At 34.2% G+C, this 138,983-nt stretch overlaps 17 protein-coding genes and 1 long non-coding RNA gene across 28 annotated transcripts; 4 read left to right on the forward strand and 14 right to left on the reverse strand.

Annotated features, from left to right (window-relative positions):
- Positions 1–1,935: 1,935 nt before the first annotated feature.
- On the reverse strand, positions 1,936–5,025 carry LOC133669454 (uncharacterized protein At1g24485-like). Its single transcript, XM_062089597.1, has 9 exons — positions 4,865–5,025; positions 4,238–4,754; positions 3,685–4,160; positions 3,453–3,588; positions 3,261–3,329; positions 3,097–3,168; positions 2,818–2,889; positions 2,475–2,698; positions 1,936–2,356 (listed from the first exon to the last, which is right to left on the reverse strand). The coding sequence occupies exons 1-9, from the start codon at positions 4,923–4,925 to the stop codon at positions 2,223–2,225; spliced, it is 1,761 nt and encodes a 586-aa protein (XP_061945581.1). The 5' UTR covers positions 4,926–5,025; the 3' UTR covers positions 1,936–2,222.
- A 12,670-nt stretch (positions 5,026–17,695) lies between these two features.
- Positions 17,696–20,380, forward strand: LOC133669371 (cationic amino acid transporter 1-like). Its single transcript, XM_062089472.1, has 2 exons — positions 17,696–18,381; positions 18,838–20,380. The coding sequence occupies exons 1-2, from the start codon at positions 17,967–17,969 to the stop codon at positions 20,235–20,237; spliced, it is 1,815 nt and encodes a 604-aa protein (XP_061945456.1). The 5' UTR covers positions 17,696–17,966; the 3' UTR covers positions 20,238–20,380.
- Positions 20,381–21,698: 1,318 nt separating this feature from the next.
- LOC133669069 (uncharacterized) lies at positions 21,699–24,826 on the reverse strand. Its single transcript, XM_062089080.1, has 4 exons — positions 24,606–24,826; positions 24,397–24,514; positions 24,086–24,296; positions 21,699–22,000 (listed from the first exon to the last, which is right to left on the reverse strand). The coding sequence occupies exons 1-4, from the start codon at positions 24,755–24,757 to the stop codon at positions 21,972–21,974; spliced, it is 510 nt and encodes a 169-aa protein (XP_061945064.1). The 5' UTR covers positions 24,758–24,826; the 3' UTR covers positions 21,699–21,971.
- A 2,118-nt stretch (positions 24,827–26,944) lies between these two features.
- Positions 26,945–30,107, reverse strand: LOC133669160 (superoxide dismutase [Cu-Zn]). Of its 2 annotated transcripts, none has more exons than XM_062089200.1 (7): positions 29,959–30,107; positions 29,006–29,085; positions 28,816–28,917; positions 28,593–28,688; positions 28,238–28,345; positions 27,483–27,536; positions 26,945–27,152 (listed from the first exon to the last, which is right to left on the reverse strand). In XM_062089200.1, the coding sequence occupies exons 2-7, from the start codon at positions 29,079–29,081 to the stop codon at positions 27,130–27,132; spliced, it is 459 nt and encodes a 152-aa protein (XP_061945184.1). In that variant the 5' UTR covers positions 29,082–29,085; positions 29,959–30,107; the 3' UTR covers positions 26,945–27,129. The 2 variants fall into 2 exon arrangements, with proteins under 2 accessions (XP_061945184.1, XP_061945183.1); XM_062089199.1 differs by having other exon boundaries at positions 29,006–29,094.
- Positions 30,108–37,009: 6,902 nt separating this feature from the next.
- Positions 37,010–40,664, forward strand: LOC133670264 (protein CANDIDATE G-PROTEIN COUPLED RECEPTOR 2-like). The gene is made up of 6 exons (XM_062090791.1): positions 37,010–37,487; positions 39,065–39,256; positions 39,610–39,772; positions 39,867–39,969; positions 40,082–40,163; positions 40,299–40,664. Exons 1-6 carry the CDS (start codon positions 37,188–37,190, stop codon positions 40,374–40,376), a joined length of 918 nt encoding a protein of 305 aa, XP_061946775.1. The 5' UTR covers positions 37,010–37,187; the 3' UTR covers positions 40,377–40,664.
- A 497-nt stretch (positions 40,665–41,161) lies between these two features.
- On the reverse strand, positions 41,162–43,428 carry LOC133669313 (acyl carrier protein 1, chloroplastic-like). Of its 2 annotated transcripts, none has more exons than XM_062089406.1 (4): positions 43,275–43,428; positions 42,615–42,728; positions 41,857–41,979; positions 41,162–41,486 (listed from the first exon to the last, which is right to left on the reverse strand). In XM_062089406.1, the coding sequence occupies exons 1-4, from the start codon at positions 43,323–43,325 to the stop codon at positions 41,361–41,363; spliced, it is 414 nt and encodes a 137-aa protein (XP_061945390.1). In that variant the 5' UTR covers positions 43,326–43,428; the 3' UTR covers positions 41,162–41,360. The 2 variants fall into 2 exon arrangements, with proteins under 2 accessions (XP_061945390.1, XP_061945389.1); XM_062089405.1 differs by having other exon boundaries at positions 41,857–41,982.
- Positions 43,429–47,726: 4,298 nt separating this feature from the next.
- LOC133669583 (cytochrome P450 93B2-like) lies at positions 47,727–49,809 on the reverse strand. Its single transcript, XM_062089781.1, has 2 exons — positions 48,871–49,809; positions 47,727–48,750 (listed from the first exon to the last, which is right to left on the reverse strand). The coding sequence occupies exons 1-2, from the start codon at positions 49,747–49,749 to the stop codon at positions 48,082–48,084; spliced, it is 1,548 nt and encodes a 515-aa protein (XP_061945765.1). The 5' UTR covers positions 49,750–49,809; the 3' UTR covers positions 47,727–48,081.
- Positions 49,810–54,773: 4,964 nt separating this feature from the next.
- On the forward strand, positions 54,774–59,734 carry LOC133670051 (vesicle-associated protein 1-2). Of its 4 annotated transcripts, none has more exons than XM_062090467.1 (9): positions 54,774–55,270; positions 56,226–56,359; positions 56,855–56,925; positions 57,024–57,105; positions 57,740–57,855; positions 57,933–58,115; positions 58,270–58,710; positions 59,120–59,197; positions 59,309–59,734. In XM_062090467.1, exons 2-9 carry the CDS (start codon positions 56,314–56,316, stop codon positions 59,420–59,422), a joined length of 1,131 nt encoding a protein of 376 aa, XP_061946451.1. In that variant the 5' UTR covers positions 54,774–55,270; positions 56,226–56,313; the 3' UTR covers positions 59,423–59,734. The 4 variants fall into 4 exon arrangements, with proteins under 4 accessions (XP_061946451.1, XP_061946454.1, XP_061946453.1 ...); XM_062090470.1 differs by having other exon boundaries at positions 58,276–58,710; XM_062090469.1 differs by lacking the exon at positions 54,774–55,270 and adding an exon at positions 55,293–55,738.
- A 1,041-nt stretch (positions 59,735–60,775) lies between these two features.
- LOC133669870 (putative wall-associated receptor kinase-like 16) lies at positions 60,776–61,738 on the forward strand. The gene is made up of 2 exons (XM_062090196.1): positions 60,776–60,969; positions 61,054–61,738. Exons 1-2 carry the CDS (start codon positions 60,776–60,778, stop codon positions 61,736–61,738), a joined length of 879 nt encoding a protein of 292 aa, XP_061946180.1.
- An 8,867-nt stretch (positions 61,739–70,605) lies between these two features.
- On the reverse strand, positions 70,606–76,596 carry LOC133669993 (sodium/hydrogen exchanger 1-like). Of its 2 annotated transcripts, none has more exons than XM_062090370.1 (15): positions 76,297–76,596; positions 75,492–75,831; positions 75,088–75,206; positions 74,675–74,772; positions 74,061–74,120; positions 73,924–73,970; positions 73,636–73,830; positions 73,483–73,529; positions 72,699–72,765; positions 72,490–72,590; positions 72,297–72,398; positions 71,989–72,127; positions 71,823–71,885; positions 71,645–71,728; positions 70,606–71,196 (listed from the first exon to the last, which is right to left on the reverse strand). In XM_062090370.1, exons 2-15 carry the CDS (start codon positions 75,663–75,665, stop codon positions 70,855–70,857), a joined length of 1,638 nt encoding a protein of 545 aa, XP_061946354.1. In that variant the 5' UTR covers positions 75,666–75,831; positions 76,297–76,596; the 3' UTR covers positions 70,606–70,854. The 2 variants fall into 2 exon arrangements, with proteins under 2 accessions (XP_061946354.1, XP_061946355.1); XM_062090371.1 differs by having other exon boundaries at positions 76,293–76,596.
- Positions 76,597–90,466: 13,870 nt separating this feature from the next.
- LOC133669279 (uncharacterized) lies at positions 90,467–91,642 on the reverse strand. Of its 2 annotated transcripts, XR_009833863.1 has the most exons (3): positions 91,369–91,642; positions 91,182–91,314; positions 90,467–90,792 (listed from the first exon to the last, which is right to left on the reverse strand). It is a non-coding gene; the product is annotated as an uncharacterized LOC133669279 (long non-coding RNA). The 2 variants fall into 2 exon arrangements; XR_009833864.1 differs by lacking the exon at positions 91,369–91,642 and having other exon boundaries at positions 91,182–91,362.
- Positions 91,643–93,244: 1,602 nt separating this feature from the next.
- Positions 93,245–103,706, reverse strand: LOC133669720 (protein HASTY 1). 2 transcript variants are annotated; one of them, XM_062089954.1, is made up of 23 exons: positions 103,373–103,704; positions 102,728–102,829; positions 101,739–101,882; positions 101,586–101,666; positions 101,415–101,484; positions 101,088–101,158; positions 100,842–101,005; positions 100,691–100,762; positions 100,352–100,589; positions 100,186–100,248; positions 99,805–100,092; positions 99,449–99,562; positions 99,047–99,343; positions 98,765–98,866; positions 98,222–98,325; positions 97,836–98,124; positions 97,484–97,728; positions 96,290–96,793; positions 95,881–96,175; positions 95,591–95,774; positions 94,098–95,336; positions 93,944–94,025; positions 93,245–93,541 (listed from the first exon to the last, which is right to left on the reverse strand). In XM_062089954.1, the coding sequence occupies exons 1-21, from the start codon at positions 103,490–103,492 to the stop codon at positions 95,257–95,259; spliced, it is 3,627 nt and encodes a 1,208-aa protein (XP_061945938.1). In that variant the 5' UTR covers positions 103,493–103,704; the 3' UTR covers positions 93,245–93,541; positions 93,944–94,025; positions 94,098–95,256. The 2 variants fall into 2 exon arrangements, with proteins under 2 accessions (XP_061945938.1, XP_061945940.1); XM_062089956.1 differs by lacking the exons at positions 93,245–93,541; positions 93,944–94,025; positions 94,098–95,336; positions 95,591–95,774 and having other exon boundaries at positions 96,086–96,211; positions 103,373–103,706.
- A 4,365-nt stretch (positions 103,707–108,071) lies between these two features.
- Positions 108,072–114,226, reverse strand: LOC133670107 (probable serine/threonine-protein kinase At1g54610). Of its 2 annotated transcripts, none has more exons than XM_062090569.1 (8): positions 113,739–114,226; positions 113,054–113,469; positions 112,443–112,727; positions 112,020–112,337; positions 111,314–111,541; positions 110,086–110,186; positions 109,295–109,412; positions 108,072–108,751 (listed from the first exon to the last, which is right to left on the reverse strand). In XM_062090569.1, exons 2-8 carry the CDS (start codon positions 113,414–113,416, stop codon positions 108,419–108,421), a joined length of 1,746 nt encoding a protein of 581 aa, XP_061946553.1. In that variant the 5' UTR covers positions 113,417–113,469; positions 113,739–114,226; the 3' UTR covers positions 108,072–108,418. The 2 variants fall into 2 exon arrangements, with proteins under 2 accessions (XP_061946553.1, XP_061946552.1); XM_062090568.1 differs by having other exon boundaries at positions 113,054–113,483.
- Positions 114,227–115,890: 1,664 nt separating this feature from the next.
- LOC133670108 (probable nucleolar protein 5-2) lies at positions 115,891–119,892 on the reverse strand. 2 transcript variants are annotated; one of them, XM_062090570.1, is made up of 9 exons: positions 119,806–119,892; positions 119,260–119,359; positions 119,059–119,100; positions 118,505–118,684; positions 118,249–118,413; positions 117,601–117,801; positions 116,778–117,275; positions 116,545–116,679; positions 115,891–116,464 (listed from the first exon to the last, which is right to left on the reverse strand). In XM_062090570.1, exons 2-9 carry the CDS (start codon positions 119,335–119,337, stop codon positions 116,078–116,080), a joined length of 1,686 nt encoding a protein of 561 aa, XP_061946554.1. In that variant the 5' UTR covers positions 119,338–119,359; positions 119,806–119,892; the 3' UTR covers positions 115,891–116,077. The 2 variants fall into 2 exon arrangements, with proteins under 2 accessions (XP_061946554.1, XP_061946555.1); XM_062090571.1 differs by having other exon boundaries at positions 119,783–119,892.
- Positions 119,893–121,415: 1,523 nt separating this feature from the next.
- On the reverse strand, positions 121,416–126,307 carry LOC133670208 (double-stranded RNA-binding protein 2-like). The gene is made up of 4 exons (XM_062090719.1): positions 126,114–126,307; positions 124,666–124,915; positions 123,504–123,723; positions 121,416–122,915 (listed from the first exon to the last, which is right to left on the reverse strand). The coding sequence occupies exons 2-4, from the start codon at positions 124,909–124,911 to the stop codon at positions 121,648–121,650; spliced, it is 1,734 nt and encodes a 577-aa protein (XP_061946703.1). The 5' UTR covers positions 124,912–124,915; positions 126,114–126,307; the 3' UTR covers positions 121,416–121,647.
- Positions 126,308–130,317: 4,010 nt separating this feature from the next.
- On the reverse strand, positions 130,318–132,121 carry LOC133669953 (uncharacterized). The gene is made up of 2 exons (XM_062090290.1): positions 131,949–132,121; positions 130,318–131,728 (listed from the first exon to the last, which is right to left on the reverse strand). The coding sequence occupies exon 2, from the start codon at positions 131,553–131,555 to the stop codon at positions 130,728–130,730; it is 828 nt and encodes a 275-aa protein (XP_061946274.1). The 5' UTR covers positions 131,556–131,728; positions 131,949–132,121; the 3' UTR covers positions 130,318–130,727.
- Positions 132,122–133,692: 1,571 nt separating this feature from the next.
- LOC133669952 (putative pentatricopeptide repeat-containing protein At1g12700, mitochondrial) lies at positions 133,693–135,856 on the reverse strand. The gene has a single exon (XM_062090289.1). It carries the CDS (start codon positions 135,705–135,707, stop codon positions 133,878–133,880), a length of 1,830 nt encoding a protein of 609 aa, XP_061946273.1. The 5' UTR covers positions 135,708–135,856; the 3' UTR covers positions 133,693–133,877.
- Positions 135,857–138,001: 2,145 nt separating this feature from the next.
- LOC133669954 (putative defensin-like protein 184) lies at positions 138,002–138,910 on the reverse strand. Its single transcript, XM_062090291.1, has 2 exons — positions 138,717–138,910; positions 138,002–138,371 (listed from the first exon to the last, which is right to left on the reverse strand). The coding sequence occupies exons 1-2, from the start codon at positions 138,823–138,825 to the stop codon at positions 138,199–138,201; spliced, it is 282 nt and encodes a 93-aa protein (XP_061946275.1). The 5' UTR covers positions 138,826–138,910; the 3' UTR covers positions 138,002–138,198.
- Between the last annotated feature and the right edge of the window lie 73 nt (positions 138,911–138,983).

Genomic DNA, 138,983 nt, shown 5'->3' on the forward strand with positions numbered 1-138,983 from the left:
CTAAGCAGTGTCCTTCAAGTGATGAAGAAAGAGATGAAATGGAAAAGGTTCCTTATGCATCCGCAGTTGGTAGCTTGATGTATGCCATGGTTTGCACAAGGCCGGATATAGCTCATGCAGTTGGTGTGGTTAGTCGGTTCCTCTCCAATCCTGGTAAAGAACACTGGTCAGCAGTGAAATGGATACTCAGGTATCTCAAAGGTACTTCTAGTTTCAGCTTATGTTTTGGTAATGATAAACCTGTGTTGGATGGATACACAGATGCAGATATGGCTGGTGATGTTGATTCTAGAAAGTCCACATCAGGATACTTGATGAAGTTTGCAGGGGGAGCAGTCTCATGGCAATCAAGGTTGCAAAAATGTGTGGCATTATCCACTACAGAGGCTGAATATATTGCTCTTACTGAAGGGGGCAAAGAGTTGTTATGGATGAAGAAGTTCTTACATGAACTTGGCCTAGTTCAAGAGAACTTTGTGTTGCACTGTGATAGTCAAAGTGCAATCCATCTCAGTAAGCATCCTACTTTTCACTCTCGGTCAAAGCACATTGAAGTTAGATATCAATGGATTCGAGATGCTATGGAGATGAAGTCATTTGTTGTTGAGAAGATCCATACTGATGACAACGTGTCAGATATGATGACCAAACCTCTACCGAGAGAGAAGTTTGAGTTTTGTAGAAGGGAAGCAGGCTTATCAGAGCCTCCTAAATTGAAGCTTACATGTTGATCGCCAATATGGCGAATTCCTCACATGGTGCGTGAGGGGGAGATTTGTTGTGTGGTCCCGCACCATGTGATGGGGGGACCACCACATTAATTAAGGAGGCAGCTGGCTGCCTCCTTGGTTTTAAATTAAATGAAACGGTTACTGTAGAGCAGCAGAAAAATTTAACAAGAAAGGAGAAGAAAACCGAGAGAAAAATAGAAGAAGAGGCAGCAGAGCAGCCTGCGTTCTTTCTTTGATTTCCAGTTCGTTCACCGTTGGATCGGGCTGAGATTTTGACAGCAGCTTCTAGACACATTCCTCTTCATTCTGGACGGTTGGATCGAAGATTGGTGGTGTGGAAGCTGGCCGTTTTGACAGAAAACGGGGCTGTCAGTTTTGTGAGTTTTTCTCAAATAATTCTCCTTTAATCTTGTTGCAATCCGAGAATAAGTAGTTCTTGATGATATATATGTTGTATCCCTTAGTTAAATCTGAGGAAGAACAGTTGTGAACCCATTATTTGTGATAGTGGAAGTTTTTAGGTGGACTCCGGTCCCGTGGTTTTTCCCGCATCGGGTTTTCCACGTAAAAATCTTGGTGTTAATTTGTGTGATTATTTGCATTATATTTGATCATTGTTTGAATCTGTTTTTTACTGCACAAAGAGGGAAAAAGGATTGGGACTTGTGAATTGTGAATGTATTCCGCTTAATTGATCCGGTTAGTTGTCCCGAGTTTTCCCAACATTTTGAATGCACGCAATAATTTGATTTTTAATAAGATAGAAATCAACTAAATGATATGTATTACTTCTAAGGATTGGATTTTAGAATCTGATTCATACCAACACAATTACTTGGATGAGAGAAAGTAGTGTCGTGATGATTACATGGTGATTACATTGACATCCTTATGCTTTCTCCTATGAATTTTACACATATTCATAAGAAAAATTAACTATGTAATGGATGATTTGGCAAGGCAGTTTATTAAGAATCTGACTTGGTCGCATGATTACAGTTCTCTTTCATGATTTTATATTTTGTTTGTTTTGTCTGCTACACTGACTTAACAAAATTAAGAATTTAGTTTAGTTTGTTTTGTTCTTGTTTAGTTCGTAAATTTTCTGGGACATTTGTTACTTTTGTTTTTCTATTTAGCCATGCTATTGTTGGCTAAATCAGTTGATTAATAAAGTTCTATCTTGCATAAAAAAACAAACATGTTTATTTTCTAATCATACATTATAAATGCGAAATTATTGTTCCAAAACATGATAAATGTTTATGGGGACACTCGTTAGCATTATCCCACATATAATACCACTAGGTTCCAAACATATGATCTTTGACTCTGGGAAGCTTACACACAATATCGTTGTAAATTAATATGGTCACAGATTTGAGGAGGGTTGACTCTGGGAAGCTTACACACAATATCGTTGTAAATTAATATGGTCAAAGATTTGAGGAGGGTAAGTTAATTGTTTTTCTCAGCCCCCAGGTTGCATTTTCATTGCTGTGGATCGGATTGATTGTCATTCTCTGTCGTTGTTTGGTCTTGGATGTTAACATTGATCTCATTAATCACCGCTTCAAATCTCGTGTTGTTGGCACCACTACGCCTTTTGGCACCGCCAGTTTGTCCTTATCGACCCAAAAGAAGAAGAAGAAACCAGTGTTAAACAATCTGGTATACACCAACAGTTAAATTCAAACACTGTTCAAGTTATATCATATTATGAATTGTATTCTGCTTGCTAACCTGTGGTGATTGCGATTATGGCTGCTGTTTTTCTCTTGTGGTGCACAATAAATCCCACAATAGCCCAGAAAATTACGAAGATTGGAATTGTGGTTCCAAGTATCACTGGAAGCTTGTTACTCTTTTTTCTGCGACCTGAAGGAATTGATGAACTGGTAGTGCCATCAGTACTAGTTGGCTGACAGGACTTGCCGGAGACACACAAGTATGGATTGCCTGATACCCTGTAATATTTTTCCACCAGATTATATGATTTAATCATCAAAGTAGAAACTATTTCTTAAAAATTGACGAGACATCAGAGATTTCAATAAAACTAAACTGTATTTTCATAGGCGCTTACACTAATTTCAGCTTCTTATTCGTTGATATTGATGGAGGAATTGTTCCACTGAAGTAATTATCTGCCAAGTTCCTAGATTGAAGAAACAGGAAAGGAAAAATGTTGTGATATTTTGTCGAAAATGTAAATCCTGTTTCAAATTTGCTTGAAGGGGGCACGCTGAATCCCGGGACAGAGTATTCTTTTTGCATCCCAATACCAGTCTTTAGGAAAGCATGCCAGAATCCTTACAAGAGCATTTTGTAACAATCAACAAGAGATTATTTGGGAGAATCTTACAGTTCTTTGAGGTTAGGTAAGGAGCCAAGGAAATCTGGAATAAGTCCGTTTATGCTGCTATTCTGCAAATTGCTGGGTTGAATAGGAAACAAAAATGCTAGCAATGTGTTAGAACAATTAAGAAAATATCTGAAATTGGTTCAACTCATTTACAGTTTACTTACATTGTCACAAGGGCATCCATGGAGCTAAAATCCGGAAGTTCCCCTGAAAGATCAAAGTTGCTAAGGTCCCTGAAAACCCCAAAAACATTATGAACACAAATAAATTATTAAACCAGCAAGTAAAATTATACTCCTAAATAAATAAGAAGAAATTGAGCATTTTCCTGATGAGAGTAGGGAAAGATGATTTACAATGCCGTTATGCGAGGTATGGTATCATTGCTACAACTAATCCATTCCCATGTGTATGGAGAAGGAAGACATGGATCACCAGACCATTCTTGTAATGCATCACTGAATACTTTTTGGAGTTCACTTAAGCCTTCCACTGACAAATTTAACATGAAAGTTATCTGTAAGTATATATATGCAGAAATTCCAATATCAATTTTATGCTAATTAACAAATCAGCTATAATGCATACCATCTTTGCTATTGGTTCCATCTGTTAGGTGGTCGCTAATATAAAAGACTTCCATGGCATTGACAAGTGGAGGAAGTGTAGAATCAGGGTTGGCAGCCAACGAAAACGAGGTGTTTGAAGAAGCTGTGAAGTTAATAAACGTTTCTGTCACTTCTCCATAAGGTGGGATAATGGGATCTGATACGGGCTTTTTATCGATGTAAGCCTTAAAGGACCTGTTTTGGGTGGTATCGAGCTGGGTCACTTCAGAGAAATACAAGTTCATGTATATTGAAACTTCTTGATCTGGAAAACCAGGATTTATACTGATAGAATCTGACGTGCTTGAGATTGTAATAGCATTCTGCAAGACTGCTTGTGGAGGATTATCCGGTGCATTAACAACATCAATGGTTATTGCATCGCTTGCGACCGAAGTTATCCCGCTATCAACTGTTGCTGGAACCCAAATGCGATCATAAGCATCATCCGGGAGCCTGAAAATCATCTAAAAATTGTAAGAAGAAAAAAACAATGAAAATAATAACAAGGATCGCCAGTGTATGATCACTACCTTACTGTTTCCTTAGCACCATAAGCAACCCTTGACCTTAAAAACAGTGCATAGTTCGGATCAAGATAGTTATACATTTTTGAATCCAAGTTCCTAACCTCAAGTGCTGATATAAATGGAAACTGGTTAGGCTGTGTTTGGGCAAGACAGATGCTGGTTGTATCGCCTTTGGAAACATAGACTACTTCATAATATACAAGCTGATCAAGTGAGGTCTTGACCGTGGCCCAGTCGTTTCCATCAATATGCATATCGAAAGATGGAGGAGATGATTTTTTGTCATAGTTTCCATAGAAGAAGCTGGCACGAACAAGAAGTGGATTGCCCTTGTTCTCAGAGAAAGAGTAACAATTCTTTTTCCGAGTTGTGAACACCGTAAGAGTGCTCATTACAGGTGACATTGTCTTGCTAGACTGCACCACTTCAGCCTGGCTGTCCTGGAACATGTCGCTATCTCCCATCCATACTATCGAATTTCCGTCCGTGTAAACATCAGATGCTCCACAATCAATGAAAACTGGAAAAACATACAGATTAAAATGGTTAGATTTTTTATTTCTGGAGGATTAGAATGAAGTGGGTTTATATTGAAATATATATATAGAAAGAAAGAAAATAAAATCCAACCATCTGCATTTGCTGAAAAAGCAAAGAAGGCTAAGAGGAGGAACACAAGGCAGCTAGCCATGATCAACACTGAGAGAGATAGGACACAAGGAATGAATTGTTACTCTATCATGGATACTATATATATTGTTTTGTTCTTGAATAAACCCGTCTAGTTGGTCCAGTCTTTATCCCGTACGTGTCGGTTTTTTATGGCTTCCTCCACAATTTATGGCAGAGAAGACGTAATTAATAGAGCCATTGTACAGGATAAATATTTTATAATATTGTTGATGAGGGTGTTTGCAAAAATTAGGTGCTAGTATTGCTTACTATAATTAATGTCTTCTAGGATGTAATGCATAGTTGTGGTATTCCAATTTTTATTTTCCTTTTTTAATTAATGCTTTTATAAGAGTTGGTATGCTAGTATGATCGGAAATTATTTTATGATGCTAAAGTAGATACTTACGGTGTATAAAAAAGATAAACATGAAGAAATTTTTATTGTATTTTCTTTAAATTCAATGATTAAATGCATGTACTTACCTGAAATTAAGACAGGAGAGGCAATAAGTTTATAGTATAGTTTGAAGTTAAGGATGTCCTGTGAATTTATCTTAAAGCCTAGACATTGACTTTGAATGTGAAAGAGTAGTCGTTCTTCTTTTGATTATTGGGCTTGATGGTCGCCATTGACTTCACTGCTTACATTCAAAATTCCTCGGAATCTTACAGCGAACGGGGGGGGATTTGCTGGCCATGTGCTCTGAGAGGATGTCAATGAACTGTGATCAATATATTCTGGGGGAGACGAAGCTCTTCATTATTGATTTCCTTGTATCTTAATTTTTTATGTTAGTTTTTCCAGGGTAATTAAATTGTTTTTTTAAATATCTTTTACTTCTATTTAAATTCTCCAATCTCGAAAACATATTTAAGAGGATAATGTAGAGATTCCAAGAGAATTTCATAAGGTACTAGCTTATGATTTTCAAAACTAAAAGATTAATTATTAAATTATTAAAAAAATATAATGAATAAATTATAATTTATGGAAAAGGACAGCATGGAATGGCTGTTTTCTTTGTATGCCAAGGTGTGGGAAAACCGTGTATGGTATATAGACATGGACAAAGGCCTGATCTGGCCAAGGATCATAGTCACCGGTTGTCCCCAAATTAATGGGTCGACCCATTAGTTGGTGGGTCACCTCATGAATTGTGTTATTTTGGTTTAGATATATATTGTGTGTGTGGTTATATATTACATGGAGTCCGCATCAAATTGGTTGTTGGGTTCAAAACCCTAGCGCTAAGGAACCTCGAGTGAGAGAGTCACGTAAACTTAGGTATGGGTATGAGTATAGGGGTCTGTAAACTTAGGTATGGGTATGAGTATAGGGGTCTGTTTGGCTGTGCATTTCAACCTGCGTTTCGCCAAATTTTGAATTTTTATTTTTTGCTAAAATTAAGTACGGTTTGTATTTTTTGAATCGTTTTGATGTGCTGATGTTAAAAATAATTTTTAAAAAATAAAAAAACATCATTGGCATGTATTTCGGCACGAAAAGCTATTTGAAAAGTAACCGCTACCACACTACCAAACACACTCTAGATTTAACGGTTGTTCAAACCCAATATTTTTGGAGTTGGCTGAGCACCAAGCTCGATTTCAGATGGATTTAGTGACCCTCTCAACCTATTGATCTTAAGTTTAGTTGTGTGTCAAGCATTAAAGGCTAAAGGTCTGAAAATTATTATAAAGCCCATGTTGGATTATAAGATTTAGCTTATTTATTTTTATAACTTTTAATATAAAATATTAATGAGATAAAAATATGGTAGGCTCTTGAAAGATTTTTTATATACTTGAAGGTATAGTAAAATGAATATCTCTATTGTGTAAGGGATATATGTTCCTCATTAATGTTTTGTAAAAGATATTTATTCTTCATTAATGTTATCAAAAAAAGATGATTCTCCGATTCCTTTACTCCAGCAAAACTACAAGGTTTAGATGCTATTAATATCTCATAAATCACTTAGATAAATAGTCATTTTTTATTCTCTTGACCCTATTACTATTAGATAAATAGTTACTTTTTTTATTCTCATAACCCTATTACTTTCGAATCTCAAAGCACTTGTTAAACCAAAATAAAAACCGACACTCTTGTTATTGAAATTTAATATTTATTCTCTCATTTGTTTCCATTTATTTCTTAAAAATTACTGATTTTATCATCTGAGTATCTCTAAACCTCATCATAATTAATTGTTTTGTAGGTGTTAAGTCTTTCACTATCAATCATTCATTTATGAAATTCTAGAGAATGGATTATTCACATGAATATATGATTATTCATTATCAAGACACTTAAAAATCTTATTCTCAGGTATATTAAATTTTGAAACATTATCATATAGTTATCAAGTTTTGAAGATATATGGTTAGGGTTTTGTAGAGATTTAAGAGAAAAATATTAGAAAAAGTGAATGCAGGAAGCGGTTTTGTTTTTTCCACTTGATTTGATAGACTAGATAACTGAATTTCTTTACGTTTATTTACTTTAAACTTACGCCCACGCACATATTTGAAGGGAGATTTATGAGAGAGTCTCGTCCCACAATTATTAAATTTGGCATGACACTTGATTGGATTAAAAAAAAAAAATCTGAAATTGATTTAGTTTGAACTCATTAACCTAATAGGTTAATTCACAATCTGATAGAATAAGTTAAAACCTAATTTTATTTATAAAAAAAATCTTTAAAACTCCATTGCTTTAACTTTTAAAAAACTTAAAATAAATTAACTAAAATCAATTCAAATTAACTTACTCAACCTATAAATATAACCTTGAGTCAGGTTATAGACTAAATTAAATTTAACAACTTTGCTCATGATTCCCACATTATGTTTTTTTCCACCTTGACAAGCTTTAATGAAACAAATGGATATATGTTAATAATGGAAAGAAAAATATAAGATTGGATCCATAAAATTATTTATATAAAATTCCATTTACGGATGTGATAACAAGATGTCTTAAAAAGGGTTTTTATTATTATTATTATTAAGATCCTAAAAGAGATTATTATTTTTTTGAAAAAAAAATGCATCGTGGTTTTTATTTTTATTCTATGCGGATCCCCACTCTAAATCAAAAGAAAAACATCAATTCATATGCAATTGGGATGAAGTTATTGGATTTGATTGAATCAAGTTGAAAAGAATAGTCTTAATTTGACCAAAGCATTCTTTATAAGGACTGAATCAAAGAATTCGCACATGCAGACATGAAAACAGGGGTCTTGCCCATCAAATCTCTGTTCTTGGACGATCTAAATGTTCCTAGAATGAAGATAAAACAGTCTTGTAATGGGCTACTTCTTTGCTGTACAACATTCTTGGTAAACCCAAAACATTGAAAGCATGCTGTTAGGGCTCTAGGCGCGGGGACGCGCCAACGAAGGCACACTGCCTAGAATTCGGCAGCGATGGACAACGGCAGCCTTGCATAGGCAGAAATGAATTCGGCAAGCAGCGTGCAATGATCTATGCGAGTCTTTGAGCTACGACTTGGCATGGATGTGGGGGGCTTAGATACTGGACCTTCTAAGTCAGCAGCTGACGCAGCAGAACAGGCAGTTGGGACTGCCAAGTAGACAGCCAGGAAATGGGGGAAGTGGCAGCTTCATGGGAGGCAAAACGTGGGAGCATAACTGGGGTGTTCTCCATGCCACTAAGTCCTGGAAACATGGGATCATGGGTAAGAGGTAGTGCTCCACTATGTCCTGAAAACATGGGATCATGGGATGGAGGAAGTGCTCCACTAGGTCCCGAAAATGGGGGATAATGGGGGGGAGCCTGCAGCTCATGTATGTCTATAAATAGGCTTGCCAAGCCTCTATTGTGGTAGCATGCGATTTTGTGCATAGCACACACACTCTTTTGTGTATTCCTTTGTTGATGAGATAAATAAAGGTTGAGAGGGATTCTTGTAATCTTGTTGTGCTTGCTTGTGTTGGTTTCCTTGTTTGCGACGAAGCTATTGTGAGAACCTCTTTGGGTGAGCGAAACACATAGTCGTAGGGAAACACGAGCGAAAAGAGTGAGGCAAGGCTGAGTCTAGTCGGGACTAGACTGCCGCATTGGGTTGAATTTCGTTGCGAAAAATTTAACCCCGTGACAATTGGTATCAGAGCACGGTTGATTCTAACAACGTGCAACAGAAGTCATGGAAGCTATTCGGGAACGGTTGACGCGTCTTGAGACTTTGATAGGGTTGGATGAAGAAGACGAAGAACGTTCTATTATGGATCGCTTGAAGGAAGCTATGGAAAGTGCTGAAAGGGCTGAGAGCCTGTATATATCTCTTGCGGCAGAATCAAGTGAAAGATTGGCTGCTGCCGAAGAGACGATTGCCATTCTAAAGAGGGCAGTGACAAACGCTCCTATTGGGGTAAGTAATTCGAAACCTAAAGTGCCTGAACCAAAGTGTTTTGGTGGAGCAAGAAGTTCCAAAGAGCTGGAGAATTTCTTGTGGGATATGGAACAATACTTTAATGTTGCGAAGATTGGCGCGGCTGAACAAGTGGATCTTACCGTGATGTATCTCACGGGTGATGCGAAGCTTTGGTGGCGAACGAGAACCAAAGAGGACTTAAGTGCTGGACGTCCAAAGATTGAGACGTGGGATTGTCTCAAGCAAGAGCTGAAAGAGCAGTTCCTTCCGAACAACACGTCGTGGATTGCGCGGGAGGAACTTAAAAGACTCAAACATGACAGGTCAGTTCGTGATTATGTTAAGTCTTTCAGTTCTTTGATTCTCGACATCGAGAATATGTCCGAGAAGGACAGGCTATTCAACTTCATGTCCGGATTGCAAACTTGGGCGCAAGCGGAACTAAGGCGACAGAATGTAAAGGATCTGTCCTCCGCTATTGCTGCTGCGGACAGTTTGATTGATTTTAAATCAACTACTAAAGAGGGCTATACATCAACCTCCTTCAAGTCTAAGGGAAGAAACAAGGAGGAAAGAACGAGGAAGAAGTTCGGTGGGGGTGCATCGAGGGCTACTGCCGCGGAGAAGGGCAAGGCCAAGTTTATGGGTGCACAAGGTAAGAGTACTAAACCGAACTTTACTTGCTTCATTTGTGATGGTCCTCACTTTGCGAGGGAATGTCCAAAGAGGGAGAAGTTGAATGCTATTCGGGCTGGGGATAGCGATGAGGGGGAAGGGGTAGTTACGCACGTCAATCCTATGCGTGTGATAAACTGCCTGGTAGCTAAATCAGGGGATGGGGCTGCCGAAACCCGCCCTGTCGATAAAGACTTGGCGAGAATTGATGCACTGCGAAAAGGGAAGTCAGGGGCTACGGACAATCTAATGTATGTGAAGATTGTGATAAATGGCAAAGACGTGAATGCTATGCTGGATTCAGGCGCAACCCACACGTTTGTGGCAGATCGGCTGGTGAAAGAACTTGGCCTGCGGCTGAGTGACAGCCACACATCCATGAAGGCAGTAAACTCGAAGGCACAGAGGATTGCTGGGATGTCTTACGATGTGCCGATAATGCTGGATCAGTGGAGAGGTAAGCATGATGTGCTGGTCGTAAATCTTGATGATTACGATATTATTCTTGGCCTTGATTTCTTACGAAAAGCCAAGGTTGTCTTGATGCCTTATCTCAATGGAATGATGATTGCAAGTGAGGGATGCCCATGTTTCGTCCCATGTTGTAACGTCGCAGCTGCGAATGTGGTGAAAAAGGGGAAGAGCTTGGTCTCGGCAATTGCTATTGATAAAGCATTGCGGAAAGGAGGGGAAGTGTTTCTGGCAACAATAGTTGACGAGAAGGCAGACCATTGTGGTGAGGTGCCGAAAGAAATTGCTAGCGTGCTGCAGCAATTCGAAGATGTGATGCCGCCTCAGCTACCCAAGAAACTCCCGCCTAGGAGGGCCATTGACCATCGAATTGAGCTGGTGCCAGGGGCGAAGCCACCTTCTCAAGCCCCTTATCGAATGTCGCCAAGGGAATTGGCAGAATTGAGGAAACAATTGGAAGAGCTGATTGACTCAGGGTTTGTCCGGCCTTCCAAGGCTCCGTATGGTGCTCCGGTTTTGTTTCAAAAGAAGGCGGATGGAAGCCTTCGCATGTGTGTGGACTACCGAGCACTTAACAAGGTAACAATCAAAAACAAATATCATGTTCCTTTAATTCAGGATTTGATGGACAGATTGTGTGGAGCCTCAATCTTTACGAAATTGGACTTGCGATCGGGGTATTGGCAAGTGCGGGTTGCTGATGGTGATGAGCATAAAACTACTTGTGTGACAAGGTATGGCTCCTATGAGTTTCTAGTTATGCCATTTGGCCTAACAAATGCTCCAGCAACATTTTGTAATCTAATGAATGACGTGTTATATGATTTCTTAGACAATTTTGTTGTAGTCTACTTAGATGACATTGTAATCTATAGTAGAGGCATTGAAGATCATGTAACTCATCTCTCTAAAGTCCTAAGTAGGTTGAGAGAATATGAATTGTATGTAAAGAGAGAAAAGTGTGAGTTTGCAAAAGCTGAAATTATGTTCCTAGGCCACTTGATTGGGGAAGGACAAGTGAAGATGGATCCAAGGAAGATTCAAGCCATTGTTGAATGGACAGCACCAAAATCTGTCCCGGAATTGAGATCATTTTTGGGGCTTGCAAACTACTACAGACGATTCATTGAGGGTTATAGCAAGAAGACAACTCCTCTCTTGGATCTTCTCAAGAAGAGTCGGAGATGGGAATGGACGGTTGACTGCCAGCAAGCTTTTGAGAAGCTGAAGACAGCGGTAGCGTCAGCTCCAGTCTTGGGGCTGCCTGATTTTGAGAAGCCATTTGAAGTGCATACGGATGCTTCGGATAGGGCTATTGGTGGAGTGCTGGTGCAAGATGGACATCCGGTTGCTTTCGAGAGTCGGAAGCTAAATGACGCGGAACAGAATTACTCAACGCATGAGAAAGAAATGACGGCAGTAGTGCACTGCCTTGGCATATGGAGAGTATATCTGTTGGGGCCGAAATTTGTTGTCAAGACTGACAATGTTGCCAACACATTCTTCTGGACGCAGAAGAAATTGTCGCAGCGACAAGCTCGGTGGCAGGAATTCTTGGCCGAATATGATTTTGTATGGAAACACAAACCAGGAAACCACAATCAGGTTGCGGATGCACTTAGCAGACGCGAAGTAATCGCTACTGTTCTTGCTATTGTTCAGGTGGAGTCGGACATGCTGTGCCGACTTCGTCAAGCTGCGGGGGAGGATGCAGCGTACAAGAAATTGGTTGAGCTTGTACAAGAAGGGACAATACGAAGGTATTGGTTGGAACAAGACTTACTCTATGCAAAGGGGGGTCGAATCTTCGTGCCAAAGGGAGAGCTGCGGAAACACTTATTGATGGAGACTCATGATCCGCAGTGGGCTGGACATCCAGGTAGAGAAAGGATGGTTGCTCTCCTGTCGCAGACTTATTATTGGCCGAAGATGGAGGAAGATGTAGAACTTTATGTCAGGACTTGTCTAGTGTGCCAACAAGACAAGACGTTACGGCAGCGTGAGGCAGGCTTGTTACAGCCGCTGCCAATTCCAGAAAGGCCTTGGGTATCGGTCTCAATGGATTTCGTTGTTGGTTTTCCAAAGGTGGATGGCATGAACACAATCATGGTTGTTGTGGACAGATTCACTAAGTATGCGGTGTTTGTCGCTGCCCCGACGGTGTGTACAGCCGAAGTGGCCGCGGAATTATTCTACCGCAACGTGGTGAAATACTTTGGAGTACCTTCAGACATTGTAAGTGATCGTGATGTGAGATTCACAGGCAGATTCTGGACAGCTTTGTTCAACATGATGGGAACAAGGCTGAAGTTTTCGACTGCCAATCACCCGCAAACTGATGGACAAACGGAAAGGATAAATGCTTTGCTGGAGGAATATTTGAGACACTACGTGACAGCGACGCAGCGAAACTGGCTGGAGTTGCTGGATAGTGCGCAGTTTTGCTATAATCTTCAAAAATCCTTGGCAACGGAAGCAAGTCCGTTTGAGCTAGTTTTGGGAGCCCAACCCCAAACTCCTGCGGAGATTGCAGTGCAGATATCGGGTGGGAAGAGTCCAGCAGCGTACAGGTTTGCGATGGAACGGCAGGAACTATTTGAGCAAGCCCAAGATAGCTTGCGTAAGGCAAGGAAAAGGATGCTCAAATATGCCAATCAAAAGCGAAGATTGCTGGAATTCAGTATGGGTGACAAGGTGTTACTCAAGTTAACTCCGCAAATTTGGAAGAAAATTATGGGGACGACGAAGCACCGAGGGTTGATGCCAAGGTATGACGGGCCTTTTGAGGTCATTGAAAAGGTAGGGGCTGTGGCATACAGATTGGAGCTGCCCGAACGGCTGAAGCTTCATCCTACTTTTCACGTAAGTTACTTGCGGCCTTTTTATGAAGATCATGAGGATCCGAAAAGAAGTAAGTCGCAACGAGCTCCTCCTACGATTCATAAACAATTTGACGATGGTATTGTCAAGATTATGGATCATCGTAGACTCGGCCAACATCGAAAGAATCGGCGGACAGAATTCTTGATAAAATGGAAGAAAAATGAGGAGGTTTCGTGGGAAAAGGACACTGATTTATGGCAATTTGAGGACCAAATACAAGACTACCTCACATCTATTCCGACGAGGGCGTCGGACTCTTCTAGTGGGGGTGGTTTGTTAGGGCTCTAGGCGCGGGGACGCGCCAACGAAGGCACACTGCCTAGAATTCGGCAGCGATGGACAGCGGCAGCCTTGCATAGGCAGAAATGAATTCGGCAAGCAGCGTGCAATGATCTATGCGAGTCTTTGAGCTACGACTTGGCATGGATGTGGGGGGCTTAGATACTGGACCTTCTAAGTCAGCAGCTGACGCAGCAGAACAGGCAGTTGGGACTGCCAAGTAGACAGCCAGGAAATGGGGGAAGTGGCAGCTTCATGGGAGGCAAAACGTGGGAGCATAACTGGGGTGTTCTCCATGCCACTAAGTCCTGGAAACATGGGATCATGGGTAAGAGGTAGTGCTCCACTATGTCCTGAAAACATGGGATCATGGGATGGAGGAAGTGCTCCACTAGGTCCCGAAAATGGGGGATAATGGGGGGGAGCCTGCAGCTCATGTATGTCTATAAATAGGCTTGCCAAGCCTCTGTTGTGGTAGCATGCGATTTTGTGCATAGCACACACACTCTTTTGTGTATTCCTTTGTTGATGAGATAAATAAAGGTTGAGAGGGATTCTTGTAATCTTGTTGTGCTTGCTTGTGTTGGTTTCCTTGTTTGCGACGAAGCTATTGTGAGAACCTCTTTGGGTGAGCGAAACACATAGTCGTAGGGAAACACGAGCGAAAAGAGTGAGGCAAGGCTGAGTCTAGTCGGGACTAGACTGCCGCATTGGGTTGAATTTCGTTGCGAAAAATTTAACCCCGTGACACATGTCATTGTGAGGATTACTTCTTTGAGCACTTCATGGATTATTGTAGCTCTGATACAGGCTATATATATTTTATTTGTAATCCGACGACAAGGCAGTTCAAGAGGATTTCTCATCCTGTACTTAAGTTTGATAATAATAAGCCAAATCTTTGTATTGTATTTGATACCCTAAAATCACCATGCTACTTGGTTATTTGTTAATCTTACCATGTTGATGTATTCGTCAGAGACTGTGTCATGGAGTTTATAGCAATATTATTATGGAGAGCCATCTGGGGTTTTGTTGCCTTTCAATGTTCTTCGTAATGCTGTCATTCGTTGGTTCAGTTTAGAAGAGAGACTGTATTTTGATGTTGATAGTGAGTGCGCGAATGTAATGCCCCAATGCCAAAGTTTCCGAAGGAGGGACATCGGCGGCGGATTCTGTACTTCGGAGAGTCTCGAGGCTTTTTGCATGTTGAAATAACCCAAATCCGTTCTGTTCCATAATTTGATGTTTGGGAGATGGAATCGAATTGTTCTAGATGGTTTGTGACCATGTGAATAGTTATTACTCTATAAGAATGGTACTGTTTAACAGGTAGTTTGGTGCAGAGTAGAGGTACGGTGTGGTGCGTCTCCATTTTCTATATCGAGAATCATTAGGGCTGAAAAGGAAGAAGACTCAAAAGTTGTGTGCTGCATTTTTTCTGATGGGATGTCTAACAAGCTTTGTGATTTGCAGCATGAACCTAAATTTCTTTCAGGTGGTTTTAATGGTAAATTGGATTATGAATGCCTTGTTGCCTTTGAATGCTTCGAAACCTTTACTTGTATCTGAGAAAAACATTTGCTTCGGATGGAATATTTCAACCATCAACTAGCTTTTCTTCTTTGGAATGTCTTCATTGTTGAAGTTTCTGTTTCTGCATGCAGAAGCCAAAGCTCCATTGTTTAGATCAATTAGCCTCCGACCTTGAATATAACTATTGATCACACAAATCAAGAACGCAGGTTCGTCCTATATGCATCCTCGGAGAATAGTGAACGCCAACAACATTAAAATCTACAATGCACCAGCGATGAGTTGTGTGAAAATATTATTTCAGCAAACACAAATAGATATCCCTATATATTTTGCTCCAAACAATCTACCCAGGGAAGAACATGTTAGTATATATGTCTGGTAGTCGATCAGTTTATTACACGTGATATTGATTTTGTTCATGTAAATATATTTAATTTATTAATAAAAACTTATTTATCTTTAATATTCATTAAATATTTTATTAATAAATCTAATATTTGATTTATGAATTTAAAATAAAGAAATCAATAAATTTGGTGTTGAAAACAAATATGATTTAACAGAGTAGACACACTCCATGCTATAATATTTAAATTGAAATATTTTTTATGAAAAGATAATAATTATACTGAGAAACTGATCATTAAAATGTTAAGTCAAACCACTTATGACTTTCATAATATTTGAGAGATCATGACAAGTTGCTGAACATTATACTTGATCTTCAAATATAAATTTTTTAATTGTTGAATTGATAATAAATTAATTTATTTAATTTATTTAATCATATTTTACTTAAAATTATGATTTATGTTTGGGTCAACTTATTAGAAAACCTAATGAGTCACATATATAAAAATCTTTAGTCATAAATTAAAATGAAATGATTAATTAAATGTGACTAATTAATTGTAAGTAAGTTTTAAAAATTAAAGACTATAATATGATTTATATAGGGAATTATAATTCTAAACCTAGAAAAATTAAGTGGGGACTTGATTGAAAAAATTCTATATTTTTTTTGAAATAATATATGTGTTATTATACAAAAGGCAAATTGATGTTTTACTATTATAGCGTTTTCAGGTTTTCTTATAAATAAAATGTTATGCCTCTTAATTTAAGTGGAGTAAATAATATAGAAACTACTTAAGTTACATAACATTTGAAAAACATAAAAGAAAAAAAGCTAGCACTTAAAAACATATGTGCTATTATTCAAAAGGCAAATTGATGTTTTACTATTTATAGCGTTTTCAGGTTGTCTTATAAATAAAATGTTATGCCTTTTAATTTAAGTGGAGTAAATAATATAGAAACTACGTAAGTTAAAGGACACTTGAAAAACATAAAAAAAAAAAGAGCTAGCACTTAAAAACATAGCAACCCCTCTTTTCTAAAAAAGTTTAGAAGATTTCTAATTAGTGGTTCATGTGGATTACCGTTAGAGATCAAACATTTGGATGAATTGTAATTTAGACAACTCGGCCTTTAAATAATTATTTACAGCCAAAATGAACATCTAATTTTTAAGTAAACTTCTTATAAATCCTAAATAATCCTAGAAAAACTCATAAAATCTTTAAATATATAATTTTCGATGCGTATATATATTTTGAGAAACCCAACAAAATAGTCCATGTTAAATAGGCCAAAGAAGCAGTAAAATATGATGTCCTTCAAAATGAGTAACCTCCATGACTGCAAAAGTAATTCCCTGGTATAAAATGCATTGCTTCATGAAAATGAATGCTAAAATTTAAATACATTTACTGAATGATGGTGTCGAATTACTCTTATTCAATGCATGAGATAATAATGGAAAAACCGTGCAAGCAGCAAGGGCACAAGACGACTTGCCAAATGAAAACCTATACTTCATCTAAACCTGGGTAAATAAAATTAAGTATTTTGATGTATTTAGTTTTTGAAGATTTTGACTTCGCAAGTGGATCATCAGCGAATACAACACTAAATGGAATTGGATATTGCAAATTTTGAAGTTCGAAAATCTAAACCTGCAAGGTTAACAACTGGAAGCTTAGCTTAGTTTCAATCTTCTTCTTCGTTCTGTTTAACTTGAATGTTCACGTTGCCGGAGAATATTTATGGTCCAACTCTCATTTCTTTCAGGGTTTTTTTTTTCTACAATATTTATATAAACAATGTACTGAACCTTTATAAATCAATGAGCTGGATTCCTTTTGATTAGTACAAAGACTTGTACAAAAATACAATAAATCACTTTCCTGATGATGCAAGTAGCATATTGTTTTGTGGTTATTGTTTTGTGGTGTTTAAATGTTACCCCATCGTTATTGTTAGGGCAAGGATTTGTTGCATAGTTGTTGTTTGTGTCTTGGAAGCAGCACTCGTACCTTTCATTTTTTTTTTCTTTTTAATGTGAATATTTGAAGTATTTATCTTAATTAATCTTATAAATTTTAAAATTAATAACTATATAAATTTTTAATAACTCTAACTAAAAAAAATCAATAATTTATTGCAGTCCTGCCTTTCTTAATTATACTTTTTCGTGTCATTTGCCGAACACAGGAGAATATTTGGAGGTCCTTTTTGTTATATATAAAGGCAGAAATTATCATTCTCTCTTTCTTTCAAGATTCTGTTGCGATCTTTTATATCTTTTTCCTCTCGAAGAAAGTTATGTTTCTCATTCATTCAGAGTACTTTTAGTCTAACTTAGAGCATAGAGTTGTGTGTTTGGTTGTTGAGAAAATCCCATCAGTAAAACTCTTGCTGCATGTTTTTCTCTTTTTAATTACCTAAATTTAAAGTTTTAGAATGGGAGGAGTACAAGGAGACAGAGGTGAAGGAATCAAGAAGCGAGGATGCTCTTGCACGAAAGATGATTTTCTCCCCGAGGAGTCTTTCCGAAGCTGGACAAATTATGTCCACGCAATCAGGCAAACTCCTGTGCGGTTTAGCGACAGGCTCCTGACTAGATCCCTGGACTCCACTGAGCTCAACGAGATCAAGTCCCGGAGTGAGCATGATATGAAGAAGAACCTTACTTGGTGGGACCTTATGTGGTTTGGTGTCGGCGCAGTGGTTGGCGCCGGCATCTTCGTGCTCACGGGACTGGAAGCACGTGAAAACACCGGCCCTGCTGTAGTATTGTCTTACGTTGTTTCGGGTGTTTCAGCCATGCTTTCTGTTTTCTGTTACACAGAATTTGCTGTGGAAATTCCTGTTGCAGGTATGCATGCTCTAACTTATTGTTCAGCTTGATTATTTTCAAATCAAAAGCTCTTTAAACAGAACCATATAAATTGGCCTGATATATGGATGGATAAACTGTCGAAACCAATTTAGAATTTACATATAGCTAAGGTTTATTTGAGCTGAATTGAGTGGATTTTCAATGGGTTTTGTAAGTTAGTGGAAGTTTTATCAAAAATTTAACTGTTGTTAAGATATTAATATCCAAAAGCTCTTGTTCTATAACTCTTTCAGCGTGTCCTCAAATTCCTTTCTAAAAATATCCGCACTTTTCTTTATCAAAGATAGAATTCATTGAAAGCAACTTCATGTGTTGAGATGTCTGTGATCAGATCAGAACAAAATCATTCTTCATGTGTTGAGATGTCTGTGATCAGATCGAAACAAAATCTTAAAATGGCACATGCTAATATAATTATTATATTCCTTTCAGGTGGTTCATTTGCTTACCTGAGGGTAGAGTTAGGTGATTTCATGGCCTTCATTGCCGCTGGGAACATCCTTCTGGAGTATGTTATTGGTGGTGCTGCTGTGGCCCGGTCATGGACATCCTACTTTGCCACCCTCTGCAACCACCAACCTGATGATTTCCGCATTATAGCCCACAGCCTTCCTGATGACTATGGCCACCTTGATCCTATTGCTGTTGTTGTTTCTTTTCTCATTTGCGTTCTTGCAGTGCTTAGCACCAAAGGCTCGTCGCGCTTTAATTACATTACTTCAATTATGCACGTTGCAGTGATTGTCTTCATCATTATTGCTGGCCTTACTAAAGCAGATAGAGGAAACTATAAACCATTTATGCCATATGATGTCCGTGGTATTTTTGTTGGTTCGGCTGTGCTTTTCTTTGCTTATGTTGGATTTGATGCTGTTTCCACAATGGCTGAAGAAACTGAAAATCCTGCTCGAGACATCCCTATTGGACTTCTGGGCTCAATGACAATAGTTACAGTGGCATATTGTTTGCTATCAGCAACACTGTGCCTAATGGTGCCATACAAGCAGCTCGATGGAGAAGCTGCATTTTCTTCTGCATTTGACTATGTTGGTTTAAACTGGGCAAAGTACATTGTCGCTTTATGTGCATTGGCAGGCATGACCACGGCTTTGCTCGTTTCAGCTGTCGGTCAGGCTCGGTATCTCACACACATTGCACGAACTCACATGATGCCCCCGTGGTTAGCTCATGTCAACGCAAAGACTGGGACACCAGTAAATGCCACCGTTATTATGCTCGGCGCAACAGCTATCGTTGCCTTTTTCACAAAGCTTAACATTTTGTCCAACCTTCTTTCCATCTCCACATTATTTATCTTCACACTTGTGGCCGTGGCACTTCTCGTGCGTCGCTACTATGTCAGCGGCGTCACTACACCAGTCAATCATATAAAGTTCATTATGTGCATTGCGACTATTCTTGGCTCTTCAACTGCTACCAGTATCATTTGGGGACTGGGTGGAGATGGTTGGGTTGGGTATGTGATTACAGTACCAATTTGGTTCTTGGGTACTCTAGCACTCAAGGTTCTTGTTCCACAAGCAAGGGATCCTAAATTATGGGGAGTCCCATTGGTGCCATGGTTGCCATCTGCTTCCATTTTTATTAACATTTTTCTTTTGGGATCAATAGATAAGGCATCATTTGAGAGATTTGGTGTGTGGACTGGTATTTTATTGATATACTATTTCCTATTTGGATTGCACGCCTCCTATGACACTGCTAAGGAATCTGGGGAGCATAAGGCTGCTGATGGCTGGAAGAAGATGGAAGAGGGGGTTGTGTCATCACAAGTTGAGCCAGAGAGTGTAAATGCTAACAATGCCAATTGAAAGTCACGGTGTGTTCTGCATTGTGCACCCAAAATAAATCCCATTGTTCTGCTTGCCTTGATCATGTCATTTGACAAACTTTGTATGGATATGCTTCTCTTGATTTTGTTCGAGGAAATACACAAAAATAGTGAAACACAGAAGGCCAATTTTACTTGGGGGTGGTGGATGGGATATGCCATTCCCACTGCTAAAACCTTTCTGCACCTGCAAGCCTCGTTGCTTCTTTTTCACCTGCGGCATCAACACATGATGCAACTAGAACACTAGCCTCTTCTGCTTTGTCAAGAAGCAAGTAACAACAAATAAATCATTTCGATTCATAATATAAGCCAAAAGAGCTTATCATCGATAGCACCAATTGGGAGGGAAAAAACATAGAGTAGCAGCCTGCTCACGCTACATAAGAACAGATTGAATAAGAACACCACAGGACAAGGACTCCAACCATAAAGATAAGCAAAGGCTCCACAGGGTGGACTTCAAAACTCCAAGAAGCCGAAAAGAATACTGCTTGCTCGGAAAATGGTCCCTCCTCCTTTATCGTAAAAGATTGTTTGTCATGTAGTAAATGTCTCTGTTGTTATTTACATTTTATCATATATCTCTCCTAAGTAGAAGATAAATTTAAATCGTATATATCCAAAATCGTCATCCCATGCATCAGCAAATTGAAATTTTAAAAAATGGTCTCTGATGCAAGAATTTCAATTGAAAGTAAGCAATAAAATAAATAATAATCACACACAAGTATTATATTTATATATATATATGGGTAAATTACTTTGTTAAGGTATCAAAAAATTATATCTAAAATATCCTTAATTGCTATTTAGGAAAAGATTAATTAAATTAATGTAAAAAAATGAGAGAGAATTTAAAAAAAAAAACAAAACTCAAAACAAAATTGACTGAAATTAAATAGTGACATTAATATTGTCCTTGAACTAAAAATTTATCATGTCCCAATTTTTTTATATATTTTTCCTTTATTTTTTATATTTTTTACTTTAACTATCTTTTTAAATAGTAATTAAGGGCATTTTGAATATGAGAATATTTCTGTAATGTTTTCTTAAATGCGAAGGGAGTTCTTGTCAAATATTTAATTTTTTTAGTTATATCTGTAATTTAACCATATTTCAAGATGATTATTGTATATTTAAATATCTATAAATGTCTTTCAATAAAAAAGTATCAGCGATATTTGTAAGCTCTTGCACGTAAATCTTATAAAAAAAATCATCAGTTATTTGTATGTCTGGATCATCACTTTGCAATTTGTAAAGACAAATTCTCAATGATTAACAAAAATATCAGTGTCCCAGAATCCATCCGTTCCTTGGAGCACCTCAAAAACAAGACCAGTTTCTAGTGTACGTATTGCTGAAGTTAAGAACCCAGATTGAGAAACATCAAGAGAATACCAACTTAACAATTGTCTTGGTGAATAAAAAGGTATTAAGTGGAGCAATCAAGCCATTAATTAATGCAAAACCAGCTGTGTTTAATAGAACAATTATATCAACATAACCTTCTACACGTAAAAGAATACATGTAACAGGAATTCATCTGAAAATATTCCACTGCTGACTATGGACATATTTTGTGGGATGCTTAGAAATTCTCAGACAAGTACATTTTCAAGGAGGAAAAACGAGGAACCATATATCTAATTTGGTGGAAAGCACACACTTCAAAGCCAGATTTGGATGCACATTTGTTGTCTGCCGATCAAACCTTTATACGGATCACAAATGAACCTGTTCATGTGAATAGCCACGGAAATGGTGAGATACTGTTATTCAAAATCCCATGTTTATTTATGCAAACATGAGCAATGCTAGAGGCAATCAATTCAATACTTGATTAAAGACCCGTGCTATATTAACTTGCTACATCTGTCACGAATTGAAGCCAGTCTATACTTCTGTTCTGGTTAAAAAGGCATCCAAGATGCTGGCATAGTGACAACGTGAGGATGAAGGAAGGAGAGAGGGTGAATTTAATGTATAAATTTTGACCAGTAGGTACCAGTCCAAGAAGGGAGTGACTTTAACAGCCACAGAGAGGGCAAAAAATTCAGGATGCCTTCGTGTGTTTGGTTTAGCGAGCTAAAGAGGTTTTAAGTTGCCTTTACTCTTTCAAAGAAATGTGGGCAAGTAGCAAGGCAAGCAGTTGCCGCAGCACCCACGCAAAAAATAATAAACAAACATACAGAATTTAGAAACGAATTTAGAATGTGTTGATCAATGCCTTTGAGCAGACCAATGAAACTTAAGTTGGTAATATACCATGATAAGATGACTTCAAATCCTATTAATCATCATTTTAGACATCAGCAAATTCAATTTCCCAAACAGAGATGAAATGCAAATAAAATTCAAGGGAAGCAGAAAGATCTATGCAATATATGGCTGCCTAGAAAGTACAATGAGAAAATATTCAAAGGCTGCTTCCAAGAGCCAAATCCAGAACAAAAGGCTCCAGCAGGACATGTACCCATCTATTGTTGTATGGTATTTCGACAGAGAGAAATAACTAACACACACAAGAGTCAGCAATGAGGCTTTAGAAAACTGGATGAATATTTTCATATGAAGTTGGTTAAGAGAACCAAATTCACTTTCTCATGACCACAAGGAGATAGCAATTAAAACACTGGATTTTTGTCAAAATATGAACCTGGAGACAAAAAAGAGATGGCAGATGGACCAGAGGATTAAGAGCTACCAGCTTCATGATTAACAAATAAAGCATTTTCAGATGGACACGTAGTAACAAAGCAGTGCAATAAGAGACTGCGTCTACGTGCAAGGTCATGAGAAAATCAACACTAGGTGGCCATATAGCCCAAATATTATTAAGAAATTTGTTTGAACTTTCAAAAACAGAAAGTGGTGGAACTTGAAAGTAAATAAAGCTACAGTAATCATAAGCCTATTAGATGAAATAAAATTTAAAAAACAAACCTTGAGCTAAATGCTAAGAAGACTACATGGAGAGAGGGAGAGGTAACCAAAAACTTGCCAGGCTAAAGAAAGGCTAAACAGTTTAAATACAATGCTTGTTTAGACAATGACCTGATGTAAATACACAATAAAGGTCAAGAATTTCATCAATCTCATGACTGATCAAAGAAAAGACATGGTGATGAATCATGACTAATCAAAGAAACAAATAGGAACAAATATGTTTGCAATGTTAAGTGCATAGATGGCATAGCAAAAACAGAAGCTTAAGGATGGACGACTATGTGTAAAGCATGGTTTAGCTAACCTTCTTTGATAAGAATAAGAGGAGTTAGAAAAATTCAGTTGATCACATTAAGTGCATAGATGAGACGAATATGTGTAAGGCATGGTTTAGCTAACCTTCTTTGATAAGAATAAGAGTTAGAAAAATTCAGTCAATCACATTAAGAAGGATAAATCAATAACCAACTCTGCTATAAAGGTGTTCATGAAACACAATTTAAAAAACCAAAGAACCACTGGGATGCAAGGAGTACAAATTCCACAACTTGATAATTCAGCAACAGCAAGATTTCTTAAAACAAATTCACTTCATAAATAAAACACCTAATAGCTAAAACTTCCTTTGAGGTAATAAGGCACTCACAATTCTTAACCTTTCTAAATTAAAAAACAACAACTTAAGGTTCCATTTTCTTGATAACCTTTAGATTTACCCCTCAACCAAAACCCTAAACCATCAGTCTACACACCTAACATCTAAACTTTTATCATCTCTTAATGAGCGCACCAAATCTTAATATTCCATCCCAAATTAACAAAATGCAAATTTAATAGAACAGCAACAAGGACTCAAGATCCAGTTATACTCACAAGCCGGAAGACTGGATATATCAGCAGAAACAGCACAAGGAATCCCCAAATTCGAAAGTGCACCCCTTATAATCCCACAAGGAAAATACAAATACATGCTCATTGCTTGTGCAGCCTTGCTTTCAGGATCTTGTGTTCCATTCTCAACCGATGGATCTCCCGACATTCGAGATAGCCATCGAAACTTATTATCTTGCAAAACAAATGTACCCTTACAAAAAAGAAACCCAATTTCTCATTTAACACAAAAAACCCATAATAAGATTCAAAAACCAACAAATAAAAAAATAAAATTTAACACAAAAACTTACTCTGTGATTTGTTTTCAAGTTGTCGATCTGTTTCTTGAACAACTCAGACCAGAAGTCCTTGCATATGAACTTAATTGCCTCTAAATGATCAGTAAAACGAGGCCGTTCCATTGTGTACCTAACCAAACCAAAATTCAAACAGAAAAGAGTTTAAGAACATAAAATCAAACGAAAAATGAGTTCGATCGGGTGTATGAGGGCGGGTGTACCGTTCAGAGAGCTGATGCCCAACTTGATAACCGATAGCTTCGATCCGACGGGCAGCGAGTTCAGGAGTGTTAGAGTAAAATCGATTGCAGTAAGATGATACCATTTCTGTTAGTAAACTATCAATGCAACTCTCTGATACTTCTCGTCCCATTTCTTTTGCCTCTCTTTTTCGCTCGCCGAGACGACCAAACTGCTTTACAGTTTGTTTTGTTTCTGGGTTTTAGAGAGGGGATATATGGGCTTTGGGTACAAGGAATAAATTTGGGCTACTTTACTGTTTACCTGGCTCTTAACTCCCATGTTGTCAATTTGTTATCATGCCGGGTCATCCTTGGAATTTGTTTTTGTTTTTGTTTTTTTTTTCCTTTCTTGATTTTTTTTTTCAAATATTGAGATTAATATTAGAGAGATTTTATTAAAAAAATTTGAATACATCATTTTGATACAGGAATGTATCATTATCCGGGGATAAATTTAGTCGAAGTTGACTCACAATTTAGTCTGAAAATATTCAGAATATGTTTAATACACTCTTGAGATTTTATTTTATTTTGATTTGGATAATATGTGAATTTGTTTTTCACTATTATTTTATTTTTAAATTAAAAAAAAACATGGAGAAGAAGGTGTAATTACTTAAAAAAATGTCTTGTCCAATGACTTACACATTCTACAAAAAAATTATCAAAATATTAACATAAAAAATAGGTCACAACAAAAAAATAAGTAGATTTATTTGTTTGATGCGGCAAATTTTAAAAAAAAAATAAACTGAGACATATAAATTGAGAAATCGATTGTTGGGGTGGTTAGATTTGTAATGATGAAAGTTAGATTTATGACCAAAAAAAAAACAAAAAAGTGTTGTTTTCTAGTTAGAGAAAAAGAAAGAAAATGAAGAAGAAGAACAAATTAAGAAAAGGAGAGAGGGATTGGGCTGCTGGTTATAATTTTAATATTATCTATGGATTTCTCAATAAAAAATAGTGACAATAAATTATTATCGGTGATTCCATCGAGAATAATAGCACATTAGATTTGCTAATGTAATTAATAAGAGAATATTTACCCTTGTTTTTACCATTTGAATTCTCATTATAATTTCTTTGATATTGATTGATAAAACTATTTTTGTTGATTATTACTAACTGAAACAACAACATGATTTTTTATCAATAAATATCATTTTAATTTATCTATGATATTTTTTCTTCTTCTTGTTGGTATTAGACAATTTTTAATAGTGTTAAAGGTGGGTTGGGAAAGTTGAGAGAGCATTTTAGGTAAAATCTTATACTTGGTGTTCACTTGTTTTTTTTAGTTTATTATTATTATCATTATCAAAGTATCTCGCTTTTAATTTACATATTTAAGTTATTGATTTCTTTTTTGTCTATTTAAAAATTTCCTGTTAATTCCTTGTATTAGGTGACGTGTCTGTGTATGTTATAACCCGTGACAAAAGTAGGTGCTAAAAAAAAGAGCAAATAATTAATTGAAAAAAACTATAAATGATAAATTGCACCCCTAAAATAAATTAGTTGATAATTCTATCCGGCATTCAAATATCAACTAAATTAAGATTTCTCCATAGTAATCATTAGTGAGGATTTCTATAATAATTAAAGATTATTTCAAAATAAAAAACAATGGAAAAACAACTTAAAGTTTGTCTTATGCATGCCGGTCGTCTTATTTGAGCTATAATTTTCAAAAAAAAATACAGTAGGTTAGTGTTAAAAAAGACTTAATTATAGGATGATCAAGGTAGTTTTTTTAAAAAAAAAAATTCTAAAGGATATGAAAAATACCAAAGTCAATCTTGAACAGTGGGCAAATCCTTGCACTTGACCTGCCCTACAAACCTGATGACGGTTTACCCTCAAGATTTTCATGTCTTGTTTTTTCGTAAATGATAATTTGTTGATGCACGCGGCAAGATAAAACTCGTATAAGCTTATATCGTGGAGATGGGCAGATCTAAGGTTACATAAGCTTATACAAGAGAAACAGAGACGACGAAGAGGACAGACATCAGAGCCGTAGAAAGTGAAATGCTTTCAAGCAGAAGAGGCCCGCATGACTGACATACCTCGGCTGGTATTTAACCGAGAAATTTAAGATGGGCTGAGGCTTTTGAACGTGACAGAAAGAGCCCCTCTTTGTTCCCTTTTTTGAGACAGATTGAGATACTATCGCCGGTTCAGCCCGAAACAGCAAGTCATCTGTGGTTTTTGAGTATCTACAGCCCTTCTATGGATATTTTTCTGTGGGGTGGAAACCATGAAAGTTTGCCAGACCCGGCGTAAACATCCCACGTAAAATTTGAACCAAACAATTAAGGAACCAAGCTGCTGAAAAACTTCAGTTTAAGAGGTCAAACAGAACACACTTTTAGATTACACAACCAATCCACCGAAAAAGTACAGTAGGCTTCCATATTTTTATTCAGAATCCTCTGAAGCTGAGGGTTGATACATATGCAACTGCATTTGTTAACAAACTACGGTGGAGTGAGGTAGTTCAACCTTGCAAACCAATAACACCTGCGCAAAGAATGATAGGAACAATTATGATTTTCCATGTCACAAAAATAGGGAAACAACTGTTCATGCCAACAAAAAAGAAAGAAAGATAGAAACCCTTTTGCCAGGACACAGGCCAAAGACTTAACAAGAACAATTTAGTATATTCTAAACCTTCGCAATTATGAGATGATATGACAAAATGATGAAATCATGAATGAGAGAATGATGACCAAGGGACACTCTGAATACCTCATATTGATGATTCGTTAGACTCGAAACAATATCATAAATTGTTCACAAACATAACATGATATTTTCTTTAATGTCCACAATAAGCTTGTTACTTACCACATGCTACTCTGCCACCAGCATTACCAGTGGATTTGCTAAGTTCATGTCCTCCTGGATGTAGAAAATCAATAATCAATGAACATCACTTTGATTAGAGAATGATACAATAAAATAATAGATGTGACAAAAATAACGTAAACAAGTCCATATATAACCATATACGTATAAAGAAACATTATCTTCACATCCTACTCTGCACCCCCCAAACCCCTTGGACACAATATGGAAATTAAAATCCTGCACTAGCAACACTAATGAATTAAATGGCCTGGAAGAAGCATTCTAGCTACAACCCAGACTACTAAATGCATGAATAAATTATCAATTACTACAATAACAAGAGTCATGATGCTGGTTAATCGCAATTGAAGCTCTGCTTGGAAAAGGATAGAGATCTAAGTCAAGAATTCCAATAAGGCTGTGCTGTGTGAATCACAGACCCCAAAAAACATGTTCAAGTGCATTTTTTTTGCTGACCAAATTATGTTCAGTTTAATTTTGATAAAGTACATTGAAGGGTAATGTATCAGGCTGTGTTCTTTATAATAAACCAATTGAAACTGTTAGTTTGAAGTAGCCACAAGAGCTCTCCAAAATTGTTCTCTTACATTGTTCTCTTACAGGAAGCCAGAATCATAAAGCTAGAAATTCAAAACTGTTATGTACCAGGTCCACTCATCATTCATCAATGAGAACATATAACAATTACAGAAATCAGTGAATAGTCCTTGAAGGAGATATTGATAAATTACCCTTGCCAAGATCATCAGGATCTGCATGAACAACAACAGCCCTTCCAACAATGGAATTTGGTCCAGTAAGAGGAATCTGGTTGTCAACGATTGAGACAGTAGCAGTGCCTGAGCACACAAAAATCAGAAGTGTTACTAACCTGACAAGTATGTGACCAGCTTAACTGACAGGGCAAATCCTATCTAAAAAAGCTTTCTCGAAATTTAGTCAAGAAACTCATTTAAAAATGTGCAAAAAAAATATGGAAAAAGAAACCAACTAAAATAAAGTAATATTGTTATGAAGCTCATTTTAAAAAACAACAATACTGGTAATTTAGAAACTATTTACAGCAACATGGACAGTAATGCATACCATCATCACCAACAGTGACATTTCCCAAATCACCAGCATGACGATTCTCATCCTCAGGGGCACCATGCTCTTTGCCTACAGGATTAAAATGCGGGCCTGCAAACAGAACATACCAAGTAGCTGAGAGTAAAGAATGTTGAGAAAACAAAAGAAGATTCTTTAATCTTCCTTTTGAATTATCGCTTGAGCATTTTTGGGAAAAAATCCAGCTATATGGCAGTACCAGTTGACATGCAGCCATTTGTGGTGTCTCCAAGGGCATGAACATGGAAGCCATGAAGGCCTGGCTTAAGACCACAAAGGCTTCCAGTTACAGTAGTTGGACCTGAAGAATAATGACTCAGGTATCATGGTTTATACAGAAAAATGAGCAAAACAAATTGCAGGACCAATTGATTGGAGCTTTCACTTACCATCTCCTTCTTGGGTAAAGTTGATGGTGCCTTTAACACCTTCACTGCTATTCAGAACAGCAACAGCCTTCACCATTGTTCTATGTGATCTAAAAGAGTAAGTGTTAAAACTGGACATCTACAATAACCTAAATTCTTAAAAACATCAACACAAACACGGCATCTCGCAAGAATGGCACCTGACCAAATATAACAAGAGAAATAAAAAAACAAAAGGCACATTGCACCCACAGACACACAGAAAGGGCCACAGCTCAAAACAGCCAATTTAAAATCTAAAATTCAGATAAGAGCACAAGCACATATAAATTATAACAACTAAATCACACTAATTAAAGCTATAGAACCCACAAAACTGATCAAATAAATCTATAAATGCACCTAATTGATGATCCCATAAGAAATCAGTGTAGTTTCAGTATCATTAAGTATCTCTAATTTACACAATATACCCATTTTTCGATCCCGCTCCTAATTTACACAGCTTTATTTTTCTCTCATGCCCTTTGATTATTCTATCTACAAGTTCTAAACAAGATCAAGAAAATTTTATATCTTAAAGAAAACACTAAAATTGAGGTCTAACAATACCTAGGTAGTTTACCTTGATTACAAAACAAAACTCAAGAAAGATCTGTGAAAAGATCACACAACCCACAAGCAGAAACAACAAAAAAAACCAAATCTAAGTATAGACTCGACACTTTAAGAATAAAAAGAACACATAATAATCAACAACTACGTAATCGCCATATGATCATCAAGCTGCTACAATTTTATCACATCAGACAAATCATAAAAGGCTAATCTTTAAGAAGTCAAAGCATAATAAAACTTAAAAAAAAAAAAACAAGATTCTTATAAAGATCAAACGATCATGAGAAAATAACTAACACCTTCGATTTTGATCAAATGAAAAGGTAAAGGAGAAAATGGAAAGATTGAAGCTTTACCTCAGAGCACCCCTTCAATTGTAGAGAGAGAAAGAGAGAGTACGCTTGTTTGATGTGTTAGAGAGTGAAGAGTGAGTGGATAGAAGTTTCTGACCGCTTCTATAAAAAAATGTGATTCATTACTAGACAAATCAGAGTCTGGCGAGACGTTCGTGTTTATTTACTAGTGCTGGGTTAATGGTTATTTTTTAAAATATTTTTATTAAAAAATATATTTAATATATTAAAATTATTTTTGATATTAATATATTAAAATAATTTAAAAATACTAAAAATAATTAATTTAAAATAAAAATAATTAAATTTTATTAAAAATAATTTTAAAATATAAAAACAAACATACCGTATTTATGTTATATATTTTATTTCCGGATCTTAAATCAGCTAGGGTGAGCCAAGAATGAGATCTTTTTTTAATCGATTTGGCATCTTTAATCTCTTCATTTTTGTAAACAATTTTTTCTCTCTTCAACTAAAATTAGTTGGAAAATATTATAAAAAACAAATTAGTTGTGAAATGATATTTTCCATAATATTTTATTAAAAACTAAATATCACTCTCGCTAATGTCTCACGTGTGTGTATAAAAACACAAGAATAAATTGTCTTGACAATCATTTTTTTTATTAGTTTTTTTTATTTTACTTTGAAAATTTTATTTAAAGATTTCTATATAACATTATATTATGTTAGCAAAAAAATAAGAGGTGTGGTCATTTTATTATAGCAAAATTTATTGTGCTCCATCTCACAATTCACTATGGATTGGAGTAGTAAAAGTTTTGCTTTTTATTATTTTTTGTTATCAAACTTTTTTTCTTTTTGATTTTGTCCTTTAATTATAAAATTAGTGGCCAATTATTTCTAATTTGTTATGGAAGGATGACATTAAACAAAAGGGACCAAAATGAAAAATAAATAAACAAATGGCTCTTTAAAAAATGGCGTGGAAAGTTTATTTCAGTCCTTATACTTTTCAATAGAAACATTTTCAATCCCTTTATTTTTTAAAAGTTAACTTTTGATCTAAAACTTTGTTTTTTTAAAAAAACTTTTTAGCCCTTAAGATTGAGATAAGAGAGAAAATGTTGCTGGATTTCAATTAAGAAAAGAGAAAATACCGGTTGTCATTGATTCTAACCACGAAAATAGTCGATCTTAGTACAATATGCTCTTTTGAATGAAGTGTTATTTAGCCTTCATCTTGAGTAAAATAATAGATTTTGGCATGAGAAGTGTTTTTGGATTTGGGTTAATTCTTGGTTTTAAAATCAAATTTTTTTGCTAATTTGAGGCTATAAATGGGTTTATTTTAATGTGTTTTTGGGTAAATAAATATTTAAAAACAAGTTTTATTCAAAGCAAAATTATTATTGGCTTGACTTTTCAACCACCTAAGATGGTTTGTGATGGAACTAAAGGTGACACATTGTTTGTCAAATTAAATAATATGTCGTTTGTTTTTTTTTATATATAAAAAAGGTAGGCATACCTAACCAAGTAAAAATAAATAAATAAATAGGCTGACCTAGAAGAACATGCCTTGATTTTGGGCTCGGAGCTAGTCCATCGAGCTTAAACTTTTGTGCTAAAAGAAGGCATTTTTTTTTTTAATATAAAAAAACTTAACTCGAATAAAATCAAACAACTTATTTTTTAAAAAAATCATACACAAATAAAATTATTATTTTTTAGATTATGTCAAAAAAAATTTATCTCTTAACTTAAAAAAATATAATTTTCTCAGTTTTATTTTTATATAGTTATCTCGGTCTTATGACTTGAGTCTTGAATTCGAAAGGTTGACTAAGGTTTTTTTTCTTGTTTTTTTAAAACATTTTTTAATTGCTTTATTATTATTTTTATTTGTTTTCTATTGAGTAATATTGTTTTCATGACTGGGGTTGTTGATTTGACATGTTTACTTAATTTTGTTAGCGTTGCTTTTTTGGATCCGTTTCTAAAATTGAATATATATATTTTTTTTCACTTTTGCACTTCATTATTTTGTTGTTTGGAATTAGGCTTTTTAATTTTATTTTAATTTGTTTTTTATATATACAGTGCTATCACAATTTCATGATCAGAGTCATGAGTTTTCTGGTTAATCTAGATTTTTCCAAATTGATCCAGTATGTCATTAAATATATCACTATCTTAATATTTTAAAAATATATCGTCTGGTATGTATCAGATTTTAAGTTTATAATTTTTCTTGTGAAAAAAAAAACATTTGCAATATTTGGAGAAAAGGAACACGAGTCAATATATATATATATTTTTTAATTTTCAAACTTCGTTTTTGGTTGCATGCTTTTATTGTCAAATTGGTAATTGATTTCTTCTGATTTGTTGTAGAAAAACACAATTAAAATATATAATATACCAAGTCCTCTTCTTTGCTAGCTGGTCAATAATTATTGGCTGTATCACGGTGTCAAAAACTACCTTAGTAAAAATGTTACTATAAAATAAAACTACAAGGGAAAACAGTTCACTGCAATTTATCCAAGAAATTAAATGATTAGGTGAGAATCTATGGTTAATCATCATATCACATGATAGACAACTTAAATAATTTGTTATTTATGGAGCTGATAATGACATTCATTTATAGCTTGTTTGGCAGTATGGTTACGGGTGCTTTTTAAATAACTTTTCATGCTAAAATGTATGTTAATGATATTTTTTTATTTTTAAAAAATTATTTTTAATATTAGCACATCAAAAATATACAAACTATATTAAATTTTAATAAAAATAAAAAATTTAAATTTTTTAGGAACGCGGGTTAAACCGCGTTCCCAATCATGCTCTTAATATAATATCTACCACCGCGATACCATATCCAACGGCTGACAAATTCGATCACCGGAGCCACCAGCTGATGTGCTCGTGCGTGCCCCTTACTTGTCTGGTATGAAACTATGAATCACCACCACATTAAATCCATCTGCTTCTCACTCAAAACAAATGAAAATAAAAATAAAAATAAAAATATCACTTGTCATTGGAAATTGAAAGAGGAGCATGCTTTTGAATCGATGATGGCGGTGAGTTTATTTTTGCCTTTTTTTTAATATTTTTTAAACTATTTACTTAGAAAAAGTATTAAATCAATATTTTTTCAGTTTTTTTAATGATTTTAATATACAGGTATAAAAAAATCTAAAAACATTATTTTAATACATTTTCAATTAAAAATAATTTTTATAAAAACATGTTGCACCATAATATTAAAATTATTTTATTTATATTATTCTGGTATAATAATATTAAAAATAAATTTAAAAAAATAAAAAATATATTATTTTAATATATTTTTAAACTAAAAACAAGAAAAACTACCGTGTTATCATTTTCCTTTTCATTACAACAAAGTCATATCACGATGACATGCATGACCTGAGATATAAACCGTGCCAGCTAAAAAAGAACAAGTTTCCAGTTTCCCCAACCACTGCCAAACTGCTCTAGTGGAAGCATGCTTACGTTTTAAATGGCCACCGAATTTGCTTGGTTACAGTTATGTCTTGTTGCCATACAGAATTTTACATAAATGGAGGTAGTACGGAGCCAACAATAAGGTAGTTGGAGACATAACTCTCAGAACGAAGCAAAAAGCTTTTTTTAGCTAGCTGGTATGAACATGAAGAGGAGATTTCCAGCTTGCAATGAGTATTTTCAACAGAGGTCGGACTCAAGATTGGCAAAGCTGGAGTCAACCTCGAGCCCTTCCCGAGAGGCTCGCCACGGTTGGTTCTAATGCCCTATTTCCTGAGCTCCATCAGTCCTCGGTAAACTGTGCATGGAAACGAGTCATAACCAAATAAATCAGAAGGAAGACTGCGAGAGAGAAATTCTGTGTTCAAGATTAAAAGTAGCAGGCTGATTAACATGGGAAGGAAGATGACTGGGTTCAATAAGTACATGTGTGCGTGCATGTGCCTGTGTGTGTCTGATAGAGGAGGGATTACCATCAATTGCATCCTGTGACGAGGAAGACCGCCTGCTGTGATCGATCCAGAATTGTAAACGCTTCTTCTCCATAAATGTGTAAGCCATGCTTGTATGTGGATACCGAAAGAGAAATTGAAAAAAAATGAAGAGATTTATGAGTTCTTCCTTAAACCAGTTCAGAAGGGTGGAGGACTAACGAACATGAATTGGAAGTATAAAATTGATGCGAATTCGTTCTTTTTTTTTTTACTATCATCATTTCATAAATCTAAACATCACATGCTTGTCCACCTGAATACGAAAACCAAAAAGATTTTTGCATAAATCAACTAACAATTTCTGCATCAACTATAGCTTGCTACGCAGAGATTTCACTATATATTCTGTTTTAGCCAACAGTATGGTACGATATGTTAATCCAACAGCAGTGACAAGACTACTAGCCTTGTCAGCTAAACTTTCATTTATTCCTGTAGCATATCAATCTGCAATAACATTCACTAACAATTAATGGGATCTCCAAAAAAGCAAAGTCTTCCATGTTTTTTCGATTACTATCTAGCAAAAAAGTTGAAATGTGGAAAAATCTGAGCATACACTACTACACATTTAGAATAACATTGATAATTAAGGATAATCAGCATCAAACATCATATCTCTAATTAGATTTTTAGCTCCAGAACTCATCTATAAAACAAGTTTTACAAGCAAAAATCTATCAATATTACGAGCATGCAATACTTTAGTAGCTAATCACCATAGGAGACTGCGATGGCATTGACTTTCCACCAGCACTCTAATGCTCACCCACCAGATCTGGAGCCATAATCATGTATAGATTCATCATGACCACTGTCCTCGTCAACTGGTTGGTATGTCTTTGCAGGCACACGAGCTTGAGCTGGTTGGTTTGTCTTCGCAAGCGCACCGCTGTCTTCTTCAACAGGTTGGTCTGCCTTTGCGGGCACAGGAACTTGAGCTGGTTGGTATGTCTTCGCAGGCACATCACTGTCCTCGTCAGCTGTTTGGTATGTCTTCGCGGGCACATGAACTCGAGCTGCTCGTTTGGTCTGCAATTCATAACATAATCAATACTAGAACATACACATTTCCAGTACTTATCCCCTCAAAAACAAAAAACAAAAAAGTTTCAAAGGATCGGTCATGCATAGGAGCCCATTGCCAAAATCAGCAAAAAATGGTGATGGTATTCGAATGAAGTTCAAAACCGATATGCAAATGCGAGGAAAACTGATGGTAACACAAGCTGCTGCTACTACTTGAATAATCATCGTCTTCATCAATGAGTTTTGTCATAAGCATTTCAACATTTGAAGCTATCTTTGAAACTCTTCCAATTTAAATCAAATCAAATCAAGCAGCCAAATTCTTAAAATTTCCAATCCATTTAAAAGAGGTGACAAGTGCCATATCTCAACTGCATAATCTTCTAAGATACAGATCAAGAAGGTTACCATACACTTACGCATTTACACTCCCATACTCCCAGCAAAACTTATCCACCCAAGATCACAGTTCTTGCCTAATACTAACTTGGGCATGCAGAATTTTATCAAGAACTTCAAATTCTTGAAATCAAGTATTCAATATTTCAAAAAAAATAATCCCTCCCATTTGAGGCCAAGTTCAAGTAAGCGAAAAGTCATGCTTCATTTTTGTATTTTCTAACACTTGCTTGACAAGCATAATTCTATCCGAGAAATGAAAAACCTTCAAATTACCATTGGCTACCGAGGCTGCATTCTTCTCCCACCAGCAGGCCCCATGCTTCCAATGCCGCTTAGTTGATAATCATAAGAAAGATAATCATCTTCATTGTCATCATCATCAGCTGTCTGGTGTGACATCACCTGTGCAAGCAACTGCGCCGCCGCCTTTGTTTGTGCTTTCTTCATATTGTTAGCCGCCCCAGCTGATCCTGACCGAGCATGGTGCAGACGCAGTGGGGACATCAATGGTATCCACGGCATTCCTTCCCTGCTCCTTTGCCTTGGATATACTGGCTTCATCCTATGTTCCATACCATCTAAAACAAAATACTATTACATTGGCAAGCCAAAAATTCAAAAGAAAACAATTTGATCACATTATATTCTACATTTGAAAATATAGAGAGAATAGAACTAACCAGATTGATTAGAGATGAAGATGAACTTGATTGTTGAAGAATTATGTGCATTTTTATGTTAAAAAAATCAATCAAACCGACTAATTAAGTCACCATTGACCAAAATCATTGAGTTGATTTTGGTCCCTATATTTTGAATGGCTTGGACTTTCAGGCATTCAACTGGTATAATAACACTACTGGGTCCTCTACACATTTCTTGGGGATGATCTCAATGTCCATTTCAATGATTAATATTTTATTTTATTACCTTCTATGATTTTAACATCAATTTTATCATGTAGGATCCAGGAACCTACTAGTTGACTTTTCCTTATTCTTTTTCATCGCTCAATAAGCTAACGAAACCTCGAGAAATATCCACTTCCCCCACTTTTTTTTATCTTTTTTTCTCAATTTTTTTTCTTCCAAACCTCTAAACAAATATTAACATGCCACAAAATCTTTAAGAACTAAAACGATAATTAGTCCAAGAATTTCTTTTCTTTTTTTTCTATAGCTTTGAATGATAATATTAAATATATTATACGCGCATACCTTGAAACAGATAATATAAAATATAAAGTATAAAAAAAACTAAAAATTGGAATGAAATTATTATATTATTACTATTGAAACAATATTTTTATAAGTATGCCTCCCATTCCAAAAACATTATTGTAAAAATATTATATTTTAAGACACATGTTAACAATATTTTTATAATTATGCCTCTCATTTTAAAAATCAATAGCTTGACTGTTGGGGTATTATTGTTATTTCCGTGGAATCCAATGACCATTATCAAATTTATTGTTTTTTTAAAAAAATATTTTAAAATTAAAAAAATATATTTTTAATATTAATATATTAAAATTATATGGAAATATAAAAAAATTCAAATAAAAAAAAAGTATTTTTAAAATATAAAAACAAAAAGTCATATAATTGATATTTTATTTTTTGAAGTTTTTTCACATAAAACCTCGATCTTGCTGCCAAATCCCTCTGGAAAAAAAGAAGGAACTATCCAAAGACTTCAACAATTCAGCTTCCACAGAACCCAATAACATAATTCTCCACAAAAATTCAAGATTAGGACTTTTCTTTAACCCCCATAAAGAAAATTTGTTAGAAAAAAATGACCAATCTCCATAGAAAGGGGCTTGTGTTAGAAATCCCCGTCTCACAAAACCCTAATTCCACTCTCAATGAAGGGACCTTTGTTGGGTCAAGTGTTTATGATTGGCTCTTTGAATGTCATGGGTTTTTGCATAATGCGATTTTGATCTTGGCTTCTCTTGCTTTTGTACTTTATCTGGCATTTAAAGCTAAAAAGAGCTTTAGGAAGCTTTCAAATGGGAGATCTTCTATTATGATTGCTTATTATGGCAGTCTCTGGCTTTGTAGCTTGCTTAACCTTGCTTGGTCCTGCCTTCAGGTTTGTGGGTTTCTTCAATTCAAAGTCAAATGGGTTTTTTTATATTATTTAATTTTTTGTTTCTTGAAAGCTAATTGCATCTCTGGCTCTGATTTTGGATACCCATTTCACTGTTTTATTGGAATCTTAATTGGGTCTCTACAAGAGTTCTCAACTTTATGGGTTTGTTGTTGAATTATCATTTTGTTTGTGTGTTTCTGGATTTTGTGTTGATATTTTTCATTGTTTTAGATTTTTAATGGCATTTTACTTTGTGGGTTTTCCAAATTAGTGGAAAGGTCAATGTTATTTGTTGCTGTTTTTAGGTTTGTGATCAAATTGTTTGTATACCATTTTGGATAAGCTTAAGATTAAAAAAGAAATTTAGAATGTGTTTGATTCTATACGTGTGACTCTTTTTTTTAGCATCGCATCTATCAATGGAAGTAGTTAATTTTTTAACTTTGATTCATTTGTGCATATTGTTGATGCTAGTTAGGCAGAATCTAGGGATAATCAAAGTGGTAGGTTAGCTTTTCTTCCCTTATTGATTGCTGGCAGTTTGATCGTATCTCATTTGAATCTTTTTGGAGTTCTGGTATGTGTAATTACCATATAATCTTAATGATTATACGGTTTCTGTCTATTGTTAAATGGTTAACGTTACTTGATGTGGTTGATCTTTGATGGTTCATAAATGCATAAAGTGGTGAATTTAGATTTCATTCTATAAGTTATAAGCTTTACTGTTTTATCATGGGTCAATACGCGTATGTCTATGTCCATTGTACATTGCCCTTTCTCTTCACTAGAGAAGCTTAAATGTCAATTTAAAATGTTATAGATTCAAAAGGATGTTATATGGAAAGATGATATAACTTGTTTGCAGGTACCACAACAGTGGCCTTACTGTTGAGTGCTAAACTTTTTCAAGTGTTAATGGCTAATCTTTTGGATGACATTATCTTCTTGTGCATTGACGGTTGGAACTATAATGTAAGGTTGAGTGTGCTAAGTGATCATGACCAGTTACAAAATGAAAGATGCAATCTGAATTTAGTTGGCTGTTGCAACTATATTTTAGTCTGGCTGCATCTAGTATCTTTTTCAGGGGATGGCTGGCATGTTCATTTTCTCTATTATCTGAAGTACTTAGTTTGAAGCTATCTTGTTTCATCTGATTCTCATTTATTATTGAACATGTAAATTAAGTTGAAGTCGTTTGAAGATCTGAGATGAGTTCCTAGATCCCAAGCAATAATGATACAGGAGAAACAAAATTTATGACCTTCAAAGCCATAATAAACAAAAATTCTTATTAAATGGTGCTCATATAGCTCTCCACGTAAATTAACCAGACATGTTCCTTCTTAAGAATGTGTAAGTCTGCATGGTATTGTAAAATAAGATTAGTCAGCTTTTGCAATAATCAACCAAGTGATGTTCATCTGTGTGTGATATCTATACAGATTTGTCCTAGGTAGTTTTCCATCATTGTCATTTGCAGATAAGGCTTTAATCTTTGGAGCTTCTTCTTGCGTCTCCTGCCATGCCCTTTGGAAACTACAGTCACATTACCTTTTGTTGTGTTGATTCAGGCATGGGAGTGCACTCCTGGAAAGGAATTAGCATGGAATATCTTATCATTGTTTACAACATCAGGAATGCTGTTTCTGGAAGTAAGCTTGATTGCTTTCTTATTGCAAGGAAATTATGTGGGTGGATTGGAAGATTTGACACGGCCCTTTGGTCTCTCGGCCCTCATTGTTGGTTTGGATATTCTCCTCAAGGTATTTCTTTGTTCCTGAAAACATCTTTGTGTTCTGTTAGTAGTGGCATTTTTCTGGCATTGCGAAGGATGCTACCATCAGTCAGGGAAGAGATGTTTAAGTCTTCTTTTTAATGTGTTGCATTAACAGTGAATTAAAATAATTCTTGTTCCCTATTTTAGAATGGTCACACAAATGCAAACCCCAACACCAATCTCAAGTTTGAAATGCCTGCAAAATATACTTGTCTGAGCTTTTTTGCTTATATAGAAAGGGAATGAATGATGCTGATATTTAATCTGTTAAAACCTTTGGCTCTAGTAAATTGATGCAATGAGCTTTACATTTTGCTTCTTTTTTTTTCTCCCTTACAGGCTCTTTACCTTTTTGGATTTGGGATTCCTTTGTTCATTGATAGCAGTGAGCATTCCCATCACATGAAGTGGAGCTTGTGGGCTATCCACAGGCTTGTGCTGACTGCTATTTATGGGTTGATACTGTTCATGTATCATTCCAAGTGGAGGGAGAGGTTACCTGGTAAGTTAGTCTAAAACATGCATATTGGCAAAATTAATATCTAGTCAATTTCAGAGCTGTTTTCATTTGACCTTGTATGTCTACCTTATCACAGCAAGACCTGCATTCTACAAGTACATTGTCATTATGTTCATCTTGAATGCACTGTCACTGTTTGCTTCTGCGCTTACTGGACATGGGACTGGTTTTGGTTACTGGTAATTATGTACCAATCTCCTTATCACACTATTCCATTTAAACCTTTCTGTAACTGTGGAGTTTGTTCTCTAAGTGCATTATTTTCCCTTTAGCTAAATTTTTCTTGTGCAGGTTGTACAGCACAACAATTGTATGCTACCATGCTTTTTACCTTCCTCTTCTGTATGTAACCTTTTTAGCAGACTTTTTCCAGGTAATCATAATCATTGGTCCAATTTCCGTATTTTCCCATTTTTGTTTGTATTATTTATGTTCTTCTGTTTTTAACATGATGTTGTAAGATGCTAGAACAGTGATTAATTAGTGGTTGCTCCCTTGATGACCTTAGGAGGAAGATTTGCATCTGGAGAGCGTATACTATTCAGAGATGAAAGATGCTGGTTTCTTTGATGATGACTGGGATTGAAAATTAGCACTGTTTCATCCGGAAGTAAGTATGACGGACAATGTAAATAGAAGCATGCTTCTGGAAGGCATAAATTCTGAAATGTAAGAGATTTGATCAATTCTGTACAACTTGATCATTCATGGTAGATGTGCCACCTTAGTAGAAGGGATCTTTAGGGTTTGGATCCTTCAGGATGCTAATGGGCACATGTTAGCATCTGCCTTTCTGTATTTGATGTCAACAGTGTATAATGCCTCAAGGATCTTTGACCTGCTAATTTCTGTATAATAAGAGTCTATTTGGAAATTTGGTGGTTGCGGTGGTTTTATAAAGTATTTTTCATGTTAAAATATATTAAAATGATTTTTTTTATTTTTTAAAAATTATTTTTAAGATGAGCATATCAAATTAATCTAAAATATAAAAAAAATTTAACAAAAAAATTTAAATTTTTTAAAAATATAAGCTAACCTGCATTTCCAAGCAGATCATGAAGGGTTATTATGGCTTGGGTAGTACAAGATGTTGGTTAGCGTTTGGCGTGGCTAATATGGGAAGATGGTGATTTTTCCTGTCCTATTTTCAGAACCTTGATCACATCAAGGCTCTGTATAAATTGGATTTCACTGTCAGGCTGGTTAAAGCACCAGAGTGTAATTGATATGGCCTGAATCTTGGAAAGCAAATATTGGCCTGCTGTCAATGGCATACGCGGAGATAACCGTTGGTTCCGCAACTCATTCACCCACCAAAGGAAAATGAAGCAGGAAAAGGAGAGGAAAACAATAATGAGATGTAAAATATATCATGTAAAAAACTTGATGCATTAAGCAAGAAACGCGAAGTGTATAAAAAAACAAGTTCACAACTTAGAAACTTTACGAGTTTTTCTAGATGAAACCAACAAAACACAATGGGTTCGCAACAAGGTTGCCAAGCATTCCATCTATAATAGACTAACAAGAAACATGCGTGCAGGCTAAAAATGATCTCCAGGTTCTTCTAATCTTTCTTCTCAACGAGCTTCTCAATAAGATCAGCAGCATCCTGAACTGTTGCGATGCTTTGGGCACTCTCCTCTTCAACGCTGATACCAAATGCCTCCTCAAGTCCCATCACAATCTCAACCTGAAAGAAGTGGCGAGTGATTACAAATCACCATATGCTAAAAACAACTACTTAAACACTAAGATGATATTATCAGGTTATTTCCTTACTAAGGAAGTCCCCAATACAGAATAAAGACGGAGACAACATTTTGAACTCAAAAAACAAGGCAGGAAGGCATAAAACAGAACCGCCCGCATAGCCAGTGATAAGGGAAACAGGATAAACAGCTTAAGCTTAGAACTGATTTCCATTCATACTTGATCTTTTAGGAAACAAAATATCTACTAATTAAGCAATAGTTGAATGGGCGAGACAAACAAGAACCTTTAGGTAAATATTGTACTTGAAATATTTCAAAAGAAAACATTCAGATGTATTTGTAAGATACCGTATCAAGAGAATCTGCTCCAAGTGTTGAAAACTTTGATTCCCCAGTAACAGGGATCTCATCTGATAATGCCAACTGTTTCTTCACTATTTCACACACCTTATCAATTGTTTCAGGTTTTGCCTGCTAAAGAACATTAAAGGATAAATAATCGATGAATACAAGTGAAGAAATTCAACTAGCACATTTGCAAACAATCACACATTGGATCATCAGATTGACAAACCACATCATAGGCCTTGTAAAAATTATTTGCAGCAGACCTCACAAGGTTATAGAAATCGGAGTATACCATATTATTTTCCAAAGTTATGCGGATGAATAACATAGGTAAACATCACATATACACATAGCATTTCTTTCAGGACAAGTCATGTTTTATCTAAGGAGCAGGAAAATAAAAGGCGGGCGCATTCTTGTTTTAATCAAGCATCTAGCTTTAGGCATTTCTGCACGTCTCCAATCTACATGAAACGGATGCTAAATAAAACCCTTAGCTGTAAAGAATAATAATAATAAAAAACACTTAGCCAATATGTTCACCTTTACTAGGTTTATAGCATATTTCCAAAATCAAAATATATCAAACAACCAAGAAAAGATAGAAGGCAAAAGAAACAATGAAGAACATCCAAACGTTGCAACATTTCAATCAAGTTTGATTTTCTAGAATAAATGTAACGGATCACTTCCCCTAAACAAGACAGTACAAGCGAAAACCATAAGATGTTAAGGCAGACTCAAAACAAGAAACATACAGCGCATGAAACCCGAAGGCGGCGAGCTGGCATAGACCGCAACCCAAAAGACAGGGTGTTTCTTCCCTGATTTGAAAGTGAAACTGGCTTCAAACCGGAGATCCTGGATGCAGCCTGTTTAACAAGGATCCAAGCACAAGCTTTAGACAATCACCAATAGCATAAACAAGAAAGGGGGCATAAAGCAATAGCCAAAAAAATCCTATGAACATAGAACAACAGATATCACTCACACCCATCAAGAGATTTTTGCTTCATGTACAAAGCAATTGCAGTGTGTCACAATATAGCCCATTTAAAGATGACAAGAGATGTCATGCCCACTATTAATCTCACAAGGACATCCCAATTAACAACTATATTTCCAAATGTATGTAACTCTAGTTAAAAAAGATCCAAATTAACATTTCACAGGACTACAAATTGATCACGATATTTATGAAAACAATACAGCGAAAACACTAAAACTACACTAAGAACAAAGAAAAACATTTCTTATCATTAGCTAAAGATATCTAGTCACATGCAAGGTAAATATCAAATAACAAACTTCCAAGATCAAATCAAGAGATTGAATTTAACAACAGATCCAAAAACCATACAAAAAAAAATTCCATTTGCCCATAATGCAAAAGGACATTAGACAAGTGAGCTTCATACCATTCCTGGACGAGATTGCATGGAGATCAAAGAACCTGTGGAGGCTGCCATTAGAGAGTCTCTAGAGCGAGAGAAAGTCTAAGCCTTTGGGTAGTGCGTGTGTGTGGGAGAGAGACGGAGAAAACTAAGAGTGAATTTGAAATACATTTGATAGTTATTTATAGGTGGTCTCATTTCGATATTGTCAAGGATGTGTGTGATTTTGTTTATTGCAAACTATACATTGACCCCTATTGATTCCAATTTATTTATTTTGGTCCTTGTAGTTTCGGTTTTCTATTATCAAATATGATGTTTCCAAATACACCCACGATATGCTATTGAAACGATAATGATATACTACCATTGCTAGAGTTGAATTTTTATTTTAGGCCTTCTCGGGAATATTTTTCATTTTTATTTATTTATACAATAATAGTTTATATATTAAACTTATTTTTCAATATATAAATATCGTTTTATTAATTGTTGTGGAAAATTCCAAAGCACTCAACCAAAAAAATCATGAACAAATGTAGCATTTAAACATAATTACAATTAATCTTTGAGTTTATACACATTAGTTTACTTAAGCTATGTATTTATTTATATAATATATGGTTTTTTCTCTTCTTTCAAGTGGTTTTAAAGTAAATTTTAGAATTTTATCAAATACCAATCTAATTTTTTTTAAAAAAAATTAAAATAACAAATGAACACCAAGCAGGTGGGATCATATGATGGTGTGTAAAATTCTTGAATTATCTCATAAAAATATTTTTAAACTTTATGCATTTTCTAGTAGATTTGATAAATAGTGAGATTTGTTAGGAGGAAATAAGAGAAAAAAATAAATAAATCAAAGGGTGTGACAAATTGACCTTTTGAAAGTATTTAACAACCAAGGCCACATTCAATGATAGTAGAAATGTCATGGTAGAGAGAAACTTTAGATTATATGGACTAAAGTGAAATGTCGTACAATCTATAAGGTCTAAAAATAATTGGTCCTTTTATTTTTATTTTGGGTATGCTAAAGGAAGAGTTGGGTTTAGAGAAGGGGAGTTCTCATTGGCTAGTAGGAAAGGGGAGTAGCTAGCAGTTTGGTGACCCAGGCCAGGTGGCGTCAGATTGTAATAGCCGTTGGATTTGTATACATAGGGATTAGTGAGGTTGGTCGAGACGGAGAAATCTAGGTTTGGGCAGTTGCCAAGTAAGCAATGGACTTTACACGTGTGCATTAATACTCCAATTTCTTTTTCTGTAATTTACAGATGGGATGTTCTGTTTCTTTATTTATTTATTTATTTTCGGGTTGATTGAATTTGTTTTTTTCTAATCAATTTAGTTTTTATTTTAAATTGGGATAGTAAAATAAATATAAAATTTATTTTTTAGTATTTTAATATATTAATATTAAAAATTAAAAAAGTTATTTTAATATATTTTTAAATAATACAGGGTGAAAATCTCTCTTGAAATGAGTTTATATATATATATATATATATATATATATATATATATATATCCATCTTGACTTTTGCTTCATGGCATTCCAGTGTTCCACGTGTCAATAAAATCGGGCGTAATGGGACGGTGGTGATGGAGACGTAAAAGATTTGGACTGATTTTGCAACATTTGAATTTCTTTGAGGAAATCTAATAAACACTCGATTTTGCATACTAACGCAAGTAAATTTAGACTCTAAACTGATCCCAAGCCCATGTTCCAAGATGGGCTCAATTGCATGAGTAAAGCCCATTGGTTTAGATAAGTTAGAGCCAGCCTTGGATTGATTATATAGTCCGTCAGGGTTTGGACAAGTTGGGCCCTAAATAAAACCAGGCCCTATGTCTTCTTTGAATATATCATTCTTTTGCTGCCCGTAGAAAAAAAGAAGAAAAATATTACTGCATAAAAGGATTGGGTTTCATTTGTATTTGTTCTGCGTAAAGTATTTAACGATAGTTACGATACTGTAATATCTGTGGTGGTGAGATGTTAGTTGTAATAGAAATGAGATTATTTTATAAATAGATTATTATTTAAAAAATATTCTTTAAAAATTTTGTAAGCTGAATATTTTATAGTAAATATAAAATACTTTTAATCAACTAGTTTTCCTGTAAAATATTTTACTGAAAATAAACACATGAAAATATTTTTTAAGAAAAAATCTAGACAGCGGTCCAAAGAAAATATTTTTTAAGAAAAAATTATTATAGGAAAAAATAGTTTTCCTATAAGTTTCCTATATATTGCCTCCATGCATGCCTTCGTCCATTGCCACCGTGCAGCTTGCCAACCACCTCTCTCTCTCTCTCTCTCTCTCGCTTTTGACCTTTTGGAATGAAATTAAAGGTAATTAATTGTTTACCAATTGAGAGCTTCGGAGACTTTTTATTTAAATCTTGAAGAAAAGTTATTTCACTGTGTAGTTCACTACTCCTTGATATTCCTGTAGAAGAATAAAAAAAAATGATGGTGAGGATTAAAATAAGATTCTCAGATATATTGAGTTGATCCGCAAATCAATTAACAGTTTTAGATTGAATTGATGATATAAATGACTCAAGCTAGTTTTTTGAATTGATGATATAAACGATTTAAAGTATATTTTTATTTAGAAATATATCAAAATAAAATTTTTTATTTTTTAAAATTATTTAAGAAATTACACATCAAAATAATCTAAAAATATATATTTTTATAAATAAAAAAAATTTAAAATTTTTAATAACACGGTGTAAAACACACCTTTACGTGACAAATCCTTATAACAATACAAATACTTAATTGAAGTGGATTTGAGATTTATAATTGTTATTGATATATCAAAATATCTAAAAGCATACTTTAATTGTTTTTTTTTTTAAACCTTACACGACTATAATTATATATATTTTTTTCATTTGAAAGCAAGAAATATCCTTAGTTTAGTTTGAACATCATTGAAGATTAAGTTTTCCTACTCGAACACATCAAGAACACATCTCATGCACCGTCTCTGACGTATGTAGAACAATTTAATAAATTCTTTTGACGCAGCAAATCTCTCTCCCAAAAGCATCTTTAGAGGAAGAAAGCAGGGGAGCCGCAGCATCACTACGCGAAAAGAAAAGGAGATTGACTTTACCATGATTATCAAGAAAACCTGCATAAAGGGGAGAAGATTAATTAGAAGCATCGTTAATCTCCTGCGCCGGATACCGAGTTCCAGAGTTTATCAAGAAACAACGAACATGTATATGTGATGAATTAATGATTACTTGACTTCACCAAGAATAATTTATTTTTTTAAAAAAAAAAACTCACCTCCCTCACTCATTCCATATAATTGACTTGCTCGGTTTGTATTTATGATGAACTCAAAGCATAAAGTTTAACTTCAACTCTTTTAAAATTTGATAGATTTAGATTTCGTTCAGGCTTGTCTCAAACCCAGTTTAATTTTTTATCGCTATTTAAGATCAATAATATACACACAAGCAGGCCATATTAATTAAAAAAAGAGTAGCTAGTCGTCACAGTAGTATTTGCTGAATTTCGGAGCCACGCTCCTGTCCCGGTGGCTGCATGTGGATGATTGCAACCAGATTAGAAAGGCCGGTAGGGTGGATGTCAGGATCAGGTAAAGAATTTATGTTAACAAATAGATCGATCTGGCATATCCCACAGTTAGAGATAATGTGATTTTTTTTAATAAAAAAACAAAAACAAAAAATTGCAAAACCTCGATTAATTGTTGCACCAGCAACAACAACATGTATATTTGATGAACTGTTAATTACTTGACTTCATCAAGTAAGCCTTTTAATTAATACAAAATTAACTTAAATTTAAAAATGTTTAATTAGTGAACGAACCTACCTGTGTTGGCTAGGGCCACATATCTATTAGTTAATAATTGCTAGTTTATAGCTCATATATATATATATATATATATTATGTTGTTGGATAACTTTTTTTAAAAAAATATTTAAATTATATTGAATTATTTGATATTATTAAACTTGAATCAATGGATTAATCTTGAAATTTTCAAATCCTATTTTTTATTTAGCTTGATTTTAAAATTAAATTACATGAGAGATGACTCAATTTATCTTAGTCGATTTGAGGAATTCAAAATCAACCAAAATAAGTAATAAAAAAATATAGTTTGAATTTTTTTATAAAATAAATTAAAATAATATTTTTCTTAATATTGTGATACTAATATATTTGATCGGTTTAAGTTTCATAATAAACCAAAATAATTTAAGAAGATATTTTTATTAGGATGCTAATAATATTTTTATTTTTCACTTTAGTCTAATGCTTTTGGGAGTTTTTACTTTAAAGATAAGAACAATATTTAGATATCTCAACTTCTTGATTATTTATATATATAAACGTGCATTTCAATTTCAATTTTTATTCATTGATTTACTTACAATAGCACTATATACGTACAATCATAAACATTGAAATTATAAGAGAAAAAGACGATAATTGTTACGAGCAATAATCATGGAAGGATTACATGCAATTATTCATACATAAGTACCGATGGAGTAGTTGAAACACAAGGAAGCAAGGCTTCATGAAGAAAGAAGATAGTGATACAAATAGACGACGTGCCATAGTAAAAGGAGATAAGAGTAGAATTTTGGGCTTGTTTGTGGGATTAATTATTAAGGTCTGCACGAGCAGTCCTGGTGGTTCGTGGATTATTGCAACCAGATTAGAAATTAAGGCTGGTAGGGTGGATGTCACTGGAGGCGCTTCAAATCAAGTAAAGAATTTACGTTAACAAATAGATCGATCTGGCATATCCCACAACACTTATGGTTGGAAGCTATCGAGTGCTGGACGTGGTACCGGTGCGCACACAAGGTCATGGAGCCTTGGAGCTGTTAAGCCAGGCCTTTCGGTCATATCAACAAGAGCATTGCCCTTGATTTTCACTCCATGTGGATCAGCCACTTTCCACTCGAAACATTGGATCATGGCTGCCAAACTTACAGGTAGTTCCAGCAAAGCCAAAGCAATGCCAGGGCAGCTTCTTCTTCCAGTACCAAAAGGCAACAGCTCATAATGTTGCCCTTTCATGTCCATCGAGGCAGTGGATTGAACCATGTCCCCTTCAGATTTTAGAAACCGTTCAGGTTCAAATTCTAATGGGTTTTTCCAGTACATGGAGTCTCTTCCAATAGACCAAATGTTCACAAATAACAATGTGTTTTTGGGGATTGTGTATCCATTGATCTTGCTTTCTTGAATTGATTTTCTTGCAATCATTGGAATTGGTGGGTGAAGCCTAAAAGTTTCCTTGATGATGGCCTGGATATAAGGAAGATTTGGAGAGTCTGATTCTTCTACTAGCCTCTTGTTTCCGACGACTGTATCAATCTCCTGCCGTGCCTTCTCGAGTACCTTTGGATTGTTTATGAGCTCTGCTAGTGCCCATTCAGTTGCAGCTGCCGTTGTGTCCGTTGCAGCTGTTATGAAATCCTTTGGAAAAATGCAACACAAATCAGAAGCAAAACAAAACAAATAATAATAATAATAATAATAATAATAATAATAATAATAATAATAATTCAAGTTACTGTTTTATAGGGTTTTCCTTACCAAAACCAAGGCTTTAATATGCTCTCTAGTTAGCTCTACCTCAGAACTTTTGTCTTCCAATGCATCAAGCATCATGTCCAAAAGATCTTTAACCTTGTATTCTCCTCCACTTTTCTTTCTTTCTATCTCGCGGTTTGTGATAATATTCTCCAACAATGCATCATACCTTCTATGGACATCCTCAAATTTCTTTCTATACCCCTGAAAGTCCAAGTTCCTGCAAAACCAAATGAAGTCGGAGACATTAAACTCTCCAAAGATTTGTGTCACCTCACGCACCAAAGTTCTAACACCTTCAGCCTCGTTGTCAGTCCCTGAACACCTCAGACTCAATATAATTTGTGAGATTATGTTGCTTGATAAATTTAGCAACTCTTCAGTGACATTAACACTCTCACAAACTTTAGACTTGTCGTGTAGAACCCCAATGAATTGGCGCAGTTCCTTTCTTCGGACAGGGAGAAATTGGTTAAGTGCCCGGTTACCCAAGAACTCGAACGTGCTCAACTTTTTGATGAATCTCCAATAAGGTCCATAGGGTGCAAAGGCAAAAGAAGAGCTATAGGTAAGGTGATCAATGGCTAAAGAATGCTTGCGGGAAGAGAAGGCGAGGTCGTTTGTCTTGAGGAGTTCTCTAGCGAGTTCTGGTGTGGAAGCCACAACACAGGGGACAGAACCAAGGCGGAGATAGATTATGGGACCATAACAAGAACATAAATCACGAAAAGAACGGTGAATTAGGGGTTGAAGAAGATGGAGATGACCAATGATTGGTAAAGGCCTTGGACCAGGAGGAAGGGAGCCATGCCCTTTATTGGTTAGGATGAAGACTGTAAGCAGAAGAATGGCAAAACCAGCTATTATAAGCTCAAAAATCATGTTGCATAACCAGAACGGAAGTACACAAAAGTACAAAGAAACACAGATTTTTTTGTTTCTGGGGTACCAAGGAATCCTGTGTTTCCTTATTGCCATATACTATGCGACGTATGTATGTATATATACACACACACACACTGGTGAGCGAGCGTTTGGAAGTTTAGGTTTTTTTTTTCCCGCTTTTAAAAAGTATATTTTATTTATAAAAATATTAAAATAATATTTTTTTAGTGTTTTTTATAATTTTATTACGTGAATATTAAAAATTTAAAAATATTAAAAATAAATAAATTTAACATATTTTTAAGTAAAAATAATTTTAAAAAATACAATGAATAATTACAATGCACACAACACAAGTTGAAGCACACGATGCCAACAAATTTCTTTTCCCCCCCCTTGTTTTCTTCGATGGCCTATAGAAAATCTCCACCTTCTACATGTCATCTTAATACGAGTAATTAATGGACATACACTTCTTTTTAAATAATAATCGATTATTATTATTATTATTATTATTATTATTATTGAAAGAAGCTAGCTAGATTCAAAATAATAATCGATGATTATTATTATTATTATTATTATTATTATTATTATTATTATTATTGAAAGAAGCTAGCTAGATTCAAAATAATAATCGATGATTATTATTATTATTATTATTATTATTATTATTATTGAAAGAAGCTAGCTAGATTCAAAATAATAATCGATGATACCAAGGAATCCTGTGTTTCCTTATTGCCATATACTATGCGACGTATGTATGTATATACACACACACACACTGGTGAGCGAGCGTTTGGAAGTTTAGGTTTTTTTTTTTCCCGCTTTTAAAAAGTATATTTTATTTATAAAAATACTAAAATAATATTTTTTTTAGTGTTTTTTATAATTTTATTATGTGAATATTAAAAATTTAAGAATATTAAAAATAAATAAATTTAACATATTTTTAAGTAAAAATAATTTTAAAAAATACAATGAATAATTACAATGCACACAACAAAGAAACACAGATTCACCTCGTTGTAAGCATATGATTTAGCATGAATGATGAGTTCTCTCTATCATGATTCTCAGTTTGTATTGCATCCAGAGAGGATCGCAGATGGAGTGGTATATATATTGCCTCCATGCATGCCTTTGTCCCTTGCCACCGTGCAGCTTGCCAACCACCTGTGTGGAAGACAGTGGTCCAGATCGGACCGGCGGTTGAAGAAGGCTTGAGAAGGAGTTTTCGTGAAGTTCGATCATCTTTGATAAGAACATGGCCCAGTTCTTAAATTCTCGATGCCTCCTCTCAAGTTCCCAACTACCCAGTTGGTTTTATTTCGTTTTCAGGCTTCCATTTCCCACAGAGTTATCTAGCCATGTTTAACCGTTGGATTTGGACCTTTATGTACATATCTATATAATTATTAACACTTTAGTTGCCGTTGATTTGACAATTAGAAGGAGTGCGATAGAATGCCTTAACTGTAAAAGCAATCGCTCAACTACTTACAAATTCAAAATATTGATTTTTTTTCTTTATTTATTAAAAATACAACTGTAATTGCAATCACCTCCTCCCCTCACGTGAAACCTAATGTTAAACCTAATGTTAAACCTAATGTTAATGAATGCCTCTCTCTCGCTTTTGACCTTTTGGAATGAAATTAATGGTAATTAATTGTTTACCAATTGAGAGCTTCGGAGACTTTTTATTTAAGAGTGTGTTTGGTATTGTGGTAGCTGTTGTGGTTGTGGTTTGAAAAAAATTGTTTTATAAAAGGTACTTTTAGTTGAAGTTGGTTTGAAAAAATAGGTGTTTGGTTAAAACTGTGGTTGAAATTGAAGTTGAAAAAAAAGTAGTTTTAATGTGTTTGGTTAAAAAAATGTTTTTCAAATTAAGGTTACATATATATATTAATGATTTTTAACTTAAATATTGTAGATTTAACTACTGTTATTACATCATAAAATAAATAATATTGATATCAAATATTTTTTATTATTCCATTAAACTATATGCAATGTCATTACATACGAAATCTATCCAACAAGGACTATATTTTTCATGGTTTCTTAAGCGCGCAACAACAAAAACTGAATTTTTTAATTTATGTAGTGTTATTAAATAATAAAGATTGTGGTATCTTTATTATTGGAATTGCGATCAAATTCCACAAATGTTACGTCATCATGCGATATCTTTCTAATTTATGTAGTGTTATTAAATAATATTAAATACTAATTTTTCGAGTACAACACAATTTTTTTTAAAAAATTTACAATTTCATTACAGTACGAGTAAATTTAATTTACCTTAAACTAATTTTTAAAAAAAAAAAATATTGTTCACAATTAACTGTACTGGTGTTGTTCGAAAAAAAAAAACTAAACTTTTTTCATTGATTTTTCAAAAAAAAAAAAAACTAACCATTGCAACAGTGGAGCCATGCTCCACTGTTCCAAAAAATTACCATGAGAAGTAGCATTTTGCTGCTTCTCCATTCCTGCGGCTGGGTAGCAAAAATCAGTAGGCTCTACCAAGTAAAATCAGGTTTGTTTCCTTTACCAAACATCAAAATGTGTGGCTGCGGGTGAACCTCTCCCGCAGCCACAAAACCAAACAACATCTAAATCTTGAAGAAAGGTTATTTCACTATGTAGTTCACTACTTCTTAATATTCCTGTAGAAGAATAAAAAAAATGATGATGAGGATTAAAATAAGATTCTTAGATATATTTACCTAGTTACCCACGGCTCGATCAACAGATTCAGGTTGGCTTGATGATAGCTAGTTTTTTTTATACCTCGGACCTCTTTGAGAATGTAGTAATAGTGACGGTTTAAAATATTTTTTATTTAAAAATATATTAAAATAAAATTTTTTTATTTTTTTAAAAATTATTTCTAACATCAACACATCAAAACGATATAAAAACATAAAAAAATTATTTTAAGCAAAAAAAAATTTAAAACTTTTAGAAACGCGGTGCAAAACACACCTTTATATGACAAATCCTTATAGCAATACAAATACTTAGAAAACCGTGTTTTCAAAAAATTCAAAATTTATTTTTTGATAAAATTTAATATAGTATGTACGTTTTGGATCGTTTTGATGTGCTGATGTCAAAAATGATTTTTAAAAAATAAAAAAATATTATTAACATGCATTTCGACACGAAAAATTATTTGAAAAACAACCGCTACTATACCGCCAAACATACTCTTAATTGAAGTTGATCTGAGATTTATAATTGTTCTTGATGCATCAAAATATCTAAAAACATACTTTAATTGTTTTTTTTAAACCTTACACGACTATAATTATATATATTTTTTTCATTTGAAAGCAAGAAATATCCTTAGTTTAGTTTGAACATCATTGAAGATTAAGTTTTCCTACTTGAACACATCAAGAACACATCTCATACACTGTCTCTGACGTATGTAGAACACTTTAATAAATTCTTTTGACGCAGCAAATCTCTCTCCCAAAAGCATCTTTAGAGGAAGAAAGCAGGGGAGCCGCAGCATCACTACGCGAAAAGAAAAGGAGATTGACTTTACCATGATTATCAAGAAAACCTGCATAAAGGGGAGAAGATTAGAAGCATCGTTAAACTCCTGCGCCGGATACCGAGTTCCAGAGTTTATCAAGAATATTGAACTCAGTGGGGGCAGACGCTCAGCATTTTAATTTAAAAGTTAGTATTCGCTGCGTGGAGATGGAAAGCAAGCAATTATCATGGAGTGGACACGTATTGTGACAAAAAAACACATATCAACAAGGCTCGAAATATGGTGCGTGGATTCCATAAAGGAATATATAAAGAGCACAAAAGATGATAATCCATTTCTTTTTTGGAGTTACTTCCTAGAGAAGAATTTTTTTTTTTCCATGTGTTTGATATTATGGTGTCGAATACTTTTTAAAAGTTTTTTTCACTTGAAAATATATTTTTTTCCTAATATTTTTTAATTTTAGATATCAGTACATTGAAAACATCAAAAAACACTAAAAAAATTTGATGTTTTTGTTTTTACATTTCAAAAGCGCTTTTGAAAAAAGTTGAATTTTTTTTCTTGCTTTAAATTAATATTTTTTTTGTGTTTTTAGATCATTTTGATGCGCTGATATCAAGAATGATTTTTAAAAATATATATAAAAATATTATTTGAATATTTTTATTAAAAAATTTATTTTTAAAAGCAACAACAACCACAATTTTAGACATAAAAAACTTGCCTGAAGAAAGGTTCGATGAATGGAAAGCAAACAACTTCATGGTCATGATTAAAATGGTATTCAAATAGATTACTTTCTCAAGAAATGTTATGTGCCCTTAACGTACGATGGCTTACTTATAATTTGGATGATTAGGGATTCAATTAAAGGAATCACTCCAATAGCTACAATCATTAGTAATGATAAAATCGCTAAGATCATTATTAATTAGAATACATTTACGAGAAGATTTGTGTTTAAAAAAAGAAAGATAAGCAGACAAGGGAGGGGAAAACATGAATAAATAAAATTAAAAATTATTAGAGTTTTTTGAACTTTTTATATAAAGAGTTGTAAAAATTTTCTTTTTAACCAGTGAATTCATGATTGAATGAAATTAAATATTTTAAAAAGTTTTTTTTAATAATTATAGTGTTCTTTGTTTTTAAAAATTTTAACCTGTAATAAACTTTGTTTTTATATGTGTTAATTGATATTAGAAGATGTGATTTATAATGGTTTTGGTTAAAGATAGTAGAAGACGTGTACTGTAATTTAAAGATTTTGTAAAATAAATATTTTTTCTAGTTAATATTTTTTTTATTTTTATTTTCCTACTTTTCTAGTTTTTTTTCATCTTGAAGAGAATAATTATTTTATTTTATTTTTCATATCCAGTATTATTATAGTTTTTCTATATACATATAGAAAAAGTTTTAATAGCTTTTTAGTAAATAAAGGCGTTTTTTTTTTATCCCAATAATAGCAACTCATAAAAACCGGCCAAAAGAAAAATTAAATTTGAACATGCAAACACAAACTCCCTGACCTGCACCAGCCATTCCCATGGCTTAAAAAAGAGAAAGGAAAAAGGAAAAAGGAAACGGCCGGTACAACCGCTATCAGTCTATCAGCGCCAAACCCACCAACCCAACCCAATGACCCCCCACTCCTCCTCCTCCTCCTCCGCCTCCGCCTCCTACATATACTTGCGTATCTGCAGCACAGAGACGGTTATACTACTTTAATACAACCAACTCCACCACCAACTCTCTCTCTCCCTCCCTGTTCCTTGCCAACACAAAAACTTAGCTTTCACTCCCAATATTAATAATCTGCAACACAACAACAGCAGCAGCAGCAGCAGCAGCAGAACTCTTCTCTTCTCTACTCTACTCTGCTCTACTCTACTCCATTTTAGATCACCTAACCAAATACACACTCCTTTCCCTCTCTCCCTCTATCTCAAAAGAATTTCTAGGGTTCATCTCGCTCTCTCTCTCTCTGCGAAGAAGGTGTGGAAATTTCTCTGTTTTTTTCTTGAGAAATCATTATTACAACGAAATAAAAATCAAATCAAATTAAAAATAAATAAATAAACGTTACAGACACGCAATTCAATAACTCTCTTTCCGATCCCTCCCCTCTCTCTTTCTTATAAATTCACTTTCACCTCACCCCTCCTTTTCCACCCTCCCTTCCTCCCTCTATCGTTTTATGCTGTGTCCAGTGTCGTTTTGACTCGTTTCAGTTTGTGAGTGTCCTCGAGTCTGTTTGTTTTCACTCCATCGGAGAAGAACACGTTTCGGTTTTATCTTCTTTTTTTTTGTTGCTGTTACACGCTATTTAGAGAATCTAAACGGAGTCGTTCCTCTTGACTCGCTTTGATTTTCTCAGTATTTGAATTGGGCTCAGTTTTCAGTTTCAGCTCTCCGTTTCTACACTGTACGTCTCTCCGATTCAATACGCTGTCGTGTTTCTGAGTTAAGTTCAAACCGAGTCAACTACGACTCGAGTCGATTTCAATCAGAGTCAACCCTGTGTGTGTAATGATTTTGATTGCGATCTGCGTTAATAATTAAAAAAAGGGAAAACAAAAGAGTCTATTGGAGTCGGTACTGATTCTACTGACTGAGATTTTTGTGATTTTTTTTAAATTTATTGCTATTTACTTTTGTTTTGTTTTTAAATTGGTGATTGAATAATCCGTTGATTTATTTAGTTGTTTAGTATTTGATTAAAACAGGGGTGGTTCATGCCATGATTATATGACACTGCTATAATTTATTTATTTATTTGTTTTTAATTTTTATTTGATCATGTGAAAATGAATCAGAAAATGGATATTGAGCATAAAAAAACTACATATTATATTTAAATAATAGTGTAGGTGTATAGATTGGGGACTTTTGGCATGTGGGTTGGGTTTGATCTGTATGAATACTTACTTTTTCTTTGGTTATATTGCAGAGAAAGAGGAGTCTCAGAGCTTTGGATCCTATGAGGTTTGCTTTTCGATTTTGATAGGAAAAAAAAAGAAAAAGTAAAGGAAGAAATCATGACACAGCTTTTGGAAATCCTGCCCAAGGAACTCAAATTTATTTGTGAGTAATAATCATTAATACTATTAATACACACATGGCCCCATTTCTATTATTTCTTATTCTTGGAACATTGATGTATGGTTTTATACTTCTTTTCATATTTGAGTTTCTTTTCTTGTTGACTGTTAAAAATATTTTATGCTTTGTTTGGTGAATGAGAATAAAGTTGGTGAAGGATAATAAAAAGGTTTATAAATTTGTAATTGCATCTTTATTTATTACCTTCTCTGTTGTGGATTTTGCTCTTCGCTGGAGAAAAAGGTTTACCTCTGATGCTTTCGAAGGTATAAAAACCATCTCTGCAGGATTTTATTTTACAGGACTGGAAACAAGGAAATAATCATTTTGGGGTTTTCTTTTTTAAATTAAAAGAATTTAAGCGTGGCCTTGGATGCTATCTGGGAATTGTTTATGTGAAAGTGGAAATTATACATGTAATAGCTGGCTTGGTTTGATTGGACTTTAGCTTATGGCATGCGATAATGTTTTCTGTAGTTGAAGTGAAGAAGCAAAGCTCATGCTCAATACGGCTTACCAATAACACCTTCCACGATGTTGCGTTCAAGGTTTGAATTGTATTTTGCTTGATTTTGTTTGAGACTCTGCATTGTGTTTCGAGAGTGTAATGCTGGATGGTAATATCATTTGAGCTTGTTATTGGCAGGTTAAAACAACTTCACCTCAGAAGTACTGCGTGCGACCAAATGTTGGCATTGTCTATCCAAAATCAACTTTTGAATTTATTGGTAAGTTTTTCTATTTTTATCTAGCTAATTGAAACGACATCCTTGTGAAATACTGAAAGGATGTGTTTACGTGCATGCTCGCATGCTAGGCTCTATAATACATTAAGTGTTCTTGAGTTGAAGGTTCAAGTGGCGTGGAATTTGGACTGGCAGCTTTTAAGACTCTGTGGTTATCATCTGACCTCTGCTGTTTTGTGTTCTGTTTTTCTGCTAATTTATCCTCAATTCAATAATGGACATTGTTATTGGATGAATTTTAGTTTTGATCTGGTTTATGGGACATTGATTCTCCCTATGAATTTGCATCTTTGCACACTACTTCTCCTGTCTTGATTGAACTGTTGATTTTAAAAATGAGATTGGAAGGTAATTTGGTTTAGAAACTATAAGATAAAGGGCAGTAATTAAACTCGTATCATGCTTGAGTTGTGAAACTTGTGAAAAGAGGGTAATGAAAGCTGCTTTTTAGTATAGTTTGCACTTATCATTGCTGTTTCATTGATGTCCCCCTTTAATTTCATTCTATATATCATGTGCTCCTTGCTATCTGCAGCATGTAGTTTTTAAGCAGATGCTATTTTCTTCAGTTATAGTCTTTCTAATCCCCTTAGATTTGGTGTCAAATGCTATGCAGTCACAATGCAAGCTCAAAAGGTGGCTCCTCTTGATATGGTGTGCAAAGACAAGTTCTTAATCCAAAGCGCAATTGTTCCTGTTGGAACAACTGAGAAGGATATCACACCTAGTATGGTAAGTGGCATGGAGTTTTACATTTTACTTTGAATCTCTAGTTTGGTTCATATGATTATTGTTTGTTTTATTGCCAGTTTGCCAAAGATAATGGCAACCATGTTGAAGAGGTCAAGATGAGAGTGGCCCTCATCAGCCCACCTGAATCACCCGTATTGTCACCAATTAATGGAGTGCTTAAGCAGGGGCCCTTTTTTGAACCTTCTGTGCTGAAAGATCCTGTGCAGAATAGAGTTGAAATTCTCACTCCACCAGAAACGGTTAGAAAGTTTCTTCTGAATTGATAATTTTGGTATTACTTAGTTTTGTAGGATTGAACATTAATGTCCATGAATTCAGTTTGGTGTATTCTTCCGTTTTTTTCCTGAGTTTTTCCTTTTTTAAGTACCTAAAAATGATTCTTCTCCATATTAGCATCAGATTGCCAAGAGTTCAGAATTCAAAATGACCAATGGCCATGAACTCAATACAGCTAATGATGTAGAGTTGAAGCCAAACAAGGATGGGATTCATGATCAAGAGTTAAAGCCAAGGAAGGATGGTATTCATGATCAAGAGTTGAAGCCAAAGAAGGATGGGATTCATCAAGAGTCTAAGCTGTCAAATGAGACGGTTTGGCTACCAAATATTGATGTTGTCGTTGAGAAGGAGTTGAAGCTGGAACAGGACGAAGAGTTGAAGCAAGACAAGGATGCCAGTAACAATGAGCACTCTAAGCTAGCGGATGATATGGAGTCCCCTTCTCTGAAGAATGAGGAAGTCATAACAGTGAATGCTGTGCAGGAACTGAAGTTGGCCCGTGATATTGAGGAGATGAAATCAAAATTGGATGTACTTGAATTAAAGCTAAACGAGGTGAGTATTTCTCACAATCTTCCTGCTCAAGATACTGGGGCTCTGCTTAAAATGATAATAATTCAACATATTTATGACCCAGCATTACACTAGTCTCTGGCTCTGACTAGACACACATGTGATGTGATTTTTTGCTGTACATCAAGCGCGTGGCTTCTGGATATCTCTTTTTTTTGTCCTTTATTTCTTGTTTTAAGACACTTGAAATTGCACTGCCTTTTGAAAACCATTGTGGCAGTGGGTCCCGTTCTTTATTTCGGCATTTTGAAGGATAGGTGGCCACAATTATCTTGTGAAAAAAGGGCGAAAATTTTGTTGGGTCCGCCTGTTTCTGATTTGTGGTTCTGGACATTTATAATAATTGACTTGAGTACAACGTCTAATAGGGCCACTTGATATTCCTGTGCAGGCCGAGGCTACTATTTCAAAGTTAACAGAGGAGAAGAGACAAGGCAATCAAGAACAGAAAATCTTGCAAGAAGAACTAGTAAGTTCTCAAAATAGGCTTCTCTATCTAATGCAAATATGCAATCTTTTGAGCTGTCTCCGATCCTATATGAAATCTACTTTATGATGGATTCCCACCTTTCATCGGCAGGATGTATTGAGAAGTCGGACAAGCGTAAAAAGAGTGTACGTGGGATTCCCGCTTCTATTTGTTCTTATGACTGCGTTCATCAGTATCATGCTTGGATACCTTTTACACCGTTGAATACTTAGCCATTAGAGATACCTTGTCCAGGTTTGTTCATAGCTAGAACTTATAAAGGATGGAAGACAAGCAAACCCATTTACGCTATAAATGCTGCAAGGAAATACCAGGGGACTAGTTATGTGTGTCCAAGTTTTCTTGCTCTTTTTTCCCTCTTTCGGGGGACGCCTTCAGGATGTATGTTTGTTGCATTTACACACAAAACGAACAACAATCGAGCGTAGAGAGATATCTTCTATGTATGCCTAATAAAATACAGTAAAAAGACATTATTACTCTTTGTAACCACCGAGAAACCGCCTTTTTTCAAAACTCCTCTCTTCAGGTTGTGTTATCTCTATTGCCTTGTCAGGATAGAATTTTTACTTCCACATCCTAAATAATAAATTAAGACGAAAGGGACAAAAAAATTCAAGAAAATCCACAAAATCAGAGTCACTAATCCTGTTAGAATACAGATTTCCTCTGAGCATTTTCCTGCCTCGTTATAAAAGGTAGTAGCTCTTGCGTAATTGTATCAAATCTCAGGTTATGACACTTGTGCCTCTTGTAGTTTACATGAGGCCTGTTATGATCAAAATCATCGTTTTAGAGGGCTACGAAGACCCAATTGATCACCGAAGGCATGCTCAAATGCCTCGTGTAAACCCAGATTTCATGAGCTTAGGCCGACCAAAATCGGTCACCATATATTGAGAAGCTGAGAAACTCGTCTCCGTGGGCAATTAGTGATTAATAGCGATGACTAATTTGGTAAGCCGTAGATTATCATGGGTTACATGATTTATGCTAGATAATTAATACCATTAATAATAATAAACTGAGTTTGCATAGTTATTAATTACCATAACATGTATTATTCTCATAATAGAGACAGCAGTGCTCTAATATTTAGTATATGGTATGTGACAGGCTTTTTTAGGATTAATTTTAGGCATGAGATTATTAATTAATTACATTCTAATGTAGGATTGCCATTTATATTTTAATTGTTTGTTAAACCGAAATATCACTATTTTCTTAAATTAAAACTTATACTATATTTCTTCTCCTTCGTCTTCAAAAAAGAAAAAGAAAGAGGGGGGGTGGGGGGGTGGGGAGTGTTAATTTGAGTTATTTTTACAAAACATATTTCTAACCTAAATAATTTTTATTTATTCTTGTTATAAATTATTTATGAAAAATAACTCTTAATTAATTATGATTTAAAGCTAAAAATCAAGATTCTTACACGTGAAAACAATTAAGAGTAAGTGGACGTGGATGGAGATTTCCTTAACTTCGATGTTTTCTCCTGTGAATCATGGGCTTTTCATTCGGTGAATAGGCAAGATGTTTCCATGTTTTAAGGCCATGAAGGATCGTAAACCAGAAGATGAGGCTGTGCTCGAGAAAAACAAAAGAAGATTGATGGAGAAGACAACCCATTTGCTTGGCGGCAGAAGTAGTGATCCAAGCTGCTTCTTATTCTCCAAGGAAGAACTCAAAGAGGCAACAAATAACTACGACTCAAAGCAAGTTTTTCTGGATGATGGAAACTTTAGATTGTACTAGGGTTTTCTGCAAGGCCAGCAAGTAATTGTCAAAAAGTTCACAGTAAAAAATGGGCTTGAATCTTCTGTTCTTGATAGTATAATTTCCAAACAAATGAATGGCCACAATGCACTCAAGTTGGTAGGAGTTTGCCTGGACACTGAAATTCCTATACTGGTTTTTGAATCCTTCAAGTCCAGTGGAACTCTTGGTGATCGCATGGGCAATAGAACACCAGGTTTTGAGCCTCTTCCCTGGAAACATAGGGTGAATATTGCATTTCATTTAGCTTGCTCGATTGCGTACTTCCGCCTTCAACTCCCTCGATTCGTTGTTCATGGCGGTCTTAAACCCTCAAGTATCTTGCTAGACGAACACAATGTTCCGGTGCTGACTGACTTCTCATCATCAAAAATTATATCCCACAAAGAAGGTCATGATCAGAAGAATGATGTTTATAGCATTGGTCTACTGATCCTTGCACTTCTGACCGGAAAAGAAGTATGTGATTCTCCTCCGATTGAAAAGTCTAGCAAGGCATACTATTTAGTGGATCATGTGAAGGAATGTGTAACGAGTGAGAGGCTTAAAGAGATCATGCTTGACCCCATAGTTGTGGTTGGTAGACCACTTACAACTGAGAAAGCAAAAGAATTGAGAGATTTTAGACTGCTTGCTCTTGAATGCACTCGTGACCACCTCCTGGAAAGGCCAAGAATCGGCGATGTGCTAAACCGACTCGGAGATATTGAACTTGCAGCACTGAATAATAAACATTGCTAGTTATCTAATTAATCTCAATGCATGCAACTCTTATGACTTTAATCTAAGCTTGTGACAGAGGAACCAGAACCTATGTTCGCAAAGGCAACAGCAATAATTATTTACTTTAGTTGATAAATGTTGCCCTTGTATAACTTCTTATGAACTTGATCTCTAACAGGTTAAGTGGAAATTAATCCACTTTAATATGCTTAATTCTGGTATAGAATAATGGATTTAATAATAGAATGGTAGGAGGTAAAGTTATCAAAGAATTGGTACTTGACAGTGTAGTACCAAGCTCTTCCTAAGTAATGGCATTAGCAATGAAACAGTACTCATCTGCTTCAGTGGATGATCTGAATTCACCTGGAAAATTGCGAAGCCGCTAATTGTTTTCCTGAGATCATCAGGAAAACTTGTACAGTCTGCATCAGATAGCCTCTTCAAATTGACATTCACCTCAAATCAAAGAAAATCTTTGCTGATTATCTTACATGCATTGGTGCCAATTCCTCTTTAACTTTTGACATTCATAGTTGTTCGTGTTGTATTATAATCAAAATGATGAGAAACAAATATATATATATATAACCTAAACAAAAGAGCTCATTGCGAAAAGTTTCTCCCCTCTGCTTAACTTGGTGTTCAGTTTTTCTTCCACACACCCTTCTTTTGAACATGTTCAGCCACGAAGAGCTTTATTAAAGAAAAATTATATTCTCCAAGCAAGCAACAGCCTTCATCAGCTGCATCAGTTCCTGATTACTTTGCTCCTTCACAAATTCCTCACTATAGGCTTTGATATCACCATCCGAATCTTGCTTGCCCTTAAGTTCCAAGAATTTCTTAAGGTAAGCAATGATCTTTGAAAGTTCCTGCGAGGATACATTAGGGAGGGGCACGGGAGAGCCAGCAGAAAGGTCATAAACAAAGTTTTTGACAAAAGTCATCTCCGTGGCCACAGCTTCTTCCACCTTAAAGAGCTTCTTATTAGAAGAAATATATATATATATATATATATATTCGGGGTTTAGTATGCTCACACCCCTGCCTTCTGCTTCATTACGTAGAAGACAACTGCATAAAAGAACTTGATGGAATGCCCTGAGGACTGGGATAGTAAAACAGAACTAAAATTGTTTTATGTTTTTTTTTCTTCTTTTTATAATAACTGTTGATGTTAATTATAGTTAATGTCAATCAATTTTGATTGGAACACGGTGTATATTAACAATGCCTGCCTTTTCCGAGCCAAATATGCCAACTTTTCTCGACATTGATACACTCCACGGTCACTAGTAGTACCTTTGAACTTGAAGAAAGGAATGCTGTGTCTTCCATTTTCCTAATAATCATGCCAATGTCAATCTCGTTCTAATGATTAATAGCAAGAATGGGTGCTGGGTATTATATACTTTAACGTTCACCTCTGAGCTACAAGAAAGAAAGATCCTTCTAAGAATTTAGTACATATCACCAACTTACGAGAGCCGTCACATTACAGCCTGAATGTGTAATCAACATCATCACATTACAGGTTCTGCAAAAGTGCCTCCACAAAATCTGGGTAGTTTTCCCAGACTTTAGATCCAACAAAACACACGAGCTGTCCAAAATTATAGCCTGAATGTGTCGGTTACTTCATTATCAATGTCAAGGTCTCTTTTCTGCCTTTTCCGTATCATTTTCTTGAGAATACTGGTGCTATTGACCTGCTCTGTTACAGGTTATCTGCTCTTCGAGATGTCGAATTTTATCCAGATATTCAGCCTGCATTGAACAAGCAATTTGACTGAAATTGGAATTGGAGTATTGAAAAGTAAATGCACCCCTTAACGCTCTCTCTTTCAATGACACATTCGAAAAAATCTTTTTTAGTCCTCCAAAGAGTTGATATACAGCGTTCTTTGATTATGTGGACACCTTACATATAAATTTGACCGAAAGAAAGCTGCCATTAGGTATGAAGAAACATGGCACTACCAAAATGGTTAACTTTTCTAGAAGCTGTGGGATGAGCTTATGAATATAGGAACTTACATATTTCACAGATTCAGGAATTGGGTATCCATTTGGCCATTGCAGTCGTGAAATGAAACATCCCATCACTTACCAGTACTTCAAAATCACATGGTGGTAAAGGCACCTCCACAACCTCTCCATCCATACCATCTTTAGTGCCAGCGCTAGCTTGAGTCTTCAAGAACATCATCCATCACTTCAGAAGTTGGAAGTAGTGGAATTACATGAAAGAAGTTTGCCTTTGTTTTTTCATCCATCTCGGTCATTTCAATGTGAGAGGTGGCATCTAATTTATCGTATCTTAAAATTCTCATGTCAAAGCTACAAAAATGATAACTTAGTACCGAATTTGGAGGTCCCCTGCTAGGAATACCAGTCTTTGAATTCTGTAAACTTTGTCAGCTGACACGCTCCAGGAGGCACCATGCAAAGCCTGCTCTGTTTGATTCTTTGAGATGCAACAAACATAAAGCTTTGAATTCTAACACAACTTAGCTGTAAAAGTAGACAATTGAGAACTAACAATCAACATGGTCAAAATCCAAGTGGAAAAGGGTGAAGTCATATTTATTACCTTCCCCTTCATAGCGAGACTCGATGGTGCTCAGGATCAATTAAGCAACAATGGAGTGCAGACACCGGTACAGCTTTTCTTTTCCCAGAAACGGTCACTGGGCTTGTAAATGGTGACAGGCAACATACTGGGATTGAGTGGCTGGATGAAATACTCTTCATCTTCCACTGATTGGGATGCCAATCCATCGCATTCAATCGGTTATGTATCTGACTCCATGGAAACACACCTTTGGGAGTTCTCTTACCCATTCTTCCAAACAAACTTCGATTTTGATGTTTAGGGTTTTTTTGGGTTGTTACAGAAAGTTCGATGTCGATATAGGATGCGAGAGAGAGACTCGCACACAGAGAGACAGAAGAAACTTGCCGTTGTTGCTGAGAAGGTCTGGCGGGAAAAGGATGTCTGAAATTGGGAGAGTCTTCTTTGTTGGGAATCTCGATTTAGTCCCAAACTTATAATCTCGTTATCAATTAAGTCCAAAACCTATAAATTTATCAATTTGATCCCAAATATTTCAAAAAATTCTTAATCATTTTTTTATCTTCATCATTTTAGTGCATATGCATGCACATTAGATAAAACAATTATGTAAAAGATATTAGATAAAACAATTGTTTGGGACTAAATTGAGATTTATCCACAACCAAATTATTCTTTGAACCAAAGTAGGGGTGAGCAAAAAAACTGAAAAACCGATTAAACCGAGAAAACAAAAAAAAAATAACTGAAAAAACCGTACTGAAAAAAAAACCAATTAAAATTTTGAAAAAACCGGCCGGTTCGGTTTGGTTTCGGTTTTATAAGCAAAAAACTGAAAAAACCAAACCGAAAAAAACTGAGCCAAAACCGAGCCAAACTGGAAAAAACCAAACCAAAACTGAGTCAAACCGGTTTTTTCCCTAAACCGGTTGGTTTGACCCGGTTTTGGTTCGGTTTCGGTTTTTTTAAAAGAAAATTCGGTTTGGTTACTTTTTTTTTATAAAAACCGAACCGAACCGAAAATGATCACCTCTAAATCAAAGTATTGTTTGAAAACCTATAATTAATATTTAACTCTGAATTATTGCTGATCATTGCCTCATCAAAGCATCTTGATTTTCTCTAATTCCATACCATGTGTTGGTTTTTCTTTAAAATTTCTACACTATCAAAGGGCATAACTGATTAAAAAAAAAAAAACAAACCATGTCACAATAAAACAAAAGGGGGAGTTAAAGGACTAAATTATAGGTTTTCAATTTACCAAACCCTAACTTGAAACAGCAGATAAATTGGTGAAGAAAAGCAATGATCAGATGTAGACGCATCCAGCATGAAAACCAAGATACCAACAGCTCCATACAAATATTATGCAGCAACAAATTGATTATGTTCATGCTGCTCACTGGATAGGATCAAGAATGATCCTCGTAATAAACAGTGATAATCAAGAACGAAGCCATGGAACTGATGAGACGAGTAGCAAGACAGGTATCGGCAGTTTTGCCCGTCTACCACACCAGCTTCACCATTTTTGTGCTGTTGAAAGAGCTTGTCATCGATCGTGATCATATACATATTATGCATCAGGTTATAATTAATTATAAAGCGAATTCAAACAGTTACACCAACAATATATAGGAGAACAATTATTTAATTTCAGTATATAGAAGAATTAATTAGTTAGCTGATCTATGAAGCAACTTGAACATTAGTACCATGTGATGTGATGAGCTGCAAGAAAACTGAAATCCTTGTCCAGAGAAAGAAAAACATGAAACTAAATTAATTAAGCTAACAAATTAGCTAGCAATGCCATAACAATATTGTCCCCTTGGATGATCGTCTCCTCTATGCTTGGCTAAATTCTGGCTCCTTCCTCACTGGCTTGACTCCCGTGAAAAGCCTGTCCGGCTACAGTACCATGATCCCCAATATTGTTATTCTCTTGAGCAGTACTTCTCTCGGATGCGGCAGTACCCCTGGCAACATCATCTGCATCCATAATCTTCATGAGGACACACCAGAGCTTCCCATCACGCCTAAAGGAATAAACTTGCACAATGTCATTCTCCTTTAGTGCACCCTCGTTTCTTCTCAGAAAATCACTCCACTTGGAGGCTAACACATAGGATATATTGGAGTTTATGTGGCACTTCCTCAATCTCATTGTACTTTGATGAACATCATCATCTTTGAGACCCATTTCCACAAGTTTAACTTCTGTGCCCTCGATCTCGTTTTCCTTCAGAAAATCTTCGATATCCTTTATTTGATTCACAGGCATTGAGAAACGGTCGTGGTGCATATTCATATCAGTTTTGAATACTTGCTTCATGATCCTTAACTTGATCTCACTGTCACGGCCTTCTTGATGATCTATCCGGTCTTTAATTTGGGAAGAGAAATTGGGTGCAGGATCCAAACCTAGCTTCTTGAAATCTACCCTTCCCATCTTCTTTCTTTTCTCAGATGGTCTCTCTCCTTGACCATCCTCATTATCGATCCTTTGGAGTTTAAAGATTGGTTTTTTTCCAGCTGCAGTTTTTTTCTCTTCTTGCCTCTCAATCGTTAACTTCAGACCATCTACATGAGAGCAAACGTAGTGATGATAATGGCTTTTCTTGACATGGCTCTTTCGATTTCCCCTCTTTTCCATGGGTACGAGAATGCCAAGTGTGTTCACAACTTCATCAACACTGCTAGTAGTACTCATGGCATCTTCTTGATCAGGACAACTTTGGGTTTTCTTGGAAGGAAGCCTTAATTCATCAACAGTGGAAGTAACAGTACTTTTGGCTTCTTCAACAGCATTACTTAGGGGGCCTTTCATGGAAAGAAACCCATCTCCACATCCTCTCCTTTTCTTGGGTACAAAACACCCAGGTGGGCTCACAGATTGATGGGCACTGCAACTGGCCGTGCTGATCTTAGCCTTCAAAGACTCTTTTGTAGTAAAATTTCTCTTCTTGAACCACACCAAAGCCTCCACGAGTTCTTCTTGCACCGGCGTTAACTCTTTTTCTTCAACTCCTGTTTCTTTCTCTCTATACTCAAGAAACCCTTTCTTGGAATCCCCATCAACATGATGGTGGCCATCACTTAGGCTACACCCACACACCATCTTTGATTCTCCCTTATTTCTTCAACTTCTTCTTCCTTAACTCAAGAAATATTTAGTAGGCAAAAAATGCAAAGAAACTAACTCAGTAGGCAAAAAACGGAAACGATATAGAGATTTGGAGGCAAGAAACTCACTTGTGAGTATAATTATGGGGTTTGTGTGAAAAACCTGATGGAAATATTTATAGAGAGGGCAGGCAATAGTAAATCCTTGTAGAAACAGGACGTCTGCTTTCTTAGGTTTCCGAAAGTAATCCGACTACGATGAGAATTAATTTGTTTTTATTTCTTTTACGGTTTCTTGGTTTCCAAGATGCATAAAATTGCAATAATAATAATAATAATAATAATTTTGAGAGAATTTCATTACATATTTAGAGCTCAAAGCCTCCAACGGAAAAAGAAATACCGTTAGATAGACTCAACGTAGTAGTCAGACATCAGTTGGCTCAATTTGGAAATAGATAAAAATAGAGGATTAATTAAAAATTGTTTCAGATCAAAATTAAAATCGATGTAGAGGTTAAAAGGCCTTCGTGGAGGTGCAGGTGGAGGTGGAGGTGGAGGTGGATGAGGGGAGGGATACTATGGTAATTACATATTCCAAAATCCTTTGAATCTTCTACTAAACCAAAAAAAAAAAAAAAAATTATCGCAAGAAAATGCTTCTCGTGTGACTTTGAGGTTGCTTTGTAGAAATGGTAGTTTCATCATTAAAATTTATTATAATTTATTATGAAAAGAAAATTGTTCGATGGCATATTAAATAGTCTAATAACACAAAATTTTAATTTTTTAGAGTATCAAACTAGATTTTTATCCCGTGCTACATTGCATATCGTTTCCTCTTTTTTTACTTAATTAAGAAAATGTTAAGATATTAGGAAGTATAAAATTCCATTCATAATGGTTAAAACATTTTTAAAATACTTAAATGATGATATATTGGATGATATATGATTTTTTTAAAAAAATATTAAGATAGCAGCATATTAAATCGAGTTAGGACAATAATAATTAACCTATAAAACTCACGATCTGGGGTGTGAGATCATGATAAAATCATGAAATTCATATCGAAACAAATTAAAAATCTCAATTATAATAAACCAAATATCGAAGATTGAAAACAATGAAAAATATTTATTTTTTTTAAAACATAACCTAAGTAAAATTTTATCGATGGCCAGAGTAATGTCGCGGGCTAAGCCAAATATCTCAGGACGTAAGAAGAACAAAGTTAAGATGACACTAGGATTTCTAAAAAAGTAAAAGAAATCCAAAACTCAGTTCATTGAGTCGGCTGAATTTAATAACATTAAATTAAAATCAAACAAACCTAGCAAATCTTTTAAACCCGAGTTAATCTTCCAAAATCATAACTCATGAAATCTCAGATTCAGGCTCAATTAATAAGCCTAATTGTCAACCAATTTAATGGTGATATATAAAATTGAAAAAAAATCAATCTAAAAAACCTGTCAAAGCAAAAAATAGCAATAAAAAAATAAGGATCAAACCTGATTAAAAGAAAAATAGAGAATGAAATCGCGAAAAAAATCAATTTTGTAAATCATCCCAAATAAAAAAACAATCAAAAAAATGAGAATCGAATTTAAGAGATGAAAAAAATTAAAAAATAATTAAATTGAAAATAAATTTCAATTAAAAATAATTTTTTCAAATAAATAATTGCAACTAAAAAAACAATGACTAAATTTGAAGGGAAGAGAAAATCAAGCGTCGTTGTGAATCTTTTTAAGGGCAACACGCAAATCTAAAGGAGAGAGAAATGAAGAGAAAAAAAACAAATTATCATCAAAACTAGATAAAATTATTATGTACGAGATTTGCGTGCTAAAAAAAAAGATATCAAGATTAATCAAATGACATGATGGAACAACTATTTTAATTAGTGGAGTCAATATCATGTCCCATTTAAAAGTGCGTAGTCATGACTGATTCGTGCAGCAACTCTTTTTTTTTTTTTTTTATTTATCAAATTACTTGGGATCAATTAAATATTACTCCAAAAAAAACCTTTATAAAATTATGAAAAAGTCCTGAAGCCATGCTCTCTGAGAATTTTGTTTCCATGCCACTACATTGTTCTTTAAAAAGTAGAAAACCAACAGTGTCTCTATACCATGGTTAAGTGTTTTTTTTTAAAAAAAAAACTTTTAAGGATACTCAAGTAATTTTAATTTTATTGTGCAAAAGAATTGTGAAAAAACCGAGATGCTCCATAACAATTTTAAAATTAAAAATAGATCTCCTGAAAATATTATTCCCCAAGGTCAGTTATATTATTTTTTTTATTCAAGAGCAGAGACGTAATTTTACTGTTCTAATCCGAAGGAAATCACACCTTTACCAAAGTGTTTTTCCCACACCATTTAGGGTTTTTTTAAAGTTAATTCAATGTAAGAATTTGTCCTCGTTACAGAGCAAGAACCCGCACAATCAACCCCGCAAAATCGAGTAAATTATAAATTAATCTCTTTATTTTTGAAAAAAAAAGAAGGAAAATAACATTAAATGGAAAACAAATTAATTAATTAATTTTTAAAATTAGAGAGATTATTTAATTTATTATTCAAAACTAGAGGGATTGATTTTATAGTTTACCCACAAAACCTTTAATAAACTCAAGACCTATACCTCCAAATCTTGCAAGTTTCACCCTCTAATGGCAAGAGTTGGACTTGGAGGATGATTTCCTCTGTATCAAAACCCAGCTCCAGGAACTCGAAAAAACATACAAAACCATGTAATTTCTACCCAAAAACGAAAACCCACATGGCGAAAACCGAAGCTAGAGCATTGGCAACTCTATTGGCATCTCTCCTAGATCCTAATGTGGCTAAAAGAAGAGGATCGACAGCTCGAAAATATCATCAACAATCACAGCCATAATGGTACTCGGAGAAATAGCTCGACTCTTGAGAGCTCTAATCCCTACAAGGCAAAATGTCTGGGCTCCAATGTTTCAGCAATTTCGACGGTAAATATCACGTCGAGATATAGTAGTATGAAGCAGGCAGCATTGCTTGTCCATCTGGATCTGGATCAGGACCAGGTCCTTATGCTAAAAATAGAGATTCTGACAGATTAATTTCCAGCTTGAATCAAAACCAAGAGCAATACAATAGATCATTCTCAAGATTAGAAAAAAGAAAAAAAAGAAAAAAAGGGCAATACATTACATAAAACAAACAAAAAGAAAAATTAATGATCAGGCACACCTAATCTGACAGCTAACATATACTACATCGCAAAGCTAATTACAAAATATGATACACTGCTTTCCAAACAAGAATGCCAAAATCCTGTCAAAATCTTCAGCAGTAGGTTCAAAGAAGTAGCAGGGCTTCATTATTCTCACAATGCTTACAACTTACAAATATTTTGTACATCTTGCTTGGCTTTCTTTTCAATGCCATTGATTCTGAGGAGGATTCCGCTCTGTCGGTGAGCCAGGAACAAAGGGAACAAAACCCCGGCCACCAAACATAGGGCGCATGAAGGCATCATCAAATTTGCGCCAGTAGTAATGAACAGTGTGTGTTGGAGTGGTTAAGAGTGCACGTAAGCTGCTTGGACGGGGAATGTCACGGCCACCTAGATCATCTAAGGAGTCCTGCCCCTCTCCAAGAAGTGGCACTGTAACTGATTTTGGAGTAGCTGGATCTGATGAAAATGATAAGCTTCTTGATTGGTACTTTGGATGAGGCAGCAAAATACTTATAAGAGGTTTAGTCATCAAACCAAACACCTGAGCACAGAGAAGAATTGTTACCAAAATGAACAGCATCTCATACAATTTGCCGAACAAGCAAGCAATTGCAAATAAAAATAATAATATTGCCAGTAGTTGATACCAAAAACTTTTTGCTAGTAAGAAAAAGAAACATCAGAGATGATAGACAGTCATCGATGCAGCTATTGTTAAACACCCGGTTAGACCACAACAGTCCGTTGACTCAGAGCTAAACTGAAAATAGTATTGCATTATAACTCATATTTCTTGTTTTTCTTTGCACTGTAGTCAAAGAACCAGTATAACTAGTTCCTATTCTAATCCTATGGGAGATCAAATTGGCAAAAGAAGCTATCTGGGATAGAAGATGTTAAGAGGGTGAAAGAAATTTTGAAGTTTTCTGCAGATCAGTAAATCAAGCCAACACAATTTTCTGTTATTCACAACTAGGGAAATCACTTACCACTGTGCTGAAAAGAACAACAGTAATGGTGCTGGTGATCATTATAGCATTTGCTCTTAGGTTGGTGTGCCCAGCACTTGTGAACTGCAATTATTTAACATAGAAAAGTTGTGTACACGTTAACATATAAGATCAATCTGCATAGAACTATTGATATCAGCATCTGTCCACTCAGTACCTTATTGTATGCAAGTGCCATTGACACAGCGCCTCTCATCAGACCAGCCCACCATATTATAAACTGAAAAGGAATCGAAGTTTTATGTATCAGATAGATCAATCAAGAGAAAAGGAAATGATACTAATACAGAACAAAAACAATAACAATTAGAACAACTAAGTACTTGCTGCCTGAAGCCAATCTTCTCATTAGGTGATTTCTTAGATAAGTTGGACACAAAGGATAAGGGGAAAACAAATGCTGCTCTTCCAACCATAACGAGACCTAGTAGTATCGAGCTCACAGCAACAGAAGTCCCGGGGCTGTAAAAAGTGAAATTAAAGTCAAATGCCAGATGTCAGGATCAACAAAGAGACAATGTTTCAACACAGCATTTATATCACACAATCTTAGTAAAATACTGAGAGAATAAATTCCAAGAGGGATGAGGTTGAATGAATTGATGAAGCACAAATATAAATGAAAACATACCTATCACTAACGAATCTCCACTTCTCAATGTCCAAGGCATCCATACCAACATAAAGGAAGATAAAAATCTCGGCAACAAATGACAAGGTTGCGAAAGCATGCCTGTAATAGTTTGGGTATTTGGGTAAGATTTAGATAATTTAAAAATGAACACTTCCTAATGCATCATAAGACAACTTTGGATAAGACATACTTGGTAGTGATTCTTGAACTCTCAGTCACATTATGCCAGGTGTAATGAGACATCACAATCCCACAGAAAAATACAGTGAGAATGCCACTCAAATAGAACAGCTGCAGGGCACCAAAAGTCAGTTACATGATCAACAAAATTAGCTAAGGAAGACATGGAGCTGCAGAATAGAACAAAAGAAGAGCCGCCAAGAAAGTAAGGGATCTTACTTCAGCTAGCATGTATGAAAGGTATGCCATGAGTATCATAAGAGCAACCTCACGATCTGTTGAGTGCCTGAATCATATAAATATTCAGTCTACCGTATAGAACTTCATTCTGCATATTCTAGCCTTTTTTCAATAATTAAGTATCAATGTGATAACAATTGTGTTTAATTCAATCAGCACAGAAACAATTTTTTTATGTTTATGTTGAATATCTGTGCTCAAGAGCACAAAGTTTGATTCAAGAAATCACCCTAAAAAAAAAGGAAAAGAAAAGTATTAGGAATAACCAGTTAGATCACCTGTACAGCACTACAAACAACCATGAAAAGAAATGTTCAAGAAATGAACCAAAAACATTTCTGGAGGACTCATAACTAGTTAGATCATAGGTATAAGAACCAGAAACAATGATGAAACGAAATGTATGTCATACTTAGACTGCAATGTCTACGTCTTTAAGACCAAACAAGCATATCTTCACTAATACAAGAGGTTCACTCCAAAACAACACATAACAGTGAATTTAGGTATACTATCACATTGACACATCCATGATAGACCTCAAATTTGCAAAATTCATATACACTGAGTGTCCCTATCTTCTTCAGTTACTTGGTTTCGCTAACTCAATCCCATCTACCTGGTACATAGCCATAACAAGGCAACTTTACAGTCTGAGAATTCATCTGGTCTTGATGGAAAATTTTTGACTGGTGTAATGATTTATTACAGTTATGCCAGAACTAAACACAACTTAAAAACTTGAATTTGAACCACGTTATACCTGCCAAAATATAGCTTTTTGATGATGTAGGCGCTAACTAGCCCAGTCTGCAAGAAATGAACCACATACATTTCATGATATTGCTTGCAAGAAAACAGATTTGTGCTGCGTGTGGGTGTGAGAGAGGTGGGGTAAGGGAGAGAGGAGACTTACTAGCACGCCCAGCATAGTGCTTGTAAGAAATAAATAAAGGAAGTTGCGAACAAAATCCCAGGCAATTACAGCATTGATATTAGTAAGATCAAAGCTCTGGATTGCATTGAAAAGCACCACTGATGTAGCATCATTTACGACACCCTCCCCGAAAACCAGACTATAGAGCAAAGGTGTATCGTCCTGACTAAGCACCTGTATCATCAAAAAAACAAGTTTAAAATATAAGTACATGTGCTATATTTGTTTGAAATTTGAGACATGCTATAACTTTGATATGTATCAGACCTGCAATGTGCAAACAGAATCCGTTGCAGCGAATATGGCACCAATTGCTGAAATTGGTAAAACAAGAAAGTAAGATCCCCAAAAAAAAATGCAAGAGAGGAGAAGCATTGAAACAAAAGGGATCCATAGAGTCTAACCTAGATAATCCCCTATATCTAGTGGACCGATATCCATTTTCTCAAATATTTGCATAGCTCCTGCCAGAACAAAAAAAAAACAATCAGTACCAAATTTATTTGTGTTTATCAGATGCAACTCAAACATAATTTTTTCAATTTCAACAAGGAGCATGGTGACTCGGCATAGATTGCAATTTCCTTTTCTTCTGTGATTTCTGCAGTTCTCATTCAAAAGCAACACAATGGTATTTATCTTTTAGTTCTACATTTAGATTCAAACTCATGGATGATCTTCGTATGGATATCCTGCAGCTTGGGTGTCAATAGCATTCCTATAATACAAGGACTTGCAATATATTTTACAATTTGAAAGAACATGAGTTAATGGCAAAGGTGAAAACTGAATGATGGGACAAGGGAATGATATAGCACCATCAATCAGCAAAAAAGCAAACATGGGGAAACAAATCTTGCGCATTCATCCATGCATTTCCCATAATCAAAGGAGCACTGGGGCAACTTTCAAACAAAAAACTTCCTCTAAATTTCAGTACTGATGTTTTGACTCCATAAAATGTGAGAAGCATTACAAAGAATTAAATCAACTGCAGGTCTGGAGTTCGTGGGTGTACCTATTGATATGATCGCACAGCATATTAATGTACCAACAGCACCAAATAGCATAATTGTCATGAAATTACGGAAGAAATGCTTCTTTTTCACCTGAAACCTGGTTAATCAGAAAGAGATGACGGAAAAAAAAATCAAACATTATATCTAGGCTAGACGAAGACAATTGTAGAAATCCTCCTATTATATCAACGATATCATCATTAAACAAAGTCAAATAAAGAACAGATTTTCAATAATAAATAAGATGGGAAATGTCTTGCTCTTAACCAGAAAAGCACGATATAAAACTAACCAGAGTAAGGTTCAAGACCAAACAAAGTGCATTAATCTTGGTTAGCTAAAACTAACTAAGCACAGAGAGCAATGATCTTGAAATGTAACTGCATTAAGATTTAATGGAGCATAAACATACCCAGCATTAAATATGATAGGCGGGAGAAGATATATAAAGAAAAGATCCTCGCTAAAGACTAAAAGTCGTGAGCTTTTTCCTCCACTGATCAGCAAGATAACAATCCCTGTACCAACACCCTGCCACCAATCCACAAAACATCAAACACGGTATCAGGCATAATTCAAGTAGATAAAAAGACATACAAAAAAAGTAACTTTCACCAAAACTTCTTTTCAATCTTCCTTTTCTATTATAAACAACCTGGCACAACCTCACGACAAATCAAATATAATTCATATACCGAATCACAGAGCATATAACCATACATAAAAAGGAAAAAATGAAAACATCTGCTAAGTCTCATTTCAAGTACAATCAACAATACAACAATGGATTTAAAAATTTAATAGAAAGAGGCTCACAATTATAAGAGCAGTGATTGACTCGTTCATCCACCGAGTCTCCTCTAGAAGATGACCAATTACAATACAAGCGCAAAGAAGCGCAACAAACAAGTTCATAGAGACCACAGAGGCATGATCAGATGTGTACAACATTTGCAGTTTCGAGCCAATCGAACTCATATAAGCTTCCATCGTGAACAAACACTGGTAATCCTTTTTTCACCCACTTAAACAAATCAATATGAGAATTTATATATTCCCTTCCGAAAACACTGAATCCCACAGAAAAGGAAGCTAGTTTTTACGTCTCTGTACTGTCCATCTAAGGAAAGGGCGATTTCAATAAACGATGTGATCCCTGCATTCGAAGAAGCAAAAAACAAAGATCAGATTTTGATCAAGAACGTGTTAAATTAAACTCATTTGATTAGAAAAAAAATGACACAACAACAATGGTATCTGAGAAAATGATTTAAAAAGGAACCCCAGTTAAATATAAACCAAATTTATGCTTCTAACAATTTAAATGAAGCAAAAAAGATCAAGTTCCGAACGATAAAAGCATTAAATTAAGCTCATTTCATTACCAATTAAACCCCTCAAATCTAATCTTCTTAAGACCAATTTCTGATCCATAAAAAGATGAAATTAAGCTCATTTCACTACCATTCACCACAAAAAAAAAAAAAAACTGTCAAAACTCTCAGTTTTGAAAATAAAATGAAGCGAGATCAAACAGCAACAAAAAGGTAAGAAATTTGCAGTTAAAAATAATTCATAAAAGCAAAGATAAAAATAAAAAACTAATTTAAGACTCACCTACCGTCAAATTTAAAGCAGAAAGAGAATTCGAAGAGAGAAATGAAAAGAAATCAATCTCTCCTTCGAAATTCTCAAAACTGAACCCGAGCAAGCTCGCTTGACTAAAAATAAACCTAGCCACGGTAGATTATCAAAAACCAAAAACCTAAATAAAGAGAAACAAGAGAAACAGAGAATTGAAAAGCTCTAGAACGAAGAGAGATTATTGACGTTGAAGACAGGGAGACGTGCGGTGCGGGGTAAACAGTGGAAAACTGATTTTTCTTTTTTCTCTACGACGTGCTATTTATCTTATTAAGGCACAGCATGACAGCAGTGTTTTTGTAACCGTATTTCTTGCAAAATTATTGTCGTTTTGGGTTTTTACCGTATTTGTTCTCTCTTCATTTTTCAATAATCCTAAATTAGTGCTACTGTGCAAGTCCTCCTTCTGCAGCCTTGAAGTAGATAACGTGACAATTATAATTTAAAATATTTAATTATCATATAAAATATTTAATTGTTGTTGTGATTTTTAGTTAATGATATTATATTATAAAAGATTACGGTGGCTTAATTGAGGTGGTTTAGAGCTTGTTTGTTTTTATTTTTCAAAGATATTTTTGAAAAAAATTAAAATATTTTTATTTTTTGTTTTAAAATATTTTTTTATATTTTAATGTGTTAATATTAAAAATAAATTTTTAAAAATAAAATAAAAAAATATTATTTCTGTATATTTCTAAAAAAATAAAAAAACAATCAATTACATCACGATATTAAATTTTGCTTGTTGTGAAGGGGGATTTTTTTTCTTTGTTTTTTTTAATTATTATTAGTGGAAGGTGGGAAAGGGAAAGTTGGTGAAGGTCACGTCTCTTGAAAAACTAGAAATTTAAATATTTTAGTTGGTTATTTTATCTTCATTCTTCTTGTTTTTTTTTTTATATAATTTTTTTTTGTTTGCTGATGGTGATGATGGTAAGAGGCTTTGTAAATTAGGGCTTGACTGGTTTCTGAAATCTAAAAACTGCCCTAACAAGATCTAATGAAGATATCAGAGATGATAATTCAAATGATCCATCATGTATTTATAATATAGATCTCAAAATTTAGCCCACCCAGATCCGTTGTCATCTGTAAAAGAGGCTTTGCATGAAGAAGATGAAGGTAGATGGGTGAAGAAAACTGTCGCGTAATTTCTTCTTGTATGGAGTGATTGATCGCTGCCATGCATGTGTCAAGGTGTTCGTTAATGAAATCACTGCTTAATACTCTCTCAAAAACGTACGATTAAGGTACGGAAGGACAGTTTTTATTAGGGTGCGGCTAAAGCTGTATTTTTTTTAAAAAAATAAAATTTCTTGCTTTTTTATTTAAAATTAATGTTTTTATGTTTTTAAATTATTTTTATATATTGTTGTAAAAAATAATTATTAAAAAATAAAAATATTTTACACCCCAACTACTATTATACTTTTAAACAAAAACACAGCCGGTAAATGGAGGCTGGTATCCCATGAACTACGGGTGAATAAAAAAACTAATAAACTAATTAAACTGAAAAAATCGAATCGAAAAAAAAACCGAATTAATCGATTAAAAAAAACAAAAAATTTCCGGTTCGGTTCGGTTTCAGTTTCTAAAATCTGAAATCGATTGAACCGAACCGAACCGGTTCCACCAACCAGCACTTAAGAAAAAACAACAAGTATAAATACAATGTTTTCTAACCCTAAAGTATCAGCCATCAGCCCCCCCCTCTCCCTTCTCTGCATCTCTCTCCCTTTACTCTCTGTTTTGCTTTGATTTTCCTCCCCTCCCTTATGGATTTGATTCCTTTGGGTTTTTTTTCGGATCTTAGTTCTCTTATTGAGTCTGTGCCATAAATAGAATTGGAATAGTAGATCCATTTTTGTTTTTCATATCTGTGGATTTCTACACCCCCCTGCCATTTGATTAATTATAATGAAATTGATGAATGTTCCCTCGAAGAATCAAACTCACTCCCATCTACGTCCATCAGAATTTGCTAATCAAATCACATAAAGGTCTCCTAAACGTAATCCATTCGTAGATTGTGTGGTTGGCTCTATTGAACAGAGAGTGACGAAGAAGATTACTTGGCTGGGTTAACTCGCCAAATAGCTCACTCCACCCTTGAAGATGATTTCAAGAGAAACGACCTTTCTTGCAGCACCGAAAAGACTAAGGTATTGCTTCCTTTATGTTTTTTTTAAAGTAGGACAACCTGCTCTGGTTTTTGTGATTATGTTTTTTGGGGCTAACGTTCGGGTCTTGGGTTTTTTGCGTCATTTGCAGGGTTGAGTTTTGTCTGAATCGCCTCAATCAACGCTATGTGCAGTTGAACGCAGGTGTGGTTGTAGACAAGGTTCTAGCTGTGGAAGCCCGAATGGGTCTTCACCTCCAGGCTCCAGCAACTTGGGATATGTTGTATGAGGTTGCAGGAGAAGTAGAGAGGACCATTAGGTTTGAACCGGTTTAGAAGGGAAAAAACCGAACCGAACCGAACCGAAATTAATCGGTTTGAACCGGTTTTTGATTCGGTTTAAAAATTTTTAAAAAAATCACTTTGGTTGTTTATTTTGGTTTAAAACCGGACTGAACCGGAAATCAGCCCTACCATGAACTGCTTAATACTCTCGCAAAAATTTAGAATTTGAACTCTTCCCTTTCTCCCGCTCGTTGATACAAAAAGAAAACATTGTGTAGATTACTTTCTTCTTGATTGGATATTTGTATTTTTTAAAATGTTTTTAATTCTTTTTAAAAAATATTAAATTAATATATATATTTACATTAATGAGAAATAAAAGAAGGAAAAGGGGTGGTCCTTCCTCCTCCTTGGATCCCAAAAGCAAAATCCTTCCATAATAGAAATAATTAGAATGGACAAGAGAATTTATTGCAATCTTCGAATTTTGTCTAACACAATAAAACAGAAGACTCCTTGGTGTTCAGATATTTTCTTTTGTTACAAGAGCACACGTACATTTGTTAGCAAGTATAATATATATATATATATATATCCACAGTGTAAAATATTTTTAAAATAATAAAGTCAATTTTTAAAAAAATTTCTAATAGCTAAATAATATTATAGAAACGCTAGCTATAAGTCCTTTTTTTGAAATTACAGAGTGATTATCAAGTGAATTTGTAGTCTTGTTTTTTATTTTATTATTATTAATGTTGGTTTCTGGATCAGCTTACGTGTACTTCGACTAATTCGTGTACTTCGACTAATTCCATGGGTCCTGAAGTTAACGATCATATAAGTCTCTAATGACCATCATATTAGCAACCACAGGGCTCGAATCTGAGATCACAGGGAAAGCAATCCCTTAGTCTCAAGCTCTTAGTCTTGTTTTTATTATTTATTTAATTGACAATAAAAATTGAAAGTCCTCATTGTATGTGAATATGAATTTTTGGAGAATAATAGGCAGGTCTATTATTGGAGAATCCGATCAAATTTGGATCACTGGATGTTTCCTCCAACGTCAAGATCCGCAATTAATTGAACTTTGAACTTATTTATTTGTTGAAATGTCTCGATCATGGACCATGTGTATATGTTCTCATACTTATCATATATCAAATCCAGGGACATTATTGAGCTTTTTTGGAAAGAAAAAAAAACATGGAAAAAAATCTATGTATAAAGTATAGTTTTAAAACTTGGTCTGACCCGGTAGATCGACTCGGGATCAGCCGGCCCAGGACTGGAACTGGGCCGGGTTGAAGAAAAAACAGGGGAAGAAAAAACCCGGTGTAACCCGGCAGGTTGACCTAGCGACCCGGTTGACCCGATCAAAAACTCGGTTGCAACTCATTGACTTTTTTTTTTTTTTACTAAAACGACATCGTTTTGATTTTTTTAAAAAAAAAAATTGATCTAGACAACCCGGTGACTTGGTTAAAACTCAAAACCCAGGCTTTGAACTGGATCGGGTCTAAAAACTATGCTCTAAAAACTTCTAGTAAAAAAGACAATCTTTTTTCAAGATGTTTTTTTTAGCCCGTAAGGATATATCAATGTAATAAATTAGATTATTCTCAATTGTTCGGAATTTAAATCATATTTATTAAACATGGTTCTTTTAAACTTGATTTAAATTATATTTTAATTTAAATTAATTTTAATATTAACATAACTAAACCTAATGGGTAGAAATCAAGGGAGCTTTTTAAAAATAAACTAAAACAATTTTTTTTTAAAATGATAAACTTAAATTTACCCAAGCCCAAATTATATTTAAAGTCCAATCTTAGATTAGATATAACTATTCTACATATATACAAAGAAAAAAAACTATTGTAATAAAAAATGCTTAGGATATTAATAAGTTATTTGATATTATTATTAAATGTAGTTCAATGAGTCAATTTTAAAATCTTTCGACCTCATTCTTTATTTATTCAGATTTAAAATTAAATTATATAAGAACTATTTTGATATGACTCGATCAACTTAAAAATTTTTAAAACAACTCAAACGATCCATAAAAAGAAGTTTATATGTGAAATTGAAAAACAAAACTTTCAACTCAACTTTTTATTTTGCATAAATTTATAATTAAATTATATAAGTGTTGTTATTTGATCTAATTAACTTTATTGATTCAAAAACAACTAAATTACTAATAAAAAAAATTATAACGATGAAATTAAAAAAAATAAAGAGAAAAGGAGGAAAGAAGAGGGGAAAAATAATGAATGAACGTGTTTGGGAACACGGTGCAAACCGTGTTTCCAAAAAATTTTAAATTTTTTTTTGCTAAAATTTAATATGGCTTATACGTTTTGGATCATTTTGATGTGCTGATATTAAAAATAATTTTTAAAAAATAAAAAAAATTATTGGTATGTATTTTGATACAAAAAATTATTTAAAAAACAACTACTACCACACTGACAAACATATTTTAAACTACTGGAAACACATCTTTAGTATTTATATAAGCTGTGAAGCTACTTTCAGATCTTTTAGTACCGTAGGTTAATATAATATTATATATAACCTTAATCTTCCAGCTAGACGAAGGTTGTTTTTGCTTATTAACACTTTTAAAAATATCTGTGAAATAACAATATTAAAAAAATTAATAAAATAATACAATTTGTAAGTATTATGATTAAAAAATATAATATGTATAGTTTGTTGTTATTAAGGTGCCATTGGGAACGTGACTTAAACGATGTTTCACAAAATCAAATTAAATTTATTTTGTTTAAAATTATATTTTTAAAATTTTAAATTATTTTGATATATTATTTTCGATATTCATAGAAAATTTTTTATTAAATGAGCAAGAGAAAGAAGAGAAAAAAAAAAAGAAAAAAAAAAGAAAAAGATACTTGAGCACCTCAAAACTCTGATTACAGCATTATTAGTATTATTATAAAGATTTTGGCAAAATAAATTTAACAATATCAAAAAAAATTATTAATAGTTACTCAAGTGTGTCACATTGTCGTTTAAAGGTGGCAGGTGACTCACTTGTTTTTAAAAGCAAGTGCGATCCATTCAAGTCATTGTTAGTAACCTTTCTTGCTATTGTTAGATTTATATAGTTGAGATCTTTCCAATAATATCGAGGATGTTACAATAGGAGTTTTGGTGTGTTGTCGTTTTTTTTTCCATTCTGCTTTCTCATCTCTCTTGCTTATTAAATAATTTTTTTATATAAATGTCTTTATTATGAATAGCAAGAATTTAATCCTGTGCTATTTTTAATTTACTATGCTAATTAAAAAAAAAATAGACAAAGGAGCCTAACTTGCAAATGTGTATTTAAATACAAATATGAGTAAGCATCTCCTTTTTTTTATATGTATATATAATATTTTTCCCATTGAGCAAGTGAGAGTCGGCAAAGATATTTGTCGAGCGGGAGACGTCCATGTCACGACAGCAGGTGCTTCTGGAATCGTGCTATCATGGTAACCACGGCGCTCAGTCAAGTCACATGTTTCTGATTGCAGACTTTGCAGTACAGTTATATTTAAAAAAACAAATTTGATTTTTTTTTATTTTTAAATTATTATTATTATTTATTTCAGTTTGTTTTAATTTATTGATATAAAATAAATAAATTTGATGTATAAATATGGGATAAGTTTTGATACTTACTTATTCCTTCCCTTATATAGAAGTGCTCGAATCATATTTTTTTAAAAATTTGGTTTTAAATTATTAATTTTTATTTTAAATTGTTTTGATATACTTATATAAAAAATAAATTTAAAAAATAAATTTTGATTTATAAATATGTGATAAGTTTTGCAACTTATTCCAGAGAAGTGGTCGCAATTACAAAATTGTCCTTCTCTTCTCATGCCAGGAAAACTAAACAACAAGAACATTGACAAAGATTGATGCAACATTTCCTGCAATTTCATTAATTTCCCTTTGAGAAGTTGATTGATAAATGGTACTGATCTATCACTATGATTCATAAATAATGTTACAAGCAGCTGGAAAAGTAAGCCCAGAGGAACCTCAACCATGCATTGTGATAGCATTCATAAAACATGGATAACATGGGCTCCAAGGAAAAAAAAACATTATAGCAAATATATTTTGTTTTGTAATAAATATTTTAATCTTGTCAGGTAAAAGCTAGTTTTAAAATAGATAGCTCAATTGATCAGCTCTCGAATTTACTTTTTAATTATTATGAGTTCGAGATCTTTCAGGGATACTGGAGGTTTATATAGTTGTTAATTTTAGGACCTGTAAAATTAGTTGAAATACATACAAATTGGTTTGGACACCATGTTAATAAAAAAAAATTCTCTACAGAAAAAAAAAAAAAAAAAAAAAGAAAAGAGCCTACGAGCTCCTGTCAATTAGCCAGAATCACATTTAGTTTTTCTTTTTTATATATATAATTGTTAGATATTATCTGAAAATTGATTTGAAAAAATACTTGAATATATGGATGAGAAAAAAACTGAAAAATCAATTAAATCAAGAAAACTGAAAAAAAAAATTAATCGAAAAAACTGAATCGTGAAAAAAAACCGATTAAAATTTTAAAAAAACCAACCAGCTCGATTCGGTTTCGGTTTTATAAGTTTGAAATCGAAAAAACCAAATCGAACCCAAATTGAAAAAAACCGAGCCAAACGGGTTTGAACCGGTTTCTGTCCAAAAAACCAAACTGAACCGAAACCGGCGGTCGGTTTGAACCGGTTTCGGTTCGGTTGCAGTTTTTTTTTAAAAATTCAATTTAGTTACTTTTTTTTGATAAAAACCATACCAAAAATGATTACCCTTACTTGGATAAGCAGGGTCAATTCTTTTTGTTAAATAATTGTCATTTTTTTTTCTATTTTCTTAACGTTGACTTAGCCGATTCTGGCCGGATTATTTGTGAAAATCTAATATGATGAATTACATCAATAATTCACCATCAGCAATACTCGACAAAATGAATTCTCGACTGAAAATCCTCATGCTTATCCATAGGTGAAGCCCTGATGATAAGCATGGCTACAGTGTGAAGACAGTAGTAACATGCAGAAAAAAACAAAGAAGCTTGTGTTCCAGATGGATGCTCTTGTCTGTACATTTATTTCCAGATGTGATAATCTACACTGGTTATAATACGATCTTGATAAGCTGTTGATCGAGCTAGCTGGAGTGTGAAAATCGAGAAATTAAATCGTGGGTCGGATCTTATCTTGGCCAGCAGCAGGCAGCAGCATGCCATGTTCTTTGCACCGACTCTTGATACTAGCAATTTCGTCTGCATGAACTGCAGGATCATGTCCTGACATAACATGGTGAAAAAACAGTATTTTTCACAGGAATATTAATGGTATTACTGGCCATGCTTGGAGGAATTAAATTAAATTAATTTAATTTATCCTTGCAACTTTTAAAAAAAATAAAAATGCTATGCTTTTGGGGCGTCGAGGAGAGGGAATGTCTCTCCATTAGAGACCTCTCCTGTAAAGTTAAATAAATATCTTCTAAAATACTTCGACCATACTTAATTTAATAGTATTTTGTGTGGGCACACTGCTTCGTGGTGGTGAATGGAGAAGCATAGAACCTTAGATGGGACTCCATGAATGTCAATGGAAGAGCGCCTTTCCTCCTTCAAATTGGATTTTGGTCAATAGAGATCATGGCTACACAAGACCAAAAAAAAATAAAAAAAGAAGAACAGCGAAGCCAATTAAATGCCAAACTAATTTTTGTTTTTTTAAAAAAACTTTTAAGAGGGTAAAACAAGATACTGGTGGGTTGTTGATTGTTTTAATAATATTAGGAATGTTTATTTTTGTGTTTTAGAAGTGTTTTTGAAAAAAATAAATTTTTTAAATTTTTTTTTACTTCATGTTAATATTTTTTGGTATTTTTAGATTATTTTGATGCGCTGATATTAAAAGTATTTTTTAAAAAAATAAAAAAAATATTATTTTGATATATTTTCAAGTAAAAAGCACTTTAAAAAGCAATCACAATTATTATATAAAACACTTTCCAAGTATTAATCTAAATTTATTAATGCTCTTTTATTTGAACTCCATTGTAATTCAAAGGTCCTTTTCTTAAGGACCGTTTGGGAACGCGGCTGCGGCCGCGTTCCCAAAAAATTTGAAAATTTTTTGTTTTTTTTTGCTAAAATTTAATATGGTTTGTACGTTTTGGATCGTTTTGATGTGCTGATGTCAAAAATGATTTTTAAAAAATGAAAAAACATCGTTGGCATGTATTTTGGCACGAAAAGTTATTTGAAAAACACCCGCAACCACACTGTCAAACACGCTCTTACTCTATCCCTATATTGAAGCATTGAAGCACATGCTCTTGTAGTTTAAATTTATTAATGAAGATTATGTCGAAGGTTTCCATGTTACTCCCTAATTAAATAATAGAGATTGAATTTAAATGGATCGCGCTGTAAAACTGTGTTTATAAGGAAACTCTTTGCAAAATCCAATTAAAATTGCTCCGTGAATATCTTTTGACTAAAAAATAAAATAAAAATAATATTTTTTGGATGAAAATACCCAATAAAATATAATTGTTTCGTCTACTTGAAATCCAGATGGAAAATATTGAAATAAGATTGCACATATAAGCTGTTTATACCAAAGAACTTGTAGCTTCATAATATTTTTTTAAAAAAAAAAACAATAAGTCTCTCTTTATCAATTCATTTGTAATAAAACTAAATGAGTAGAAAAGACTTCTAAGAGTCCACGACTAGCTTCCACAAAATTAAACTTAAGACGAAATCCAATTTTGAAAAATGGAAGTTGCTATTTTTTGCCCTTATGTCTACTTTTACTTTCAGGACTTAGTTGTAACAGAAATAAAGTTTAAGGGCTCTTTAGTGTAAATCTAGAACTTCAAGTATCAAAGTGAAAACAGTATATATAAATTTTGAAAAACCACTTTATTTTTCTGGGAAATTAACAACTTCGTTACAAGTCACCTAAAACAATGCTGCGCATGCTTCTAGTTTCATGGCATGTTATAATCCATCTTTTCCATGTTTTTTTTCTTGTTAGAAACGAATCCAATCTAAAAGTTTAAATTATTAAGTGAGGTTCAATATATAATTTATATTTATTCTCTAACATATTTTTTCAAATGAAAGTTTTTTGGGCTTGAAACTTGCATAGTCTTATATTATCTTATATTTAATTTTTATCAAATAAATAAGGATAGTGAGATTCTAACTTATAATCAATTTAACCAAAAAGCTCAAGTTGTTAGATAAAATTTCAAGATATAATTTATATTATTTTCTAACACTTTATTATCATCGTCATGGTTCAACCCAAGGTTGTCAATTTCGTTCCGTTCCGTTCCGCCCGGAATGGCCGAAACATTCCATACCAATTCAAAAAACGGAACAAAACGGAACAAATTTCATCTCATTTTAAATCTCGGTCCGTTCCGGATTTTTCGGCTAAATTCCGCCCGAAACGTTCCGGTTCCATTCCACATGTTCCGTTCCGCTCTTGAAAGCCATTGAATCAAATTGAACCTTATTCAATTTAATTAATTAAACCATCCAATTATAAAAAGCTCTTTTTATTACTATTTTCTATAACAATGATATTAATAATAACATTGAAAATTATTATTACTATTTTCATTAACAATGATATTAATTTTTTAAAATTAGATTTATCACTAATATATATGGTTTATATTCATGTTGTTTTTTTAATGTTTATACTTTGTAGGAATTTGAGCAAAACAAGGGATGCTTTAGATTTCATTAGCCTTAATAACACTGACCTAACTTTATATTTAAAATATTTGTGTTAAAACATTTTACTTTCATAATATTTTGATATTTTGTTTAAGTTGAATTACTTTAAGTTAAAGATCTATTTAATCTTGACTATTTAGAAATATTTTAAATTTTGAAATTATATTTGTTTGGCATTGTGTTTGTATTGTATAATTTATAATTAATTTATCTTGAATTTAAATTATGTTTGTTGAATATATATATATATATATATATATATATATATATATATATATGAACAGTACAACCCCGAAACGGCACGCCGAAACACTCCGAAACTGAAACATTCCGTTCCAATTGAAAAAACGAAACACCTACCGAAACGGAATTGACAACCTTGGTTCAACCTCAACCTATCCATTGTGGGGGGGGGGGGGGATTAATTTGTCAACATGGTTTGCTTAATCACCATTGATGTCTAGATTATACTTGTTGTACTCAACATTGTGGCAACCTTTAAAAATTCTTTACGCGGAAAGAACAAGTTTCAGACATCTTGTTTTTTGGGAGTAAATGTTTTATTTAAGGAGTTGCTATCCTAGTAGTATGATCACTAAAAATCCTAATTAATCAACAGATATTTTATGGTGCGAGACTGGTTACGCAAAAGAGAACATATTATCACCTTTTAAGCGTTCTACCTGAGGTGGACCGCATTGCTGGTCTTGTCTTAAATTGCTAAGGGTTTGTTATACTATACTATCGATGATCTGCTTATAATAATCCTGACTCTAGCGTTAGTGAATATTCAACCACGAATATTTTCAACTCTGGTATTGATAAATATTCCAATAAAATTTGAATTGAAAGCAAAACATACATATATTTTTTTATTTTTTTAATATATAAAAAACAAATATGTATCGCCTACTAAATTTATATTTTACAGTAAAAATCTATAAATTATTATACAGTGAAATATCTAAAAAAATAAGAGACCTGCAAATAAATTCAAAAAGATCCACGAATCTTTTTTGAAATTTTTTATATCACAAAGGAGCTATTTTGACCAAATATCAAAACAAAAAAAAATAAAATAAAAGGGATTGACATGAAAAACATGTGACTTCTTAACCCTTTCATTGATCCTTTATGCTATCTTCTACCACAGTACTACTCTTTGATTGTTAGTAGCCCAGGGGAATATTGTAATAGCAATATATGTGACTTCTTAACCCTTTCATTGAATAATTCACGCATGATCAGCCGGGTCACTAATTTGAACCGGTGATCAGGTTGGGCTGGCTAGATCCAGCCTAGTCCATAGACCCAGCCTGAAAAAACAAAAAATAAATGGCCTCAGGCTAGCAGATCTAATCTGTTTTGGGCCAAGTCACGTATGTAAATGCAATCACCATGTTAATAAAGGATGAACAGAAACTGGGTGGTCCACCTAACATAGATCGGCAGCAGATTTCAAAGATGCAGCAGCCACAGCAGAGAATATAGAAAACGACGAGCAGAGAAGGCAAAATCATGTCACTTCTTGAAAATCTTGTGGTAAAGAAAATCTCAATTCTCCTTATAATCGATATATATAAATAAGCCTTATGTCCATTTTTCCTTTATTAAAAAATTACGAAAATTTTTAAATAACATTATTTTAGATAATTTTCTTTAAGTGAAACAATATTGTTTTAAATAAAAAAAATAAAAAAATTTATCTTGTTAGGTTTCATCTGAGTTTGGCCCAACACACATATTTAGATACGTGATAAGTCCAAATACTTATAAATCTTGTGAGATGTCAAACCCAATATCATTGAGTTCAGTTATATGTTGAACCTAAGTGCCTGTGATTCTGGCAAGATGTCAGACCCAACACTATTAGATTCAGCTACATTTTGAGCTCGAGTGCCTATGAGTCTGACAAGACGCCACACCCCACACCTTTGGGTTATATTACATGTTAAACTCGAGTGCATATGAATCTAATAAGACGTCATACTTAACATATTTTAAGCTTAGTTGCACGATAAGCCTGTATTTTACAAGAACTCAAGCCCATCATTCTTGAATTTTAAATCAGTTTAGATCTAAATACATATGGAATTGAAAGTCTTTATGGACCATACCGGATCACAAGGCTACCTTGTAATTCTTAACATAATATATTGAGAATCTAGGATACTTATTTCTATACACTTATATATATATATATATAAGTCCTTTAAAAAGTTTGACATATTTCAATCAATATTAATACTAATTAACTATTCTAATTAATATTAATATTGCGTGCAAAACAATGTATAAAAATCTCCTACAAATCTTATGTATTCCCATCAATATTAATATTGATTTAAGAGTTGATTTTATCAACATTAATGTTGCAAGGGATGTTTTTTCTCATCTCTGTTTTAAAAAAGAACTAACTTTGTATCCCTTTAGCAAAATAACAAAATTTAGGTGCTATGAATATCACATGAACCATTCAGATAAAGAGTTTACATATTTTCTATTCTCTATAGTATTCATATTTTTATTTTTAGAAAATTTATCATAATTAAATAAGAATAAATACTTTTAAAAAAATAAAAATCTCATTCTCTTATTTATTAAAATTTTATATTAAAAAAATATTGATTTTATCATTATGATTCCTAAATCCCATAAAAAAATTATTTTACAGATTACAGATATTTTGTTATTATATAACCAATAATTTTATGAACTCTTGAAAAAAAAAATGTAATCATCCTTTATCCTAACACATTTTAATTACTGAATATAGTAGATTTTTTGTAACATAATGTCGGCAAAGAAAATCTCAATTCTCCTTGCAATGAGATTTTCCATGTACATAACCTTATACTTTTATTCGCATGGTAAAGAATCATTTTAATTTAATAGTTTAAGTTATTAGGTGAGGTTTTGGAATATAATTTATATTATTTTTTAATATATTTTTTCAAATAAAATTTTTTTGGGCTTGAAATTTACACAAGTCTACATTACTCCGTGCTTAATTTTTATCAAATATATAAAGATGGTGAAGATTCGAACTCATGATCACTTGATCATCAAGACTCTGATACCATATGCAAGAACTAATTAAATTTAAAAACTTAAATTATTAAATTAGATTTCAAGATATGATATATATTATTTTTTGCTAATATAAATCACTAAAAAAATAAACCTTATGATTATTATTTTTTGAGTACAATTACAAAGTCTAAGTGACTCTCTCCCACTTCCACTCACGAATGGGAAGTCGTTGCAGCATAACTCCATAAGGAAATAAATGCTCAGCTTGATCTGCTAAATCCCCCTCTCCATTCCCTCCCTTCAACTAATAACTCTCTTCCAGGTTCGATCCATCTTAATTAGCACTACTACCCTAGTAACATTTATTTTAATTACTCGTGATTTAATTAGAATATTATTGATCAGCTAATACATTCTCATGGCTATACAAACATATTGTATAGTCTAGCAGCAAAACAGATTCAAGTCCTCATAACTTAATTAGAGTTTATATATGTATATATACTACTCTGCTTAATTATGTTTTCTTCCTCGTTCTTGTTAGAAAAAGAAGAGTTTCATCGAAATACCTAGTTTTTCTCAAGTCAGGAGACTAACAAGAACACATTTTCCAACTTTTTAACATAAAAATCCAAGTCCCATATTATCATTTTTTATCCTCAATTCTCTTCTCGTCAATAGCATAGAGAAACACAGCGTGGTTGATATATATATATATATATATATATATATATACAGATCGATGAAAACATGAAGATTTGTGTTTTTTCTTTTAGTCTTTTGATCAGAAGGATGAAACGTAGAAACATTGGAAGTGTTTCATGCCAACTCAATTGCTACAGATGTGCTCTAACAACACCACTTTCAACAATATATATAGAAAGCTCACAATTTTATGAAGAAATAGATATCATTGCGCGCGTCTGTAGTACAAGACATAGATGAAATACATGCAAACAAAGATAAAAATAGAAGAATTTCCTGCAGAAAAAGGGCTGGAGAATAGGATAGAAGCCCCATAACAGAGGGTAGATCCCTACATTAAAGGATTCGATAATAGGATAGGAAACCCGAGCTATTACAAGAGCATGAAACATAAGATGGAAACATTTGTTGAAGCTAATCATCGTCCAAATGGTCCAGGCGGTCCAGGCGGGCCAAATGGACCACCCCCAAAGCAGTCTCGTATTAGCCAGCAACAGCACAGGCAGCTCAAGCTGCCAAGCACACAGCAATCAAATATTAGAGAACAGCAAAACAAGGTTTAATTCTCAAGATAATGCTAAATAAGTTTTCTGCATAAAACTATTAGGATGCTACAATACTGTTTTAACATGATGCTACAGGGAGAGGGGGGAAAGAAGAATTTAAAACCAGCCGTTTAGGGCTTAAAACAGTATAGAATTTCTTGGAGAAAAAAAAAAGAAATATGAGTGCTAGAAATGGGATATTTTTGGCAGGGTTTTTTAAACAAAAGGAGAACGATTAACTGCTAAATTCTGGGGAGGTTCAAGGAAAAAATGGTGAAAATCAGCTTAACAGCTTGTAAATCTTGCAATTTCAGTTTCGCAGTTAATTATGACAGAAACAAAGTCTTATAGCATACCAAGAACCTATGATGTCACAGAAGCCACCGAAAAAACCAGGTCCTCCGCCACCGAAAAAACCAGGTCCTCCAAATCCCGGACCCCATCCTCCTCCGGGTCCTCCTCCGGGTCCCGGACCCCATCCTCCTGGTCCTCCTGGTCCCGGACCCCATCCTCCTCCGGGTCCCGGACCCCATCCTCCTCCACCTCCGGGTCCTCCTCCGCCTCCGGGTCCTCCTGGTCCCATTGCTTCCTCCTAGCTCTCTAACAAAATCTAGCTGCTAACACCACGATGATCCTATCACCACCGCTGAAGATTATACCAGACAAGGTTTGCAAGAAACTCGAATGCCCTGCTACTTGGCTAACTACAAAGACATTGGTAAAGCTGTTAAAGAGGATTGGATTTTGTACTTATAGGAATATGTATACTTTGCTTAGGCTGGAAGCATCTGTCTACCATTTCACACTTTTCACAAATGCTACCCTTCAACCTGATATTTGGATCAAATTTTCACGGTTGACCTGACATTCTAAGCTACCATTCAAGGCTAACTAATATCTTCAGTCAAAAAGTCCAATTTGATTTGATCATAAGAGAGAGGTGGCAGTCTTTGGTTGCTCCATGTCACTACAAGGCCAAGCCAAATCCCCAAAAAATCCTCCGAAACCATGTCAAAACCAATTCATTACATTAGTGCAATGGCAGTGGCAGCGGCAGCGGCGGCAAGCACCACCACCTGTACCGGGATCAAGTTCAGCTTGGTAACTAAAAAACAAAAGGTTCAGCTTCGTGGATGTAGATCTACTTGCATGGGCTGCCGACAAGAACTTAATTATCCGTTGATCCCACAACATCAAGCTGTGTGGCCATAAATATAAAAGCGCCAAATAGCTATACGCCTGCAATTTTATTTTTTATTTTTTTAAAAAAAGGAGATTGTGAACGGTAACTGAACTTAAAGATCATAGATTTGCTCAAGAACGCAAAATCAAATACAGGTGAGCAGACTGGTTTTTTTTGTTTGTTCATCTTCCGAGGAAGACGAAAATACATCTAAAAGTCAGGAGACTAATAAGAATACATTTTCCAACTTATTAACATAAAAATTCAAGTCCCTTACTAACATTTTTCTCCCCTCAATTCTCTTCTTATCAATATCATAGAGAAACACCCTGTGGTTGATAGATCGATGAAAACATAAAGATTTTTTCTTTTTTCTTTTTTAGTCTTTTGACATGAAGGATGAAATTAACGTTAGATCAAACGTTGCCAGTGTTTCATGCCAGCTCAATTGCTACAGATGTGCTCTAACAACACAACTTTCAACAATATACAGATCTAGTTAGAATAATCGCAATGGTATTCACTTTTGATCTAAAAGTAGCATGTTAACAATTGTGTAATTTAGGCGATCATTTCTTGTGGGTTTTGGCTTTTGGATGAATGACTTTCATTTATGGATGTTTTCTCCGGCTTTTGGATGAATGACTTTTATTTATGGATGTTTTCTCCGGCTTTTGGATGAATGACTTTTATTGTTGGGTTGTTTAGGCTGGCTGAACTATTCCAGAAGTCCATTTCATTATTTTTTTACTTCTGTTTTTTCCTTGGTTCTTTTTTTTTTTGTTTCGAATTCCCACTATATCATTAAACAGTTTATTGTTGGATTAATTCTGTCGGTGTAAAGCATGATATCCGATGGTAAAATTATTACCAACGGTTTCATTGATGGAATCCGTCCGTTGGGATTCTAATCGTTGATAATTTTTTATTCCGTCGTTAATTCTGTTGGAAATAAAAAAACCAACCATCGATGGTCTTACAGACGGCGACACACGGTAAAAAAAAATCCCACAAGAATATTACCGACGAAATATATCCGTCTGTATTTTCAACGATAATCACCGACGGACTACCCGTTGGTGATGGTGGCATGACAGTAAATATTTCAGAACTCTATCAAATATCAGTTTTAATGCAATTTTTTTGATACAGTACCGACGGTGATGGATCCAGTTTTTTTGCCATTACCTAAATAGCTAATTTTTAATGCAATTCTTGATTACTAAAAACAAAAGATTATGAAGAAATAGATATCATTGCACGTCTGTAGTACAAGACATGGATGAAATACATGCAAACAAAGATAAAAACAGAAGAAATTCCTGTAGAAAAAGGGCTGGAGAATAGGATAGAAGCCCCATAACAGAGGGTAGATCCCTATACTAAAGGATTCGAGCATGGGATAGGAAACCCTAAAAGAAGAACGTGAAACATGAGATGGAAACATTTGTTGCAGCTAATCATCGTCCAGGTGGTCCACGTGGACCCCCAAAGCAGTCTCGTATTAGCCAGCAACAGCACAGGCAGCTCAAGCTGCCAAGCACACAGCAATCAAATATTAGAGAACAGCAAAACAAGGTTTAATTCTCAAGATAATGCTAAATAAGTTTTCTGCATAAAACTATTAGGATACTACAATACTGTTTTACCATGATGCTACAGGGAGGGGGGAAAGAAGAATTTAAAAACCAGCCGTTTAGGGCTTAAAACAGTCTAGAATTTCTTGGAAAAAAAAAAAGAAAAACGAGTGCTAGAAATGGGATATTTTTGGCAGGGTTTTTTAAACGAAAGGAGAACGATTAACTGCTAAATTCTGGAGAGGTTTAAGGAAAAAATGGTGAAAAGCAACAAAAAAAAAATCAGCTTAACAGCTTGTAAATCTTGCAATTTCAGTCACGAAGTTAATTATGACAGAAACAAAGTTTTATAGCATACCAAGAACCTATGATGTCACAGAAGCCACCGAAAAAACCAGGTCCTCCTGGTCCCGGACCCCATCCTCCTCCACCTCCGGGTCCTCCTCCACCTCCAGGTCCTCCTCGTCCTCCTCCACCTCCTCCACCTCCGGGTCCTCCTCGTCCTCCTCCACCTCCTCCACCTCCGGGTCCTCCTGGTCCCATTGCTTCCTCCTAGCTCTCTAACAAAATCTAGCTGCTAACACCACGATGATCCTATCACCACCGCTGAAGATTATACTAGACAAGGTTTGCAAGAAACTCGAATGCCCTGCTACTTGGCTAACTACACAGACATTGGTATAGCTCTTAAAGAGGATTAGATTTTATACTCTAGGAATAGGGATACTTTGCTTAGGCTGGAAGCATCTGGCCTACCATTTCACTCTTTTCACCCGATATTTGAATCAAACATTTTTCGCGGTTGACCTAACTTTCAAAGCTACCATTCAAGGCTAATTAATACCTTCAGTCAAAGAGTCCAATTTGATTTGATCATGTATGCACATAAGAGAGAGGCGGCAGTCTTCGGTTGCTTCATGTCAGTTCCCGAATGCCCCTAGCATCGACCTGAGTTCCAGCTAGAAACATGCGACTTGGCACAGTAATGTCTTTAATCCTAATATGTTTCTACGAGGCCAAGCCGAAACCCCCCAAAAAGTCCTCCGAAACCATGTCAAAACCAATTCATTTCATTAGTGCAATGGCAGTGGCAGCAAGCACCATCAACCATATCAGGATCAAATCCAGCTTAGTAGATGTAGATCTACTTGCAAGGGCTGCCTGCTAGAACTTTCCGTTGATCCCACAACCTCAAGGGGCCATAAATATAAAAGCACCAAATAGCCCAATGCTTGGCAATTTTGTTAAAATGAAAAAGAAAAAAAGAGGAGATTGTGAACGGCATCTGAATTTAAAGATATCATTGTTTTGCTCAAGAAAGCAAAAATACAGGTGAGCAAAGTGTGGTTTTTTTGTTTTTTCATCGGAATATATCTATAAGTTTTCTCCTTGAGACAATTTTCCATAGCAAGAAAAACACAGAAGAAACCTCGTCCCTCCATATGATTTTAGGGCACCTCCATCAGTTCGTGGAGATATGCCATGGAATGTCAAACTCTTCAAATTTCTATTCAGCTTCTGGAGGTGCCCCGATATTTATGGAATAGGCCAAAATAAAAGCTGCCTTCCAGTCTTGTACCCTAGTATATGTTAAAAAGGTCTCGCTTCTTTGTTCCTGTCAAACTTCTGGCTGTAGACTGTACATCAACTCTGCAACAAGCATTAGAATCCTCACAAAATGGCTGCCAATCCTATAGTATCCCCCTCATCAATTCTGGTTTCTGGAGCATTTACCGAGCTGCGAGGCCTCACTGAAAATATGGAGAAAATAGACCAGTAAGCAAATATATTTTGACCATGTACATCAATAGCTGAATCTACAGTGACAACAAAATGCACCAAGCATGCAAATTATAATTGTTGCTCAAAGCTCGAGCTGGAGATGAGAAATTGTTTCCATGAATGCAAATTCCTCAAGATAAACACAACAGATTAACATGGGAGGCAATGATCTCGTGCCAGGAGTGAAAGAAGAATTTAGAATCCAAAAATTGTCAGAGCTCACTTGTAACATTTGTGATAATGTTTACACTCTTCTGAGCAGCTAGCGCTTTTAGCATGTTTCCAGTAGCTAATAAAAGCAAGCTCTTCATATGTTGCTTTTGTTCCTTAGGGCTAGCTGTCTTGGTCAAAGCTTCTTCAAAGGCAACCAAATCCTGGGGTTTAATACAAGGGAGAGAAAGCAGAACCTGAGGAGACAAGGAAGTGCATCGTTCAGTTAAAAATGTTCAGCAGATAGTAGGATAAAACTAGTGAGTATTTTAACCCTAAATAACATGGGGCATGAAAACTTGCCTGCCTTGGAGCTGGATCTCTATCACAGAGATGCATGAATATTTCTCGACAGAAACCAACTAGATCAGCACTGATAAATGCATTTGACTCGAGCGCCAAACCTTTGATAATTGCAGAGAACAGATCTTTAGAAACAAACTCTCTGAGTTGAACATTATTAGCTGAGATTGCTAGAAGAATCACACTAGCACAAAAGGACAAAACTTTTGATACTGCTTCACCATCTGTCCATGTGAAAGCTTCTAAACAAATCTGTAATGCTGGAACAGCCAAGCCATTGTGCTTCAAAAGAAAACTGTAAAAGAATTAAATTCTCGGGTATAAGCAGGGCCTGGGGAAAGAAAATAAAAATACAATGAAGAGCATTTCAAAAAATCAACAGAAAAAGGCTATTATTATGCTCACATACCCAACCATAGAGTTTGATGCAAATGCGTCCAATTCCTTCAAAGAAGATGCATCCACACGGATAGCATGGCCAGATTGTTCTAAAGTAGGAAGCCCTGTATTTAGTCCGGGCGAAGCTATTGTAGAGAGAAGAACGCACATCTCACGAGTTAGGTCTCGAAGCAGTTTCTCTTCCATTACTTCTGCTTTCAAGTCTGCCTCAGCAAGGATGCCAAGGACATCTGGGACCTTTGCTTTACCCTCATGCAGGAGACTGGACCAAGAAAAGGTAAGAGCTTGCTGTACATGGATAAATAATGGATGCAAGAGCTTTTCCAGCCAGACCTCCCACATTTCCATGGGACAATGTTTAACCAAAGGTATCAAAGCTGAATGGACAAGCTGCCTTGTATGTCTGAACTCCATTGACTGTATGTTTTCCAGTAGTGCCACACCAACAGAATGAACATCCAAACATTTAAAAAATGGATCACCAATGGTCATCGATAGGCCCAATACATTGTATCTGGAAACATGGAAGATGTATTAGCAACAGACCTGTCGGGAAAGAATCACATGAACAAGAAAAATAGATACCATGTAGTCTACCATTTACTTGTGCAAAAATAACTCGTCATTTCTCACTGAATGCATGAACTTAGCATATCATATTAAAAATATGTTTAGTCATTTTCGTGTATAATTGGTATTATCATAGTGGTTGCATGGCCTAATGAGCATCATGTGCATGCAACACACATGCATGCAAGCAGAGAGGAGCAAGACATTATCCAGGTTTCAAAAGGATAACCAAACATAACAAGTCATTAAATATTAACAGATTATTAATTCTACATTAGGCATTCTACCCTCAGAGGTTTTCACACATTAAGAGCTTCTGACTAGGCAATTACATATGTTTAGAGATAGAAACTAAATAAATAGCACTCTTCTGCAATGAATTGATAGGAAATAAAAATAAGAAATTTCATCTAATTTATACTCCCTGACATGCACAAAGGATATTCAGATGTCATTCATCATGAAAAGTACAAATAACACTGATAAAGGAATAATTGAAGGCTGAACTTGAGTACCTTGACTTTACTAACCATATGAGCCCCAAGGAAAAAGAAATGCAGAAAATAACTGATATATATTCACCATAAAATTCGGTTGCAAAGTCAGAAACAACCTCCAAAGCACTTGTACTTACCCACTATCTCTGATACCTTTCAACCAATTCCGTATATCAGCTTCATTTGTTTCGGTGTGTCCTTCCCTACTTGTATCAATATGAGATCCATCTATGAAGGTTAAGGAACCTTTGGACAATTTGGGGTTTCCTTCCCCAAGGAGACTATATCGTTCAGCATTGCCCATGGTCATGGCAGCTTTGATATCTCCAGGTAACATTTGAGATATGGATGGAGACCAAAGTGAGTGCACAGCACGAAGAAGCTGCAAGACAGCAAGAACATATTTTCAATACCAATTTCCCTTCAAAAACTATTCCTGGATAAAGAAAGAAAAAGTAACAACGTTGGTTCTTAATAGCAACAACATACTTTCAAGAGGGGTGGCAGCATCCAGGACAGATGAGAAGCCATTGGATGTATAGTACTTGCTGTTGAGATGCTTTGCAAATTCAGACTGCCTTTTCTGATTCCACTCCTCTTAAGTGCCTTCTCAAAGAATGTCACAGTGTGGAAAATTGACCACATGAATGCTGTCTCAGAGCACAAACGGATCAAACCTAGTGGCTCAGACAAATAATTATTTTGCCACTCTAGCTGTGTCCACTGTTGGCTCAAAGGTTCAAGCAACCAGGCCAAAACTTCTTGCTGTTGTTGAGTCCTGCATCCATTTAAGAAACTTTTTAACAATAAGCAAAACATCTTACTTCAAGTAGTTAAAAAACAACGGGGTCAGACCATTGTAAGCAAGGACTTACCCGGCAGCTGAAGCCATAACAAGAAATGCTTCACCTAGCAGATTATGTTCACCACGAAGCAGAGAGCCCTCTCTTTGCATATATGCCATGGTATCAGCTATTCCCTACAATAAAAACAGCATGATAAAATAAATACAAGAACCTGAATTCTCAGGCTCTTTCAATCTAGGCATGCATTTGGCCTCCAAAATTTGGTTGTGCTAGTGTTCTCTGGCACATTGATGACAGTCTTCTATGAAAATTTATCATAGAGAAGAAGAAAATCAATCCCTTACAAACTATCATTCAAATTGCAAAACAAGGGCCTCCACATAAGCTACAGTTTCGGCCAGAAATGCATGGATGAAGTTCTGTACTCTTTAATCTCTCTGGAATGAGTCCACAACTACACTTGTACGTGCATTAAAATTGAAGAAGGTAAAGGACATTAGATCTTTCTATAAGATATCTGAGTTAGAAGATAACCAGTAGTAGTGGATGCTGTAATTTTTCAACAGGTAGAAGAGATATATCAACAAGAAGAAAAAGGACAAAAATAGTTACTTTCATATGAGGTAGAACACTTTTGTCAGCAGATTTGGCTATTCGAATAAATGACGTACAAATCTGTAACCTTGCATGGCGTGCACTGCTTACTGAAGGATCCTGCCAAGTCAATAAAAGCAGCAGGTCAATTTGGCTCCCTTAAAAAATAATGACATTTAAGAATCAAGATTAGTGTTACAAGACAACCTTAACAGCTAATGGAATTGACATTAGAAGCTCAAATTGGCTCCCTTAAAAAGTAATGACATTTAAAAATCAAGATTAGCGTTACAAGACAACCTTAACAACAAATGGGATTGACATTAGAAGCTCGAATAATTTATTAATGACACCACCAACCGCATCTGGGAAATACTTCAAAAATGGACCCAGCGCGTCTAAATAGTGCCCTAGGATTTCCACAAGAGTTGGCTCCGTCCATTTCAAAGAAAGGAGTTGCTGAAGTAAATCTTCAAAAACTCTACACAACGCGAGGTGAACTTCCGAACTGACCGCCATATAGCCATTTGATCCATCAAAAACTGCATTGACAACATTTTCTAAAGCCACTTGCATGCTTTCCATCACAGCTAAGTCCTGATATTTCAAAAAGATGCACGTGTATCAAGAGAAACATCACTTTAGAGATTTTAGTACCAGCTATTAAGCATGAATGATAATCTGAAAAAAAAAGTCTCGCACCTGAACAGGTATTTGAGAATTTGGAATGCTCTTAATGATTGAAAGAATTCTTTCAGAGATTTTAGCACCAGCTATTAGGGGCTTAAAAGAAGCAACAAGTCTCATCAGCTCGGTCTGCATTAAGAGTTCATCCATCAGTTAAAAAAAACACAGAGAGAGATAAATAAAATGAAGGAGAATAGGAAAATGTAAAAGCAATAACAGGAGAACATATCATAATACTTAGGAGAGGGGGAGGGGGGAGTTCAACAATTTATTTACCGCTAGAAATTATGAAAGGTAAAAATTAATAACCCCAAAGAGAAGCTAAATGTAAGAATGGTTTTCACTAGAGTTCATATCTCTGTAAGTTTTACCAGCTTGGAACGATATTGGCCAAAGTCACCCTTGCCTTCAAAATCATCACTCCACAACTCCAATGTTCCAGGAGAAAAGGAATTCCCAGAGAAAACCTTTTCTTTCTTAAGCAAGCGCTGGAAAGAGATATCCAGAATTACAACACAAATATCATCATCCACAAGGCTTACAGTCCTCCTTTTTTCATCATCAACCTGTCCAGCACTAGAGCCTGCACTGTTAAAAGCAGACCCGTCTGCTGAATATGCAGTAACTTTCGGCTTTGACATTAAATCTCTCATTAGCACCTATAAACACAAATAAACAGTAAAGAGATTTAATAGTACCTATGTGCTAAGTAGACTTTGGAAACATATAACTTGCAAACTGCTTCAACCTACCAGCCAAAATAGCAGGGATTGATAATGAAGAGCTAGCTTAAAATGTTGAAAAAAGCCCAGCATCTGAAACAATATCAAAGAAATAGATTGCAAAATGATTCTAATAAACAAATTTATTTCATAGATGGAAATAAATTTTCTCATGCTAAGATGGAAGTGCTATTACCTGCTGTAAATAAAGAGAGAGTATAGTGTTGTCACCAGAAATGCATTGAAAGTTAAAAGAACCCAAAGACACCATGCTCTCGCATATATATTCTGCAAACTCAAATTCACTCTCATCCATGACTCCAGCACTTGAGCCAGTTTTGTACAAAATATCTCTTGAGACATTCATCATGATCTGAAAGATATTACGCATTGCAGAATCAAATTCAGAAGCAGAGGCATCGGCAGGTCTCTTCCTGCAAATCTCAATTCATAGTTCACAAATCTTGAGAATGTTCTTCATGAGGTAGAAACAGAAAGAAACTATAGAAGACATTAAGCAAACCATATGGGATACCTTTGTGAGACGAGTTTGAAAAATTCACAGGCATGAAGACGAAAGTCAGGAGAAGAGAGCATGACACCACAGCTGGGCAGAAAGAACGGGGATCAGGAAGTGAGAAATGAATCCTACAAATGATTTCAATGCAGCCTCCAAGTAGACATACCCATAAATTATGCCATATTTGGCTAGATCCTGCAAAGGCGCCCACTCAGCATAAGCGTTGACAGCATTCAAAGTCGCTGTTACTGTTGCTGCATGCTGTTTTGCGATGTCCAGTTGCTGCCTCCCTACTTCGCTCAATGCAGCTCCAAAATGTCTCTCAAGTAACTATGTAAAAAATTAAAGGCACATAAATAACACAGAAAGTAAAAAAGGGTAAAAATATGTGTATTTAAGGTCTGAGGCATACGGTGTATAGTAGTGGCAGCATTTCAGGCAATGACTGAGTAAGCCCTCGCAACAATAACCTACGCCGATCACCTGAAAATACATACAGAACCAAGAAAAGAGAGTTAAGCAGCAGCAAGAGAATACCAGAAAGTTCGACCTTGAGGTGTAACATATTCAAAGGCCAGAACAAAATTTAAATGTGTAACATGGAAGAAAATCCATCAACCTAGGGAACGACCCATAAGAAATCATAGTTTATAGGTTCTAAATGTTAATAAACACAATAAAGATCCTTTGAGGCTCTAAAGAATGCAGAGAATGCATGCAAGGGAAGTTCGGAACAAACCTTCTAAATCTTCATTGTGAACTGTAATATCTTCAGGAAGCCACCTCAGTGTCATCGAAACCAACTCAGCCTAGTAGGAACAAGAAAGTAAGAGAACCACACAATGCTCGCTTCAATATGGAATATAAAAGGCAAAACAATGGCTGCAAGCACATAAAAAATAAAATGTACTTGTATGGGGCCCTGACTAGATAGGGAAACCAGAGATGGAAGCAGTTCTTTCCACAGTTCTAAGCCTTCTCTTCTGACAATCTGTAGAAGAGAAAAATAATAAGTAACAAAAACCAAGAGAACTTAAAATCCAGGAGCAATGTCATTAACGACCTCGGCAACAAGGGCAGCTGTCTGACTTTTCAGCACCCATTCTTCACAGGAATTTGCAATTTCAGCCATCAACTCAACAGCAGCATTCGCAAAGTTCCTGCGTTCTGTTGGGCTCAATTCCTCCCATCGCAACCTTACCAAATGCTGTAAAATCCATAAACCATTTGATTATCATCAAACTAAACACTAGTAGCAGATGAATCAATAAAGTAGAGCTTGAAGACCCCTTGAGGCACAGTTGAGCTACATAAAAAAATTCAATTCATGCAGTCTACTGGTAATCAGAATGCCCATAAGAATTTTTTATCTTATGTGGTTCAGAAGGATGTAAAACTTTTGCAACTCTCTGAGGACCTGATGTGCATTTACTCGAGAAAAAAAAAATTTGACGAGGAAATACAAATGAAATGTAAACCCTGCATTGTGCAACCTATACAAAGTGAGCCATGAATTTATTAGTGCTTCATTGTCTTTCCCCGTAAGCATCCCAAGCCTGAGGCTAACATACTAATAACTTATTAAGCAATTGCTATATTAGTTGCTTCCACATACAAAAAAGGAAAAATTTCAGAAGCTCAAGATATCCACATCATTGTGAAATTCACTAAAAGTATTCTGGTGGCCAACTCAATCACTTCACGAAATTTTTATTGCCTCAAAGAACGTTTCCTTAAAGCAGTAAACAGAATCTATCCACTTACACCACATCAACATTGTTTATGTAGAGACAAAAGTGTCAGTTCCCTAAAAATCTGACTCATTGAAAAGTTGGACGGGCTTGTTTCTGTGCATTTGAGGGAACTAAGACTGTCCTTTCATGACATGGAGATGGTTCTCACTAAAGATTCTTTTCAAAATCAAGCAAGGGGAGCATTCGAATCCCCCCCATTTAAAACATGAAATCCGTCCCTGATCAAAGGACCACGTCAACACATAGGATTAAAACATCTCTGCCATGAAGGAAAGAGAAATGGTTTATGATTTTAAACCTGCAGCATTTTGAAAGCATGCAACCGAATTTCTGAAGACCACTCCTTTTTGACAAGAACGAATGATGAGCTGGCCAAAATTCGTACATCTCCTGCCTTGATCTGCAGATATCAAAGAGCACATAAATGACCTCACGTAGGCATGGCACTATATACGAGGAGATGCAATCTATCCCCTGCTAATAGTAGTAAAAGCAGGTTCCTGAACAATTTTGATTAAAACTTGCAAGATTTTATCTCCTTTTAAGATATTCAGAGGTTAAATCCCAAAACATTACATACTCATAGGCCAATCAGTGATAGTGTGATACCCTTCAGCAGAAAACTCAAGACTCGATCAAAATACGAAAAACTCTCATGAGAAATTCAAAATCAAGCACCCCATCAAACCCAACCAACAAGAATTTTTTATTTAATTCCCACTAATTTCAATAACACAGAAGCTACAAAAAAAAAACTCTAACAACCCATCATCAACTAACTAACCCTTAAATAAAAAAACCTGAAACTCAACCAAATATGCTAACAATTACCAAAAAAACTGGACACTTTACCACTTTTAACCACTGAAAATCCCTACAAAAATTCAAAAGTTCGGATTTTTATTAACAACAATAAGAAAGAGAGGGGTGTCTGTGTGTTTACGGATTCAAGGAAAGACACAGCAGCTTTGCGAGCATCAGGAGTAGAGTTCCAGTCAAGAGCAGCAGCAATTGCTCGAGCCACATTGTTTGCTATGTGGTTATTGCTATTACTCTCTTCCATTGAATAATTCACAACAGAGTTCGAAAGGGCCTTCTCGTTTTATCAAGTTTTGTTGAATCCTAGAGAGAGGAGTACAAAAAAAGATTCAAAGGGTTTCTTTGCTGCTAAGAGCACAAGGTGTTCGATGACTCTTGTCTGTATCAGATAGAGAGAGAAAAGTGGGGGGTGTTTTTTTTTTTGTTTTTCAGTGGAGAACTTATGTAGGGGGTTTATTGAAGTCCTCTTGTTCTTTGAGGTTCATAACCTTCTCTTAAGGTTAAGTGGTTTTATCAACAAAAAAAAAAAAAAAACTTTATTTTTTTTATGGTTTTTAAATTATAGTAAATACTAAGTACTATTTGTTCTTTTTCATGAATAACTTGATGAGGAAGCTTTTTCTTTTCTTTGAGAACACGTCAAATTTTTATTTTTTTTTAATATTAGTTGAAATTGACTTTATTCTTGTAGGGAATTTCATGTTAGATTTTACAATTTGCTTGTGAAATTCACATTTGGCAATGAATTAAATTGAATTCGTTTTTATTCAAGAACAATTATTATAGTTGGAAGGTTTGGCTTGCCAATGAACAGGTGATCTTGTATCTTCTTAAATTCAACTAAGAAGCCATCGGATTGTCGAATAAAGATAGTCTTTAAGATTGTATTGTTTTTTAAAATATTTTTTATTTAAAAATATATTAAAATAATATTTTTTTAATTTATTTTCATTATCAACACATTAAAATAATTTAAAACAAAAATATCAAAAATTTTAAATGTAAAAACAAACACAATCAAAATATGTTTCTTGGAGACGGATCCAATCATGCAACCTAAATTATAAAATGTTTATTGTAATTTGCAAGAAAATACGATAAGATGAAGATTATAACTTTGTTTAACAGTTTAGAAATATATTAAAATAATTTTTTATATTTTTTAAATATTTTTTAAATCAGCACATCAAAACGATATGAAAACATAAAAAAATTAGCAAAAAAAATTAAAAATTTAAAAAAACACAGTTTACACCACGTTCCCTGATAAGCTTGAAGTCTTCTCAGGAATTTTTAAGGTTTATAACCTTTTTTTTTAGCATTAGTAGTGGGCATGGTGTAACCATGACTTGAAGCTGTAGGTTGACATGGATGACTCGTAATCTAAAATTTGATCTAGCCTCAGTTGATCTAGTTAATATTTTAGTGATTTAATTGATAAGATTATACTTGATCAAGTAAATACCACTGAATTTTTTTTTAATAAAATAATGAAACAATATTACTTTAATAAAAATAATTAATGTAGGTTAACTCTAGTTCAGTTATTGAATTAGGTTTGACAACTATGATGATTCATAGCTTCTTTTCATTGTTTTGACTTTTATCGGTTATGGTATTTTCAACACATGTTTAGCATTGTGGTTGAACCGATGTTTTGTTATTTTTTGAAAAAATAATTTGTTTTAAAATAATATTTTTTGGTGTTTTTATATCGTTTTAATGTGGTGATATAAAAAAATTAAAAATAAAAAAATATTATTTTTATATATTTTTAAATAAAAAATACTTTGAAATGTAACTTTTACTATCACTGGTTATTTAATTTTTCTATTATTCAAACCTACATAAGTTATTTATACTTCGATGGTTGTATTTGTTGAATTTAATGGTTTCTTACTTATGTCTTATGTGATTTTCTATTCATATCACGTTTTTGTTTTATCATCGCTGATTATTTATTTACTTAATACAATTAAAAAACTTGGTAAAGTTTATGGAGCTACACTTTTTTTATCAATATTTTTTTTTAATTTCATTATTATGTTTTTTTTAATAGTCATCTTATTTATTTTTATATAAGTCAAGTTGAATAATCATATTATAGCAACTTCTCATAATTTAATTTTAATCTTAATCAAATAAAAAATCTAATCGAAAGGTTCTTTCCTCTCAATTCCATACTCTCTTTTTTTAATTTTATTCTTATATTTTTTTTACCTGTTGATCAGATTGTATTTTAACCATAACTTTAAAATCTGGCCTGACATGCCGACTCGGGATCCGGTCAAGACCAGGCCGGGTTTAAGAACAAATAGGGAAAAGTAAAAACTCGAGTGACCCGGCAAGCCATGGTAAAAGCTCGGTTATAACTTGTTGACTTTTAAAAAAAACATAAATAACATCATTTTATTTTATAAAAAAATAAAAATTTGGGATCAACACGGGATAACCATGGCCTTGAGCCAGGTCGACCACTGGGCCAGGTCTAAAAGCTATGCTTTTAACCAGCCAATTTGATTAGGTCATGTTGATGCAATTCTCACATGATTTAATTGTAAACTCAGGCTATATAAAAAGTTGATTTTAAAGATTTTTTTCTCAATTTCATCCTCAAATTTTTTTTTACCTATATATCGATTTATTTTTTGACTAGTCAAAGTCACGTCAGGATAATTTTAATACAATTTAATTATAATTCTTAATAGGCTAAAAATCAAATCACGTGATTTAAAAATTAACGAGATGCATGCCCACGCGCTGTCGCGAGCTTATAAAACAAATATATTTAATAGTGTTATAATTGTGAACCAACGCTAGATAAGTAATAAAAACTAAATGTATGATGGAGCTAATATTTCATGACGGAAAAAAAAGTTGTGTTGGTGATCAAAACTTAGAGACTGAACAAAATGATTTATAGCAATCCACAGTGTTTTAGAAAGAAAAATACAGTGCTTTCGCCACATAATTTAGCTTTTCTGTTAATAAAAAGCAAAAAAAATTACAAAGCTAAATTCTCTACCAACTTAATATTTAAAAAAAACTAACAAAGATAATTTTGGAAGGAAAAAAAACCAATGAGGAAAAACGTTGTAGCAATTGATAATATTTTATGAGGAAAATACAGTGCTTTTCCCAATAAAATAAAATAAAAAACCATTTAGAGAAATACTGTAGCAATTCATAGTGTTTTGTGAGAAAAATTACAACGCTTTCCCCATATGATTTAGCTTTATTGTAATTATAATTCTTAACCAATTTAATATTAAAAAAATGGACAAGATAATTTTGAAAAAAAAAATCATATGGGAAAACACTGCAATAATTCACAGTATTTAAAAAAAAAATTACAAAGCTAAATTCTTACTCATCTCAATATTAAAAAAATCAAATCGACATACCTTATTTGTAAAGACTTGTAATTGTAATTTTCAACAACGTTTTGTGAGGAAAACTACAGTGTTTTCCCCACATGATTAAGTTTTATTACAAAGTTAAATTCTAACCAACTCAATATTAAAAAAAAAAAAATCAACGAAGATAATTTTGGAAAAAAAAATTACAAAAAAAACACAAAAGAAATTGGAAAAAAACCATGTGAGGAAAAACTATATCAATCCATAGTGTTTTGTGAGGAAAAACTTGTATTTACTTGTAATTGTAATTCTTAACCAGCTTAATATTTAAAAAATAAAATTGACAAAGATAATTTTAGGGAAAAACATAACAAAACAGAAAAAAAAACCATATGAGAAAAAAAACTGTAGCAATCCACAGTAATTTGCGAGGAAAGTTATAGTGTTTTTCTCACATATTGTAACTGTAATTTTTAACCAGCTTAATATTTAAAAATAAAATAAAAAAGAATAATGTTGGAGAAAATCATAAAAAAAAACAAAAACAAAAAAAAAACCATGCGAAGAAGCACTGTAGCAATCAACAATGTTTTTAAGAAAAAAAATACAAAACTAAATTCTCAATTAACTCAATATAAAAAAAATCGACAAATATAATTTTAAAAAATAAAAAAATAAAATAGAAAAACTATGTGGGAAAACATCATAGCAATTCACAGTATTTTAAAAAAAAAATTACAAAGCGGAATTTTTAACCAGCTCAATATTTAAAAAATAAATTCAACAAAGATAATTTTTTTTAAAAAAATAAATGGAAAAAAAAGAAAAAAAAAGGAAAGTTAGAAAAAAAAAAGGAAAAAAAAAGAGGGAAAATTGGGAAAAAATGCAAAAAAAAATAATAATAATAACACTATGAATTACTGTTATAATTTACGGTGCTTTTTAGCGTGGGGAAAATGTAATTTTCCCCCACCCTTTAATTATATGTATAATCTAGCAAATAATTTTCTAAGATGAAATTCTTTTGTTATGTCCAAAAGGAAATTTAAACCGTCAAGCATCACTCAAGCATATTGAAAACAGTTTAGATCAGCGCGCGTGCTGCTAATACTGTAAATGCCTAATTGATCTTCTTAAACATCATTATTTCTTAAGCAGTTTTTGGTTTTTCCAAGTTGGCGGCAGCAATAGTTTGGTGCATGCTTTATGAATGTGGTGATGTCTTCAAAAATCAAAATACCAGAGCCACATTATCAATGTTTATTTCACCAGACCGACTGAGGTCATCAGCTTGATCAAGGCGAGACCAGGTTTAATAATATTGATTTCGCCTCCATACCAAAAAGAGAAAAGGAAGAAGATAATGACACCAAAATGTTCACTATACAATGCTATGAAATCATGCATGGGAATCATTCGAGCAAATTTGCTGTGATATAAAAACAGCAATGAAGAACTTGGGGCTACCTGGAACTCTTTTAGAATTTATTAGTTTCTTTTACTAATCTGAACAGAACTTAGTCTTCAACACATGAAACTTGAAAAGACTAAGAAAAATATGCGTATCAATGGAAGTTTCTCACCATCCCCGAAATAAGGCAGAAAATTTTCTACCATGGAATGAAGAAATCTACATGAGAAAAATAGTGTAGAAGTTTTGATTTCACCCCTCAATGCATTTTTAACTGAATAAATATATTCTTCTACGTGTGAAGAAGCCTGTTGTTTCAGTACACAGATTGCAGTAATGCCTTTTGTATGGAAAATCACCAGTTTCACAGATCTGGTATTCCATAGATGCACTGAAGTTTTCAAGCCATGCTCTTCTTTCCTTTTAACTGAGTATCTCTGCTTTTATTTTTTCCAGTTGGCAGTTTTGACAATTCTCTTGTGTCACCTGCATTCTTCTTCTTTCGCCTCGGAGCACCAACACCAGCAGGATCGACCAATGGGCCAGACCAAGTTTGTATTGGCTCCTTCAAGTAAGTAAATGAGGTGGTGCTGAATGGGACATCAGGAGGAACGAGCGCAGGATCAAAGTGGTGTGAAGATCCTAAAGGATACCCAAGTGCTCCGTCCTGATGTGGCGGGGGAAACTTTTCACTCTTGCTTTTCGCATTTGCATGGTTAATTAGACGCCTTCTCTGTTTTAGGTAGAAACAACAGGATTGTCAGTTTAAGGCTGTGAGCAAAAAATGAACTCAAGTCATCAGTGCACTGAAAATTCTCTTGTTAATGAATGGACGGATTCATCTCTTCCTTCCATCCTCTCACATTTTTCAACCATTCCAATTAGAAAGGATTGGACCAACCCATCCTTCATATGTCTTACACCATCCGAACCAAAGAGAGTACTAAAAGTGGCTTTAATGGAGTATGCTCCTCAACACACTCTCAGCCACACATCAAAAGTAGCAAAAAACAAACTGAAGCTCTTAAAAATTAAACAATATCTGTTCCAGATTTAAATGAAATAAAACTCACAAGTGGCATTGGTTAAAGGTTCTTTGGTCAAATCAAACACCGTGAGCAGGGTGTAAAAGAAGTAACTGTATTATCACATATTGCTATATCAATTTATTTGTACAGAAACTAGATCTTACGGTATGCAAGTCTAAGAATTTGTAAATGAAAGCACCAAAACATAAACAAAACAATAGATCATGCGAGTAAATTATCAAACATACATCAATATTGGACGGGAGCTCTGCATTCGCATCGGATGCAGGCATTCCCCTAGCATGACGCTCACGTGTTCGTGGTTTCTTTGCAGCATCACCTTGGGCTTTGCTAGCAGTTCTTAGTCTACACAATCAAACAGAAAATATTATCTATAGAGGAGAAAATAAAAGATAACAGACAGTTAGCAGTCATATATGAAAGGGAAAACACAGTCCAGAATGTATAAACAGAACTGTCTATGATACAAAATGGAAGCAATGAGGAAACAGTATAATGGTGGTTGCATAATGATCATGTTAAAATTTGTTCTAGGTAACTTCAATGGTAAATATAGAAGAAAGCACAAAAAGAACAGAACGTGTCTGAATGACAACAAACAAAATGGAGCTTATGTTGCCTTGGAAACCTAGACTAAATGTTTATAGAATTTATTTTCCTTCTTTTATGCCTTTGTACCAACTCTTGTTTATTTTGACTTCATAGTTTTGTAGATGATTTCACATTCAATGTCTCTCAAACCTATCGAAGAAAAACTCGCCTTGAATCATAATGATGTTTTAGCTGTGTACTTTCTGCAGAAATCATTTTACCAAATACTGGGAGAAAAATACAATTATATGCCTTTCATAACTGGTTTAAATAAATAACAATATTCAAGGCATGCGCATGTTATCTGTCCATCCATCAACCTATATAAAAGGCTGTGCATGTTGGGGAGGGAGGAGAGAGAAGAGACAGGTTAATTTTGACCAAAACTTTGAACAAAAACAATAACAAATGCATATCTAAAGGGCACCTTCGAGCTTCATCATCTCGTCGTTTAGCATCCATCTCCTTACTTGGAGGATATTTTGGGAGACTGGAAGGTTCGCAAGCATAAGGTTCTGTTGTGAAGAACTGCATATAACAAAAGTTACACAATGAAGGGGATCGTTAAGCATGATTTTCAACACAGAAATCTGGTACATAATTTGAAGCCATCATCAGTAATGCCTCTGATTTTTATAGGTTACACCAGTTTTTAGTCCCAAAAGAAATAAAAATAGAGGTATCAAATTTTTGTGGGATGGATAAACACCATTACTTTAATGCAAAAATTCAAAGCCAAAGAATCAGGCATATGCCAAGATCAGGCTTGCTTCCATTGAGGCAGAAGCCGCAGTGGAATCAACATGGTTTTCCAGAAAAAGAAAAGTGTATTTGATGTAATAAAAAAAAGGATTGATTAAGATTAAGAGGGCCAGAATCAGTAGATGAAAACTTCCAAGAACTGATTCCTTACCCTTACTGACTTGAGGTAAGATAAGTGCTGCATATAAGATAGTGGTTCTGATGTTGTACCCAGTGATTCTAATCTGCTTATTCAATTTTTATTACCAAGTACAAATCAGAGAGCAAGAAACTACACTGTCATAACTTCACAAGTAGCAAGAAATAAATATTTACAAAATTGAAGGTCTAGCAAAATCAAAAATATTTTACTTAGTTGTAATTCACAAGAAATGAGTGTACTCAAGGTACAAGTAATCCACTTGAAAGTTTCCAGAGTCATCAAAAACAAAGAATCAATAAATTTGCGAGTTTCCAACTGCTGTGAGCCATTAAGGTTACCTAATTTCTGGATTACTATAAATTCAGTAGCAGGACTACTTACAACACATAAGTAAGCAAACCAGGCAGGCTGGTACTTAATTATTTTCCCCCCCTTCAAATTCCAGTTCATTTGAAGTTTGGAATTAGAAGCACTGATGCATACAAACACAGTGGTGCTTCTGGGATTGCATCAGCAACACGAACAACATATAAGATTATTTCGGAGTTTATAATCCAGTATCAAGTTTAATTTCTTCCATCCAGAATTGAGGGAACAATAAACACCTATCACTTTCTAAGTCCCTCATAGAAGACACCGATTTGGCAGAAGTTGACAGAAAGAAAATAAGGCTTACCATAACACAAGCAAAGAGATTTAACAAAAGTTGAAGAATCCAAAAGAGAAAAAAATTGAAAATGTCACAACTTACATCACTCTTTAGGGCAGCTGTGGCTGTCTGACGTTCTGCTGGATCAATTGCAAGAAGAGTTTCAATGAGGGGAAGTGATGATGGTGAAAAATCTTTAAATGTCTCTCTTATGCATCTTTTGTAAGGCTCTCGAGGCTTAAACAAGGTTGCATTTGGCAACTTTGATTTTTTCCAGTATTCATCTGATGGTGAACCACATAGCTTGTATATCTTATGTAGTTGCTCTACCTAGATCATCAAGCAAACATTAGTGGTCAGAATTAAGAGCAAAATTCATCAAAGTGTAATTTGGCAGTTGAGTAGTTTGCAGTTTTGAACACTCGCAAACCGCAGCACAATAAACTAAGAATGCACCTTTCTCTCAGGAAATTAGCTTTAGACTTAAGCAGTGAACAGTGATTAACTGCCAAGGCATAACCAATCAAAACATTCAACGCGTCATTTATCACACTCATATTCACGTTCTTTGCTAATTTTCTCACTGATTCCATGTTCTATTAATATTAAGCCAAAAGATCTTGAGCTTTCACATAATCCCTAGTAATTGTATCGGTGCTTTTACCACGCCATTACATAGGTGCAGTTTAACATCAAGTTTTGAGAAATAAATTGACTAGAGCAATATCATCTTTTGTCCAAGTATATCAAAAGGCTGGTGAAATTGAACTAGAGATAAAATTACAACCACAACAAGAATAATAGATACCTCAGTACGACCAGGCATGATGGGCTTCCCAGCCAGTAGCTCAGCCAATATACAGCCTGCACTCCACAGGTCAATACCAACGCCATAGTCAGTAGCCCCAAGGAGAAGCTCAGGAGGCCGATACCACAAAGTAACAACCCGACTTGTCATTGGAAGCTTGTGATTAGGATCAAAGAAAGACGCCAATCCAAAATCCGCAATCCTGAGTATTCCTTCATTGTCAATCAAAAGATTCGATCCCTTGATGTCACGATGAAGCACGCCACGATTATGACAATGCTCAAGTCCAGATAATAGTTGATGCATGTAACATTTAACCTGGAGTGTGAACATTGGTAGATGTTAAATCAAAACAACTTCGATCACAGCTGTCCCTCTCAGGATATCCTCTCTAAATTTGATTCAAGACACAATTGGGCTAACCTGTGGCTCTGTAAATTTTACTGCAGGGCTGGCAGCAAGTCCAGCTAAATCGTGCACCATGTACTCAAATACTAGGTACAAACTACATGACATCCTGGAAGTAACTAATCCTTCCAACTTTACAACATTAGGATGATCCAATCTTCGTAAAATCAGGATCTCTCTAGCCATGAACTTCACACTCTCTGGTTCCAAATTATCAAAACGAACCTTTTTAAGGGCAACAACTTTGCCCGTCAATAGATCTCTAGCTTTGTACACATTGCTATATGTTCCTGATCCAATCTATAATCAAGAATGGAGGAAACAATTTGAATAAGTCAATTAACTCTGTAAGCATTAACAAATTGGAAAACAAATGACCATACTATATAAAGCGAAACCCCATCTCAAATGCCTCTGACCACATTTCCTTTCATTTTGATTTCGAAGTAAACGTTACCATTATTGTGAAATTACTTATTATGACATGCCTGCTGCATCATCTGTGGCAGGCATTCAAGACAGAACTTCACTAACAAACCAACTACCATTCTATTGCTAGTTTCAGAATTACCACAATCATGGAATCTAAGGGGAAAAAAGAATTGTATTCTGAAAATGAAGCTCACCTTATCAATCTTCTCAAAAGTGTCTGCCCTCCGTGGAATCCATCCATTTAGTGCCTCCCCACAAACTGCCGACAGCCAGGGTGGCCATCCAGCAGCAACCTGCTCGCCACGTGTTTGTTTAGGCAGGTTACTTGGCTTCGAGTTTGGCCTTGACCACTTCCTCTCTCCCTTAGGCTTTTTATCCCCATCAACTTTCTCCCCCTGAGTTTCCTCATTTTTAATCTCAACAACACTACTAGTAGTATCAGTCTTTGTCACTGAAACATCTTCTATTTTCCTATTAGATTCAACACGTAGTTTCTTAACCTCTTTAGACTCTGAAACTATGCCTGAAGATACCTCTCTCCCAAGAACACACCCCATGTTGTAAATCTAAACCTCATTTCTCACATGGTCTATCTGGGTTTCCCAGGAATCTGCAAAAAAACCACTGCAAATCAATAAAATAATCACTGAGCATTAAAACAACTCCAAGAAAATAACAAATGTGAACTAAATCCTATTCACTACATGATGCAAAAAAGTTTAAAATTCACAGGTGAAATAAGCTCAGCTGACCAAACTCGCATTCCCAAATTAAAAAAAAAAAAAAAAACATCCACAGCCCAGATTCAGACTTTTCAAGATTCACAAAAACATGAAAAGTAAAGGTAAAAAAATAATGATCTGGAGATAGAAACTTTACCGTTCAAGCGAGTTCATAACTGACACCATGAACGAGATATATGAATACAAGCAAATCACAAGAAACCTATTCTTCAAGATTTAGACCCCTTCACGATTCATTGAAGTAAAATATAATCTAAACCCAAGTGGAGAAAAAGAGAGAGCAGTATATTTGAGAAAGGCAGGATATTTAGCTTAGAAGACAAAGCAGAAGTGAGAAAATGATCTGAAAAACGAAGTGGATAGTTAAAGAAAGCGATGTAAATAGAGAAAGACACTTGCTTTGATTGAATCTGAGAAAATACAAGTGATGGTATAAAATTGACAATATTTTGTTGTTGGGAAGGAATTGTTTTTTGGTCTCTTTTGGGGTTTCCTTTGTTTTCTTTTTTTTGTTTCAGACAAGAAAGAGAAAGACAGAGAGAATCAATCAAAGAAAACAGAACAGTAGCACTTCACTTCCTGTTTCGTTCCAAGTCAAACCCACAAGAACTAGCGCTCTTTCTCTCTCATGTAGATTTCCCTTTTCCTTTTCTTTTTTTTTTTATTCCTTTAACTAATGGGCATATTTTTTTTTTGCTTTTTCATCTTTTTTTTTCTTTTTTACTTTTTATTGTAAATTCAAATTATTAACATAGATTAATTGAGCAGCGGAATCCAGTGTTCCCTCCTCACAAAACAAAGCACTGAGTTATTTTGTTTCTTTTTTACTTTTATTATTTTAAGGTTTAGTTTATTTCTTCTCCAAAGGAAATTTATCATTTAATAATCTTGTTTATTCTGGTCTCATGATATAAATTACAAGTTTAACTAGCAAGTTAATTCAGTTTAATTCAAGTTATTTTGTGTTTGAGTTGGTTTAAATTACAGATTAATTTGAATTGGTTGTCAAGTTGATCATGTCTTATTAGGTGTTTTTTTGTATTATTTTTTAATTAATTTTTATTTTTATTTTTTAACATTGGTTTGATTGAAAATGGAGCTTCATAATTTCTTTTGATTTGTTTTATATAGGGTTATTCTAATCTTATAATTCAAGTTTGACAAATCAACTCGACTTATTTTTTTAGTTAAATTATATTTTTAATTTCATTCCTCAACATTCGATTAATTAATAATTGAGTTTAATATATTTTTTTATTTACTTGCTATAAAGTTATCAAAGTTTCATGAATAACAAATTTAATAAATTAATCATTTTTAATATTTAAAAATAGATATAATCTTAATTATTTTAGTCAATATGTTTTTATCACTCATTCAAATGGTTCTTAAACTTGTCAAATCAATAATTAAAACTTCTTTTATATATATATATATATATATATATATATATAATGAGCATTAAAATAGCCCTTGGTGTTGGGAGGATATTCGTTTTTTATTGGGGTAGTATCCTAAAACTTATTCTTAGTAATAGGTTATACAAAAAAGGAAAAAACAAAAGAGGGTTCATTGATTGAGATCAAGACATGAATTCAACCCTAAAATATTGTTCTTGTCATTTCTGCTGTCACTCTCCTTTCCAACTCACAACTTCCCTTTGAAATTAATATTCCAAATATAAAATAAAAGATTTATACACGGGTGTTTTTCTTCCTAAAAAACCACATTTCCTTGATGCTTTAAGGATCCAATGGAGCATCATGCACTGTTCTTCCACTGTGATAGGATCAAAGTATACCAACGCCATTATTAAGCATTAGAAAGAATGATTAAGCCAACCAAATCCTGTTAAAAATTGCACAGGTAACCTAACTCGCCTGTGTATTCAATCTAGGGTTTAAATTATACTTCCAAGACATGCTTAGCTCAACCACATGACTACCTTGTCCTCGATAAACACATCCCGTGGGACCTCCGCCATTGTCACATACCTTGGATTCCTACATGACCCCATCAATTACGTGGTCAACTTTGATCTTCTTCTCTAGCAGAGCGAGGGAGGGATTTACCTGGTTAATCCATCCATTGCTTTTTCTTTCGTTCTCCTAGAAGTATCTGCCTGCTCAAAAGTACCTAGGCCAATACATGAAAAATTGAACAGCAATGGCGGTGCGCTGCTTTCTTGTCACCGTTTGTCGTCGATAAATTGACTTGCTAGTAGAGCTTGTTCGTTCACGGCATGCAAAGTCTTTTTCATTAATCCTAATAGCAACTAGCAGGAGAAATGATCCAAATTTTGCCACATATAATGTTTGCATAATGCGTCCGATTCTGACAGATGCTCACTGTCACGTCAACCGCAATGAAAAACAAATAAATAGAGAGAATTTTACATATAGAAATAAAGAGTTGCATTCTAATTTCTACTCCAAAATTGCCGAGTAGCGAGGAACCTCTACTTGTTGAATTTTCTCAACCCTCGGTCTTCTTCTTCTTCTTCTTCTCTTTCTTCTTGCTTGGTGTTTCATGTTCATCATCCTGTTCAGCTTCAGCATGTTTTCGCTTCTTTTTCTTCTTGCCTCCCTCAGCAGCATTTTCAGCATCATTTTGAACACCATCGCTCTCAGCTTGATGTTTCTTCTTTTTCTTCTTTTCTTTCTTGGCTTCCCCATCCTGTTCGGCAGTTCCATTTCTGTCACTTGGCACAGCTGTTTCTTCTTCAGATCTCTTCTTCTTCTTCTTCTCTTTTTTCTCTTCACCAGTAACTGGAGCCTCCTTTGCCGGTTCCTCTTCTTCTACCTTTCTAGCAGTTGAATTTGGTGTTTGCCCAAGAATAGCATCTGCAGAAGGATTATATGTCTGCACAAAGCAAAAAGGTTAAAGAGTTACATGCAAAAGAAAAGAAAATCCAGTGATCATACTCAGGACAAGAAGAGGACCTTGGCAGGAGTTATCAGTCCTCCAGCTCCCTTCTTCCTATCCTTGTCGTAAGCTTCTATCTTAGGTTTGCCTTTAGCTGATCCAGCAGAACGACCCAATTCTTTACCTTCGAGGTTCCTTAATCGTGCTTCAAGCTACAAATTACAGTGTCAAAGTTATCCTCCCAAAATAAAAGTTGCAAAAGAAAGGAAGTGGTTGCCATTGTCCCAACAGGCAAACTTCTATAACATACCTTTAGCCGGTTCTCCAGTCCCATAGAGTCATCTTGGCCATCTCCAAGAGCATCATATCGGATTGTGAGAGCAGCTTTTGCAGCTAGTGACCTGGACATTTTACCCTTCATCTTAGGGGGGGCCTGACCGACCAAGGACGCATGATAAAGAAGCCCATATTTTGGAGTTGCATGCTTTGTTTTCAGAGCTCTGAAGAGAGCCTTTTCTGCCCCAAGAATCTGAACTGTGCTCCCAGGCTGCTTTGCAAGATTTAACAAGCTACCCCCATGGGCAATAAGCCGAGCTCCAACAAGCTCTCCAACAAGAGCGGTCAAATTCGGTGCAATGGTATTCATCCTGTTTTTTAAATAATCATACAGCTGAGCTCTATATTCAGATAGAGATAAGACCTGGTCACAGAGTTCTTTAATATTCATCAAATCAACATCACTAACATCACTTCCCATAGATATCACAGCTGCCTCCTTCAGTTCTGCCTCAACTTCTTCTGGCAGTATCTGCAAAATTTTAAGAAAGAGATTAGTAAAACATTCATGAGACCATCTTATCCTATGAGAGGCCTCATGATCCAGCATGATGTTCAACAGTGAAGGGGGTATTCAACATTCATATCACAAAGAGATTGCTCACTGAATGTCATTTGATAATACATTCAGAAGCAGCAATTAGGCAAAGACAGAGCCAGTAATGCAAGTGCATCAAAGCAGGATAAAATTAGGGAATATAATGTAAATGGGCAGCATTGATGATTTCACAGTAACCACAATAGCCAAACACAGAGTAAACACCATGTTATCGCAATAAAAAAAATCTGGATTCTACCTCAGAGAAATCAAGCTTTGCGGCATTATCACGGCTACCCATTAGTTTCACTGATCTGGCATAAAGGATGTTGTCTTGAACAATTTTAGCAAGCTCAGGAAAATGCCAACCATACCATTCCCGAACTCTCATTGCATATGTGTTGAGCTCCTTATCAAGATCGTCAAGCAAACCAATGGCTTGAATGATCATTGTGTCAACCTAAAACAGAACATTAAGCATTATGATGGCAGCACCCCAAAGATAAACAGATGCTCTTTAAAATAATCAGCGATTTCTAGATGCATGTGCAAGCAACAAGAAAAAAAGATAATTATAGCACAGCACAAACTTCTGTCAACCTAATAGTCCGCCTTCCTTCAAACAAAACCAAATACAACAACGAAATCAAACCTCTGAATCATATATGATCAATATAATTCTTTGCATTTTAATTGCTCACAGCCAAAAGTTGTTTCTAGGATTTTCCAAAAGGAACCGAACAAAAAGATAAAGGCACAAATGATATCGATTGCAAAAGCACATGGACAGATGACATAAACATGTTAGCCTACATGTTTAAATAGGTATCAACAAGAATTGACAGAAACTAGATACAGCAATTGCTTGAACTACATAAATCAAGGTGCAAGAATATATAGAAAATACCTTATCAGGACTGAACTTCAGTTTGTATCGAGAAAGACTGTGAGACAAACCCAAGCTCATCGGTGCCAAATCTTGTGTAGCTAAACCGGATATAAGTTCTGTCAACTGACTCCTAACACCCCTCATCAATTCCATGACAGCATTGTTGTGAACACATTCTATTTTCTGCAATGCAAAAATTGCTCTGACTTAGACAGAGAGAGACTTAAAATTGAGGATAACTGCCATAAATAAATCTCTAGAGACATAGGCAGACCAGTTTATCCTTGATTGCATTTCCAAGCTTTGAATCAGCCACAGCTAACGTCTCACCATCACAGTTAGCACGCAAAAATTTCCTCAGACCTTTGCTGGTCGAGCTGTCAATAATTTTGGTAACAGATTCCAAAGCCTCGGACGTGTTCTCAAATTTGGAAAAAGCTTTCAACTTCACCACCTGGTGTTGGTACCAAATAACAGTTAAATTCAAGCCTGATAAAGCTAAATACAAGCACTGCAAAAGAAACAAATTCCCATAGCTGGAATGGCAACCAATTTGAAAAGAGCATGTGATGTGTAAAGTAGAAAAGTCTAAAATTGAAATGCTGGTCATCAGAAATAAAAAAAGCAGGTTCTGCAAGTAAAACATATTTATAACCAAGCAAACAGGTACTATAGAGTCCAGAAAATCCAAATAACAACACAAACATTAGATTTTCTTATCAATGCACATTAGAGGTATGGAAAACTAATTTTTCAGCAAAAACAGAAAATTAATCAAGGTCTGACTCCAAATATAAATGTTTTACTCTACTAAATGAGAGAAAGAACCTTTCTTGCTGAGTCTGGGCTAGAAAATTCCTTCCCCAAATCCTGCAACAAAAGAAATAAATGCAAGATTAACATTGGCCACCATTTTTTTAGTAATATTACATTACTTGTGCAGAAAGATAAATTAGAAACAACGGAAAAATAAATCTTAATTGCTCTGAAAACAAACAAGACACGGGAACATAGTTAAAAAATGATTACCTCAACTTTGGATAGCTTTCCTTCATCCAAAACTTTAAAAAGGGCAAAGCCAGCCGGTGTCTCAAATAGCAAAAGCATGTTTCAATACCTTTAAAAAACCCTGCAAATTCAACACCAACCCATCACTTAAAATCACTTACTTTACCATCCTAGTTCATTCAAACAACAGAGTAACTAAAAAAGTCACACACTTTACCAGTTTCCCACTTATCACAACAAGCATTCAATGATTCACAGACTAACAACAAACCAAAAAACACAAGCAAAGACACACAGGGTAACTCTTAAAGGAACAAAACAAAACCCAACTTTAAGGGACATGAAAAAAACAACGTTTTTAACACTGAATCAACTCCAAAAGAAGAAACAAAAGACTCCCACTTCAGTATCAGACGTTTCTATGAAACGCAATATAGCAGAGATCATGGAGCGGAAAAATAAAAAACAAACAATGAGAGAGTTAATATGCACAAAAGGAGTCTTTCCTGGTTTACAGGAGAAGAACAGTGGAAAAAGAGGAGACCTTCGATGACAAAAATCGCTCACCTCTCTTACAACAACTGCGTTCTCTAGGGGAGAAAGAGAGGGCTGGCTTCTAGGGTTTTAAGAGGGCTTTTATAAATTGGAGAGCTAGCGGTACAAAAAGAGGCTTAGAGCGTACTCGCTTTTTATATGGGAGGCTTGGGCATTTTTCGTACTCGCTGTGGTTGGTGGACATCTGTGATCAACGAGGGTAGTTTAGGGGTTCCACAAATAAAGTTGTCGCAAAAAGTTTTGTTTATTTACTAGGGTTTTTCCTTTTCACTTTTCTTAGGTCTTTGCTTTTTATTCCAATTTAATTTATTGTGTTTTAGGTATTTTATTTTTTAAAAGTATTTTTTATTTTTTAATATTAATACATTAATTTTTAAAAAAAATACTTGAAAATATATTAATTTAAAGTTTTTTCAACTAAAAAATAATTCAAAAGAACAAAGTAAACGCAATGTCAAATAAACTATAAAAAAAAATTATAACAAAAGAGATTATCAGATCAGCTTATATATTGATAAATTTTATATATTTTTTTAGTTAATTTCAAGAACTCCCTCTCATAATGTTTCTTTTAAGAAAACAATTTTCTATCTCAAATAAAACCCTAATTTAAAAAACCATGCGTGCACTTGAGTCAAATATCCCACTTTAGTGAATTACACATTTGTTGGTGGTGATCGGGATTAGTCTTTTGAATACCTTAGGGTTCATCAAACATGAAATAAAATATTTCTGATCAATTTCAATTATGTGTGCACCAAATAATGGACACAACTGCTCCTCCGAGTCCAATACAGGCATATCTAGAGAGTAGAGACTATTTGGCATAATTTTTATTTCTATTTCTATATGTTCTTGAAATTATTTTTGGTTTAAATAAATATTAAATTGATAGTTTTTTTTAATATGGCCGATGATAATGTTGATATTAAAAATTAAAAAAAATTAATATATTTTTAAATAAAAAAAATATTTTAAAAAAGTACTTTGCACCCTAATATTATTATACTTATGAGTACACGAACACACTTCTAAAATCTATTTTATTAAACATTTGTATCATATTTAAATCTTACAATAAAAAATTTTCTTGCTGTGGGCCAATTAATTAGTAAACAATTTAAACAAAATAGAACTGCCAATTTCTTGAAAAATTAATTTGATGAGTTCTTGAAATAGTTCGAAGCAAAACAATACTGCTTGTCATTAAAGTTGCCTCAAATGGGATCCCTTGAACGGTATTAGCATCTCTGGATATCCTCTATATATTCACATAAACAATGCACGCTGCAAGTTGACGAGGCTAGGCATCCTCAAGAAACCAGTTTGGATTCTGTTGGTGCCTTTTCTGAATTTTCTACCCCGTAATAATCCATTCTCTCTGTTTCTTTTACCATGGAAAAGGGGTCTCTACACAGCACACGTTGAATCGACGAGTCCATGAGATTGAACAGATTCAAAGATGGTTAATTTTCTTCACTCGGTGCCTTTGTTTAGCTCAATCAAAGACATGGGTCAAACACCACAGACACCATCACACTTTCAATGAAAGATCTAATCATTTTTTCATCAAACATCTTCATTTCTTATATAAAGGCTTCAAAAAACAGTCAACATAGCAATTTACAAACATTGCTTTCTGACACAGTCAATAAATAGATAAAATACAGCTGTTCCTAAGGATCTTGACCACCTTAGAGATGAAAACAGGAAAACCATCAAAAGAGCTTCATCAGACAACGTCAATATCTCTCTCCTATTGTTTTTCTCCAGCTATCCCGCAGCAATGCGCAGGGCGGGCTCGTAGTAAAATCTAGAAGCAAAAAGATGAGCTATTTGGCATCTATAACCCGCTCATATCCGAAGCTTACTGAGCTCTGAACTTGCTGCTGTCATGTCTTCTGGTGCCGCTGTATCTTTGCTCTCTCTATCAGGTACCACTGCCCCCTGGCTTGAAGTTGGCATTTTCCTTGCTGGAGGAGCCGAACAGACTGGCACAACCGATCTTATTCGAACAGCTGGTGCCATGAAACGTGGGCGGACACCACCAAGGTTCATTCTTTGAGGCAAGGGACTGGCTGGATATGAATGACCTCCGGTTCGCATTCTTGGTGGAGCAGCAATTTGTGCTGCCAAATCTTGCAGTTTGGGCACTGGAGGAGGTCCCGTATTGCTGTTCAGTGCAGGAGGTACAGTAGATGAAGGTACAGGCCTCACAGATCTGATCATTACAGGAGGAGCTGCAGATGGAGCTGGTCTAAAACTCCTGAGTGAACTTGCCCTTTGAGGATACTGTAGAGTAACCCGAGAAGAGTGGAAATTCTGCATGTTTTGTGCTTGGAAGTCAGCAGGTCTGTATCCAGAATCTTTGTAACTGCAAGAAGCCCACTCGAATTGCCTAGTTTGGTTATCTCCTGGCTGAACATTTTCATCTTTTCTGTCCAGTTCAACCTTCATCTGTTTGTCATCCATGTCACCCGGGTCCTTCAATCTTGGTTCAGCATTGAAATTCCCAACAACAGGGGGATCTGGAATAACTGATGTAGAGCATTGGACTGGTTCTTCCGGTTTCTCCTCGTGTATCTCCCTAATAGTCACCTTGGACTCTCCCTTGATTGGATCAGAGACATGATGATCTGCCAAGAACAATGGTCTTGACGTAGCAATTGTAATTCTGGGACTTGCAGGTACAGGTTCTTGCTCCCTCAGAGGACCAAATAGAACTGAATCTGAATGGAGTATGGACTGCATATATGGAAGAATTTGAGGACCAGGGGAAACAGGTGGAACTTGAAATGCCAATAAACGGTTCTGCAACTGAAACAATTCTTCTTGCTGCCACATTTGGTATATGGCCATTTCAGGGGTAAAGCTAGGGTAAGCCCAGCCTTGGCACTGCACAGGATATAAAGTTGGTATTGGAGGGGTCAAGTCCTTGCAGACAGGGATGAATCTCTCCTGGCCTCGCTGGGAATCACTTTGCTTGGAGTTCTTTATCTCAGCTGGTTGTAAAGATGCAAGAATACGAGCAATAACAACTTGTTCTTGTTCTTCACTGCTCCTTTTAGCCTCCACTGGCGAAGAAGTTGATGAATTGGAAGATAATGTGCTGTGTTGAACCACTGCAGAAATGTGATCAAATATTCAGATAGTCTTCATAGCAAAACACTGGTAGAATTCTGGTCAAAGTTATAGAGGCCATAATTCAACGTATAACAAGCACCGTGAAATGTATGTGCTTGATAGTTCTAAACTAAGGGAAACATATGGAAGTTTCCACAAGGATAATTTAATAATAAATCCATGAAATTCTGAACCAAAAATGTGAGAATTGTTTGCAAGGGGAAATCATTTTTTCACAAATTTCCAAGTACACAAACAGTATGTGAATTTTAACAGATCCCACATGGGACCATCAAGTAATTCATGATGTTCGTGTATGTATCTGATGAACTTTCCTTTTTGCTTATTAAAAAGCAAGACAGTCCGATGCTTGGATCACATGTATCTATGCCTTCAGCTTTCTAGTTTCAAAGCAAATGAAGGAGAAAGAAGAACTAGAAGCACTAGTTCCCAATTAGCAAATTATGCTAGTGAACAAACTACCTGGTACATAATGAAAAAAAAGCAGATAAAGAAGTGTTTGTTTAGATTATAACCATGTTGGAGCAATCTGAACATGAATTGATATAAAAAGATGAAATGCTTACATCTTTTTAGAGAAGACCAAGCAGCCATGGCTGCATTCTTCTGAGCTTGTTTCTTAGTCCTAGCTGGTTCTCCAGTGAAGCTCATTCCTGCAAGCTCGACAGTGCACGAGAAGACAGGAACATGGCCAGGTCCTGATCGAATTGTGGTATACACTGGAAGCTTTAACCCAGCTCTGTGAGCAGTCTCCTGGAGCAAATTCTTGTAGACTCCTGTTTCATCCTGAACAAGAGAAAGCACAAAAACTTACTGTCTGGAATATAATATGTTTGACTTTTGAGATAAAAATGATGAGTAAGTTACAAAAAAGTAACAAGAGGAAACATTAGAGAATGGTGTACTATGAAGATGCAAATTTGAAGCAAGCTATAAAGTCAATTAGAACAAAGAAGATTCAAAAACATTTTCCTGAAGCCATGAATAGCTTGTCCTGTATTCAGTTTATTTATTTTATTCTTGCTTCATACCAAGCTCAACCTCCTCTTTACCATAAATAATATTTACTATCGTACTAGCTATTATGTTCATTGCTAGGATGTTCCTAGGAGACAAAAATAAAGGGTGCAAAATTGTCAAAATAAGAAAATCTTATAATTTCAATCCCAGTATAGTCATTTTCAAAAATACAAAACTACAGTGTTCGGATGACTGTACTAATATGGATTAGCATTAATGGATTACAAGTATTACTGTCCCAGAAATTTCCCAGACAGTGTTTTTCTAGAGAAATTACTGTTTGGAATAAGATGGTTAATTTGAAAAAAGAGACAGCACGATCATTTAATGAAAGTCCAATTCAAATGGAGCTGTGACACTCTAAGCGGTGGCTTGTTGGTGGAGGACCAAACTTGCAATGTTAGCTTCCATAAACAACATGGATATATCAATTCATGACATATTTCAGTTGACAACATCTACATTGTTATAATGGATCTAAGAAATGCAAAGTTATAGAGCACAAATGTAGAGCTTTCTCCAAGATTGATCAAAATCCAAAAAATGCTAGTCAACTGTAAATTTTGGCATGAAGTTGTGGTCCAAAGTCTTTGTAGGAGGGTTTGTGGCTGGTGAGAAAGAGAGGAAAGCATACTAAAGCACTATAATTTTGAACTGAACTAATAATAATTTTTTAATATATTAGAAGATATAGAGACTGGTGCTCACCAGAACTCCAGCAATTAATGCTCTAGAAGGGCCCCGGCTTGCTAGTGTGTTGAGAGCTACCTCAGCTGCAGCATGTTCTGCTAGCCTCAGAGTGGAGCAAAAAGTAGGGCTTTCAAAAGTTTCTCCATTGAAGTTGACAGTAGCTTTGAATCGAGGGGCATGGTCTGGCCCTTCCCTTATACACGAATAGGATGGCAGGTTGAAGCAGCTTCTTTGGGCCAACTCTTGCAGTTGGTTCTTATACATACCTCTACATGTGACATTGGAAATATATTAAAGCAAACTGTTTGGGCATGAGGGAAAAGAAATCCACTTCTTTTACACTTGTTAATAGAAAGAGAACAGAAAATTGTACACGGATTTCCCAAGTAATACTGAGACACAAAGAAACGCCTTTATGCTGCGATGCTGTATCCAACTTGTAACACGGGTTCAACATGTAAGCAAGGTGAAGTTGAAGTAACTAGTTCCACATATTATACAAGTATTCAGCAAGCTGCAAGTATTCAGTTTCATATATCTAACTTTGTTTTAGCAAGAAAGCCAAGCACTTGCGAAGATAAACTCTGATTGCCTGCTACCTAATCATGATAACAGAGAAATGAAGATGGATATCTTCTGTTTGTCTCCGATATCAGAAGGATAACTTGTTAAGACTATGCCCTCCCAGCCATTTTTGCATGAAGGTATTCGATGAGCAACTATTGACCAGTGTATTAATTTAATTATTACTTTCAACTGGTATTTCAAATTGGCAAAGAAACTGTCATTAGTACAAGTACTCGTGCCTGGTTTGTCATGTCAAAGTCCACAAGTGAAAACATAATCATCTACAGCTAAAGAAAAATAAATAGCTGTTTCCCAAATACAGGCCAACTAAAGCTTTCAAACCACCTTGAATAGCTAGTTACCTTATCAAATGATCTCAAAGCAGGCTTATTCATAGCTTCTGCAACCGAAACTGCTTGTGCACTATTTATTAACCAACAATTAATTCTTATTCGAATACTTGAAAAGGGAAAAAAAACACAAATTAAGATAAAAAAATGTGAATGTGGAATGTTTCAACTGAATAACAAAAATAAAAATTCATATTTACGCAAACCCTATTTGGTCCACTGCACTAAACTAACTCTTCTCTTGCAGTAGTTGGATTATCAGTCCCTTTAAACAACTGAATTTCAATAACTCAATTCAAAAGGCAAAAACAGCTAAGAGATACAGCAAGCCCACATAATATTTTCCAAAACCCTCCTCACAGTCACCATTTTTAAAGACCCGATTATATTTAGCATCCCGATACACAATGATTCACATACAATAAAATGACACAAAACCCAGACGATGAAACAGCCAAAAAAGATCAAAGCAGTTCAAGAAAGAATCAAAATGTTAAAAAAGAAATGATCTTTACTGAAAACCCAGCAAGGGAAAGTGAGTCCCCTTACCTGAAAGTATATGTTGAAGTCAGAATCTTCAGCTGGAATTTTCCCGAGAAAGTGATGGAAAATTAGGGGGGTGAGATAAGAAGAAGAGCGAACAGTGAAGTCAGTAGTGGAGATTTTCAGGTTGGGAAGAGAGAGAGGGTTTAGTGAGAGAGCGAAATTTACGATGACAAATGTGAAATACAACTGTGGAAGTCGCTGCAGTTCTTAAGTTAATAGTTCTGGTCACAAAATTTTACAGCATGAGATGGCCGTTTTACACCGCTTTTAAGCACTATATAAAATAAACTTTTATTGTAAATTAAATGATATTTTTATTTAATAATAAGATGTTAGATTTATTTGTGTTAAGTCCAGCTAATATATGAAACTTAAAGATAAAATTAGAAAAAAAAAACAGAAATCAATTACAACAACTTAAGTGAATTTTATTCAGTCAAGCAAATTTACAACGCAGGTAATGCACACCATTGAATTTTAAAAACTTTTTATCTTGAAGATTTTTTATTTATTTATATGAAAATAAAGTGTATGAGAATTTTTTTTAGGAGGTATTTTTTTAATTCAAAAAACTTGATAGGTTTGTGGGATCAAAATAGAAAAATTATATTATTAATAAGAAATTATGAAACAGTATTTTAAAAATTTTCAGTCAAATAAAAAATGTGATCATCAACTAAAAAGGGTGAAGTTATACTTTTTAAAAATGAAGAAAATATTAATTAAAGAAAAATAAGTAATAGGTTTGATGTTATATATTAACCCATCAAACCTGCAGTTCAACTCATAAACTCGACTGGTTCAATTATTATTTTCATTAATTATTTCTTCACTCAGAAATAAAATAGTAAAAAAAAATAAAAAATAAACTCATACATGTGTGTCTGGGAGACCAACATGCCAGGATCTTAAAAAACAGCCCCAGCCCGTGCAATTGATCATGATTTTATTTTTTTATTTTTAAAAAGGTAGATGATTTGTCATTCATGCCATTTTTTTTAAGAAATAAATAAACGATGCATCATTTACTGTTTGAAGAATCATCGACCAGAGGTTATTAAAAAGGCAGGCTCTTTGTTTTTTTGGCTAAAAAACTAATTTTTAGCTTAAAACACCTACAACAACACCTTTATAAATCTATCAATGACCTCAAACAGAGACAATAGAAAACAACTCAATGGTATGTTCATGTTAAGCTATGAGGGGCCTGAACTTTTCTAACATTGGAAAAAAAATTAGGTTTTGGAAAATTCTCTAGTATTATCATTAAACTAAAAATATAATCATTTTGATTTTTTTCTTTAATAGATAATTTTTCATATCAATGTATCTCTTACTTATTTTAGTCAGCACGATAGTTTTAACTAAAAACATTGTTTTTGTTTAAAAATAATTATGATCATTAAGTAATTTTTTAAAAAAATATATCAAAATGGTATGTTCATATTTTGTGTGATTGAAAACTTAAAAAATTATAAATATAATAAAATCATGTTCCAAATCTATTAAAATATTTTAATAATAAATAACTAATTTAAATTGATTTCTTATAAATAATTTATTATCAGTATTATTGTTTTTAGATCAAATATATAATAATTAAAAAAATATTAAAATTCAAATAAAAAATTATAATAGTATTTAAAAATTATGTTAAAATTGAAGAGTAAGTGAATTCAATGATTTTTTTAAATGTAAAAAAAAACAAAGAAAAAAATATAAAAAAAATAAAAAAATCATGAAAGGGCCAAGCCTAGAGGACGGTGCACTTAACAAGTAAGGCCCACACGTCTGGCTTTGTTCCATTTATTTTTTTAAAACAAATAATAAACAATAAGTCATTTAAAACAATAAATAAACACGCCCACCAAGAATTAAAGCTATGATTTGGATTTATTATAAAATAATTAAAAACATGTATTAAGTTGTTTTACTAACATTTAAAAAGTAAAACACCATAAGTATCCCAAGTTTTTTTAATATATTTAAAAAATTACTTTGTTTTTCGAGTAATTACTAGTTTATTATTATCATGTTGTGTAGACTTATCATTAAAACAAATTAACGGTATTAAACTTGATTTAGTTTTGCAGGTCAATCTAAGATTTGATCAACTTAAAACTTATCCGAGTAAAATTTAAAACATTGTTAAAATTAACATAATAAAACCTTTGCGGCTTCGGTCAAAATCTTCTCAAAACTCAGTTTGATCTTAATTTAAAAAGCTTGATCATGCTTTTTTTTTTAGCTTTTTACATGGACTTATGCTAATCATGTCAACTTTAGACTAATCCACTTCCTAAGCATTGAAATGTCACGGGCTAGAACTAGTTAAATAACTACGAAAAAAAACACACTACTCTTTTCGTTCCATTTTGTCTGAATATCGTTGGATTTTCAACTGTCTGGCAAAACATAATTTGTTCAGTGTTGTGAACATTCTCAAAACTACGTAGAAGCTTGAAAATAAAGCTTGTCTAGAATTGCAGTTTAAATATTTTAAAAAATAATTTTGGATTAAAAGGCGTTAATTCTATATTTTTTATTATTTAAAACAATTTAAAATGAATAATTTTATGGTGGTCAGAAATAGCTAAAGATATTCCAGTAATTACTCTCTAACTCACTTTAAAGAAATAAACAAAATATAATAAGAAAAATAAATTCTAAATGAAGGTATTTCTTTTTTGGGTGAACCATAAATGTTATATTCTTAATTTTCTTAATTTTCAAAGTAAGCATCATGAATATCTGATAGAATATCTCTGATTATTCTTAAGCACCATGGAATTTTCTAAATAAAACTCTAAATTAAAAAAATAAATAAGAAATAAATCGGAATCTCTCATGTGGTAAAGGTACCTTGGGATCCAAAAACAACGGTCATATCATATGATAATCTCCTTTGGAGAGCTTACACGCAATGAATTAAGAAATAGTCTTTTAGTCTGGTCAAAACCAAAATCATTAATATTCATAGGAAATTAAAAAAAAAAAAATAAGAAAAGAAAAGTTGTGCGTGTGCCCGCCCCACCCACCCACCCACCTCCACCCCAAACGAGAGTTAATAATAATAATAAAAAACCCGGAATGGGAGTATTAATTTATTTATGTAATTGGAAATTTCTTTTCAAAATATTCATATATAAAAAATACTTATAGATTTAGAGAATATAAAATTCATGATTCATGAAAAATAAACATTTTTATTTATTTAAAGAAAAACAAGAAAATAATTAATAGAGAATATTTATTTTTAATTAATTTTCAATTGTGGTGCTAATGATCAAAATTAAACCAGGAAATATTTATTTTTGTGGTTATTTACATGACTTAACTTGTTTTTTAAAACTTATATAAAAAAATAATAAATACTAACTTAATAAAATGTAAATATTTACTAAAACTTAAACTCATATCCATAGTTTTTAAACTTTGACATGAGTTAATTTTTTTTTATAAAAAAACATTCAACAAGTTTTGACATATCTTTTTATTTTTAAGTGATTTTCGTCCATCAAAACTAAATTTTCCCTGGCGTCTCTCTTAATTGATTACAATCTTGGAACTACTGTTTCTAAATACTCTCTTTAAAAAAAAACCAAAAAAAAATAAAAAAAAATAATCACACATGCAAGAAAAATATAGCAAATTTTCTTTAAAATATGGATCCTACCGCTCGTGCACTTTAGAACTTTTTATTTTATTGAAATTATAATTGTTTTTTTAAATATTTTTTTATTTAAAAATATATTAAAATAATATATATTTTTATTTTTTAAAATTTATTTTTAATATCAATGTATTAAAATAATATCAAAATAAAAAAAATAATTTAAGATAAAAAAATAAAAAAATTATATTTCAAAAATAGTTTTTTAAAATACAAAAACAAATAAATTATTAATGCTTTTTTGGTACAATGATGTGGTATTTAATATTATAGTAATTATTATTTTTTAAAGTATTTTAATTTAAAAACTTATCAAAATAATATATTTTTAATTTTTAAAATTTATTTTTATATTAATAAATCAAAATAATCTAAAAATATATATAAAATACTTGATCACACTGTAATACCAAACAAGTATAAAATACTTTTTAAAAATAACTCACTTAAAAATATATTAAATTATTTTTTCAATTTTTTTAAAAAATTTTAACATCCATGCATAAAAAACAATAAAAAAGCAATTCCATAAACTTGTTTCCTAATGATATTAAATGCTTGTATTATTAATAGATGGACCCACCAGAAAATACAAGCACATTAAAAAGTTAGACCTTGACAAACCCAGCAATTCTTGGAAAAAACAGCATGAAAAAAGCGAAAACCACACTATCCTGGATCAACTGCCATCTAGGGTATCATTTTTATATCTTGATGCACATCATTACCGAGCTCTAAGGGGTATCTTTTTTTTTTGTTTTTCTTTCCACGTGAGGTGTCCGAGCCAGCTTGCGTGCACCACAACTATTCCCCACAGTCTACTAGACATTCTGCAAGCCCAGGAACAAATTAGGTACCGCGGAGGTGATAGGTATGCACATAGAAAATCAAAACCCGGGACAGAAACAGAACAAGTCACACGATTAACCACAGCAACGAGACCCTCAAGTGCCTCTAACGGTATCGTTGCCCTGCTTTAAGGTTGCTTTCATGAGGTTCGACACAACAGATGCTAACTCAGTTAGATGTGAAGTGTAGCAATGATTTGCTCCTTCTATGATGTGTAGATTGTGATTTGGTATGATCTTGGCAAACTCTAACGCCTCCTCCACTGGGATGATTTCATCAGCAGAACCATGAATGGTGAAGACCCTGCAATCCTTCTTGATCGCAAGACATGCTTCTTGCATATCAGTATTCAGGCGATCCATCAGACTTTCCTTGGTCACACGATAAATGACACTCCCCGTTCCATCCTTAACATCAATGAATCCATCTTGTTTGATCTTTTCCATAAAACCCTTTCCAGTTCGTTCTTCAATGCCTCTCTTCAGATCATAACGGCCAGAAACATTGAAAACTGTGCTGATATCCTGATATTTTGAAGCGTATAGGAGCACCACATCGCCTCCTTTACTATGCCCAAGAATTGCACTTATGCCTCTGCTTGGGCTTGCTCCGCGGAAGTGTTCGATTACAGCACGTAAATCATCAGCCTCTCTCCAGTAATTTCCATATGCAAATGAAACTTCACTTTCCCCATTTCCAGCCAAGTCGAAACGGAAGGCAGAGATTCCTTCCTTTTCTAATGCCTTGGCAAGATTCACCATGATATCGTTTTCCTTTGTGGAACAAAAACCATGGCATAATATAACCATGTCGTTGGATCCAGTGTCATGTAATAAGCCTATCAGTTTTTCACCATGTTTGTTTGATATTGTAACTTTCTGCTGCTCAACAACTGGGTTTTGGGCAGACGGAGGGAGAGCCATCCTTACAGTCACGGTGCGATTGAAAGATGATAAGAAGCGTACCTGCAAGGAGGAAGCAGGGAACCGTCTCGGAGTGGAGGCGGCGCGTAGGTTCACGTGTGAATGAGATGCTGCGAGCGTGGCCAGCTGGATCGGGGCAACTTTCTCTCGGATTCTTCCGAGTACCAATCAATCTCTCAAAATAAGACAATTGAATTTCAATAACTCTCAAAGACAGCATTTTTAAAGAGCAACCAATATTTAGCATCCCAATAGATTCACATACGATAAAATAACACAAAACCGAGATGAAAAAACAGCCAAAAAAGATCAAACCAGTTCAAGAAAGAATCAAAATGTTAAAAAGAAATGATCTTTACTGAAAACCCAACAACGGTAAGTGAGTCTCCTTACCTGAAAGTATATGTTGAAGTCAGAATCTTCAGCTGGAATTTTCCCGAGAAAATGATAGAAAATTTGTGAGATAATAAGAAGTGTGAACAGTGAAAGCAGCGGTGGAGATTTGTTAGGGTGGAGAGAGAGTGTTTAGTACAATTACAAGCTGAAAAAAAAAAGTTTAATTATACATGATACCGACAAAAATCTGAAACGCGTAGCTAGGCGGAAAAACAATATATTTATTGTTACAGTAAAATTATCTCTATCCTTTCAAAAAACATGAGACGATCTGATGATGGATGCCGTTTCTCGGTTTGAAAGTATAATAATAATTATTTTTTAAAGTATTTTATTTTAAAAATATATTAAAATAATTTAAAAAATTAAATTAAAATAAAAAAATTAAAATTTTATAAAACACAATTTAGACTATATTCCCCAACAGTAGGATACTATTAGGGGGTATAATTAGTTCTTCTGACATGGCTCATTTATTGTTAAAGTTAGTGTTCATTATGCTAGAGAGTATTGATTTGACTGGATTGATTTGGATAAATAGCCGTCTTGTCTATTGCTTAGCTTATTTTGTTTTTGATAAATAATGGACGGATAAAATCGATCCGAGCTGGATTATTCTGAGTTTAAAAAAATTAAAAGATCCTTGATCCTCCTTCATTCGGTTAATCTACAATATCCGAGATAAAACATAAATAAAAAATTATTTGTTTTTAAAATTTTTTTATCAAAAGTTTTGATTTTTATATATGTATAATTTATGACTTAGTCGTTGTCACATATCAACTCGTAAGTTAGGTTGACTCTCGCTACCCATAACTGAGAACTTATCTTGAGTTAACCATCGAGTTGGATTTTTAAAACAATGATAATAATAATAATCACTTTTATCCTTACGTTGATCTTGATCTAAATTGACCCGCGAGTTGGGTTTTAAAACTATAATAATAATCATTTTTATCTTTATATTGATTCAAGTTAATGATTAACTTGACCTGTAACCCAAATCTTGTCCCGAATCGATTCCCAAGTTTGATTTTTAAACTATTTTGATAATTATTTTTATCATTGCATTAACCCGAGTTAATGGTCAATCCAATTTGTGAAATGGACATTACCCTAGTTTGATCCTCTAATTGTATTTTAAAACCATAATAATAATTATTTTTATTTTTTATATTAATATGTATCAGCTCATGTTAATCCTTGTGTAGAGAATTAGATAATATTATCTTACTTCTTTTATCGGGGAGAAATTTTTTTTACTAGAACAACCTTGAAGAAAACAAAAATTAGTTTTTGCAGTGTCCAAATGTGCGCCCAACAATTTCACAAAAAAATTGTCATGTTAAGTCCATTATTGTCTGACATACCGAACACCTCCTAAATAATTGTTCAATGATATATGCATTTTTTTAAATTTCTAAAACAATAAAATAACTAAATTACTTTTAAAATAAAATTACAGGTTGAGCCTTTTTATTTTTGATATTTTAATTCAAGTTTTTATTTTTTTGATTTGATTTTAATTTTTTGTTTATTTTTATTTTTATCTTTTAATTATCATGTATAATTGCTTTTGTTTTCAATTTAATCACTCAATATGAAAATACAAAGTAAGAGTTTACATCAAGCGAAATTCATTTGCAATGCCATTTTATTATCACTAACATTCAGATACCGGCAACTGTATTCCCTTTGAAACTGCAACTTTCCATCTTGCCGTTCTGATAGTCTTAAGCACTTACAATAAATAAAATATTATCAATATATAATCAATTAATGGATCATCTATTCACATTACTAGTAATAGTCACTGGCGCGTAAGAAATTGCAGAATATGAGCAGTGCAACCACTTGAAAGGGTGTACAAAAACCTAACTATTTTGAAGAAAACTACACTTGATAGGAAAATTTCACTTCGTTTTTCTATCTTGATAGCTTCCACGCATATTGACTTATGATTTCATCACTCGATTCCAGATCCGATAACATTCTAAATGTTGACGAATCTGCAGAGAATCCTTTACCAACCATTTCTTCGATTAGTCGTACTGCATTTGGTGTGTCACCGTTTCGAAGAAATCCTTGGATTATGACATTGTAAGTGCAACTATTCGGCAAGCAGCCATTAACTGCCATTTCTCTAAACAACTCACATGCTTCATTTGATAGCCCTCCTTTCAAAAGTCCACTGATCATGACAGTATATGTAACCACAGTAGGTTGTATTCCTTTAACAAAAAGATTGGAGAACAGTTCCCTTGCAGCCTCAAGCTTGCCAAAAGTGCACATCCCTTCAATAAGGATAGTATAAATGAAAATATTAGGTTCTATCTTGCTCTCCTGCATTGCCTTGAGCAGTTCGAATGCCTCATCCAAATGGCCATGCTTGCATAAGCCATCTAGCACAATAGAGTAAGTTATCAAATTTGGAAGCAGGCCATAAGAGCACATCTCCTTAAGAAGTTCCTGTGCCTCCTGAGGTCTCCCTACTTGGCAAAAACCTCTCATAAGAGTACTGTAAGTGAAAATATCAGGAGTCAATGATTTATGAGACATTTCAGCAAGGAGTCCTTTTGCCTCATCAATCCTTCCACTCTTACAGTGCCCGTTGATCAATATGTTATAACTTCGAACATTAGGTGCGCAACCCTTGCGATCCATGATGTTGAACAATTTTTGGGCCTCATCCATTTGGCTCCGAGAACAGTATCCATCCATCAAAGCATTGTAAGTGTAAACATCTGGTTCTAAACCCTTTTCAGTCATCGTTTCAAAAACACGCCAAGCTTCTGAAATCATCCTTTTTTTGCAGAGTCCATCAATTAAAATAGTGAATGTCACTTTATTTGGAATAACATTCCTTTCAACCATTTGCTTGAACAAGCTAGTTGCTTCATTCACTCGTCCTAAATTGCAAAAACCGTGCAGAATTGAGCTGTAAGTAAAAACATCTGGTGGAATTCCTTCCTTGACCATTTCAGAAAAGAAATCCATGGCTTCAGTAACCAGTCTATCTTTACAAAGGCTATCTATGATTGTATTATATGCCACCACATTTGGCTTACAACCTTTTTCTTCCATCTTCTTGAGCAACTGAAGTGCCATGGTCGTGTTGCCCATTTTGCATAAACCATTAATTATAGTACTATAAGTAATCACATCAGGTTCATGCCCCATCTTTACCATCTCATCAAACAATTTTACTGCATCCATTATTTTGGCCTTGGAGCAAAGGCCGCTAAGTAGGGTATTGAAAGTGACAAGAGTGGGTTGAAGTCCAAGTTTGAACATTTTACCAAAAACAGAGAATGCAAAAGGAATGTGATGATGGTTGGAGTGGCAGAAGCAGTTAATCAAAATGGTAAGAGTAGCAACATTAGGTCTGATATTTGACAAATCCATTTGTTTGAAGAAAGAGATTACAGTAGAGTAATGCTTGTTTTTCACAATGGACCCTAATAACTTGTTAAATTCCACAATGGATGGCACCGGACGAATGCTAAGCAACTGATTGAAAGAAGCAACGGCATCGGCAACACTATTAGGATTGCTATAATCACTACAAAACCCACCATCTGTTATCGAGGAAGGACTAATATTGGTGGTAGAAGCTGTAGAAGCAGTGAAGTGCTGGTGAATGAAGAATAAGAAAGAAGGGAATTTAGGAAAAGTACCCATTTCCATTTGTTGTTGTTGAAGAAGCTGAGAAACACAAGAAGCAGAAGCTGCGAAAGGGCTTTTCCGCATCATCATGTTCGAAAGCAAAAGCAAAAGCTGTCGTCTCCTGGTGTTCTTATAAAGAAGGTGAAAGCTAACCAAAGTAGCTAATCTCTCTCACAACTTCAGACTCCAGGATCAGTCTCTCTCTCGTGCCCTAAAACAAAAGCGAACGGAAAAACCAGAAGGAACCCAATGGCCCTTTTTTTTCACAGCCCAATAGAAAAAGATCTCTATTTTGATAATTTGCAAGCCATCCATGTAGTGGAGACCTGAGACTAGAAACTATTTTATATTTAATTAAAATTTTAAAATAAATTGTTTGCATAATTAAAATATTTATCATCTTCAACAAATGAAAGGGTCTTATGTGTTTGCAAATAGCAAGGGAATTCTTTTATTAAATTACTTGGTTAATACAATTGAATTTAAAAGATCAGTATATCCAAATAAAAAAATTTAAAATTTATGTACTTATTGAGAAATAATCACATCATAAAAAAATAGAGCAATTGATAGAATTTAAATGAATACTAGATGGTTCACCTGCGTTTCACCGCGATTGAGATATTTTTTTCTAGTAAAACAAATTGTATACATAGTTTTTTTGACATGTTCTTGTATTTAAAAGAATTCCAAATGAAAATAAAAAAGTTTATACATATATGTAATCAAATAAATCGAGCACTATGTAAGTTAATAAATAACTAAATAAATCATAAACAATAACTAAAAATAAAACTAAAAAAAATCAAGAGATAAATATATATCAAAATATTTAATTTTACAAGATGAAACATTTATCCGGTTGTGTTTGTTAAATTTGTTTCTTAAGATAATTTTTTATTCAATCAAACGATAATATAAATAGACATATTTATTAAATTGATTGAATAAAATAAAAATAAAAAAAAAACAAATATCATGTAAAGATGCATATATTAAAAATATTATCTGAAAATAAAAATAAAGTTTTTAATCAATAAAGTGATAATATAAATAAACACATATTAAATTGATTAAAAAAATAAAAGGAAAAAAAATCCTATACAAGGCTGCAGATATTAGAAATATTTTGAAAATAAAAACAATTATTTTTCAAAAATAAAGTTTATCTTTATAAAAGATAATAAAAAATTATAAATGAATCAGAAAAATCTTTTCAAAAATTAAAAGCATAAAAAATAACCATAGTTTAAAAGAGACTTTTAAAACAAAATAAAAGATATAAAAGTCACTAATATAAATATAAATAAAAAAATAATTTTTTAAAAAATCATATAAAAAAACATTAATTTAAAAAATAGATTTTTTTTTAAAAAGAAAAGGCTATGCATTACTAGGCCAAGCAGGCCAGGATAACTTGCCGGACCAATTTCATTAGGATTTGTGTGATTGAACCCTTTTTTCCCTTTGCATTTGGGGAAGATGGCGTGTCATCTGTTTCAATTTTTTTTTTTAAGAATCAAATTACATGAAACGTGCTAATAGTTTTTCAAACTTAAAAACCACATTTCAACCCATTTTGTTTTACTTAAAACAGTTAGAAAACATCTTAGGTAACTTAAAAAACCTATTAATGACCTAAAAAACAATCATAAAACTTGAAATCAACATAAAATAAAAATATCTTATCAAGATTAGATATGTTTTTCTTAACAATTTCAAGGTAAACAAACCTCTAATATGATTATCTTGGTCCAATGATTTGTTTATTTATTTATTTATTTGTGGTGTTTTTGATCTAATGAATAATGTTACAAGTTTGAAAAGTTAATGCGATTCAACATCTTTTTTTTTTGCTCAATTTCTTTTTAGATTTTATTGTTCTCTATTTTTTTTTTAAAAAATTGGTTTTGTAGTTATTTTTAGCTTCTTTTTTATTGATTTATTCTGATCTCATGACTTAAGCCACAAGTTTTGCACATGTTTTTGAATAGATTTTTTTTTAATTTTTAATTTTTAAAGATACTATTCTGATTCATTTATATTTTCCTTTTGTTTTATAGAGATGAAATTTATTTTTATAAATAAAAATATCTATTTTTAGATAATATTTTTAATATATTAAGCCTCGCATAATATTTTTTTTATCCAACCAATTTCACGCGTGTTTCTATTTTTATTATCTTTTATTTAGTTTAATAAACAAATTCAGTAAACACAACCTAATAAATCAAATATCTTGATTTACATATACTTTTTTATTTTTTTCAGTTCTTTTTTAGTTATTGTTAACAATTTTTTTGATTTATTTATATATATAATTATCAATTTATTTAAATATTTTGATTTAGATATTAGATTTTTTTCATGTGAGAAAACACATCGAAATAACCCATATATCTATTTTTTTTGAAAATCAAATATATGACCCACGGTACAACACAGTTCAAAGAGCTACTGTATATTAAAAGGAGGTTTGAACTCCAGATATCTAGGAAATACATTTTATGATAACTGAGAAAGGTTGTCATTTATTCATTCAAGTCTTGTTTAGCTTTCTACACGATGCTTCAAACTAAGACTAGCATTTATATGCACAGAAGCATTGCTTGGGAACAGGTGGTGCTGTGTACAAATCGCAGAGGCCCGTTCCGCTATATCGATTCTTACAGTCTTCCCAGCAACGATTTTGACCTTTGCAGGTCCATACCTTGTGGCAGTCTCTTGCTCCTACCATGAGCACTAGTTTCTCATCTGCAAGACAAAAATATAAATAAATTATAGAGCCATCATCCATCAAATGATCTGCATAAAGCAACTCACCTTTTTATGTGTTTATTTTACACACAAGGAAAAGAAAAGAGTGATCGCTTCTATCGGTTAATGGTAAGAATCAAGCTTCAATATTGTCATTAATGTTTTACCATGCATGATCTTGAGATGATAATGGGAGTCATCAGTAAAGATTACAGAACAAGTCTAGATCTCCTTATTGATGATATCGCGATGTTAGAGATGATGCCTGGAATCCATAGATTAATTTCTAGATAAACAAGCCCGACACTTCTATGTAAGAAATACCAATCATCAAGATCATACCAGAGGCAAGGAAGAGGACAAACAGGAAACAGAGAGTAGACAGTTTCACCATCTTCAAGAGCGCACTCAAGTTCTCTACTAAGCTCATAAAGAGGCCTTCTGGCACCATTGCTATTTATAGGGCTTATTTTTGCCCTTTCATTTACGTTAAGGATAAGCATGCAAAAGCTCTCCATGGTGCAAATGTGATTCAGTTTGCTTTTATCATGCCATTTGCATGATCTTCCAATCAGAATGCTAAAGAATAGATGTAATAGCAGAGTTGGG

The sequence above is a fragment of the Populus nigra genome, chromosome 12 (genome assembly GCF_951802175.1).
Source record: "Populus nigra chromosome 12, ddPopNigr1.1, whole genome shotgun sequence".
Lineage (NCBI taxonomy): Eukaryota > Viridiplantae > Streptophyta > Magnoliopsida > Malpighiales > Salicaceae > Populus > Populus nigra.

Coding starts and splice junctions, on each gene's coding strand:
- LOC133669454 (XM_062089597.1), bottom strand. CDS start 4,925: ATGGCTAGCTGCCTTGTGTTCCTCCTCTTAGCCTTCTTTGCTTTTTCA. Junction 3,589..3,684: donor TGGAACCAATAGCAAAGATG/GTATGCATTATA, acceptor TAAATTTGTCAG/TGGAAGGCTTAAGTGAACTC. Junction 2,357..2,474: donor CATAATCGCAATCACCACAG/GTTAGCAAGCAG, acceptor TGGGTCGATAAG/GACAAACTGGCGGTGCCAAA.
- LOC133669371 (XM_062089472.1), top strand. CDS start 17,967: ATGGGAGGAGTACAAGGAGACAGAGGTGAAGGAATCAAGAAGCGAGGA. Junction 18,382..18,837: donor TGTGGAAATTCCTGTTGCAG/GTATGCATGCTC, acceptor TATTCCTTTCAG/GTGGTTCATTTGCTTACCTG.
- LOC133669069 (XM_062089080.1), bottom strand. CDS start 24,757: ATGGGACGAGAAGTATCAGAGAGTTGCATTGATAGTTTACTAACAGAA. Junction 24,297..24,396: donor ACTTGAAAACAAATCACAGA/GTAAGTTTTTGT, acceptor CTTTTTTGTAAG/GGTACATTTGTTTTGCAAGA. Junction 22,001..24,085: donor TATATCCAGTCTTCCGGCTT/GTGAGTATAACT, acceptor TCACATGAACAG/GTTCATTTGTGATCCGTATA.
- LOC133669160 (XM_062089200.1), bottom strand. CDS start 29,081: ATGGTGAAGGCTGTTGCTGTTCTGAATAGCAGTGAAGGTGTTAAAGGC. Junction 28,918..29,005: donor CTTTACCCAAGAAGGAGATG/GTAAGTGAAAGC, acceptor ATTATTCTTCAG/GTCCAACTACTGTAACTGGA. Junction 27,537..28,237: donor TCCTGATGATCTTGGCAAGG/GTAATTTATCAA, acceptor TTCTACATCCAG/GAGGACATGAACTTAGCAAA.
- LOC133670264 (XM_062090791.1), top strand. CDS start 37,188: ATGACCAATCTCCATAGAAAGGGGCTTGTGTTAGAAATCCCCGTCTCA. Junction 37,488..39,064: donor TTGCTTGGTCCTGCCTTCAG/GTTTGTGGGTTT, acceptor GTGTTGATTCAG/GCATGGGAGTGCACTCCTGG. Junction 40,164..40,298: donor TTTTAGCAGACTTTTTCCAG/GTAATCATAATC, acceptor TGATGACCTTAG/GAGGAAGATTTGCATCTGGA.
- LOC133669313 (XM_062089405.1), bottom strand. CDS start 43,325: ATGGCAGCCTCCACAGGTTCTTTGATCTCCATGCAATCTCGTCCAGGA. Junction 42,729..43,274: donor TGCAATCTCGTCCAGGAATG/GTATGAAGCTCA, acceptor CTTGTTAAACAG/GCTGCATCCAGGATCTCCGG. Junction 41,983..42,614: donor GCCTTCGGGTTTCATGCGCT/GTATGTTTCTTG, acceptor AATGTTCTTTAG/CAGGCAAAACCTGAAACAAT.
- LOC133669583 (XM_062089781.1), bottom strand. CDS start 49,749: ATGATTTTTGAGCTTATAATAGCTGGTTTTGCCATTCTTCTGCTTACA. Junction 48,751..48,870: donor ATATTAAAGCCTTGGTTTTG/GTAAGGAAAACC, acceptor ATTTTTCCAAAG/GATTTCATAACAGCTGCAAC.
- LOC133670051 (XM_062090467.1), top strand. CDS start 56,314: ATGACACAGCTTTTGGAAATCCTGCCCAAGGAACTCAAATTTATTT. Junction 58,711..59,119: donor TTGAATTAAAGCTAAACGAG/GTGAGTATTTCT, acceptor ATTCCTGTGCAG/GCCGAGGCTACTATTTCAAA. Junction 59,198..59,308: donor AAATCTTGCAAGAAGAACTA/GTAAGTTCTCAA, acceptor TTTCATCGGCAG/GATGTATTGAGAAGTCGGAC.
- LOC133669870 (XM_062090196.1), top strand. CDS start 60,776: ATGAAGGATCGTAAACCAGAAGATGAGGCTGTGCTCGAGAAAAACAAA. Junction 60,970..61,053: donor GATGATGGAAACTTTAGATT/GTACTAGGGTTT, acceptor TGTTCTTGATAG/TATAATTTCCAAACAAATGA.
- LOC133669993 (XM_062090370.1), bottom strand. CDS start 75,665: ATGGAAGCTTATATGAGTTCGATTGGCTCGAAACTGCAAATGTTGTAC. Junction 74,121..74,674: donor CTGTGCGATCATATCAATAG/GTACACCCACGA, acceptor TTGTTCTGGCAG/GAGCTATGCAAATATTTGAG. Junction 72,591..72,698: donor TTTCATACATGCTAGCTGAA/GTAAGATCCCTT, acceptor GGTGCCCTGCAG/CTGTTCTATTTGAGTGGCAT.
- LOC133669720 (XM_062089954.1), bottom strand. CDS start 103,492: ATGGAAGAGAGTAATAGCAATAACCACATAGCAAACAATGTGGCTCGA. Junction 101,159..101,414: donor TCACAATGAAGATTTAGAAG/GTTTGTTCCGAA, acceptor ATGTATTTTCAG/GTGATCGGCGTAGGTTATTG. Junction 96,176..96,289: donor GCATCAAACTCTATGGTTGG/GTATGTGAGCAT, acceptor ATTCTTTTACAG/TTTTCTTTTGAAGCACAATG.
- LOC133670107 (XM_062090569.1), bottom strand. CDS start 113,416: ATGGGGTGTGTTCTTGGGAGAGAGGTATCTTCAGGCATAGTTTCAGAG. Junction 112,728..113,053: donor CTTTTGAGAAGATTGATAAG/GTGAGCTTCATT, acceptor TCTTGATTATAG/ATTGGATCAGGAACATATAG. Junction 112,338..112,442: donor TAAAATTTACAGAGCCACAG/GTTAGCCCAATT, acceptor TTCACACTCCAG/GTTAAATGTTACATGCATCA.
- LOC133670108 (XM_062090570.1), bottom strand. CDS start 119,337: ATGCTTTTGCTATTTGAGACACCGGCTGGCTTTGCCCTTTTTAAAGTT. Junction 119,101..119,259: donor GAAAGCTATCCAAAGTTGAG/GTAATCATTTTT, acceptor CTTTTGTTGCAG/GATTTGGGGAAGGAATTTTC. Junction 118,414..118,504: donor ATGCAATCAAGGATAAACTG/GTCTGCCTATGT, acceptor TTTGCATTGCAG/AAAATAGAATGTGTTCACAA.
- LOC133670208 (XM_062090719.1), bottom strand. CDS start 124,911: ATGTATAAGAACCAACTGCAAGAGTTGGCCCAAAGAAGCTGCTTCAAC. Junction 123,724..124,665: donor CATTAATTGCTGGAGTTCTG/GTGAGCACCAGT, acceptor TCTCTTGTTCAG/GATGAAACAGGAGTCTACAA. Junction 122,916..123,503: donor TTGGTCTTCTCTAAAAAGAT/GTAAGCATTTCA, acceptor ACATTTCTGCAG/TGGTTCAACACAGCACATTA.
- LOC133669953 (XM_062090290.1), bottom strand. CDS start 131,555: ATGGCTCTCCCTCCGTCTGCCCAAAACCCAGTTGTTGAGCAGCAGAAA.
- LOC133669952 (XM_062090289.1), bottom strand. CDS start 135,707: ATGATGATGCGGAAAAGCCCTTTCGCAGCTTCTGCTTCTTGTGTTTCT.
- LOC133669954 (XM_062090291.1), bottom strand. CDS start 138,825: ATGGTGCCAGAAGGCCTCTTTATGAGCTTAGTAGAGAACTTGAGTGCG. Junction 138,372..138,716: donor TGTCCTCTTCCTTGCCTCTG/GTATGATCTTGA, acceptor TTTGTCTTGCAG/ATGAGAAACTAGTGCTCATG.